Raw genomic sequence first — 144,179 nt, 5'->3', positions numbered from 1 at the left:
CAGTCTCATCAATCCTAGAGACGGTCTGCAGTGAACGTTCTGACATATGAATTTTTAAACGTTATTTATTTATTTATTTATTATTTTTATTGAGGTAAAATTATTGGCATACACAATAAACTTTAGAGCATAATACAATTGCTCTCCAAGAATACTTATACCAAGGAGTATCTTATGTAATACATCGACATAGAAAGATAGAAAATAAAACACATGAGATGAGCAATAGGTGTTATCAGAGAAGAGTAAAACCCAAGGTGAATACTATAAGCGTATAGATAATGAACGGTAACTTCTCAGTAAATTACAGGTTTGCTGTAAAGGATAGAGCAGGTTAAGGGAATACTAGCCAATAAGAAGAGTCGAGCCCTCAATTACATGCAGGAGGCCTCTCTTGGACCTCACATCATATAGAATAGTGACATTTACAGAGAGCAACCTGATTTATAGACCACTCATGGATCTCATTAATGTAACCTCAGATTTTCTATTATTTAGCTATGCTTTTTGAGTAGATATAGTGAGTTAAGAATTTTGTGAGTTAAGAATTTTTGGTGCCAGCTAAATAGAATGATGGTGTTGACACATGCTATGTTATATGTTTTCTGTGCTGACCAGCTTATAATAAGGGACAGTCTCAGGGCACTTTATAGGGTAGTCTGGTAAAGGCAAAGGTAAACTGTAACTGATTACATGACTTGGGAATCTGTTATATCAAAAACTGTACTACTAAAACTACTTACTAACATGTGCAGCCTTAGCTTAAACTAAATAATATACTGCACCCTCTTTCACCTGTACCGGCTGGTTATGTAAATATGCGCAGGATGTGCAGCCCCGGCCGCAAGCCGCACACCACCGCACAATAAGTTTATAATAACAGTATAGCCTTTTTTAGTTCTGTGGGAGAGTCACAATATCAGAAAATATATACTACGAGGAGAAATATGCCCATATATGTTAAAGTACAATTTGGTAAAGAGGATACACTTTGCATGCATCTAGAAGTAAGACACCCACAATGGCAGAGAGCCCCTGGGAGATTCAGACTGTGGCACCCATTGGAAACACTTAATATTATAGTATAGAAACTTGCAAATGAAACAGTAACTGCATTTAAAATATTCAACTTGGAACTGTTAGGACATTTTAAAGGACCAGGCAACACTTAATAATATAGTATAAAAACTTGCAAATAAAACAGTAACTGCATTTAAAATATTCAACTTGGAACTGTAAGGACATTGTAAAGGACCAGGCTAACCAACTCCAGTGCTAATCCTCATGATGCAGTCTCTCATGTCATTAGGTTGCCAAATCATACAGAGTCTGCGTCTTAACCAAGGCATAATAGAAAAATATTGTCCCTGATCTTGAGTAGTGTCCCAGATGAACAACCATTCGTCAGTGTAGCAAGGGGTTTGCAAAATTTGTAAAGTCAGTAGGGGTCTTCGCGCTAGTGCCCACGTACCTTCATGACCTCGGGGCAAATGCTCCAAAAAGGCTCTCGTGTCTGAATGTTCCTCGACATGCATATAAGCTGAGTGAGTCACAACTATATCTCCCCTACCGCGCCCTGAATCTACTGTATAGTCGGCAATATTCCGTCTGGACTCAACAACCACACTAGCCTCGTCATGCAATTCAGGCCCTGCAATAGTGCGCACCCCATCTATTTCAACCAAGGTAAGTTTAAAACGCTGGGGCCCCAGAGCGTTATCTCCTAAGTGCGTCACTGAAACAGGGTCGACTGAAGTGTCTTGCCGAAATGCCATGAAACCTTCAGGGTGAAATGCTTCAGTTAGCTGTTCTTCTAAGGCCGCATGGTGATCCGAGAGGAGATTCTTTAGCGCTTGCAACATGGCGCTGGCACAAATAATGTCTTCTTCTATAGCAATCGGCTGGTCAGCATACCAAACAGGAAATTATGAATTGCGCTCGCACCCTCTTGGTACTGTGTATTCAGCACTATGTGCCGCTTGTATTTGACATTCTGTGCCACTTAACGGCAAGGCCCTGGTGTGCCTCGCCAGGGGGTATAATAAAAAGGCCTCAACCTTCCAAGCTGCTCCGGGCGCTCAAAACTGCAGATATCTTGTCGATGTTAGGCTTGTCAGATGCAGGTTCTCAAACTGTTTGAAGATCTGTATGGTTAGCTATTATTCAAGCTGTTTAGAAGGTTATTTCAAGTAGAGATAGATAGGATGCATGAGTAGTGTGGAAAAAAGCAGCCTATCATGGCCGCCACCCGGAAGTTCCCCCCCAAAGGTTATTTATTTTTACTGTTAAGTAGGCAATACAGGGCAGCCATGACAGTATAATGTATTTGGATATAAGAAAGAAAAGTAAGTTCGAACTTCTGGCTGTATGCTCTAAGCTCCCCCTGAGTGGAAGTAGATCTCCCACGACTACTTCTTAGAATAGGGTTACGGTAATTATTAGATCAAGTGAAGGAGGGGCGCTGAAAAGCAGAAGGATAGATGGGGTATCTACAATAGCAATGTGTGTACTGTATAACTGTATATGTATATTTATACAGTTTGAGTGCTTCTGTAATAAGCAGATAGACTGGATAATTTCAAACATATTATTTACTAGTCATATATGGTTAAAAGATTAGGATGATCATGACATAAATCTGATATTCTATGAAAAAATACAATCTTATCTTAAATCAGATGATGTATACAAAGTAAATAATATTAACGATCTGCTTATAATTTATAAAAATTTGTGGCCAACTATAAAAAACATAACATAAAACCTTGCATGATAAAAGGCTCCGTAATACAAAATATTCTGCCATTATAGGTAGGTAGCCAACTAGCCATTTAGCCAACATCAAAGTGAATGTTCACAGACTATAATACCCAAACCTCAATTATTTTCTAAACAGCTGTCTGACTAGCACCGACTACCAAGCCCATTGGAAGCTACCAGAGAGAAGGAATCGTGACCCAGAGCCCCCGATTGGTGTAACAGTTACATGTGACCAAACACACGTGTGGATTCACAGATCCTTCCGCTCGGAGTGACTTAAGATGCTAGAAAAAAGCAGCACAAAATACGGAGAGCAGACGTCTCTCCCGGACCCGGTATCCTCCTAAGGAAAGTGTCAACCAGCGATAAGAACTCCTTCAGCAATGATCCACTGTAAACCAACTAAATCTGGCAAGATTCCCTGGGTAAGCCCAGCTGGTATGTAAGCTTTATCCTCTGGCATCAACATACTGTAAGTTTCTTGGGAAAACTTGTGATTCCCCCTTCAGCAGCACTACATATTTGAACTTTGTGCCATAATTTGGATACACCAATTGTGAACTGTTACTGTAACTGTGGGCATTTTATACGATAACTTGTGCCATACTAATGTACAATTGTGAACTGTGGGCATTACTAATGTAAACTGTGGGCTTCAATTAAACACTCCAACTTGTGCCTAATCAATTCATTGGAACTTTCTCTTTTATCACAGATTCACCGTATTATGGAGCCTTTTACCATGGAAGGTTTTATGTTTATATAGTTATGGCCACAATGTTTTATAAATTATAAGAGAATAGCTAATATTCGGCTAGATTTAGAGTTTGGTGTTAGCCGTCAAAACCAGCATTAGAGGCTCCTAACGCTGGTTTTGGGCTACCGCTGATACTTAGAGTCTTGTAGGTAAGGGTCTAACGCTCACTTTCCAGCCGTGACTTTTCCATACCGCAGATCCCCCTACGCCATTTGCGTATCCTATCTTTTCAATGGGATCTTTCTAACGCCGGTATTTAGAGTCTTGGCTGAAGTGAGCGTTAGAAATCTAACGACAAAACTCCAGCCGCAGAAAAAAAAACATTTTAAAAATATTACAACAATTTTAAGCTAATTACACCTAATCTAAGCCCCCTAATAAAATAACAAAGCCCCCCAAAATAAAAAAATGCCCTACCCTATTCTAAATTTAAAAAGTTCAAAGCTCTTTTACCTTACCAGCCCTTAAAAGGGCCTTTTGTGGGGCATGCCCCAAAGAAAACTGCTCTTTTGCCTGTGAAAGAAAAATACAACCCCCCCAACATTAAAACCCACCACCCACATACCCCTAATCTAACCCAAACCCCCCTTAAATAAACCTAACACTACCCCCCTGAAGATCATCCTACCTTGAGTTGTCTTCAGCCAACCGACCCACTGATGGAACCGAAGAGGAGATCCGGAGCGGCAGAAGTGATCCTCCAAGGGGCGCTGAAGAAGTCTTCCATCCGATGAAGTGATCCTCCAGGCGGCGCTGAAGAAGTCTTCCATCCAGGCGATGTCATCTTCCAAGCGGCGCTGAAGAAGTCTTCCATCTGGGCGATGTCATCTTCCAAGCGGGGTCTTCAATCTTCTTCTTCAGGATCCATCTTCATTCCGCCGACACGGAACATCCTTCTTCCCCGACGGACTACCGACGAATGAAGGCTCCTTTAAGGGATGTCATCCAAGATGGCGTCCCTCGAATTCCGATTGGCTGATAGGATTCTATCAGCCAATCGGAATTAAGGTAGGAAAAATCTGATTGGCTGATTGAATCAGCCAATCAGATTCAAGTTCAATCCGATTGGCTGATCCAATCAGCCAATCAGATTGAGCTTGCATTCTATTGGCTGATCGGAACAGCCAATAGAATGCGAGCTCAATCTGATTGGCTGATTAGCTGGTATGTAAGCTTTATCCTCTGGCATCAACATACTGTAAGTTTCTTGGGAAAACTTGTGATTCCCACTTCAGCAGAACTACATATTTGAACTTTGTGCCATAATTTGGATACACCAATTGTGAACTGTTACTGTAACTGTGGGCATTTTATACGATAAGTTGTGCCATACTAATGTACAATTGTGAACTGTGGGCATTACTAATGTAAACTGTGGGCTTCAATTAAACACTCCAACTTGTGCCTAATCAATTCATTGTAACTTTCTCTTTTATCACAGATTCACGTATTATGGAGCCTTTTACCACGGAAGGTTTTATGTTTATATACTTATGGCCACAATGTTTTATAAATTATAAGAGAATAGCTAATATTCGGCTAGATTTAGAGTTTGGCGTTAGCCGTCAAAACCAGCGTTAGAGGCTCCTAACGCTGGTTTTGGGCTACCGCTGATATTTAGAGTCTTGTAGGTAAGGGTCTAACGCTCACTTTCCAGCCGCGACTTTTCCATACCGCAGATCCCCCTACGCCATTTGCGTATCCTATCTTTTCAATGGGATCTTTCTAACGCCAGTATTTAGAGTCTTGGCTGAAGTGAGCGTTAGAAATCTAACGACAAAACTCCAGCCGCAGAAAAAAGTCAGGAGTTAAGAGCTTTCTGGGGTAACGCCGGTTCATAAAGCTCTTAACTACTGTGCTCTAAAGTACACTAACACCCATAAACTACCTATGTACCCCTAAACCGAGGTCCCCCCACATCGCCGCCACTCTATTAAAATTTTTTAACCCCTAATCTGCCGACCGCACACGGCCGCCACCTACGTTATCCCTATGTACCCCTAATCTGCTGCCCCTAACACCGCCGACCCCTATATTATATTTATTAACCCCTAATCTGCCGCCCCCAACGTCGCCTCCACCTACCTACAATTATTAACCCCTAATCTGCCGACCGGACCTCACCGCTACTATAATAAAGTTATTAACCCCTAATCCGCCTCACTCCCGCCTCAATAACCCTATAATAAATAGTATTAACCCCTAATCTGCCCTCCCTAACATCGCCGACACCTAACTTCAAGTACTAACCCCTAATATGCCGACCGGACCTTGCCGCTACTATAATACATTTATTAACCCCTAAAGCTAAGTCTAACCTTAACACTAACACCCCCCTAAATTAAATATAATTTAAATCTAACAAAATAAATTAACTCTTATTAAATAAATTATTCCTATTTAAAGCTAAATACTTACCTGTAAAATAAACCCTAATATAGCTACAATATAAATAATAATTATATTGTAGCTATCTTAGGATTTATTTTTATTTTACAGGCAACTTTCAATTTATTTTAACTAGGTACAATAGCTATTAAATAGTTTTTAACTATTTAATAGCTACCTAGCTAAAATAAAGAGAAATTTACCTGTAAAATAAAAACTAACCTAAGTTACAATTAAACCTAACACTACACTATCATTAAATTCATTAAATAAATTAACTACAAATAACTACAATTAAATACAATTACATAAACTAACTAAAGTACAAAAAATAAAAAAAGCTAAGTTACAAAAAATAAAAAAATAAGTTACAAACATTTTAAAAATATTACAACAATTTTAAGCTAATTACACCTAATCTAAGCCCCCTAATAAAATAACAAAGCCCCCCAAAATAAAAAAATGCCCTACCCTATTCTAAGTTAAAAAAGTTCAAAGCTCTTTTACCTTACCAGCCCTTAAAAGGGCCTTTTGTGGGGCATGCCCCAAAGAAAACTGCTCTTTTGCCTGTGAAAGAAAAATACAACCCCCCCAACATTAAAACCCACCACCCACATACTCCTAATCTAACCCAAACCCCCCTTAAATAAACCTAACACTACCCCCCTGAAGATCATCCTACCTTGAGTTGTCTTAAGCCAGCCGACCCATCGATGGAACCGAAGAGGAGATCCAGAGCGGCAGAAGTGATCCTCCAAGGGGCGCTGAAGAAGTCTTCCATCCGATGAAGTGATCCTCCAGGCAGCGCTGAAGAAGTCTTCCATCCGGGCAGTGTCATCTTCTAAGCGGCGCTTAAGAAGTCTTCCATCCGGGCGATGTCATCTTCCAAGCGGGGTCTTCAATCTTCTTCTTCAGGATCCATCTTCATTCCGCCGACGCGGAACATCCTTCTTCCCCGACGGACTACCGACGAATGAAGGCTCCTTTAAGGGACGTCATCCAAGATGGCGTCCCTCGAATTCCGATTGGCTGATAGGATTCTATAAGCCAATCGGAATTAAGGTAGGAAAAATCTGATTGGCTGATTGAATCAGCCAATCAGATTCAAGTTCAATCCGATTGGCTGATCCAATCAGCCAATCAGATTGAGCTTGCATTCTATTGGCTAATCGGAACAGCCAATAGAATGCGAGCTCAATCTGATTGGCTGATTGGATCAGCCAATTGGATTGAACTTGAATCTGATTGGCTGATTCCATCAGCCAATCGGAATTCGAGGGACGCCATCTTGGATGACGTCCCTTAAAGGAGCCTTCATTCGTCGGTAGTCCGTCGGGGAAGAAGGATGTTCCGCGTCGGCGGAATGAAGATGGATCCTGAAGAAGATTGAAGACCCCTCTTGGAAGATGACATCGCCCAGATGGAAGACTTCTTTAGCGCCGCTTGGAAGATGACATCGCCCGGATGGAAGACTTCTTCAGTGCCGCCTGGAGGATCACTTCATCGGATGGAAGACTTCTTCAGCGCCCCTTGGAGGATCACTTCTGCCGCTCCGGATCTCCTCTTCGGTTCCATCGGTGGGTCGGCTGGCTTAAGACAACTCAAGGTAGGATGATCTTCAGGGGGGTAGTGTTAGGTTTATTTAAGGGGGGTTTGGGTTAGATTAGGGGTATGTGGGTGGTGGGTTTTAATGTTGGGGGGGGTTGTATTTTTATTTTACAGGCAACAGAGCAGTTTTCTTTGGGGCATGCCCCGCAAGAGGCCCTTTTAAGGGCTGGTAAGGTAAAAGAGCTTTGAACTTTTTTTAATTTAGAATAGGGTAGGGCATTTTTTGATTTTGGGGGGCTTTGTTATTTTATTAGGGGGCTTAGATTAGGTGTAATTAGCTTAAAATTGTTGTAATATTTTTAAAATGTTTGTAACTTATTTTTTTTATTTTTTGTAACTTAGCTTTTTTTATTTTTTGTACTTTAGTTAGTTTATGTAATTGTATTTAATTGTAGTTATTTGTAGTTAATTTATTTAATTAATTCAATGATAGTGTAGTGTTAGGTTTAATTGTAACTTAGGTTAGGATTTATTTTACAGGTAATTTTGTATTTCTTTTAGCTAGGTAGTTATTAAATAGTTAATAACTATTTAATAACTATTCTAACTAGCTAAAATAAATACAAAGTTACCTGTAAAATAAATATAAATCCTAAAATAGCTACAATGTAATTATTAATTACATTGTAGCTATCTTAGGGTTTATTTTACAGGTAAGTATTTAGTTTTAAATAGGAATAATTTATTTAAGTATAGTGTAGTGTTAGGTGTAATTGTAACTTAGGTTAGTTTTTATTTTACAGGTAAATTTCTCTTTATTTTAGTTAGGTAGCTATTAAATAGTTAATAACTATTTAATAGCTATTGTACCTTGTTAAAATAAATTGAAAGTTGCCTGTAAAATAAAAATAAATCCTAAGATAGCTACAATATAATTATTATTTATATTGTAGCTATATTAGGGTTTATTTTACAGGTAAGTATTTAACTTTAAATAGGAATAATTTATTTAATAAGAGTTAATTTATTTCGTTAGATTTAAATTATATTTAATTTAGGGGGGTGTTAGTGTTAAGGTTAGACTTAGCTTTAGGGGTTAATAACTTTATTATAGTAGCGGCGAGGTCCGGTCGGCAGATTAGGGGTTAATACTTAAAGTTAGGTGTCGGTGATGTTAGGGAGGGCAGATTAGGGGTTAATACTATTTATTATAGGGTTATTGAGGCGGGGGTGAGACGGATTAGGGGTTAATAACTTTATTATAGTAGCGGTGAGGTCCGGTCGGAAGATTAGGGGTTAATAAGTGTAGGTAGGTAGAGGCGACGTTGGGGGCGGCAGATTAGGGGTTAATAAATATAATATAGGGGTCGGCGGTGTTAGGGGCAGCAGATTAGGGGTTCATAGGGATAACGTAGGTTGCGGCGGTGTACAGATCGGCAGATTAGGGGTTAAAAAAATATGCAGGGGTCAGCGATAGCGGGGGCGGCAGATTAGGGGTTAATAAGTGTAAGGTTAGGGGTGTTTAGACTCGGGGTACATGTTAGGGTGTTAGGTGCAGACTTAGGAACTGTTTCCCCATAGGAAACAATGGGGCTGCGTTAGGAGCTGAACGCTGCTTTTTTGCAGGTGTTAGGTTTTTTTTTCAGCTCAAAATGCCCCATTGTTTTCTATGGGGGAATCATGCACGAGCACGTTTTTGAAGCTGGCCGCGTCCGTAAGCACCGCTGGTATTGAGAGTTGCAGTGGCGGTAATTATGCTATACGCTCCCTTTTTGGAGCCTAACGCAGCCCTTCTGTGAACTCTAAATAGCAGCGGTATTTAAAAGGTGCGGGGAAAAAAAAGCCAGTGTTAGATATGCGGGTTGTTACCGACAAAACTCTAAATCTAGCCGATTGTTAATTCTGAACTCAGATTTGATTTGTGAACATCATCTGATTTAAGATTGTATTTTTTCACACTTTTTGGATAAATTGTCCCTTTAAATACATGGCCAATTGGCCATGCAGGTTTTTTTCCTCTTTTGGAGTGAGCAGGAGGGCAATTTATTTATTTATAAAATATTTTACCAGGAAGGATACATTGAGATTTCTTTTACAAAGATATGACGAGTCCACGGATTTCATCCTTACTTGTGGGATATTAACCTCCTGCTAACAGGAAGTGGCAAAGAGCACCACAGCAGAGCTGTATATATAGCCCCTCCCCTTCCCCTCCACCCTCAGTCATTCTCTTTGCCTGTGTTATACTAGGAAGACATGGTAAAGTGAGGTGTTAGTTTTAGTTTCTTCAATCAAGAGGTTTTTTATTTTAAATGGTACCAGTGCGTACTATTTTCCTCAGGGGGATATGGAAACAGAATTTCTGCCCTGAGGTTTGATGATCTTAGCATTTGTAACTAAGATCCACGCTGGTTCCCACAAGACTTCTGAAGGTAACCATGAGACATCTTCAGTGTGGAGTCCGGTTTCATGCTACAAGCAGCATTAAGTATGTGCAGCCTTTTTTTCTGAGGAGACTTGGTGTATCAGAACTGGCTGGCATTATTTCCCTGTATGGGAATGGGGTAAGCAGTAAAACCTATTTTAATGAGAGGGGTGTTACTGGAGTCCCTATTTTATATTTATCATTAGTTGATATTTGGGCATTATGTGACATGGGAGACAATATAAAAAACAATCACCTAGATTTAGAGTTTTGCGGCCAAAGGGGTGCGTTAGCTACGCATGTTTTTTTTTTCTAGGGCTGTTTCTAAACAACACTGGTATTTAGAGTTCTCTGAAGGGCTGCGTTAGGCTCCAAAAAGGGAGCGTACAGGCATATTTACCGCCACTTCAACTCTCAATACCAGTGTTGCTTACGGTAGCGGCTAGCTGGAAAAACGTGCTTGTGCACGATTCCCCCATAGGAAACAATGGGGCAGATTGGGCAGAAAAAAAAACCTAACACCTGCAAAAAAGCAGCGTTCAGCTTCTAACGCAGCCCCATTGTTTCCTATGGGGAAACACTTTCTAAGTCTGCACCTAACACCCTAACATGAACCCCGAGTCTAAACACCCCTAACCTTACACTTATTAACCTTTAATCTGCCGCCCCCGCTATCACTGACCCCTGCATTACACTATTAACCCCTAATCTGCCGCTCCTGACACCGCCGCAACCTACATTATACCTATGTACCCCTAATCTCCTGCCCCTAACATCGCCGACACCTACATAATATTTATTAACCCCTAATCTGCCCCCCCAACGTCACAGCTACCTTACCTACACTTATTAACCCCTAATCTGCCGACCGGACCTCGCCGCCACCCTAATAAATGTATTAACCCGTAAACCGCCACACCCCCGCCTCGCAAACCCTATAATAAATAGTATTAACCCCTAATCTGCCATCCCTAACATCGCCGCCACCTAACTTCAAGTATTAACCCCTAAAGCTAACCCTAACCCTAACACCCCCTAAGTTAAATATAATTTTATTCTAACAAAATAAATTAACTCTTATTAAATAAAGTATTCCTATCTGAAGCTAAATACTTACCTGTAAAATAAACCCTAAAATAGCTACAATATAACGAATAATTATATTGTAGCTGTTTTAGGATTTATATTTATTTTACAGGCAACGTTGTATTTATTTTAACTAGGTACAATAGCTATAGTTATTTACTATTTAATAGCTACCTAGTTAAAATAATTACAAAATTACCTGTAAAATAAATACTAACCTAAGTTACAATTAAACCTAACACTACACTATCAATAAATTAATTAAATAAATTAACTACAATTACATACAATTAAATAAACTAAACTAAATTGCAAGAAAAACCCCCCACTAAATTACAAAAAATGAAAAAAGATTACAAGAATTTTAAGCTAATTACACCTACTCTAAGCCCCCTAATAAAATAACAAAGCCCCCCAAAATAAAAAAAATTCCCTACCCTAATCTAAATTTAAAAAGTTAACAGCTCTATTACCTTACCAGCCCTTAAAAGGGCTTTTTGCAGGGCATGCCCCAAAGAAATCAGCTCTTTTGCCTGTAAAAAAACCCAACAATACCACCCCCCAACATTACAAGCCACCACCCACATACCCCTACTCTAACCCAAACCCCCTTAAATAGACCTAACACTACCCCCCTGAAGATCTCCCTACCTTGAGTCGTCTTCACCCAGCCGAGCACCGATGGATCAAAAGAAGACATCCGGAGCGGCAGAAGTCTTCATCCTATCCGGGCAGAAGAGGACATCCGGACCGGCAGACATCTTCATCCAAGCGGCAACTTCTATCTTCATCCATCCGACGAGGAGTGGCTCCATCTTCAAGACCTCCGGCGCAGAACATCCTTCTTCAACTACGACTACCCGACGAATGAAGGTTCCTTTAAGTGACGTCATCCAAGATGGCGTCCCTCGAATTCCGATTGGCTGATAGGATTCTATCAGCCAATCGGAATTAAGGTAGGAAAAATCTGATTGGCTGATTGAATCAGCCAATCAGATTCAAGTTCAATCGGATTGGCTGATCCAATCAGATTGAGCTCTCATTCTATTGGCTGTTCCTGGTGTTACATTGAAATAGGGGTCTTTAAATACCTTATTTGATAATTGCCCTTTTTCGTAATACTGGAAGTGATTTTCTAAGACTTCCGGTTTTTCGTTAAGCTTTCAATTTTTATTTCTTATTAAAACACCTTTCGATTCTATCTGTGTCAAGTACCTTTCGGTTATATGATAACTTGTCACTTATAGAAATATGTGATTTAGATGGCAGGCAAAATAATTTATTTTTGCAGGAAGTGTCAGCTCGTTCTTTCTGTACTCCTATTGGATAAAGTAAAGTAGTCTTTCGCACCCTTCTGATTGGCTAGATCAGGGGTGTGTAATAGATGGGAGACATTATTGGCCCTTAAAGGAGTGTGTATGACAGGAGCGGGTGTGTAGTTAGTGTAATTCCCTATTTTAGCAGGCCCATCTGCCCGTTTTTGCTTTGCTCCTATTGGATAATGTCATACCTGCTCACACGCCTTTCTGATTGGTTAAGTGAGAGGCGTGTGATAGCTAAGAGACATTATTGGCTCCTATAAGAGTATGTATGAAAACACAAGGGGATATGTAATGGATATGTTTTCTTATTGGTCCTTGTTAAAAAATGTATAGAATGGAACAGGCATCTGGAGAAATAATAAAAACCTAACTGTCTTAGTACTCTTTAACATGGATCTATGTGACTATAGTAGATCAAATAGTGCAATGGTGTCATTTCATCCATGGTTTCATTATGGCTCTTCTGTCACCTTTGAGATTTTTATAAAAACCAAGTATATATATAAAAAAAACAAGTATATATAAAAAACAAGTATATATATAAAAAACTTTTTATTTTAAAGGATCCTAAATCGATTGTTAATCTAACAATAAATTTAAAAACGCTCAAATTTTTCTGATTTTCCCACACCATAAAATTGTAAAGGTTATGTCTGTATTATAATCTGGTCTTCAAACCCTATAGAACATCTCTGCTATTTCTATTAGTTTGCACTTCTTAAGTGGTTACATTTTATCTAAAGGGGTGGAGTGAGAACAATGTATGAAGGGGAGTCAGATCTATTGTGTTTTCCAAGAGAAAAGTATCTCTACCTTAGTATCCCTAATTTCTAAGATCTTGCCCTGTCTAATTGAGTTTAATGGTATCTAGACTCAATAAAGATTATCGGAGTTATTCAGGGTTATTTATTACTTAGTAGTCAGCACAATCATTGAAATGGGGCTTTAATAGATGTTCCCATGGTTAAAAAGTGAATCAAATTATATTGGTTAAGACTTTGTTAGTATGTACATTTATATTAACATTTATAATAGATCATTGGGGCTAATACTATACCTAAACTGGAAATTTAGGATTACTCTTTAGGTGATGAGTTATCGAGGAAGGCACTATCATATTTTGCAAAATCTTCCTTTGGTCATTATATATAAAGAAGAGACAATGTTGTAATTCCTCCTATTTGGGATTTTTATGGGCGAAGTAAAAGACTATTGGGTAACAGAACTAGTATATATTTCATTTTCATCGTTTTGAAATTTTTTTTAGTAATCAAGCTTTGGTTAAAACAATTATTTGACCCAAATTAGGCTATGCCCTATCTTAAAAAGTGAGGGACAATGGTGGGAGCTAGTCAGACTTTGAAATCTTAGTCTGGACAAAGGGAAAGATCATGTGCTAATGCATGTACAAAGAGAGAGAGCATGTACCCATACATGTACAAAGAGAGAGAGCTTATATAAAAGCATGCACAAAAGTCTCCAGTTGAATTCTACTATTCTGATCTCCACTTTTTGTGGATGTAGACCCGTAGAATTGCGGCCTTTGAGCAGAGTTTTGTAAGAGAGATTTGTGAGAGAAATTCTCATAATTCTTTTGTTCAAATGATTTTGAAGGAAGAGTGCATTATACTTTCTTTATTCTTCCCGTCAATACATATAAGGTCATCAGAATCCTTCGCTTAGTCCTTAAGATAAGGGAAGTTGAGTTGTTTTACCAGGTCATCAGAGTCATTTGCTCAGTCCTTTGAATAAGGGAAGTTAAGTTATTTTACATTATTATGTCTCAAGAGTGGTACGGATTTTTAGGGTTCATTGAGAAGGGCTAAATTCAATCTTATGGGTTAATCTCGTTTACCTTAACCCTCAGGATCTTTTTTAAGAATATCCTTAATTGTGGTTTAATAGATGGGACAGATCTTCTTTATTATTTAATCCTCTCGGGTATAGGCAGTCTAAATGGAAGATCCATTTTGATTCTTCAGTAAGTAACTTTTTCTCCTGGTTACCCCCTCTCCAATTCCTTGGAACTTTTTGTATTCCCATGTATTTCAATTATTTAATATCTCCATGATGTTTCTCGGAAAAATGTTTGTATAAATCGGTCTCTTTATTAAGTTTTTCAATACATAAAAGATGCTCACGTATTATGTCCCTTAATGGCCTGGACGTTTGTCCCACATACTGGAGACCACAGGGGCATTGGAGTAGGTACACTACATTCTTATCTTGACAGCGAATCAGATCTTTGATCTTATATTTTTCCAAATTATTATGCGATTGGAATTCGGTAGTTTTTACACCGCATTTGCATGCCTTGCATGTATGACAAGGGTAAAATCCTCTTACTGTTTTCCCGAATGTGTATTTTATTTCAGGTAACTTTGTCTTCTTTGTGCTTGGGGCTAACCCTGAATAACTCCGATAATCTGATTTTATCAGATCTTTATTGAGTCTAGATACCATTAAACTCAATTAGACAGGGCAAGATCTTAGAAATTAGGGATGCTAAGGTAGAGATACTTTTCTCTTAGAAAACACAATAGATCTGACTCCCCTTCATACATTGTTCTCACTCCACCCCTTTAGATAAAATGTAACCACTTAAGAAGTGCAAACTAATAGAAATAGCAGAGATGCTCTATAGGGTTTGAATACCAGATTATAATACAGACATAACCTTTACAATTTTATAGTGTGGGAAAATCAGAAAAATTTGAGCGTTTTTAAATTTATTGTTAGATTAACAATCGATTTAGGATCCTTTTAAATAAAAAGTTTTTTTTCTATATACTTGTTTTTTTATATACAGGTAGCCCTCAGTTTACGCCGGGGATAGGTTCCAGAAGGAATGGTTGTAAATCAAAACCGTTGTAAATTGAAACCCAGTTTATAATGTAAGTCAATGGGAAGTGAGGGAGTTCTAGGCCCCTCTCAAAATTGTCATAAGTAACACCTAATACATTATTTTTAAAGCTTTGAAATGAAGACTTTAAATGCTAAACAGCATTATAAACCTAATAAAATAATCACACAACACATAATATATAATTAAACTAAGTTAAATGAACAAAAACATTTGCTAAACAGCATTATAAACCTAATAAAATAATCACACAACACAGACTTCACTTGCATTTTTCTGCAAACGGTTCTTTCTATGCATTCCAACCTGGACTGATTTATAGACGGGAAGATCTTGTTCCTTTGAAATCTCCTCGATAGCTCAGGTCTAGTTAAACTGATTAATTTCAGCTTGCTTGGCTTTGCTGCAACACAAGGGGACAGCTCCACCTACTGGCTATTTTAATGAATGCACTGCTTCTCAATGCTTTTCAATAGCAGTCACATGACTGGAAAAAAAGGTTGTTATTCTGAAACGGTGCAAATTGAACCGTTGTAAAACGAGGGCCACCTGTACTTGGTTTTTTTTATATATACTTGGTTTTTATAAAAATCTCAAAGGTGACAGAAGAGCCATAATGAAACCATGGATGAAATGACACCATTGCACTATTTGATCTACTATAGTCACGTAGATCCATGTTAAAGAGTACTAAGTCAGTTGGGTTTTTATTATTTCTCCGGATGCCTGTTCCATTCTATACATTTTTTAACAAGGACCAATAAGAAAACATATCCATTACATATCCCCTCGTGTTTTCATACATACTCTTATAGGAGCCAATAATGTCTCTTAGCTATCACACGCCTCTCACTTAACCAATCAGAAAGGCGTGTGAGCAGGTATGACATTATCCAATAGGAGCAAAGCAAAAACGGGCAGATGGGCCTGCGAAAATAGGGAATTATACTAACTACACACCCGCTCCTGTCATACACACTCCTTTAAGGGCCAATAATGTCTCCCATCTATTACACACCCCTGATCTAGCCAATCAGAAGGGTGCAAAAGACTACTTTACTTTATCCAATAGGAGTACAGAAAGAACGAGCTGACACTTCCTGCAAAAATAAAATAAATTATTTTGCCTGCCATCTAAATCACATATTTTTATAAGTGACAAGTTATCATATAACCAAAAGGTACTTGACACAGATAGAATCGAAAGGTGTTTTAATAAGAAATAAAAATTGAAAGCTTAACGAAAAACCCGGAAGTCATAGAAAATCACTTCCGGTATTACGAAAAAGGGCAATTATCAAATAAGGTATTTAAAGACCCCTATTTCAATGTAAAACCAGTCTTGATAAAGGTCAGTGTATGACCGAAACGCGTCGACTGGTGAGTGATATTCTGATATTATTACATATTATAAACAATCTACACGATTATATTATTACATATTATAAACAATCTACACCATTATTGATTTCTTTTTGGCAGAAGGAATAACCGCTGCAGCAAAGCTGAATTTGATTTACCGTTTGGGTATCCGCTTAGAGGAAACACTACACATAACACTGGGAGAAACTACTACACATAACATTTATATCTCAATCTGACATTAACTATTCACTGTGAGATTGCTCACACTTATTCGGATTATATTCTCTTTTTTCACCATGGATGTTGTTTTATCATTTTTTTTACTTTTTTCTGCAAATTGTGAACCTCACCCTGTTTAATTTTCTGTTAGGATTGACTGTGTCCAAAATCTGCACTATTCACAGGAAATTTTTGTGATCACACTGTTCTTTTATTATCGTTTTTTACCATTGTTTTTTCACTATTGTTTTTTACCATTGTTTTTTAACTATTGTTTTTTTCACCACAATTGTAACACTATTGATGGTCTATTTTGCTTTTCACTGTATCACAAGTATTTGAGATTACATTAGCACATTCTCAGACTCTTTTATGGTTTACTTAGATTGCGCTATAATTTTTTGACAATTTTTTGAGAAGTTATATCATATTGTTATCAAAACCTAAGAGGGAAGTATATAATTCAATTGGTCTGTCTCACAAAGGGACCCTTTAGGTCACATTTATTCACACTTTCAACGCTATCCACACGCAAAGGCACATTTCACACTATCCTCAGCTGAGAGGTATTTCTGTTATTACTTTAACATTGCCTATTAGAGGTATTATTACATATCCGGAGGCTCAAGACCTAAGCACTTTATATTTAGGAGCTACCTAATTTTAGGAACAATTCACACAATAGACATCAGCCAGACATCTTTATAGGACTCACCAATTGTTTTTAATTTTTTTTTTAATATTTTAGAAATTTCCATTTTTTGCTATTTGATATTTGAGACCATTCATTGTTCACACATTGTGTCACTACCCAATTTGTTTTGGGTTTTTATATATTGTAAATTCATGGATCCATGATTATCTGTTTTTTACTTGTAATACAAATTTGTATGTGGAGAATTTTATCCATTGTTTGTATTTGAACGAATAAACTGTTTCTTAAATATATGGTTTCATTTGGACCCTGCCATCATTAGTTGGCGCTCTGATATATATATTTCTCAGAAATTAGAGGGTCTACTAAACAAATTATTTGTTAATCAGGGATTTCTTTTACAACCTACGGCTTGCATTGTTCCAGTAACTACTGCAGCAGCTTTTTGGTTTGAGGCTCTAGAAGAGTCTCTTAAGGTTGAGACTCCATTAGATGACATTTTAGATAGAATTAAGGCTCTTAAGCTAGCTATTTCTTTTATTACTGATGCCGCTTTTCAAATTGCTAAATTAGCGGCAAAAAATGCAGCATTTGCTATTTTAGCACGTAGAGCATTGTGGCTCAAATCTTGTGTCATCAAAACATAAGCTTTTAGCTATTCCCTTTAAAAGTAAGACCCTTTTTGGGCCAGAATTGAAGGAGATAATTTCTGATATTACAGGAGGTAAGGGCCATGCCCTACCTTAGGAATTTTCGTTTCTTTCGGAACTTTAAAGGAGGACCCCACGCTTCTTCTTCTTCCACAAAGCAGCATGAAGGGGTGGCCCCTGATCCGGGACCGGATCTAGTAGGGGGCAGGCTTTCTTTCTTTGCTCAGGCTTGGGCAAGAGATGTTCAGGATTCCTGGGCACTAGAAATAGTGACCCACGGTTATCAATTGGAATTCAAGGATTTTCTCCCAAGAGGGAGATTTCATCTTTCAAAATTATCTGCAAACAAGATAAAGAGAGAGGCGTTCTTACGCTTTGTAAAAGACTTTTTTACTATGGGAGTAATCTGTCCTGTTCCAAAATTGGAACAGGGACAGGGGTTTTACTCAAACCTATTTGTGGTCCCCAGAAAAGAGGGAACGTTCAGACCCATTTTGGACCTCAAATGTCTAAACAAATTTCTAAGAGTTCCATCATTCAAGATGGAGACAATTCGAACGATTTTGCCAATGATCCAGGAGGGTCAATATATGACTACCGTGGATTTGAAGGATGCTTACCTTATTTTTCCAATCCACAAAGATCGTCATCGGTTTCTAAGGTTTGCCTTCTTGGACAAACATTATCAGTTCGTGGCTCTTCCTTTCGGGTTGGCCACAGCACCCAGAATCTTCACAAAGGTTCTAGGGTCTCTGTTGGCGGTTCTCAGACAGCAAGGGATAGCGGTGGTGCCTTATCTGGACAATATTCTGATTCAGGCGTCAACATATCATCTGACAAAATCTCACACGGACACAGTGTTGTCTTTTCTGAAAACTCACGGCTGGAAGGTGAACATAAAGAAGAGTTCACTTGTTCCACAGACAAGGGTTCCTTTCTTGGGAACTCTGATAGACTCGATTGCCATGAAAGTATTTCTGATGGAGGTCAGAAAATCAAAGATTTTGAATGCTTGCTGAGCACTTCTGTCCATTCCTCGGCCATCAGTGTCTCAGTGTATGGAGGTAATCGGATTAATGGTAGCGGCAATAGACATCGTTCCGTTTGCTCGCTTTCATCTCAGCCCACTACAACTGTGCATGCTCGGTCAGTGGAATGGGGATTATGCAGATTTATCTCCAAAGATAATTCTGGATCAAGAGACCAGAAACTTTCTTCTTTGGAGGTTGTCGCCAGATCATCTGTCCCAGGGGACTTGTTTCCGCAGACCCTTGTGGGTGATAGTGACAACAGATGCCAGCTTTCTGGGCTGGGGAGCAGTTTGGAACTCCCTGAAGGCTCAGGGTGTTTGGACTCAGGTGGAGTCTCTACTTTCAATCAACATTCTTGAACTGAGAGCAATATTCAATGCACTTCAGGTGTGGCCTCAGTTGACTTCGGCCAAATTCATCAGATTCCAGTCGGATAACATAACGACTGTGGCATATATCAATCATCAGGGGGGAACAAGGAGTTCCTTAGCGATGATAAAAGTATCCAAGATAATCAGTTGGGCAGAGGCCCACTCTTGTCATCTGTCAGCGATCTACATCCCAGGGGTAGAGAACTGGGAAGCAGATTTTCTAAGTCGACAGACTTTTCATCCGGGGGAGTGGGAACTTCACCCAGAGGTATTTGCCTCATTGATTCTCAGATAGGGCAGACCGGAATTGGATTTGATGGCATCTCGTCAGAATGCCAAGCTTCCCGGTCAAGGGATCCTCAGGCCGAACTGATAGATGCCTTGGCAGTACCTTGGTTGTTCAGCCTAGCTTATGTGTTTCCGCCGTTTCCTCTCCTCCCACGCTTGATTGCTCGAATCAAACAGGAGAGAGCTTCAGTGATCCTGATAGCGCCTGCGTGGCCACGCAGGACTTGGTATGCGGATCTAGTGGACATGTCCTCTCTGCCACCGTGGAAACTTCCGTTGAGACAGGACCTTCTCATTCAAGGTCTTTTCCAACATCCAAATCTAATTTCTCTGCAAATGACTGCGTGGAGATTGAACGCTTGATTTTATCGAAGCAAGGATTCTCTGATTCAGTTATCAATACTTTGATACAGGCTAGAAAGCCTGTCACTAGAAATATCTATCATAAGATATGGCATAAATATCTTTATTGGTGTGAATCCAAGGGTTACTCATGGAGTAACGTTAGGATTCCTAGGATTTTGTCTTTTCTCCAAGAAGGATTGGAGAAAGGGTTATCAGCAAGTTCCTTAAAGGGACAAATTTCAGCTTTGTCAATTCTGTTTCACAAACGTTTGGCAAATGTATCAGATGTTCAGTCTTTTTGTCAGGCTCTATCTAGAATTAAAAAGCCTGTATTTAGACCTATTACTCCTCCCTGGAGTTTGAATTTAGTTTGAGTTCTGCAAGGGGTTCCGTTTGAACCTATGCATTCCATAGATATTAAACTATTATCTTGGAAAGTTATGTTTTTGGTTGCTATTTCTTCTGCTCGAAGAGTTTCTGAGCTTTCAGCATTACAGTGTGATTCACCTTATTTCATATTTCATTCTGATAAGGTGGTTTTACGTAGCAAACCTGGGTTCCTTCCTAAGGTTGTTTCGAATAAGAATATTAATCAGGAAATTGTTGTTCCTTCCTTCTGTCCTAATCCTTCTTCTAAAAAGGAGCGTCTGTTACATAACTTGGACGTGGTCCGTGCCTTAAAGTTTTACTTACAGGCAACTAAGGATTTCTGTCAATCATCTTCATTATTCATTGTTTATTCTGGAAAGCGTAGGGGTCAGAAAGCTACGGCTACCTCTCTTTCTTTTTGGCTGAGAAGTTTCATTCGCCTGGCATATGAGACTGCTGGACAGCAGCCTCCTGAAAGAATTACGGCTCATTCTACTAGGGCTGTGGCTTCCACATGGGCTTTAAAAAATGATGCATCTGTGGAACAGATTTGTAAGGCTACGACTTGGTCGTCCCTTCACACTTTTTCCAAATTTGATACTTTTGCTTCTTCTGAGGCTATCGTTGGGAGAAAGGTTCTTCAAGCAATGGTGCCTTCCGTTTAGGTTCCTGTCTTGTCCCTCCCTTTCATCTGTGTCCTATTGCTTTGGTATTGGTTTCCCACAAGTAAGGATGAAATCCGTGGACTCGTCCTATCGTAAAAGAAAGTAATTTATCAGGTAAGCATAAATTTAGTTTTCTTTTACAAAGGCTCTTAAACAAAAGGCAGGAAAGATGGAGGGTGCGTCAGGATTCCAGCGACAGCCAGTTTAGTTCTTTTAGCATGTCACAATGGTGGGTCCTGTAGTTACATTGTAGCACAAAGCGGCAGAACGAGTTATACAATGTATTAAGTTTTTTAAGGTGAGTTTGGGGTGCAGGTGCATATACTACGTCCCCGTAATCCATGATAGGCATCAGCATTTGCTGTACAATCTGTTCCTTTACTGTAGGGCTGAGGCAGGATTTGTTTCTGTACAGGGCACCTAGTTTTGGATAAAGTTTAGATGCACGTTTTTCTATGTGGAGGCCAAAAGATAGATTGGGGTCTAACAATATACCTAAGTATTTAAAAGAGTGGACTGCGGTCAGCGTGCAATTGGATTTTGTTTTGATGCGAAGATGGGAATTTTGTAATTTGTGTAATTTAGGTCCCGTTCCAAAGATCATTGTGAATTTGAGTGGAGCGGGATGCAATCTGCGTTAAGCACTGAGCGATAATGAGCGGAGCGGCCTGATGCGGCTTTGAGCGGGGTAGCGGACGGGTGAACAGCTCCGTGAGCAAGGAGCAGAGATTCTCACCGCTCTACTCTGCTCATATGCTCTGAGCCACAATAACCAATTTATGTGCAGTTCTAAGAGACTTCACAATAATAAAACTGACTTATAAATCTGGAGTTCTAAATTATACAGGACTATGATTATAAACTTAAAATACCAAATATGCTCTTTAAATTACCAGCTTCAATTAAACTGTAGCAACAATGAATGTCTTTGTTTTAAAATATTGAATTACAAAACATTACCACAAGACCAATTTGCAAATTTTAGCTTTTTCAGATTAATCCAGTTCACCGTCATAATTAAGAAAGATATTTGCAATTTCTGGATATAAAATTAGCTAAATTTTGCTTTCTATAAACCAAGGCAGCAAGATAAGTCAGAGAGTTCAAACTCAGCAGCATGAACCTTTTTTTTATTCCAGTGCAAGATAATATATCACGTGATAAATCCCACCTTTTTTTATTCTAATCATTTGTGAACCTTTTGGATACGCACTTGTCTTTTGATAGGCCCTTCGAAGCTGAACATTTCATTGGCCCTTGAAGCTGAACCTTTTATTGGCTTACTGGGAATGTACATGGTTATTTGATACTACAATCCCCTTTTGGCTGCAATACTCGCATAAACCACCAGAGGGCAACTTAGGCATTAAAAACATATTCATTTTCAACACTGCTACAGCTTAATTGATATATACCTCAATATGTTCATTAAACACACCTATAATTTCCAGCATTAATACATTATATGTTCAATATATATGGGATCATTTTATACTATTTACCCTGAGTATTTTCATACTAAACATAAGTATATTCCACTTCATTATGGCACTTAATTTTTTTTTAATACTTTTAGCATGGATCTAATTAATATTTTCTCAGTTTACAATTTCCATCTTAATATCACATACATACCTCGTGAGTAACAGTCAGATGTAATTTCATATAGCTATATTTACATTGGATTATTATCCCATATTAATATAAATACTGCATATCTGTATATCTCTTGCTGAGTGTATAAAAACATATGGTATAATTTACAGCACCAATTACATATGCACTTATTAGATGTCTGAAAAATATAAGAAGATGTTATCCATTTTGAAAAAATTTGGTTAAACATTTTTACATAAGTGGTTATTTATTTAACATAGCAGACACGATCTAATATGTTACTGTAGGCATTTCTCTCAGATCCACAAATATACATTTATACAATACTGAGGCACACTGTGACAACCAGGGTTAACCAACACTTGCGCCAGTCACTTGTTTGGCACAAAAAGCGTTATCAGACCCTCTCTACTGTCACTACTCAGTCACAATCTAGCCACGCCAGGCAAACTTGTCACTTAGTTCAGTGGGTGCAAGGGTTAACAACAGTCTCTAGTCTGTACTAGACGTAAAAGAAATGCCCAACACTACCCTTTAATGCCACCCACACTAAACTAAAACCATATAGCTCCAAGCTGCCACCACTTATGATTTATTAAAGGGAAAATCCTAAGGAAAAACCCAGACTTACACATTAACTCTCAGAATACAATTTAGCAGAAAATAACCTAAAATATACAGTTTTTCTACCACCAGTCTCTTTCAGTAACGTGGTTCAAATATTAGACAAAGGCCAAAGCTTAATAAATGAATTATTTATTATGCCAAAAATATTATGTACAATGCATTATTAATAAAAAGTTGTTACAAGTAAAAATACACACAAGCACACAGTTTTTTTAAATAAAAAGGAGAAAAAGCAGATTTTATACTTTATTAGTCTTAATATCTGTGCCAGGGAGATGGCATGAAGCAATGGATCCTTACTCTGTAGAACAGCTTCCCTTGTAAGAATGACAATTCAGTGTTAAAAACATAAGACTGGCTGGCTGGGAAACCCTCTATCTTTTACGACAGTCCATAAACTTTAAGTACCTTTGGATGAAATCAGAGAACACATTATAATTTCTGCTAGATACATTGATTTTCATATAGACAGAAAGGCAATCTCTTATTTACATTGTGAGAATCAGTTTGATACCAAATATGACATGGTTGCCATATTTCCCTTCACCTAATGTAATAACATGTTTTAAACACATATCTACATTGTACCCATGTCCCTTTATTGACCTTATCAGTTTCTGGGAAGAGGCACTGCTTTGTGTCTCTGGAGCTGACAAGTTTACTGACTTTATGGCTCAATGCATACACAATAACATTTGTTGAAATGGGCCTTAGAAACTATTAATGAGGGGTTCTGGCACTTCAAATGGAAATCATGTGCTTACCTAACACAGCACACAGTTCCTCTTAAAAAACAACTGTTTTTAGCTCACAAACTAAAGAGACTTAAACCCTTGGCAGCTAAATCATGAGGTATTTGGAACATACACCATAACTGAAAACTAGACATAAGTTGTACTTTAACCCCTTAATGACCACAGCACTTTTCCATTTTCTGTCCGTTTGGGACCAAGGCTATTTTTACATTTTTGCGGTGTTTGTGTTTAGCTGTAATTTCCCTCTTACTCATTTACTGTACCCACACATATTATATACCGTTTTTCTCGCCATTAAATTAACTTTCTAAAAATACCATTATTTTCATCATATCTTATAATTTACTATAAAAAAATATATAAAATATGAGGAAAAAATGGAAAAAAACACACTTTTTTTAACTTTGACCCCCAAAATCTGTTACACATCTACAACCACCAAAAAAAAAACATGCTAAATAGTTTCTAAATTTTGTCCTGAGTTTAGAAATACCTAATATTTACATGTTCTTTGCTTTTTTTGAAAGCTATAGGGCCATAAATACAAGTAGCATTTTGCTATTTCCAAACTACTTTTTTTCAAAATTAGCGCTAGTTACATTGGAACACTAATATCTTTCAGGAATCCCTGAATATCAATTGACATGTATATATTTTTTTTTAGAAGACATCCCAAAGTATTAATCTAGGCCAATTTTGGTATATTTCATGCCACCATTTCACCGCCAAATGCGATCAAATACAAAATATCGTTCACTTTTTCACAAATTTTTTCACAAACTTTCGGTTTCTCACTGAAATTATTTACAAACAGCTTGTGCAATTATGGCACAAATGGTTGTAAATGCTTCTCTGGGATCCCCTTTGTTCAGAAATAGCAGACATATATGGCTTTGGCATTGCTTTTTGGTAATTAGAAGGCCGCTAAATGCCGCTGCGCACCACACGTGTATTATGCCCAGCAGTGCAGGGGTTAATTAGGGAGCTTGTAGGGAGCTTGTATGGTTAATTTTAGCTTTAGTGTAGTGTAGTAGACAACCCAAAGTAATGATCTAGGCCCATTTTGGTATATTTCATGCCACCATTTCACCGCCAAATGCGATCAAATAAAAAAAAAACGTTAAATTTTTCACAATTTTAGGTTTCTCACTGAAATCATTTACAAACAGCTTGTGCAATTATGGCACAAATGGTTGTAAATGCTTCTCTGGGATCCCCTTTGTTCAGAAATAGCATATATATATGACTTTGGTGTTGCTTTCTGGTAATTAGAAGGCCGCAAAATGCTGCTGCGCATCACACGTGTATTATGGCTAGCAGTGAAGGGGTTAATTAGGAAGTTTGTAGGGAGCTTGCAGGGTTAATTTTAGCTTTAGTGTAGAGATCAGCCTCCCACCTGACACATCAGACCCCCTGATCCCTCCCAAACAGCTCCCTTCCCTCCCCCACCCCACAATTGTCCCCGCCATCTTAAGTACTGGCAGAAAGTCTGCCAGTACTAAAATAAAAGCTTTTTGGGGGGTATAGGTTTTTTTTTTTAAAAAAATAATAATTATTCTGCTGTATAGGACCCCCCTTAGCCTCCAACCTCCCTGATCCCCCCCAAAACAGCTTTGTAACCTTCCCTATCTGCCTTATTGGGGCCATCTTGGGTACTGGCAGCTGTCTGCCAGTACCCAGCTTATACAAAAAAGTGCTTTTTTTTCTTAAGTTTTTTTTTTCTGTAGTGTAGCTTCCCCACACCCCCCCCCCCACCACCACAAACCCCAACCACCACATTGATTGTTTTTTTTTTTCAGTTATTTTAAACTGATTGCACCTTTTTCTGTAGTGTAGCGGTTCCCACCCGCTCCCTCCCCGTGCACGCGCCCGCCCCCGCCCTCCCGTGCACGCGCGCGCGTCCGTGCGCGCCCCCGGGCATCCCCGCCCACGATCCCGCCCCCCTCCACATCTCCAGGGCCATCGATGGCCGCCACCCGCCTCCCGGTAATGCTCCCACCCACCAACGAAGGAAGCCACCGATCTCCGGTGCAGAGAGGGCCACAGAGTGGCTCTCTCTGCACCGGATGGCTTCAAAAGGTTATTGCAGGATGCCTCCATATCGAGGCATCACTGCAATAACCGGAAAGCAGCTGGAAGCAAACAGGATCGCTTTGTCATGATCCTGTCTAAAACTGTGCCTTTAATTCAGGATCTCCTCCCTTGTCTGTTCTCTATTTAAGACACACCTTCTCCTCACTGCATTGCTTGATTATTGCAGTCTGAGGATTGTTTGATTCATCCCTCTCCAAGGATTCAACAAGCCAAGTATCAGTTAAACCTTAACTCCTTTTTGGAAATTCAAGTCTTATTATTGATATTATTGTACTATTGCTTTTCATCACCACAACTACTTGTCAATTTGAATTTAAGCATTTCTAACCTCTCAAGCTTTTTCTACCATTGCAGTATATTCAAACACAGATCGAGGCGGGACTTCGCCTCAAGCGTGTATGCCCTGTGACGTCACACGCCGCAGCACAAGCTGTGCTGTCGGCGCGTCTCTCTCCCCACACACGCTGAATACTCAGCTCAGAGCCACACGCATAAACAAACAGTCGTGCCGACTTAAACCAAAAAACCCTAAGGATTTAAGGTATGTACATATCATTCAAAAGTTAAGCAGCTTTATTTTGAGATCTCCAACGTTTTCCAATAAATGCTAACCTCTCCACCTCGTAACTAAAGAGACTGTAAATCATCTATTGCCGGTCAATACGAATGTGCATACATTAAACTCCAATTTGTTGACAAAACATTTTCTATACATCTTACTCTTTTATTTTATAATTCTTTGGGGCTTATACTAATGTTTTATTACAATAAGACAGAACAGAGAGTACCATAGATACCAGTCATTCTTATGTCAAGTTATTATTTAATTTGAGTCTCCCTGACTGACAAAATTTCAGATCAGAGAAATATACATAAATCACTTATCCTACAGAAATATTGTTCTCATTCAGGTTCCCTTTTACCCAGTCATGATATAAGGGAGAAAATGAAAACAAACACTCAGATTAATGGTGAAAATAAACATTATTTTAATAAAAATAAATGTATTCTTCACAGAATAATCAAGCCTTTAAAAAGAATAAAAATTACCCTCAATTTCAGGTTAATCATGGATCTTCTAGAAATGTCCACACACATATCTTCACTGAATCAAAAGGTGGATATACTAGCCCAAGGATTATCTGAAATAAAGAATGAGAACAGTAATTTGAAAAGGATTCTTAATGAATTTATGTCCCAAAAAACCAATGAATTACCTGAACCACATGTAAATCCCCCCATACCATTTAGTGGTGATCGCACAAAATTTCGCGAATATAAAAATGCATGTTTGTTGCTCTTTTCATTAAAGCCCAGAACATACCGAACCGAAAAAATAAAAGTATACACTGCTATATCTTATCTCTCAGGCGAACCTCGTGCATGGGCTGATAGGTTCATTGAAAGTGAAGATCCTTTACTTAACTCACTTGATAATTTTTTCCTTACAATGGCAGTTTTATATGATGACATAAATAAACAACAGACTGCAGAACAAAAGTTGAGATCCCTGAAACAAGGGAAAAGGGCAGTGGAGGATTATATAGCTGATTTTCAGCTATGGGCCACTGACTCACAGTGGAACTCGGTTAGTTTAAAAAATCAATTCCGAATAGGCCTTTCGGAACACCTGAAAGATGAACTTTCAAGGGTAGAGTTTCCAGAAACATTAGAAGCCCTCATAAAACTGAGTATATCCATAGATAGGAGATACCGAGAAAGAAAGTCTGAGAGATATCAACTAGAAGGAACACATAAGAAGCCTTATCAATCCTATACTGAGAAAGCCATAACCACTCCTGTTCCAATGGAGATTGGAGCTATACGTGGACCTTTATCTCAGGATGAGAAACAAAGAAGAAGACTAGCCAATTTGTGTCTATATTGTGCTCACAAAGAGCATGAAGTCATTAATTGCCCTCTCCTTCTACGCCAAAAGAAGGGTAAGTTACTTAAAGTTTGTCTCTCTAAAGAACAAAGTAAAACATGTCTCCTTGAAATAAATTTGTCATTACAGTGGGATCTTCAACAAGTGCAGATCGAGGCAATCGTTGACTCAGGAGCTGATGGTTTAATTATAGATGAATCAGTTGTACAATTAAATAAAATACCAATCATGCAAAAAAAATCTCCTGTTTTTGTAAGGGTTATAGATGGCACACAAATACTAAAGGGCCCAATCACCCATCAGACAATACCACTCATGACAATCACATCTGACGGTCATAAGGAATTCTTAACTTATGATATTATTCCAAGATCCATACATCCAATAATTCTAGGATACCCTTGGTTACAGAAACATAACCCATCAATTGACTGGTCACATAATCAGATCACTTTTACATCACAATTTTGTCTAGACACCTGTTATCCATATTTGACAATAGGACATTTGACATCAACTCTACCCAAAGATTACATAGAGTTCAGTGATGTTTTTAATTTAAAACATGCTGAAACACTTCCACCACATAGGCATTTCGACTGCCCGATAGACACTAAACCAGGCATAGAAATACCTTCAGGAAGAATTTTCCCTCTTTCACAGAAAGAACTAAAACATCTGAGGGAATATTTAGATGAAAATCTTAAAAAAGGTTTTATTACTCCCTCATCTTCACCAATTGCTTCAGCAATATTCTTTGTGACAAACAAAGATGGGTCACTAAGACCGATCATAGATTATCGAGCACTAAATGCTGTCACCATTAAGAACCGTTATCCATTACCACTCATCCCAGAAATAATTGAACGCCTTCACGGAGCTACCATCTTTACGAAGTTAGATCTAAAAGGCGCATACAATTTAATTCGTATGAAGGCTGGTGATGAGTGGAAGACAGCATTTAAAACTAGATACGGTTTATTCCAATATAATGTAATGCCATTCGGCCTTACGAATGCCCCAGCTACATTCCAATTCTTTATCAATGAAATATTTAAAGAATTGATGGATGTATGTGTCATCGTGTATCTGGATGATATTCTCATATATTCGAAAAATTTATCAGATCACAAAAAACATGTCAGATGGGTTTTATCAACCCTAAGAGACCACCATTTGTACGCTAAGATGGAGAAATGTCAATTTCACAAAGATACCATCAAATTTTTAGGGTATATCATATCACCCAAAGGTATACAAATGGATCCAGAGAAATTAACAGCTATAGCTAACTGGCCAAAACCTACATCAATGAAATCACTACAGAGGTTCCTCGGATTCACAAACTTTTATAGAAAGTTTATCAAAAAATTTTCAACTATCGTTCAACCTTTAACTCAACTAACTGGGAAACAAAAATATATATGGGATTCAAAGACAGATGAAGCATTTCAACAGCTAAAGAAAGAATTTACTACTGCACCAGTTCTGAGGTTACCAGATCCTGAACTTCCTTACACATTGGAGGTTGACGCATCAAATGTAGGAATTGGTGCAATATTATCACAATCAAGTCCTACAGAATCATTTCTTCATCCAGTAGCATTCTTTTCTCGTCGACTAACACCTGCAGAAAGAAACTATACAGTTGGAGATAAGGAGTTATTGGCAATGAAGTCAGCTATGGAACATTGGAGACACCTACTCGAAGGAACCACACAACCATTTCAGGTATTTACTGATCACAAGAATCTCCAATATCTCAAAAAGAATAAAACATTATCCTCACGACAAGTTAGATGGGCTCTTTTCCTCGATCGATTCAACTTTACCCTAACACATATACCAGGAACTAAGAACACAAAAGCTGATGCCATTTCCAGGTCATTTGAGTAAACTGAAGAATCTGAAAATATGACTCAGATAATTCCTTCCACGAAAATAATCGGTGCCACAAACTTAGTAACATCTGACTTGTATCAAGCACAAATTTCTGATTCAGAAATACCTCCTATATGTTCACCTGACTCTGAGTCAGGACTCTACTTGTACAAAGAAAAAATTTACGTACCAAACTGTTTGAGAGAACAGATCATCCAACAACACCATAATACTCCATTAGCAGGTCATCCAGGAATTGAAAAGACATATGAGTTACTCAAAAGGACTTATTGGTGGCCGCGAATGAAATTGGCGGTACAAGATTATATACTTAATTGTCAAATTTGTGCAACCAAAAAGAAGGAGCATCACAAACCATACGGATTATTATGCCCACTACCAGTACCACAAAGACCTTGGGATGTTATATCCATGGATTTCATTGTGGATCTACCATTATCACATGCTCATACCACTATAATGGTAGTAGTGGATCATCTAACAAGGTTAGCTCATTTTATTCCCTTGAAAAAGGTACCAACTGCCATGACTACAGCAACAGTATTTAATGACCACATTGTCAAGCTTCATGGTTTACCAGCATCAATTGTATCAGATCGAGGTAGTCAATTTACCTCAAAATTTTGGAGATATTTATGTCAATCTTTACATATCACACTGCGGTTCACAACAGCTTTTCACCCGCAATCGAACGGTCTCACGGAGCGTTTGAATCAGACTCTGGAGCAATATCTCAGATGTTTCATATCAACACAGCAGACAGATTGGTACACTCTGTTGCCAACCGCTGAGTTTGCTTATAACAACTCTGTTAATTCCTCCACTAAGGTAACTCCATTTTTTGCCTCATACGGTTTTCATCCTAGATCTTACCCCAACACTTTGTCATCTGACCAATCACCCTCTGTCTCTTCTTACACAGAAAGTTTAAAACATGTCTTGGTATCGCTACAAAATCATTTGAATGAGGCAAAGAGGTCTCAGAAAATTTATTATGATAAAAAGAGAACACCAGCACCTGTGTATCACCTTCATGATCTGGTTTGGTTATCCACAAAAAACATTAAACTTCCGGTACCCTCCAAAAAATTGGCTGATCAATTTATTGGTCCCTTCCCTGTTGTCAAAATCATTAATGACAATGCAGTGACCCTGAAGCTACCACCGGATTTGCGCATCCATCCCTCCTTTCATGTTTCCCTTCTCAAACCCTACAGGGGGACAGGGACTCCGCAGCCTCTTGTCTACAGACCAGCGTTACCCGATCCTCTGGACTATGAGGTGGATAGAATATTGGATTCCAGACGTCGTAGAGGAACATTGGAATACCTGGTTCACTGGAAGGGTTATGATGATAGTGAAGATTCTTGGGTTCCGGTTCGGGATCTGTCTGCACCAGATCTATTGGCGGATTTTCACTCGTCTTATCCTCTGAAACCTGGACCCCGATCTCATGGGGGGGGTTCTTGACGGGGGGGATCTGTCATGATCCTGTCTAAAACTGTGCCTTTAATTCAGGATCTCCTCCCTTGTCTGTTCTCTATTTAAGACACACCTTCTCCTCACTGCATTGCTTGATTATTGCAGTCTGAGGATTGTTTGATTCATCCCTCTCCAAGGATTCAACAAGCCAAGTATCAGTTAAACCTTAACTCCTTTTTGGAAATTCAAGTCTTATTATTGATATTATTGTACTATTGCTTTTCATCACCACAACTACTTGTCAATTTGAATTTAAGCATTTCTAACCTCTCAAGCTTTTTCTACCATTGCAGTATATTCAAACACAGATCGAGGCGGGACTTCGCCTCAAGCGTGTATGCCCTGTGACGTCACACGCCGCAGCACAAGCTGTGCTGTCGGCGCGTCTCTCTCCCCACACACGCTGAATACTCAGCTCAGAGCCACACGCATAAACAAACAGTCGTGCCGACTTAAACCAAAAAACCCTAAGGATTTAAGGTATGTACATATCATTCAAAAGTTAAGCAGCTTTATTTTGAGATCTCCAACGTTTTCCAATAAATGCTAACCTCTCCACCTCGTAACTAAAGAGACTGTAAATCATCTATTGCCGGTCAATACGAATGTGCATACATTAAACTCCAATTTGTTGACAAAACATTTTCTATACATCTTACTCTTTTATTTTATAATTCTTTGGGGCTTATACTAATGTTTTATTACAATAAGACAGAACAGAGAGTACCATAGATACCAGTCATTCTTATGTCAAGTTATTATTTAATTTGAGTCTCCCTGACTGACAAAATTTCAGATCAGAGAAATATACATAAATCACTTATCCTACAGAAATATTGTTCTCATTCAGGTTCCCTTTTACCCAGTCATGATATAAGGGAGAAAATGAAAACAAACACTCAGATTAATGGTGAAAATAAACATTATTTTAATAAAAATAAATGTATTCTTCACACGCTTCCAGCTGCTTTCCACACCGAGGACGTGCAGGGTACGTCCTCAGGCATTAACTGCCTTTTTTTTGAGGACGTACCCTGCACGTCCTCGGTCGTTAAGGGGTTAAATTGAATTTAAAAGTTATAATATAAACATGTGTTTCTTCTATTAAGATCTAAACTGCCACAAAATCTGGGGTTCTGTGTATTCAACTCAGCATAGGGTAATTAACTCTTGCATGTAAAGTGGTTACCTCTCCTGAAAACCTGTTTTTCTGTGCATACACTTGTGCTTCAAAGAGCTGGATGTTGTAGACTGACTTCATGTACAGAATTTTTGTCTCTGTCAACCCAGGGGGCATCCTGGACTAGGTAATTATCAGGGCAATGTTTACCTTCCCTGTAAAGTGTTGAGCTTTAAAGGTTTACGGCTAGATTTAGAGTTCGGCGGTAGATGGGCTGTTAACGCCACGCGTGTTTATGTCTAACGCACGTCATTGTTTGACTCCGGTATTTAGAGTTAATATAAGACCATCTAACGATGCTCCTAACGCGTGTATGTCACACGCGTAATCCTGCCCGCGTTAGACAGTCTCCCATAGAGATCAATGGGAAATCAAATAAATTGCCTTTTTTCACCTAACACTCGATCTCGCGAGAATACGCACAGCTCGGTCATATGACGCATACCACATCATGCACAACAATAACACGCCGCAAATGTCACAACAACAATCAATCAACAAAGCACACAAGCATTACACATTCACAAGCGGGGGAAGTTTTAATACTATTTATACGGGGAATACGCATATACTTTAAGATGCGGAAAATCGCACAATAACAACAAGGATTAAAAAATATATACATACACTAGAAACAAAATCGCATTCAATATCATTATATATTATGAAAAACATACATATACAACACTTCACGAAGAACACACCATCGCAAATTCACATTTAAAAAGAATACTTTTGGACAATGAAAGCGAAAACGAACACTATGACATCATCGCATTCTACACATTCCACAAATACCAACTCTAAATGAGCATGCGCAAATTAACACACCTAATACACATTGCAATAATATTAATTGCTAATAAAGCACACCTGAACACTAATTACAATGGAAATTGGGACATCATTAAACATTTACACAGGGTATATAAGCACCACACAAGCATGGCTTCTTTGACTGTGTTGCTGGTGGGTCTTTTGAGATTTAAGAATAGAGAGTTAGAGATTTTTTGAGAGTGAGTTAGTGTTAGCGTGAGAGAGTCAGTTGGTAGTGTTAGCGTGAGAGTCAGTTGGTAGTGTTAGCGTGAGAGAGTCAGTTGGTAGTGTTAGCGTGAGAGAGTGAGTGAGTTAGTGGGAGTTAGTGGGAGTGGGAGAGAGTCTGTTAGTGGGAGCGTGAGTGAGTTAGTGGGAGTTATTAGTGATAGTTGTTAGTGTGAGCGTCAGTTAGTGGTAGTTAGTGAGCGTTAGTGGGAGTGTTTGTTATTGAGAATTAGAAGTAGTGTGAGTTAGCGAGCGAGTGATTTATCTGTACACTTAACACATTTACACGCAAACACATTCAATACATACATACACTTATCAATAACACTACATACACTCCATACCCCCTACCCCCTCATACTACACTCCATACCCCATTCCTTGTAGTCCCATTCCCTTTCATCCCATTTACTCTTATCCCATACCCCATACCCATCCCATACCCATCCCCTAGTTACATTTAGTTTACATATCCTCCTTTTAGTCTTATTCTTTTCGTTTATTTAAATACTCCTTACCCTCTTTGTTTTGTTTACATCCCTCACACTTTAAGCACCTTTTTTGTCTTTTTAGTTCTTTATTTTGACCCCCTTTCATTTCATCACACTCACTTTTTGTTTGATTATTTGGGGTTTAGTTTAGGGAGGAGATGGAGGCCAGGCAGGGGACAGGTAGAGGGGGGAGTAGAGGGAGGGGGAGAGGAACAGGGCAGGAAGGGGGGCAGGAAGCGGGGGTGGAAGCGGTGGGTGGACCCAGCTACTTGGTTCAAGATGACCAAGTGGCTGGGCCCAGTGGCGGTCAGAGTAGGGCTTCACAGTCCGGGAAACAGAGGGCATCGTCACAGGGGAAGGCCAAGGCGACTAGGGAGGCGAGGTTTACGATGGAGGAGAAGGAGGCCCTCGTAGAGGCCTATATGGCCAGGCATAGGATGCTGCAGCACCAGAAGACTACCCCGACTGACAGGAGGAGGCTCTGGAACGAGATTAGGAATGCAGTCAATGCAGTGGGTGGCCGGAACCGGGATATGGATTCTATAAAACATCGGTACCGGGACTGTAAACTTGAACTTAAAAAAAAGTTAAGCCTGGAGGCCCGACATGCCGCAGGGACCGGTGGCGGCCCTGCCCTTGAAATGGAGTACTGCAGATGGGAGGAAATGTTGCGGCCCAGCATCTCCGAGGTGGAAGTAGTCGGTATCGGAGGAATCGATACCGGGAACCTGCCACTCTCATCTGACGGTAAGCTCATTGAACAATAATTTCACATACGAATGTATTTCAATGGACACTATACGCAAACATTTACTTTCATGATTGAGGTAGCGAATACAATTTGACAAAACATTCAAATGTACTTATATTACCTAATTTGATTCATTCTTGAGATATATTTTAATGAAGAAATAGCCATGCACACGGTGAAACAATCACAGGAGGCAGCTATATTCAGCTAACAATCAGCATCTTATAAGCATATTTAGATATGCTTTTCAGCAAAGAATATCCAGAGAATGAAGCTAATTAGATAAGAAAAGTACATTCGAAAGTTGATACTAAATGTATGCTTCTAAATCATGAAAGATAAAACATTGGGTTTCATGTGTTAAGGATCAGATTAATGCTATTACGCTGTTTACACGCATTCTATTACTTTGCGGTTACATCAGTATCTAGGCTATAGGTTAGGTGTGCATTTAAACAGACTGAAAACAAACGCAAAAACATTCACATTGACCACAGATATCACAAACACGGTTTAGAAAAAGCGGAAATCGTATTGATTGTTTGTTAGATTTCAAAGTGGATTAATGATTCTGCATTTGTAATTGTATCGTAAGCTAAGTCATTTAAACCTTGATTTGCAAATATGCTAATATATATATATATATATATTTTTTTTTTTTATTTATATACAGAGTCTGGGGACGAGGCAGCACAGCCTCCTGCATCTCCCCGGGATGAGAGTGGTGGTGAGGAATTCCCACTTCGGAGGGAAGAGGCCCCCCGTGACGAACAGCGCACGGGAGATGATGAAGAGGCCCCGGAAGCACAGGAGGATCCCGCTGAACCCGCGGAACCAGAGGTCCCTCAAAGACCCGCACTCCGCCGTGCACGGGCACCCCGCCGTGCACGGGTTCAACAGGCACAACAAGAAGAAATAGCGGAGGTGCGGGTTCTACTGGAGTACATAGACCAGATGCGTACCTCCCGGATAGAAAACATAGAAGGACGACGCAGAATACTTGATGGGCAGAATCAAATAATTCAAGGCCAAAATGAAATAATCAATATACTGAATAGAATACAAGAAGGACAAACAAGAATGTTTAATCTACATCAGGAAATGTTCACATTTTTCCGGGAGGCGCATGCTGGTCTACCTCCTGTTGCTGGGCCTCTTGTTGCTGGGCCTCTTGCTGCTGGGCCATCTCCTCCTGCCGGCCCATCTCATCCTCCTCAGCCATCTACTCCTCCTCCTCCTCAGCCATCTACTCCTCCTCCTCCTCAGCCATCTTCTCCTCCTCATCCATCTTCTCCTCCTCCTCAGCCATCTACTCCTCACCTTGGTCGTCCCAGTACTCTTCCTTCCACTCCTCCCACAACAGCTCCAAGGAGGACTCTTCGGAGTCGGCAGTTGCCTCTCCCAGAGCCTCAGCCCCGTGGGAAGAGGGGAAGGAAGAGGAAGTAAGTATTTTTTTCCATCTTCAAATATTTTTTTTGTGTAATGGATAGGTATGTGATGATGTGGTTTTCATACACTTGTGGACCACACTCTGTATATAATCGACTTCTATGGGACCGGGTCCATGGAGGAAGATTCTTTGCAGAGTGTGGGTTATAAGTGTGTGAAAACCACATCATCACATATCTATCCTTGTTCATGATATTGATTGGTTTCTGTGATGTGATGTCCAAACTGTTTCCCGAATCGCTAACTAAATTACCATAACAATTATCCATGATGGCATATTACTGTTTGAATGCCAATAACACAGCTTAAAGGGACAGTCAGAAAATTATTGATTACAAAGAAAACACTGTATTACGCATTATAAAGTTTGAAAAAACAAAACATGGAGAAATACATGTGTGACTTATGTGCTTACCCTTGTATCTATGACTATGAAAAATGACCACTTATTTGTTGTTCTGACATAACAACATTTTAGATATCAATGATCAATACATGGTCAATAATATGCTGTATGAGCACAAGGTTTTACATATACAAATGCTATCCAAATGCCCTCTAGTGCTCAAATTGTATAATGATTACAAGCACTCTTCAAGATTTAAGAAATGAGCACACCAACCTCATAGGTTTAGAGAGCAAATGTAAATAAACCCAGACAAATGTTCAATTGTTGATAAACATTTGATATCCTTGATATTACAGAATTGACTTTTCGAATAATGTTTAAAAAAATTTTTTTCTAAACTGTCCCTTTAACAACATTACATATGCTAACACATATTTTAAGCTTGTTGGTATATCTACATGTACTTTGTAAAAAAAAAAAAATTTAAATAACATTTATATTGACGTGTTAAATAAAGTCTATTTTCTTTAAGAGACATTATTGTGTTAATATTTTATTGTAAATATTTTTTTTTTAACAATGAATATGGTTTAAAGTCCTTTTAGGAGTGGGGGGGGGGGAAATATGCTAACAAAAATAAATTTGAAGATTAAACTATGTGGATCTCATACATGATACAAAAAACAACATTTGCATTCAAGGGACAGTATCCTATATTTTTTACATAACTGTATGTAATAGACACTACTACAAACAACAAGATTAACATATACTGATATCAATATTAAAAAGCTTCAAACACTTGCAAATAAAATAGGGTTAGCTATATTGAAAATATAGATGAACCCCCATTACAACCGTAAAACAACACAATACACCATCATTAACATATGAAAAGACCCTTTACACAAACTGGACAAAGCTGGAGATGGTACTCACATGAAACTCATTGGCTTTGCGAGGAGTAAGAAAATTACTTACATTTTATTACAACACAAGACAAAATAAACCGATTGGTTAAACAATGGACTATCTAACTAGAGACAAAATCAAATATTTTTATTTATAATGTGAGTGTCTAATGAACCTTTCATAAAATATACAACGAAATTACATTTAGAAGAAGTCGGCATCATATATTTAGCATATGATAAATGCATATTGATTACTTTATTCAAACACAATAGCGCATATTTATTAATTAGATATGTTCAACATTAAACACAACAGTAATTTTTCAGAAAAAGGAACATTGTTGACAAACATATTAAACATGGACTGGAGAGATTTGCACTTGCCTATAAATATCCTATGCATGAAAACATTTTGCTTTCGTTCGTTGATTCAACCAGACATCCAGCAAAAGAGAATGTGTTGGTCTTTATCAGCTACGGGTCAACAATGTAACATGATGCAAATAATACATATTCGCAAGCTTTGTAAAATTGCATGCAGTCACAAACGTTTTTAACGTGCACAAATATTGCGGGACTACGCAATCCAATCACACGTTTTTTTACCTTTACATGTTCCGTCTTAACATGGCGCTTCCTTGATCACGTAAGAACGCCATCCAATGAAAGGCACATTATTGATCACGTAAGAACGCACAAAAAAAAAAAGGCGCATCCTTGATCGCGTCAAAACGCAATCCAATAAAAGGCATATTCCTGATCACGTAAGAACGTCAGTCAATACAAGGAATCATTGGACAGCCTGGCAGGTGACGTCTTAAGCAACATGGCGCATCCGAGATCGCTGAAAAAACGCAGACAATACAAGGACTCAGTGACATCTTGGCATATCACTAAGAAACGTATTTATATTTTAGGAACTAGTATGTGTGTAGATTGCTATCTAGGAATGTCACCAAATCATGAATCATCTTTTCGGACTTGACTGTCCCTTGAACTATAGCTATGGTGTATATCTTTAACATTTAAAAGATACACATGAGAAATACATATGCCATTGATGTTTTAAGATATGTTTGGATTGTTGTTGAATGACAATAGTTATACATGTATTGATTAAACGTGTCATTTATTCAAGTTTAATTATTGTCAGCCTACCGATAGCCATATATGGGAGGAGATGTATTTTGTTAACATATTAGTTAACTAATATTCATCATCTACATTATTTGCATTACACACAGAGATTGATTTGGTTACACTTTGACAATAATATAGATTTGAAAATGAAATACAGGTGCTGTCAACATTACAATAAGATTGTTTATTAATAAAACTATATGTCCTTGTTCTTGTAAAAAGGACAAAAACGCTTTACAAATGGAAATACATTCATTTACAATAGTGATCAACATCACTTAAAGGGACATTATTTTGTTTTTAAAAAGAGCATACACATAGTCAATACTATTTAAATAAAATTAACACTTTACAGGGATTATATCATTGTATCAATACTCAGATCATTTGGTAAAGGTGCATCAATTCATGCAGAGTTTATAAATACACACATGGATCTGAACATTTAAATATACATATATACACAAATACAAAAATATATATACATATATAAAGAAATTACTCTGCTAATCATAATCAGGCAATGATAGAGCTAAGAGAAAATAATATAAACACAAATAATAAGATTACATTGGAGATGTTAATCTTAAAGTCATTTACTATTGTCTTACATATATGATTTCATTATAACAAATATATTTGTTAGGTCCCTTTAAGGATAAACAACATAAACTAGAGCTTTCAAAAAATAACAGGAAGAATGAGGACAAAGATTTGTGAAATAAAATGTATTTTATTAGTATGTAAGAAAACATACACAACGTTTATAAATAATCTTGTAAAAATAAGGAATATATGAGCCATATGACAAGGTAACACAGTGCATCACAGTCCATGAAGAGAGTTGCCAAGGGCCACCATAGCCCCATTGGAGACACATGGCAAGGTAACACAGTGCATCACAGTCCATGAAGAGAGTTGCCAAGGGCCAGCATAGCCCCATTGGAGACACATGGCAAGGTAACACAGTGCATCACAGTCCATGAAGAGAGTTGCCAAGGGCCAGCATAGCCCCATTGGAGACACATGGCAAGGTAACACAGTGCATCACAGTCCATGAAGAGAGTTGCCAAGGGCCACCATAGCCCCATTGGAGACACATGGCAAGGTAACACAGTGCATCACAGTCCATGAAGAGAGTTGCCAAGGGCCACCATAGCCCCATTGGAGACACATGGCAAGGTAACACAGTGCATCACAGTCCATGAAGAGAGTTGCCAAGGGCCAGCATAGCCCCATTGGAGACACATGGCAAGGTAACACAGTGCATCACAGTCCATGAAGAGAGTTGCCAAGGGCCACCATAGCCCCATTGGAGACACATGGCAAGGTAACACAGTGCATCACAGTCCATGAAGAGAGTTGCCAAGGGCCAGCATAGCCCCATTGGAGACACATGGCAAGGTAACACAGTGCATCACAGTCCATGAAGAGAGTTGCCAAGGGCCAGCATAGCCCCATTGGAGACACATGGCAAGGTAACACAGTGCATCACAGTCCATGAAGAGAGTTGCCAAGGGCCACCATAGCCCCATTGGAGACACATGGCAAGGTAACACAGTGCATCACAGTCCATGAAGAGAGTTGCCAAGGGCCACCATAGCCCCATTGGAGACACATGGCAAGGTAACACAGTGCATCACAGTCCATGAAGAGAGTTGCCAAGGGCCAGCATAGCCCCATTGGAGACACATGGCAAGGTAACACAGTGCATCACAGTCCATGAAGAGAGTTGCCAAGGGCCACCATAGCCCCATTGGAGACACATGGCAAGGTAACACAGTGCATCACAGTCCATGAAGAGAGTTGCCAAGGGCCAGCATAGCCTCATTGGAGACACATGACAAGGTAAAAGAGTGCAACAGGCACAACAATAAACTGATAAAAAGGCCAAATGGCAACAATATAAATACTAATTCAACATGTGGACGGAGGATTATTATCTGCCACCATGGAGCATATCCAGATCCTCCACTTACTGGTCATCATCTTCATTGTCCTGTGCATGTCCAGCTCCAGATTCAGGCCTTGAACGTAATTGCATAATTTCACGCAGAGTCAAGTCCTGAACCCGGAGCTGGGCCTGCATGGTGTTGTTCATCCCTCTCAGGACATCTGCGTTCCTCAACACGGCCTGCTCTACTCTTGCTATCCCTTCTAGCATGAGCCATGCTGAGTCACAGCCTAAAATAAAATAAAATTAAATATTAAGGATAATTACACAACAGAATAAAATATTTTAATACATACATTGTCATCATAAAGAAAAATAATTATTTACATAAATTATTTTTCATATATTCTTTACACATGAATTAGGTTATTCAGACAGACAGAAATCATTAAAGGCTCATGTTACTCAAACATGTTGTCCCCTTTAATTGTTTTTAGATGATCCACTTATACAGCTTGAGTGTATCAAATCTTGTTAAAGGATTTACATTGTACTTACATCAGCAATTTAAAAATTCAATTTAGACTGTGGTAGGCACACCTATCCTTAAACATTTTGGCATTGAGGACAAGCTGTGTAAACATAGCAACCAGAAGAAATTAAATTCCCACTGGGTTAGACAAGAGATAATGTATCCACATTTGGACATAAAATTTTGGATCCAAGTAGTGGTGTTTGGTATATGTAGTGATATCCAATTAAAGGGACAATGAACCTAAATATTTAATGGACTGATTCAGATAGAGCATGACATGACAAATCTTTAGAAATTACACATATTCATTATATGTTTTAATTGTCAAGCTATATTTTGAATGCAAGAATGTTGGTTTTTATGGAAGCCAATATTTGTTGATGAACTTTGTTTGTGCATGCTGGTTGATGGATACATTCATCCAACAATAAAGAAATGATGGCCACATTTATTTTATTGTTTAAACTAATTATAGGAATAAGTTGTTTTCCATAAATATATCAAGAGAATGACGAATAATTCATAAGAGTATTCTATTATACATTGGCTTAACATTGCATGCTGGATTTGAATCACAATTTAACCAATTTAACTTCACTGTACCTTTAAGTATCTTATAAAGTGTATTTAGAATGATACTTACAGCTGTGCCTGGGAAGGACAATCTGACACCCAGGACAATGAAGGTTTAAACAGGGGGGAGGGATGGGATTGGCTTGGGGAGGGATGGGAATGGCTTGGGGAGGGATGGGAATGGCTTGGGGAGGGATGGGAATGGCTTGGGGAGTGGTGAGCTGCTGCTCCAGGGTAGGCCGTACAGCTGGGGAGTGGGGAGTTTGGGTCTGGACAGCTGTACGGGCCAGAATACGGGGAGAGCGGCGAAGGGGGGTGTATGGGCGTTTTTTGGGAGGGACAGGATATGAAATATGGGAAGGGCTGGCAGTGGTCGGGGCATGGACATGAGTTTGGTGATGGGAAGTGCTCTGGGTGTGTGCAGAGGTGTGGCCATGGTCAGGGGTGTGTGCACGGGGAGGGGTCTGTGACTGGGCAGGGGCGGAATCCAGATGACCAGAGGTGGTGGATCCATCTGAAAATGTAAAGAAAATATATTAACATCTCATACATCCTGACATCAAATCAACGCATTTCAAATTGATTATGTTTTCAATATACTTCGAAGTGTGTTTGAATCTGTAAACTATTCTGAAATGAGGATATGGTATCTATATAGGCACTCAGATGAATCTCAATGACTGTCTGTACAATGTGAAACTTATTATTGTGTTTTGGCATGGAATATGCATGTGACATAATGATGGCATGAATTATATATTCTTAAAAAAATATATACAAGCAGATTTTCATGCTGCCTGATATAGAAAGGGGGCAGTAGTGTATTTGAACAGACAAATAATATTCCTTTTTAAAGGGAAAAAGCTGTAGACTTTGAATGTCTTCAATAAAATGATTTCAAACTAAGAAACATGTTGGAAACATGATAGATATATTTCACATACCATCAGACTCCAAGGCAGCCTCTTCCTCCTCCATCCCACATGTGACATCAATCTCTGTAAAACATAACATGTTGTGTACACCTTAAGATCAGATATTATAACATATGTTACTGTTGCTCAAATACGCACATCAATGTTGCATTAAAGATATACACACACAAAGTTATGATTTACATCATTTTGATGGAGCATACAAATGACAATAGATTTGTTATTGTCAATAAATCAGAATATTAATGTATTGTTTGTCTTAATGTTAAATTCATAAAAGCATAGTACATAGAACATTTAAGATTTCTCATGTGTGTATCACTTGATGACTGTTGTCAAAAAAACAAATTGAAAAAAACATATGTTAGACATCTTATGAATAACAAATGTGTAGACTAATAAAGTAGAAATTATTAATCGCTCAATATAAAAAATAAATATATAAACAGAAGATAAATTCTATGTTTTTTTATAATGTTATGCTTCATCGGAATCATGATCATAATATTGATTAGCAATACACCTTCAATTACATATAAATGAGTCAATGGACTTACCAGGAGACCGCAAAGGCGGCTCTATGTCACTGCTGGATTCCTGTGGGCTTCCCACACCAACTCTCTCTATGAATGATATAGATATATATTATTAAACACATTTTGGATATCACTAAATCACATCTGTCTAGAATTTTAACATTAATCAACTTTAAAATGTGAAGAATAGAGCAGTCATTACACCAGAAAATGCTTGATTGAATCAAGGGGATTCTGTAAACATATCTGTATTGAACATATGTTTAATGTCAGACTACATTAGACATCAAATTCATCTCAGATGCTGCTATTGCATATCTAAATATACCCAATGATCAATGTTCTTAACCCTTTAAGGACACAGCTTTCACTTAGCTCAATTGTTTTATGACGGAATTATTCCGTCATATGTCCTTAAGAAGTTACAAGAATACACACAAACCACATATTGAGGAGCATCTGTTGACAAATCTAAACAAACATGTGTCACATCGACCCATTTTTTCAATGTACAGTAATCTTGTTTAGGACACAACACATATTTATCACAATACATAACAAACTTGATTATTACAAATATGTAATCATGGTGCTGTTAGAGTATGCAGATATCTATAAAGTAACTCCAACAGATAATTAGATTTATATATCAATAGTTTTTAATAAAAATAATGTAAAGATGAATGAATCTATTTTGTCTTAAAGGGACACTGACATGATTAATTTAAATAATTGATTTCTATGTTCAAAATGTAAAAAATGATTTAACATTGACTCCTATTATAATTAGAATGTTGTTCGATATTAATCTTAAAGGCAGATAAGGAATATTGGATTCAATAAATATTGTTTGTTGAAGGTATCCACCAATCATCAATATAAACCCAGGTTGGTCAACAAATATTTAGATGCACATAAACGTACTTTCTTTATTTTAAACTACATTTAGCAATAGAATATGTCACATATGATGATAGTATTATATTTTATGTTTATTAATATTGCATACTGTATGTGAAAGACAATATTAATAATTGTAGCTCAGTATCCCTTTAATCTAAAATTAAATAGATTCCACAATGTTGTTGTTTGTTAATGAATTATCTACTCCATATGTTGATGTAATGAATGGTATTGAGCATGCAATTAAAATCAAATATGTTATTTAAGGATATCCGAATAATTATATAATTTTCATCTATTAAATAGACATTACATATAAATATTGAACAATGTGTATTTAGTATGTAATGTTCATTCCATGTTTCTAAGACAAATGTCAATTAAAATGAGACATACCATACTGTGACAAGCCCTGGCTTGAGGATCCAGCAGCCACATCCATATCTGTAATATATTAAATGAGGATTGCATATCATTAATACTAATCATGCCATGTTTAAAATATTTACATTAATATCAAATCAATAGAAAAATATTAATCCTTTGGTAGTCCCATGAGTTAATAGTTTCCGCAATTAAATTAATGATAAATATATCCTGGACTCTTATTTTCAATCAGTTGTGTTGTTTACTGTATCTTTAAGAATATCTGCTTGTTATTACATAATCATCAATTGATGGCCATATGTTATAATTTATTAGTATTATTCGTTTTTTATTAGATATAATATTTAAAATAAGAATACTGTATTCTTCACTAATCTAAGAATTTCCATTTAATTTTTAACAACATGTATAAAGCAATGCCACTTTCCGCAAACCCATGTTAACGTGGATGAGAAATTCCATTTTCGCGATCATTGCGCAATGATTCCAAGCGGAATTACGCATCCGTCATTTGAACAACATGTATAAAGCAATGCCACTTTCCGCAAACCCATGTTAACGTGGATGAGAAATGCCATTTTCGCGATCATTGCGCAATGATTCCAAGCGGAATTACGCATCCGTCATTTGAACAACATGTATAAAGCAATGCCACTTTCCGCAAACCCATGTTAACGTGGATGAGAAATGCCATTTTCGCGATCATTGCGCAATGATTCCAAGCGGAATTACGCATCCGTCATTTGAACAACATGTATAAAGCAATGCCAATTTCCGCAAACCCATGTTAACGTGGATGCGAAATTACATTTCCGCTCTGTGATGCATATTCTGTAGAGCGCAAGAAACATCATTCCTATTTCATGTGTCAATAATCTAAAATCAGATATCTAAACATCATATGTAGTGTATGTTGTGAGATCTGTATAGGTTTAGTATCTGACTAAATACACATTTTTGATTTTTAAAATTATAAATATTATATGAAGTTGGATAATTACCTGGCTCAGATTCTCTATCGGCTCCTCCCAGGCCACCGGACGGAGAAGCATCTGCCCTGTCCCCCGCGTCAGGACTTTGAGATCCCGCAGCTGGGAGGGAAGAAGAGGAGGCCGAGGATGGCGAGGATCTAAATCTTTTGGGGACCCGGAGATTGAGGAGCTCGCATAAAGTCACCTCATAAGGGAGTAGGTACAGTTTCCGCGGGGCCTTTCTTTGGCCCCCTCTTTTACGGGCTTGTACCCAGTCCCTTATGAGGTTGACTTTTTTCGATAAACGCAACCTCATATCTCCGAATCTCCTCATGATCTGATCCTGGGTCCTCTGGACGTCACACACCAATCTAACCGCATTGGTGATAGACTCCCAGAGGGCCTTCTTAACAGGCGCATCTGTCGAGCTCCTCTTGTTCCCAAACAGCTGGGGATAAAAGTCCTTGACGGCGTGGACCAGTGCAGCGCTCTCCTCCTTGGTGAACCTGGGAACTGACATGCCTGCTGGGTTGTCCAATAAATATATTATAATAATATAAACTGCCTGCAGGCATTAGAGAACTGACAAAGATGGCAACGTGTAATGGACTTTTATATGGTGAAGTAAACATGAGATGCACCATGGGACAATTTATCTGTACATCTGATTGGATAAAAGTTTGAAATATTGTTATAATGTCTGTGAGACCATCCTGACTCAAGTTGTGTTTGTGTGATGAACTCTGATTGGCCGTTCCTTAATGTTTCATATCTTAGTAACTTCCTTACACATACCGCTTGGTGGTGCTGTAACTTCATTTTTCATGTAGACTTATTTGTAACTCATGGGCCTGTCATGCGGATATGTGTGACGCAGATTTAATATCCGGGATCCGTGAAATATTAATGATTAAATACTGTTTAAAATCTAATCCTGTCACATTATTAATGTTGTAGACATTTCTCGGTTTAATAACGGTCTGTTTCTTTAATACAAATACACATTTAATATTGTATGTCTTTATTGTTCTTTAAATAAATTGATTGTGAAGTATTGACATTGCTCTATTAAATGTATTTATAATGCACATTGATTGTGTGCTATTGCGTGACATTACACTAATGTTTAAATATGCTAATCTGGTGTTTGAAGATGCGTTTCCCACGCAATATTTATTAATGTTAAAATTCCGGTTAGAATGTCAGTAACTTGGATAATCTGTTTATAAATGTTAAACTACAGCTTTGTTATTCGCAAATAAACCTCGAGCTTGTATTTCTCTGAAGTGCTCATATATGTTATTGTGCAATGGCGTATTTAGTTTTAAAGAGACATTACAAACAAACAATTGTATCAAATGATCTGTAGAGATAGAAGATTGTTTAGACTTTAAACTGTAAATCATTTTCTCTTAGTATTTATATATCCTCAACAGAAGAAATTTAAATGCACATGGTTGAGACAATCACATAAGGCATCTCTGTGCATCCACCAATCTTCATCTACTGAGCCTATCTCGATATGCTTTTCAAGCAAAGTATGTCAAGATAGGAAGAGAAGTAAATACACTCTTTAAATCTCTTAAAGGGACACTGTCCAAACAAATTTACCATTGGTGATTGAGCATGAAATGTTAATCAACTTTATTATTTAATACGATTATCAAATGTTAAGTTATCTTGTTATGTTTCTTTGCAAATCAATAATGATATTTTATATTACGGACAATTGTTTAATAAAAACCTGGGTTGTCCTTGACGATTGTTGCATCAATTATTCCAAACAATCAAGTTCTGTCCAGAGTACTGAAGCAAATAAATTAGCTATTTACTGCCTTATTTCTAAAGTAATGATAGCAACATCACAATGAGCATTCATAATATGAGACAAGTTTTAAAGTTGATTAAAATAGAATACTCATTCAGAATGTATAAATCATTGTTTTTTTAAATGGCTACCTTTAAGTATATTTTGAGTTCATGTCCCTTTAAATAAACATTTAACAATAATGCTTAATATATCATAAACCTAGGCACCTTCATTTTGCTAAATGAGTCTAACATATGAGTAAAGCAAATTTAGATGAACTTCTAGATTGTTTTACACACTGACTGAAATATATTTATTAAATGAGGTCTTTTTTAGCCTTCAGCGTAGAGGGACATTAAGCTATATGTTATGTATGCATTTTGTATAATAATCTTATATTTGACCAACTTAATATGTTTTGTTATTCAATCATTATATTGTAATTATATATATATTCGTGGATTAAATACATCTCTACATAGGCTATTTTGATGCTGATTGTTGTTTGCATATAGATGCCTTATATCATTGACTAAGATATGTGCATTTATTTGTATTTTAACAAGTATATTTAAAGACTGAATGTAATTCTATAGTACATTCTAAATATGTTTAAATTCTTGTATGATATTTGTTACAATGTATACAAAATATACATTTTGAATGACCCCTTTAAGGACACAAACATATTGTATTTTGATTTAAGATTGACAAAATAAACTAAAGGGGAAATTACATTCTATATAGATATTTGATGTCTAACCCAAGAGGTAAGATTGTAATAAATACATAATATTACTAAGTATAGTTAAATGACTCCACTAGAAAATTACATAGATTAACCTGGCATCCAATAACTAATTTTGTAAAAATATCAAGTTAAATGACCTACCATTTATAAATGTAATAATTGTAAAATATTTTCTAATAATGTTTTGAGATACCTAAGGAAGATACATGATCTTATACAATTCTTTTTACATTCAACAACACTGTCACTTTCATGTAATTGAACCACTTCACCTTATTAAATGTTAAAACAATCATAATATTAATACATATCCTAAATATTTTTAATATATACTTTTTAAATATAAAAGCATTGAAGAATCTGACTCCCCAATTAATGTTAAAAGATATATTTTAATATTCTCTGAAGAATTTTATTTTCTACTATTAATGCATTATTTTCTCTTATGCATGTGCTTGTCAAATAGCCAACTACCAGTCATGGGAGTCCAAGTTTTATTTATTTACAGATTATATTGATATATATTAGAATCTGTTAAAAATAAACATATATTTAATTGAAAATAATTAAATATTCCAGGAAGTCATCATATGCCAATCTGAAATGACAAATAATAAAAATGGAACAAAGTTAATACACACGTTGTAAAATATTCATAAAATACTTTTAAAATCATATGGTGTCTATGCTCTAACTTTGATCAACATTTTTTAAAGATAATCATTACATTGATTTTAAATTAATGAAATACATACACCATTATATTGTTGATTAAAAATTATATTTAAATATCAAAAATTAAAATTATACATAATAATGTATATCACATGTAAACAATATATGTATGCTGAACATAAATGTAATATTTCATGTCCATTCAAATACCTCTATATCAACTATAATATGTATTCCTTTTTCTGATTGTGATCCCTAAATATCTAATTATGAACTAAATATGACTAATGTATGTAAGCTACTAATAGTCTACAGTCTTCACTAGCATGCATTGGTACACCAACCTGGACAATGCATGGTCTTTGAAAGTCAATTCAGGGGTAAACAGTTGATCTTCAATAGGTGTCTTATTCATCAGTTCATTAAATAGAGGACTGGGAAATCACATCTAAAAAAGTACAATCATCTAAGTGTCTGATTGTGATCCCTAAATATCTAATTAAGAACTAAATATGACTAATGTATGTAAGCTACTAATATTCTACAGTCTTCACTAGCATGCATTGGTACACCAACCTGGACAATGCATGGTCTTTGAAAGTCAATTCAGGGGTAAACAGTTGATCTTCAATAGGTGTATTATTCATCAGTTCATTAAATAGAGTACTGGGAAATACCATCTACAAAATAGAAAATCATCTAAGTGTCTCCAATAGGATGTCTCCACAGCCTTATTCTATCAAATAGTTTGCACTTACCATGTGAACATGTATTTGTATGGTTTTCAAGGTCAGCAGAATTGAAATATAATGCCAGACATGATCCCATTGGTATACTTCAATTTCAATCTTGGCTTTTTCCCCACTGTCAGTCTTGGAAATCTTCACTGTCAGGCTTCAAATTGTTCCCTTTCAGTCTTTAGATTAAGTCATCTCCCTAATGTAAGAAATTATATATAAAGATTTCATACAAGTGTGTGAATAAGTTCTGTACCCCTCTCCCACCCCCCATTTCATAATAAATATCTATCACTAGCTTACTAAGCCTGTGTATGAACCTGTGTTATTTTCTATCAAGTGTGAAGATGAGTCATATTGAGCAGAACAAACCTCTGTGTGACATTGAACCATAGTCATTCTAGAGTATCCCTTTCTGATTATGTACATTTTAAGTAATGTGTAAACAAAGTTATATTTTTTAAAATGTATGCCATATGATGTATTTGTGTACAAATCATGCCAGCAACAGTCCATACATTTCTACTTACCATCTGATGTCCTCTTTAAAAACCAGGTGGCAAAGACTCGCTATAGGACCCAATGCCCAGAGCATCACCTATATTATGAGAAATAAAGATTATTCTAACATTTGATCAATACTAACATGTTTGCACAATTCTCTACTTGTCATTTCCCTAGAGTTCACATCTATTGAAAATACTCCAGTGTAACTTCTATTATTTACCGTCTAAAGTGGCGGTTGATGACGTCTGCTCTGACATCAAGTCCCTCGTCCTGGAATTCCCCCTCTAGAACAGGATCATCCTCCTCATCTCTGAGGAGGTCTCTGTCCACCGGGACGGCCTGCAGCATCCCAGCCCGCTGTGCAATATTATGCAGGACGCTACAGGCTACAACGATCTTAGCCACCTTCTTTGGGTTGTACTGGAGTGCTCCTCCAGAACGGTCCAGGCACCTGAATCTCATCTTCAGGAGCCCGAACATCCTTTCAACCACCGCCCTGGTTCTCTTATGAGCCCTATTGTAGCGCTCCTCAGACACATCAGTTGGGCTACGCAAGGGGGTAATGAGCCAAGGCCGGCTCATGTACCCAGAATCACCTATAAATTTAGAACAGAACAGAATTCAAACAGAATACTTAAACTAGTATATTGTTGTATAAATATATTTGTTAAAAACCATAATCCATATTAAAAGTTGTCAGAAAGATAAAATAAAAAAAATAAATTTATATATAAATCTGTATCTTGGCATTTCATCTAAGACATGCTACATATGCGTATTTCTCCTAAACCAAACCTTGTGTAAAATGCTAACTACATGGTTACATTGCATTCTCTATCTGAACACTTAAGGTAAGACATGCTACATATCTGCATTTCAATAAAAATAGACATTAGCAGAAATAGACAATGACAGGGTTAAATTGCATGAGCTAATATCTTGCCTTTTCATCTAAGACATGCTACATATGCGTATTTCTCCTAAACCAAACCTTGTGTAAAATGCTAACTACATGGTTACATTGCATTCTCTATCTGAACACTTAAGGTAAGACATGCTACATATCTGCATTTCAATAAAAATAGACATTAGCAGAAATAGACAATGACAGGGTTAAATTGCATGAGCTAATATCTTGCCTTTTCATCTAAGACATGCTACATATGCGTATTTCTCCTAAACCAAACCTTGTGTAAAATGCTAACTACATGGTTACATTGCATTCTCTATCTGAACACTTAAGGTAAGACATGCTACATATCTGCATTTCAATAAAAATAGACATTAGCGGAAAAAGACAATGACAGGGTTAAATTGCATGAGATAATATCTTGCCATTTCATCTAAGACATGCTACATATGCGTATTTCTCCTAAACCAAACCTTGGGTAAAATGCTAACTACATGGTTACATTGCATTCTCTATCTGAACACTTAAGGTAAGACATGCTACATATCTGCATTTCAATAAAACTAGACATTAGCGGAAAAAGACAATGACAGGGTTAAATTGCATGAGATAATATCTTGCCATTTCATCTAAGACATGCTACATATGCGTATTTCTCCTAAACCAAACCTTGTGTAAAATGCTAACTACATGGTTACATTGCATTCTCTATCTGAACACTTAAGGTAAGACATGCTACATATCTGAATTTCAATAAAACTAGACATTAGCGGAAAAAGACAATGACAGGGTTAAATTGCATGAGCTAATATCTTGCCATTTCATCTAAGACATGCTACATATGCGTATTTTGACTAAACCAAACCTTGTGTAAAATGCTAACTACATGGTTACATTGCATTCTCTATCTGAACACTTAAGGTAAGACATGCTACATATCTGCTTTTCAATAAAACTAGACATTAGCGTCGGTAAATAACAAATGGTTAAATTTAATCCTATAGCTGAACATGACGCTAACAGTTAAAAAATACAGGGGCAATTGTCAAAATAATTAACCATGTTGAGCACAAATACTCACCAACGAGATAACCAGGGGGCATTTGTCTTTCCTCAAACTGTCTCCACAGGGACGACAGAGAGAGGATGCGGGCATCATGACAAGCCCCTCCAAAATTCGCATACACATGCATAATCCTCATCCGTGCGTCACAAACATACTGCACGTTGAGGCTATGAAAATGTTTGCGATTTCTGAAGGGCAAGTCATCAATTGGAGCACGCAGCGCAATGTGGGTACAATCAATGGCTCCCAAGACATTGGGCAATTGAGCAATATCAAAGAATTCCCGCTTCAGGCGCCTCCAATCACCATCATTCTGTGGGAATCCTATGTATTGCTTACTGATACGTACCATGGCGTTCAGAAAGTTATCAAACACCCCAGAGAATGTACCTTGAGCCAGGCCATGCATGTACAGTTCTCCGGATTGAAAACTCCCTGAGGCCAGGACGTATAGACAGCTTAGCATCTTACTCATGGGGGGAACAGCAGTCCTTATTTGTATACGTGGCTCCAAATGAGGTTTAAGAAGCTCGTAAAGGCCAATGAGCTGTTCGCGATCGAGCCGATACTTATCAAAAACCTCAAAGTCACTCATGTTTTCCAAGGTGGGTCTCACCCTGTAGACACGAGGACCTCGAACCAGACGACCCCTTCGTCTCGGTCTGAGCCGCCGAGGCTGCCTGATTCGACCAACAGCTAGTTCGCCAATAGCACCACCAGCAGCGTCTACCATGTCATCGTCATCCATCTTTCAGAACAGCGTAACAAGGTAAGCACTTGATCTGATGTGGATCACAAGTGATGCATTGGCCATGTTGTTTGGGGGATTTATAGTACAATTAGTCCAATGGTAGTGAGTTTGTAATGATTGCTGATTGTATTCACTTGTTTGTATGTGAGCGGCGCGAATGCTTTCACAGTGGGCGTTTATTTGTTGTTTTCTGAAATGTTAGTTTCAAACAATGATTCTCAATGTGAAAGTGTCCAATATCACACATACAGTGCATGTTTGTAATGTTTGATCATATGCGTAATCAATATTTCTTAAACGCGATCTTATAGTAACAAGCACACGTCCAGGCTAACATGAATGAAAGTGCATAGTTGTGTATAATGTGCATCGAATGTGATCGATCAATGTTGATGCAATATTGTTTGTAAACGATAAAGTAACATCTGCCATCTGTAGTATTGAATATATAAGTGATTGTCGATCTGTCAATATTGTATGCGTCCCTTTAAAATTGCACTAATACTGAATAACTTCCGGCTGCCATCTGTAGTATTGTATATATAAGTGATTTCCGAGCTGTCAATATTGTATGCGTCCCTTTTAAATCGCAATAATAATTCCGAACTTCCCGTCTGCCATCTGTAGTATTGTATATATAAGTGATTGCCGAGATGTCAATATTGTATGCGTCCCTTTCAAATCGCACTAATACTGAATAACTTCCGGCTGTCATCTGTAGTATTGTATATATAAGTGATTGCTGAGCTGTCAATATTGTATGCGTCCCTTTTAAATCGCAATAATAATTCCGAACTTCCCGTCTGCCATCTGTAGTATTGAATATATAAGTGATTGCCGAGCTGTCAATATTGTATGCGTCCCTTTCAAATGGCACTAATACTGAATAACTTCCGGCTGTCATCTGTAGTATTGTGTATATAAGTGATTGCCGAGATGTCAATATTGTATGCGTCCCTTTCAAATCGCACTAATACTGAATAACTTCCGGCTGTCATCTGTAGTATTATATATATAAGTGATTTTATATCTGACAATATTGTATGCGTCCCATAAAAATTGCACGAATACTGAATAACTTCCGGCTGCCATCTGTAGTATTGTATATATAATTGATTTGCGATCTGACAATATTTCTTAATTGTCCCATTGAAATCTCCATAATAATGCTGTTCAAAAGTGTGGTTTACGTATATGTTGTATTGTAGTATTGAGTGTTAAAGTTCCTAAAGGGGCGGTACAGTGGTGAATCTGTGATGTGTATGGTTGAATCTTGTAATGACGTCATGATATTATTAACCTGCCTATGTAGTTGTGAAATCCTCATTGTGTTGTTGCATTGTGCTACATTGTTATTGTGTGCTGAATAAAATATAAATGTGTGCTTTGTGGTTGCGTGATGGGGGATACGTGTTATGTACATGTAGTACGTATATATTGTGATTGTGTCCCACATATGCTGACTTGTATATAGCGGTCTGGCATTGTTGTTCCTTCCCATAAAGTGACATCTGTAATCTGGTGTAATGATGTTCTTCTTGTACGTAATTCCTAATGGTTTCTGGTGATGGAATCATGATGTTACAAGTACAGTCAAATCCATATGTTGTGTTTTGTGATTCCTGTAGAGCAGTGCTTTCCAAACTGTGTGTCGGGACACACTAGTGTGTCGGCAGCAGTGTGTAGGTGTGTCCCTGCTTCAGCACAATTTTTTTAAATTTACATTTTTTTTTAAATTGTTTTTTGGTTTCTGACTTTCCACCTGCCTGCTACGCATATCACATGGTTGACACGTGATTGATACCTAGTGGGTCACAGATCATCTTAACCAATTGGCACAGCTCAGTGGGAACTGAAACTATTCCCATTGGCGGATTTGGCGGCACATTGGCTCCTGACTGCACGTTTAGTCTCCTTAATTGGCTTGTGACTGCAAGTGTAGTCAGTGAGTGGGACAGCAGTGTGTTTGCAGCGCGGGCAGTAGTCAGTCGGACTCACAGAGCTCTGAGGGTGGCAGCTTAAACGCTGAGCTGAAGTCAGTGGGATTTTTTGTGCATTGCTGCTCCTGCTCTTGATTTATGGATAGGAAGTGGAAGCTTAAAAATGCTTGATGATGAAATGTGAGTGTCTTTATCTAATATTACACCAAATATTCCAAAACTGTGTTCATCCCATCAACCTCATACATCCCATTAAAATAGTAAGTAGCTATTGGTGTTATTAAACTTTTTTTTAATTCTTGCACATACATACTGTTACTTGTAAATGTATTTTGTTATTATATAATTTATTTATGTGTCCGTATCTCTTAAAACAAGTTAGTTTAACCTCCTGTTTGCTAGTACAACTGAACTACTGTGTCGCGAAATTATGTAGGTCTACAAAGTGTGTCACCAACATGAAAAGTTTGGAAAGCTCTGCTGTAGAGAATGTAATGTGTTTGTCCCCCATCATTTGAATGCACATGTATGAGTGAATGTTAAACGTAATGTATGTGCATCCATGAGTGATTATGTGTTAAGCCTATGTAGATATGCAGTTGCTGCAAGCATATGAGTTGAATAACTGAAATGCAATAATAAAGGTAAATGAGAGATGTTTCCCATTGTGCAGTGTTTGTGAATCCAGAAATGTGTATTGAATTTTATTTTAATTGTAAATGTAATTTTATTGAAATAATAATGTGTTACTAGTGATGGGGATTTGTAGTTGATGTAATCTAAAAGTGTTACAAATATTTATGGTGTGGTGAATATTTAATATTAAAAACCATAAGTCCACCATAGGGAAATAGTCATTTCTTGATCTATTTATCATCGCTAGGTCTAACGCATGAAATCATGTATTTTCTAGCGCTGGTATTTGGAGTTTTTCAGTCTACGCTATTTGCGTGCGTTAGGGAAATGAGGGTTTCGCGTGCACGAGCACGTCTTCCCAATAGAAGTCAATGGAGGCTCCAAATATTTCTCTTTTTTTTTTCTAAGACTGGTTTTCCTCGTAAAGTGAGTGACGTCATGATCTTGTGTGAAAAAGTCGCTAAATCGTGTTCTTTTTGTAATAAATAAATATTTTGTGTATGTCATGTGGTGTATATTGTTTGTATGCATCGATGAGTGTATGTTTGTGATAATGTTATTAGTTAGATGTAGGTATATGAGGGTCTTTTCCCGTGTGTCTATGTAAGTCAATGGGAAAATGGATTTGTGTGGATTTTTTTCAAACACCCGAGATCTCGCAACTTTAATCCTTTGTATTTTAATGAAAAAAAAAAAAAATAAGAAAAATAAAGATAGTGTTGTGTTTGTATGAGTGTAAGTGTACTTTGTGTAATATTTGTTTTGTGATTCGTGGATGTTTTTTTTTGCGGTATATGTTTACTACTGGGTCTGAGGTGGCGGTAGAAAGGTGAGCGTTAGGTGTATTTTGAGTGGCGGTAAATAAACTCTAAATACCGGAGTGCGTAAGAAACCCGCGTTAGGAGCCTCTAACGCTGTTTTTTACGGATAACGCCGAACTCTAAATCTAGGCCTTAGTGATCTATCATCACTAATTGAACAATTGTATCATCCCTTTTGCTCTCTTAGATGTATTGAGCAGCGAGAGGGGGTCAGTGGCTAAAGTGAGACCAATTCATATCAAATTAGATATTAGCTAAAATTAAATACTAAATTATTTGATACATTTGTAGTTTATTTAATGTAACTTCACAGGTACCCTGACAAGGGGCTTGTCTTATCTGTGCCCTGGAGAGGACTTTACAGAAATAGCTGTACTCTGGGAGTGATTGTTACTGTATTCTGGATTGCCATAACGTTATTGAACTCTGCCTGTCTGACTGCTCTGCTTGCTTAACCCCTAAAGTACTGAATTGCCATAACGTTATTGAACTCTGTCGGTCTGACTACTCTGCTTGCGTAACCCCTAAAGTACTGGAGTGCCATACTGTTATTGAACTCTGCCTGTCTGACTACTCTGCTTGCTTAACCCTAAAATACTGGATTGCCAAACAGTTGCTGAACTCTGCCTGTCTGACCACTCTGCCTGTTTAACCCTTGAACCATTGGATTGCTATACTGTTTCCGAACTCTGCCTGCCTGACCATTCTATTGGTTTATTCCTTTATTAAATTATTGGATTCCCTTTGTTGCCAATTCCTGCCTGTTTCCGGTCCTCCTATTGGTTTACCCTTTAACTGCCATACCGCTGGATACCCTAACTGTTGCCGCAAAAGACTACCCTGCCTATTGTGAGTACTGCTTACCTCATTTTGCAAAATTTCTCTGCTCTGGGATATTCCCTATCATTCCAGCTTGACGCCAGGATAGGAAGACTACTGGCCAAGTTTGGTCTGATAGTGGAATATCCCACAAGCATTACAGATAGAAGGTATACTTACATCATACCTATCATATACATATACTATACATATCATGAACTGCCTGACTCACTGCTGCAACTAAAACTGATGTGACAAGCTACCCCAAACCTTATGTCTCTGCACCCTAAACCTGTAGACTTTGAGCTCTCTAGGAGCAGGGCCCTCTTCCTCCTGTACTAGATTTGTTTAGTTTTGTTATGTTTTTTATCACAAATCATTGTCATTGTATACCCCTATCATTGTACCCAGTGCTACAGAATTTGGCGGCGCTATACAAATAAATGATAATAATAATACAATAGATTCATAAGATTAAGGCAGAGGGAGACTTACTGGTTCCACAAATTAAAGACACTCCACTCATTAGGACCTAATATGAATGTGGATCTGGCAGCCTTTTAGAAAGGATTATTTACACTCAGGGTTTGTAAGCTTGTACATTCATTGATTTGATAGCCATTGTACATTCAAGCACATATCTCTCTTTATATATATTTATTATTTTATTGTATTCACATAACATTCATTATCAAGTTTATGTATAGGAAGGTTTGGAGGGTTCCATATCCTTATGATAAATTTTGTTTACATTCATGCACAATCACCATATTTTTGATAGTCACTATAGTATTATTAAGTCCACTATAGATTTATGTATTATTATTATAGGGTTATTAGATATATATGCACATAATTGTTTGAATTATGATTGAGGTCAGCTATTTATTTATAGCTTTTTATTAATTCCCAACACCAATAGACATATTTCATTGATGTTTTCTCATTCATCACTATTACACTTATTCTAATCAATTTATTATTGGAATGTTATATGGATGTGTATATGTATGCACATGTATATATATATATATATATGTGCAAATAAATAGTATATTATTAATGTTCATAATATATTTGGAATGGTGTGTATTAGATTGCGATTATTTATGTTATCAAGCATAAATGATATAATTTTATTGTTTCAAATTTTGAATGTATATTCACATTGGTGTACTAATTAACATTAACATTCGCTTTATATTTTTCATATATATGTTTTCTATATATTTTTTGTATAAATTTTAGCAAGTGGCAAGCACTGCATTGCGTATGTGTTATGATATATGTAATCTTTCTGATTTTCTTTAGAGCATTATCAATCACACACTTTTTTTTTTTTTTTTAATTATTATTATTTTTCATTGTGTGATATTACTAACCCATAAGGTAATCTAGAGAACAGGTCTCAAGTAGTGTCTTGACATAGCTGATAAAATATGTTAAATGGATATCAATTAGCAATAATAATAACATTCTCAAATGTGTTATTTTGTTTGCACATAACTGTGTTTATTATTATTGTTTATTTATAAAGCGTCAACATTTTACAAAGCACTATACAAAGGTAACCCCTGCAAAGGAACTAAATACATAATTCTCTAATACATTAGATATTTTTTGCACTTTTAAATCATAGTGCAATAAAGCATATCATGGGCCGGAATAGAAATAAAAAGCAGCCCTGGAAAAGTTTGAAGATCAGCTCTATTTTATGTTGAGTCTATAGAATGTAAAAGACCCATTTTTCTCAAAGGGATTACTGGGATACTTTTTCCCCTAATATTTTTTTTTCAGAATTAAATAATATTAGTTAATTAAACAAATGCCAGACAGTTGTTATATAGATACCCTACAACACAAATTCATCCATAATTCCCTTTCACAGTGTGAAAATAATTATCAATGGTGTGATCTGGAGAAGACACTCAACACAGTGGGCTCGAATTATCAAGCCTTCTCCTCCCCTACGACTGCAGGTTCTCACAAGAGAACCTGCAGTCAAGATTTATCAAGCAGCGGTCATTAGCTTGCTGCTTCCCTACCCTATTCTTCACCTCTTAGGTGGAGAATTCCAATTTCCCCTGTCTCGTCTGACTGGGGAGATTGACAGATCCTGCCTGTGCGTGATTGGCTGTGCGGGGGCAGGAGTCAGCATTGCATGTGAGTGCAAAATAGTGCTTGTGTGCAATGCTGAATTCTTCTAGCGGATTGCTGCCTGCCAGATGCGAACTGGGGCGGACGGGGGCGAATATGTATTGTACGCCCCTGTCCCCCTTGCTTGATAAATCTAGCCCAGTGTGTCACTTTGTCTCATACATGGTCTAGGAAATAGAAGTTAGAATGAAATTACAGTACTTTGTTACCTTTATACCTAATGATCAGAAGAAAAAAAAGAAGATACTGCTGCATCCCCTCATCAGGAGAACTACCCCATTATATTATAGCTGGCCAGCTCCACAGATGCTGCAGTCAACAGGGACTTTTCCTGGTAGGCCAATCCAGCCTTGGTCATACCTAGCACATTAGACATCTTGTTGCTGCATCTTTATATCATTTAAAAACTATTACTATATCACAGAGGTATGTATTTGTATGTATGAGCCTAATGTACCAAACCGGTCTCACAACTACCTGACCAATTACCCACTTACAGTCGCCAATAATAACTCTTAAATTTCGACACTATGTTGCTAAGCAAAGTAAACCAAACGGCAAACAAATCATTGAGCAATTTCCTGACACTGTAAAGGGTAGCTCTGCAAGTCGTAGCTTCAATGCCACGTTAATGACGTAAAAAAGCATTGGCCCAATCAGAAATTGGGAAATCTACAACACGCGAGGCTTCCCTGAGCATTTTACAGAGTTTGAAGGGATGGGTGAGACTTCCTTTGTAAACCGCCCAATGCGATGACGTAAATTAATTTTAAACGAATCAAAATCCAGAAAACGGAAAACAGGCGTGGCCATGAGGGTGACTTTTTAAATAACCTCTCGTGACGCCATATCGGTTTTTTTTTTTGCTTCTGTTAATCGCCTGCAACAGCCGCCATTTTGTGGGAGCAGTGAAAGGCGCAGACTGAGGTGCGAGGAGCTTCTTTTCTCTGTTAAATTCACAATACACTATTTTTGGAAGTTGACGTATAGCCCATCCCCCGTATTAGGTATTCGAAAATAAATTAAAAAATGTCTGTATTTATTCGGTAAGGTTCGTCTGCCTGCCCTCCCTGTCAAGATGTCGGAGGAAGAAGCCAGGGAAGACGCGCGTCGGGATTACCAGTCCTCCCTGGAAGACCTTACATTCAACAGCAAACCGCACATCAACATGCTGACCATCCTGGCCGAGGAGAACTTGCAGTTCGCCAAGGATATCGTCATTCTTATCGAAGCACAAATCGCCAAGGTTTTTATAACATAGCATTTTTTTATGTTTAGTTCCTCACCCCCTCCATTTTCTATCCCCTATCCCTCAATCCAAGCCTAAGGTCACTCGTGACGCTATTATTGCCCAATATTTGCCAATCCTAACCTCTGATCCACAGAAGAAACATCATGGCGGCGGTGTATGATTCACTCTCTAGACCTAAGGCGTCCACGCCTGTTCTTTTCTCCTTAACCCAGCCACAGATCCGAATATTACTTACCCCCCACATAAGATCGCATTTATATACTATATAGAGTTGTATATATTTAATTACATTTATAGTCGTACCAAGTAAAAAACGTTAAACAGTTTAACCTTTAACAGCTGCCATTTTATAGATGTAATGACCCCCTAGTTAAAATAAACATGCACATTTTAATCACCTTGTGTACTGAGGGCCCAAGTATCGAATACATCACTTCTCATAGTAACTTATTTTTTTTTTATTTTTTTTGTCAAAATTCTATACCAATTTATTACTTAGGTAAGACCTGATCTTAAGTTCTGTAACAAAGACAAAATGGGACAATCTGGGTTTCAAAGTAGCAATGACAGCTTTATATTTTTGTTTTAAAACCTTATTTTTATAAGGCCAATTTTTCCCAGACATTCACCCCAGTTCCAACATTTTTTTAACCCCCCCCCCCCAAAAAAAAAAAGACAGCATGTGAGATTCTTCTAGAGAGATCATTCTGTGAGGGTCAGAGCCTCCCTTTACCAGCACAGTGACACACGTGTCTGCTTCTAGTTATTTCTCCATCCTAGATATTATTTGTAGTTCATGCTGTACACGTACATGATAGTATCTCATGGAAAATCAGCTTTCATTAGTTGTAAAATTTGCGTTTCTATACATTGTACAGTACCATGTGCTTTTGTACATTGCTCAATCAGATTGCTTTGTATAAAAATGCATATGATCTGGTTATAATCCAATTCCTTAGTGTTAGATCTTGCCAACCGCAATTTGTATAAATGACACTTTTAGGCTTAACCCACTCCCTCCTGATTCCTGTGTATGCTTTGCTTTTTAATTTTATTTTATTTTGAGGCGTGTACATTTGAAAACTTGTTACTTCCTCTGATACGATCATTCCTCTATTTTTAAGAAATGCATCTGTTTTATATTTTATTTTTTTTGCTAAACAAGTTGTCTGCACCACTGTCTAACAGAATATCTTTTTAATAAACTGCTTTAAAATGTGTGACTGGTATACTACAATCTGTAAATAAAATGTATAAAATATGTATTTGTCTTTTTTATTTACATTTATTTATGGGTATTTCTGTATCCATGAGATTCAACCAAGGGTATGGGTTATCAATGCTACACACTGGTCTTTCATAATTCTGAGTTCATGTTCTATTTCAAGTTGAGATTTTCTTATTTAAATGTCTCCAATGTAATTGGTAACAAACTTGCTTTTAATTGGTTCCTGTTCATTTTTCTGTAAGATCATTTTACATAAGCAGTATACAGTATTTATGAAACGCTGTACGAAGCACATGTTCTCACTGACTCAATATGCCCACATACTATAGTTATCAAATAGTTACACCAGTGCAAACAATCATTTACACTACCCATTTCATAATGAGTTAAGCTTGCAGTTTGTCTTATTTTGTGATGCACAGGTTTAAGAGAACATAACATTTATACGAAGACCAAATTATTTGCATTTCATAATGAGTTAAGCTTGCAGTTTTTCTTATTGTGTGGTGCACAGGTTAAAGAGAAAAATAGCACACTTATTTTTTTGAAGACCAAATTATTTGCATTTTGTCATCAGATCACCGATTTCTGAAGCTATTGGTAACTAGCTCAGTATTACACACTTTAAACATTAAGACATAGGCTTGGTGTAATGGTCTTTCTTCTAGGTATTCTACTTGTACAATATATACCAAACTATTGGGTTTAGTCTCTCGGCTACATTTTTTTTATTTTTTTCAATAATTGGTCTAAAAAAAAGTTAGGTATGAAATTCACATTACTGAGAAACACATTTCAACATTTGGTACAAATTTTAATTCTCCAAATAAGGGAAAATTTTAAGCTCCATTTTCAGTGAAAGCTTTGAATTCTGTTCACACTAGTTAAATGGATGTTAACAAGGAAGACAGTCTTTGGAGGGGTAAAGTAATTAATACATTATTTAATTTGGTGAAACATAACTTTTTAAGATTAAAAATGTCAATCCAGTACTTGTTCTGTGCATCCGGACAGTGTTCTAGAAGACATATTGCATCGTTATTTGCTTGTACATAATGCATCTTCAGCAGTGGCCAAATGGACTTCAAGCTATACATAAACACCTACTACTGGACTTGTATGTGTTGGCAAACACAAATATGGAGAAAGCTCTTGTCTCCTCTTGCCACTCGACTTTGGAGTTCCTGAAAAGAATACTACTTTTGAAAAATAAATGTTGTGTTCAGTGTTTTAAAACAAAAAGGATATTTCTGAAACAAGTGGATGCAGTAAAGTAATGGTAACGCTAATTTTTCCTTTTTTATTCTTATAAACTTGCAGTTATAGTAAAAAAAAATAAACTACTTCACTCGGGCCATTTTGTATATTTGGTCTTTTTAAATAATTTGGTTTGTATACAAAGGGATTAGCCGGGTCTGTTGTTTTTTTATTAAACTTATCAGTTTTCTTTTATTTAGGCTCCTACCACAGAGAAGCTCCCAGTCATGTATCTTATGGATTCCATTGTTAAAAACGTCGGAAGAGACTATCTTACAGCATTTTCTAAAAACCTAGTTCCTACATTTGTTAATGTATTTGAAAAGGTATAGCGTAATATTTCTAAGTTAATTGACATTTTCGTGAATTTAGTTCTCTAGCTTGCAAATAAGCTTAAATCCATATGCTGGTTTTAAAGGGCGTTTCTTTAAATTTTACATTCAGTTAAGACGCTACACCTTCAGTATGCATCAGGTTACTCATTTTTGTTTCTTCAATACAACATGTATTGCACTTTCAAATAAATGTCATGAGTAACCAGATGACTCAAGATTTCTGCATGTTTCATGGCAGTCTTGTCTTGTACACTATTTTTCGTTAATTAATTCTAAATGTTATTTGTATTTCTTACCTAGTGCAACATCTGACATTACTTTAGATGAAATCAATGATGTTCGTTAATTCTAAAATGCATGTTAAAATGCCATTCTCAAAGCTTAAACTCATTTAATTAACTTTTTATATTAAAATAAGAAATATATTGCTTAAAAAGCATGTTTCTCATCAAAGATTTTTTCAGAAGCAAAATAGTTTTATATATGCTCCCTGGTGTGCAGTAACTTGTCAAAACATGAAATTGTTCTATTTTCAGGTTGATGAAAACACTAGGAAAAGTTTATACAAATTGCGCTCTACTTGGGATGAAATTTTCCCTTCAAAGAAGATGTTTGCACTAGATGTGAGAGTCAACTCAATAGACCCAGCATGGCCAGTCAAACCACTGCCCCCAAATGTGAATACCGCCAGTATCCATGTGAATCCTAAATTCCTTAATAAAGTAAGTATTTCTGTGATTAACTATGTCCTAAAAGGTTGAACATTATAAATGTCTTTTTTTGCTCATTTTCTAAAAATATCCTGTAACTTTTACTAGTTAATCTATAATCGGCTACCATTTTACAGTGTAAGTTTTAACATATCTAGAGAGTTTTTGTGAATACATTACGATATTAGCTCTAACAAAGAGGGTATCCAAAGTTTTAAATTCACTACTTAGTGTACAGATTTCTTTTGGCAACAAGCTTTTTTTTCTTCTTTAATAGTCAGAAGAATCACCTGCACCCTCCATTCCTGCACCAAGTGCAACTCCAAAGCCTCCAATGAACTCTGAGGTACAAAAGCAGTTGTCACAAGAACAGCTTATTAGACAGCAATTGCTGGTGAAACAAAAACAATTATTAGAACTCCAAGCAAAGAAGTTGGAGCTAGAGCTAGAACAAACTAAGACACTGCTGGTAAGTAGTCTATGCAACCGTTTGTTTCCTACAGATAAGGAAGTAAAAACTTGTGATTTATTAAAGGACCACTCAGTGCAGTAGATGTGCATAATAAAAATACAAGGCAACAATGTCTGCTCTGAATTTCAAATCAGCAGTAGTTTTTTTTTTTTTCTTTTTTTCTGGCAAATAAATTTTATCTTCCATTTTACGGCCCCCTGTATCATGTGAGACATCAGCCAATCAGACTAGTATACATATATCCTGTGAGCTTGTGCACAAACTCAGTAGTCTCTTGTTCCCTAGAAAGAGTGTATATAAAAAGACTGCAAAATATGCTAATGGAAGTAAATTTGAAAGTGTCTTAAAGGGACACCGGGCCCAAATTTTTTCTTTCATGATTCAGATAGAGCATGCAAATTTAAGCAACTTTCTAATTTACTCCTATTATCAATTTTTCTTCTATCTCTTGCTATCTTTATTTGAAAAAGAAGGCATCTTAGCTATTTTTTTGGTTCAGGACCATGGAAAGCACTTGTTTATTGGTGGGTGAATTTATCCACCAATCAGCAAGAACACAGTGTGTTCACCAAAAATGAGCTGGCATCTAAACTTACATTCTTGCATTTCAAATAAAGATACCAAGCGAATGAAGAAAATTTGATAATAGGAGTAAATTAGAAAGTTGCTTAAAATTGCATGCTCTATCTGAATCACAAAAGAAAAAATTTGGGTTCAGTGTCCCTTTAAAACAGCATGCACTTTCTGAATTGTAGGTATTTTTACTTGAGTGTCCCTTTTAAAGGGACATTAAACTGCTTGGTGCAACTACAGTAGCATGGTTACTATTTACTTCTTTTACTGGACTCTGCCATTTGGTAGCATGCGTATTGTTGCATCCTGTGACAGAAATGCACTTTCACAAAACTGATGTTACAGGCTCTTTGGTAGCTCACATAATAGAGAGCAAAGGTGTAACATTTTTGCAATTTTTTATTTTTGTTGCAATGTTCAACAAATATAAGCTCCAAGATTTCAGCATCCAGTGTGAAGAACTTCACTACATAATTGTAAGTGGTTAAAATGAGTGAGCAACTTTGAAGAAAGGTACAGGGGAATAAATAATAGCATAGTGAGAGGTAACCATGTTACTGTAGTTGTACTCATCAGTTTAATGTCTCTAAGGTAGAAGCATTGATTGTGTTAACTATGTTGTAGTTCTAAGTTTACTTTTTATTTATTTTTTTGCCTGTACCTTTGTGTCTGAGGTATTAAGTGATATAAAAGTGATTTTGAAGTGCATTAACATTTTTTGTGTATATCCTACTCGGAACAAAAACAAATATATTGTTCATCAGTAGGCTAAATTATACTTTACAAATAAGTTAATCTAATTACTTTGTGTCTGACATTTGTTAGTTTGTATGCTGTTGACTTAAAGGCATGAGACCCAAAAAAGTTTCTCTCCAGATTTCATATAGCGCATGCAATTTTAAAACAACTTTCCAATTTACTTCTATTATCAGTTTTGCTTCATTCTCTTGATATCCTTTATTGAAATTGCAGCAATGCACTACTGGAAACTAGCTTAACACATCTGTAAAACAATAATACATATGTTTCCTTTTCAGCAAAGGATGTTAAGAGAACAAAGAAACCATTCTACCAGCCCAATCTATCAGCCAATTACAGAATTGTATATTTATACACTGAACTATTGATGTATGCTCAGTAGTAGCTGGTGCCTCAGTGTGTGTATAGAAACACTGAGCACAAACTGAGCTGTAAATTCTTTTTATTAATAAAATTGCATGCTTTATCTGAAATTAACAGTTTATGAGTTTAGTTTCTCTTTTGGCATCAATGGCCCTATTGATGCCTGTTTGGCCTTTTTTCAAATTGTTGCCCTTTTAATGTTCAATTTCTACAGTAAGTAAATGCTATTCGGAGTCCAGAAAAAGCAGTTTTGTTCCTAGATGTACCGATAACTTCAAATATTGTTACACCTCTGTTTAGACAGTTTCAGAATGTGGTTTATTTATGCACACTGTTAATCTGTATTCATTTTTGTATGCATGTGCCCTTTCACTGTTTTAAGTCTCAATTCATATCTACATTTTTTTTAAACTGTTTCCTTTTTTTAGGCTACAAGCATTAATTCTGCATCAGTACCTCCAAAACATGTTATACCAGAGGTTCCCCACATTCCTGTTAAAGTTCCTCATCTAACAACCACGCATCCTGAGAATAGAATTCCAGTACCTTCTCAACCCCATGATTTGCCTCAAATACCCACTAGAGACCCTCGGCTTAATAGAGGTGGGCAACATTCACCTCATCCTAAAGATCAGACTCATAAAAAAGAATTTAAATCAAACCAGCCAGTGCAACTAGACTGCAAATTCAGTAAACCAGTATCTCATGAAAAGATAGATCACTCCACAAAACAGGAAAAGACTGGTGCTTATTCAAGGCAAGAAAAAACAAATGCTACAAAGTTAGAAAAGGTAAATACCTCTTTGAAGCAAGAAAAGCTGAAAGTGACTGAAAAAGAACTTAAAAAGGACTCTATGCAAACAGATCTTAAAGGTAAATCCAAATCCCCTTCACCTCTACAAATTAAATCACTGCATCCAAAAGGAGGAGAGACCATCAGAGATACTGAAGTCAAACGTGACCCTAGGTTACGGAAGCATGTTAAAGACAAAACTGAGGATAAAGAGGATGAAACAAAAGAGAGAAGAAAAAGTACAGAGAAAAGAGAGGACCACAAATCCTCAGAACACAGGCCAACTGGAAACCGAGGCAAAATGAATGGTGCTTTCCTAAGAAATGACACCAATGTGGCAGATTCTGATAAATCCGCTCCAAAACCTGGAAGAACAGGCCATAGGAAGAGGTCACGTTCCCCAAAGTCTCGATCACCGGTACATTCCCCTAAAAGAAGGGAACGGAGATCTCCAAAAAGACGGCAACGAAGCAGTTCTCCTATTCCCTCTCTCCTAAAAATTGGCAAGCTACAACAGCCACCACGTAAACCATCTCACATAGATGAATTTTCCTCAAATCTGCGGGAGGAAAGAAATAAAAGAAACTTAAAAGCGGATCCACGTGACAGTCGAAGGCAAAAGAGAATTTCAGAGGAAAGACAGCAAGAGCCCTTAGTTCCAAGTTTCATTAAATCTAATTCTGAACCAAAAGAAAATGTGGAAAACTGGCAAGGGACAAAGCCTAGTAAAAGGTGGAAGTCTGGATGGGAGGAGAATAAAAGGTATGACTTTGCTAGTTGTGTATGCATTTGTGTTTATATAGGTAAACTTGGGTTATTTTTTTACATTTTCCTTTCTCTCTTGCCAGTTAGGTTGGTGTAAGATTGCAAACAAAATTTGTTTTGCTCCTTTGAAAAATGCACTTATTTATTTCAGTCCACAGAATGATGATCATCATCAAAGCAACCGGAGTCCATATCCAAGGCGTCGTGATAGTTGGCCTAATAAAGGTGTTGTTTCTCCTCGAACCCCAAAGCAACAGCCTTGGTTAAGTGTTGATGCCAATCTGCAGATCCCAAAAGAATTGACAAGCGCAAGTAAAGGAGAGCTATTGAAAAAGGTAAGTGTTTGCTTTTTTTATAGGGCATTTAAATGCTATGTACAATTTATTTTAAGCAAATATTAGCCTGGGCATAACATGCAGATGTCCCCATTTATTATTAAATAGTGATAAAAGGTTAACATGTTTTCTGTCTCCATGGAGTAATGGGGACTACTATGTTATAACCTAGACTTCTTTGTATAAAAGACTTACCTTATCTCCTGCTAAGGCCATTGTGACTGTAAGGGATAGTTCTAGAAGAGCTTTTATATTAACCATTTTAGAGGTAACGGCTAATGTTACAGGCTTGCTTTCATTTTCTTTCTAGGCTAATGAACGTCTGACATCTGGAGAAATAACACATGATGAATTCCTTGTTGTGGCACACCAAATCTGTCAGCTTTTTCAGTATCAAGAAGAAAAACATCGGTGTAATGTATGGGATAGCCCCACAGAGGAAAATAAAGGCTTGAGAAAGAAACCTCTACTTTCCAATGCAGAATTGACCTATTACCAGCATAAAGCAAAGCTAAAAAGAACTCAAGTACAAGCTCCTTTTGCAAGAGGTGATCCTTTAGACTCTGAATTTTTGGATATACAGCTAGATGAAATGGTGCACTCAGGTAGAGACAGTGAAAATGAAAGAATGACAGACAGCCTATCTGAAAGAAATGAGCAGTTTCCAGTTAGGATGAGGGGACTATCTCCCCTGACTGGAACAAGACCTCAAGCTGATGACCTCTCCCATGAAAGCCACAGAAGACATGACGAGCAAAGGGAGATTCCAAAAGGTATGTTAGTTTTGCTTGCAGGCCTCTGATATGTTGTATGCTGGTTTTCTTACATTTTTGGTATCTTTACCATAGGGGCAGAGCTAGGCAAATCCAAAGAGGCAAGGAAAAGTGTTTAAATTTGTGCCATTGGAATTTTTTGGAATTTTTATGCTATTATTTGTTTAGAAATTAAACTCTGGCATTAAATATTTCCATCTTAATGGGAGGAGAGTCCACTGCTTCATTCATTACTTGTGGGAATTAAGAAGCTGGCCACCTGGAGGAGGCAAAGACACACCCCAGCCAAAGGCTTAAATACCTCCCCCACTCCCCTCCATCCCCTGTCATTCTTTGCCTTTTGTCACAGGAGGTTGGCAGAGAAGTGTCGGAAGATTCAGAGTAGTCTCTTATAGAAGGTAGTACTCTTCGCAATGGGACTGGAGTTTTAAGTAGTCCTGTCAGCCTCTCAGTGAGTGCATGGGTGAAAGTTAGAGTCCAGAGATGCAGGGAGTGTTGTCTCTGCGAAACAATTCCAACTCAGATTAACAGCTCCATAAGCAATCAGTGTTGACAAGTTTCGCTGCCTGCTTTCTGCTCTCAAGTCCATGTTAGGAGCGATGCTACTAACCTGTCACACTTGAAAGGCCGTTTTCCTGTTCCATGGCATAGATTCTGGTAAAAGTTTCATTTTTTTATTCATGTATGATGACACTAGAAGACAGGGTCACAGTGTGACTCTTATCTGTATAGAATCAAGGGTTAATATCTCCTGAGAGGAATTATTGAACGGGGGGGGGGGGGGGGATAATCTTATGTTTGATTTTATGTGTGAGATGTTATGGGCTCATAGGCTGTTATGGAATATACATGTCTCACTTTTGGAGCCATGCAGCTTACAAGCTTGGCATGCTTTTTCTCATGGCAGGGACGGTCCTGTATTGTGCTCCATATGATTCTTCCCTCTTTCCTGACCGGGTGTCTGTCAGAGAGGAGTCCTAACTCTCTGTACTGTCTGGATCATGGGAGGTGGTGAGTGCCACAGCAATTGGGATATAAAGGTGCAGTTTTTTTGAATAAAATGTTTTATTTCTCTAGTTCTCCGGTTAATGCACTAGCAATGGAGGATTCTGTTACTCTTTTCCTAAAGAGTAATTCCGGTTTATAATGTGAGGCCTTAGTTCCGTCCCCTCAATTATGTTCCATATGCCTTGATAATGTGATATCAAACATGTTTGATACCACTGAGCCGTCCACCTCTGAGAAGTTGTCGTCCAGTGAGGTGCGTACCCTACATGCTTATCTCTCTACACATGCAGTTTCCCGTAGCATTGCTGATCCTCCATCTGGAGGGGGCCATATTATCACCAGACATTACTGCGCAGCTCAGGCGGCGGTGTCTGCAGCCTTTAATGCTTTACCTCGTCCTGCTAAGCGCAAGGTTACATATTGCACTCCTTCCGAGAGTACATCAGATAATTTATTGGATTTAACTGATAGGGTTATCAGAAGATAAAGTTTTCTGAGACTCCAGAGTATGAACATTCTGGGTTAGTCTGCTGCCTCTAAACTTCCGGCTGTGGAGGAACCAGACTTTAGTTTTAGGAATTTGCGCTTTCTTCTAAAGGAAGTTTTTTGGCGAATTTTGTGGTTCCAGATGCCAAATTGCCTGAGGAACTTTTAATTCCTAAATTGGATAGAGCTTGAGGACAGGGTAGTACCTTATCCTTCCCTGCTCCTGTTAGATGGCGAACATTATTAAGAATCAATGGGACTGGATTGTTCCTCTATTCTCCCTTTAACAAATCATTCCCGGTCCTGGACTCTCAATGGAATTGTGAGGTTCCGTCCCTAAAAGGGACGGCGCTATCTTCACCCTTGCTAATCGTATTACTATCCCGTTTGAGGATAGCTCTTCGTTTTAAGAGCCCATGGATAGAGGATGGAAAATCTGTTAAGAAAGTTGTTTTCAACATACAGGATATTTGTTACAACCGGAGGCGGCCGTTGCTGGAGAAACTACCTTTTGGTGTGACTCCTTATAGGATTGATCGGAGGGGAGAGGTCCCCACGACATTACTCAGGAAAGATTTACAGCCTTTAGGGTTGCTAATTCTTTTCTGTAATGCTATTAGGCAGATTATTCGCCTAAATGCTAAGGCTTCAGCCTTTTTTTGTTCAGGCCCATTGGGCTCTGACTGAAGTCATGGTCTGTGGAGATATGACTTCTAAGTCTAGACTTCTTTAACTCCCCTTTAAGTGAATGATTTTGTTTGGTCCAGGCCTGGACTCTATCTCTACGGTCACAGGGGGCAAGGGTGCCCTTCTACCGCAAGAGAATATGAAAGAGTCTAAGGGACACTTTTCGTTTTGATAAAGCCCATGTCAGCAGTCCTCCGCTAAGCCTGAGCAAACTAAGAGCTCTTAGAAGCCGGCTCAGTCCTGGAATAATTCCAACCAGAGCAAGAAGCCTGCCGAGTCTAAGTCGGCATGAACGGGCGATCCCTGGTCCTCTTCTGGATCGTGTACGGGGCAAACTAGAGCTCTTTTCAGTCGCTTGGTTCAGGGACGTGCAGGATCCATGGGTCCTGGAGGTGTCATAGCTCAGGGTCACAAGATAGGTTTCAAGTCTCGCCCACCCAAGGGCAGTTCCTTCTCCTTTCTTCCTGACCAGAAAGGAGGGAAACTTTTCTTGATCTTCTGTTTGGTCTAGCTGGTATAGTGGTGAGCATAACTGCCTTCCAAGTAGTTGACCCGGGTTTGATTCCCGGCCAACGCAGCATTCTCCAAGACGTTTTTCGGAGAGTGGGTCATTCGGAATCTCTCATGTCTTCTTTGATCCCATGGATGGAAGATAAATCTTGAGTTTTCTTGTATAGAGTACCAGGGTAGAATTCCCAGGTACTGTATTAGTCTCCATAAAAATGAACATTTTTCTAACAGACCAAACACTTTGCAGGCTAGCTTCAACATGTCTTGCCCTCCAGACCTCCTTAAGGCCATCTGTGGCTCGGTGTATGGAGGTGATTGGTCTCATGGTGTCCAGCATGGACATCATTTCCTAGGCCAGGTTTCACCTCAGACTGCAACTCTGCATGCTGAAGCAGTGGAACGGCGATCATTCGGATCTGTCACCAAATTTCTCTGGACAACAGATCGAATCGCTCTCTGGTGTTTTTGTCTGGATCACTTGTCCCAAGGGATGTCCGTCTCAAGACCATCCTGGCTGATTGTGACTATGGTTTCGAGTCTGTTAGGATGGGAAGCTGTTTGGGGTGCAAGGAAGGCACAGGGCCTATGGACTCAGGAGGAAAAACTCCTTCCCGATCGCATTTTGGATCTTCAGGCAATATACAATACTCTGAAGGCTTGGCCTCTACTGTGTTCGTTCCAGTTTCAGATTCCATTTAGTCAATATATCCTTGGTGGCTTACATCAACCATCGGGGGGGGGGGGGGCACGAGAAGCTCCCTAGCTATGAGGGAAGTATCTCGGATTCTGGAGTGGGCAGAGACCCACATTCGTTCGCTGTTGGCGATCCACATTCTGGGTGTAAACAACTGGGAAGCGGATTTCCTCAGCAGACAATACTTAATCCGGGGGATTGGTCTCTCCATCCCGAGTGTTTGCGGAAATTTGCAAGAGGAAGATCTTATGATGTCTCATTACCAAGTTACCCAGATTTGGGTTGAGGTACAGGAATCCTCATGCGGAGTGAACAGATGCATTAACAGGGTCTTGGAGGTTTAATCTAATTGATCTCTTACGGCCGTTACCACTACTTCCTAGTGTAGTTGCTCGACTCAAGCAGGCGTCAGTGATACTGATTGCTCTGTATTGGCCGCAAAGGATATGGTTTGCGGACTAGTGGGGATGTCATCTCCTCTGTGGAAGTTACCTTGTCTCATCGATCTGCTGACCTAGGTCTTTGTTCGTTTTGGTTGCTCGCCGCATCTGTCATAAGGTGGGGAGGACCTACTTATTCTGCTCTCCAGGATGACCTGGGAAAAGGCTTTCTGCAAGTCCCCTGAGGGGACAGATTCCGGCCCTGTCTGTTACTGCACAGAGGTTTGCTGAGCTTCCTGATGTGCAGTCACTTGTTAAGGCTCTGCTAGGATCAGACCTGTGTTTAGATCTATTGCACCTCCTTGGAGTTTAAATCTTGTTTTTCTGCAGGGCTCTGTTGGAGCCTATGCATGAAGTAGACATTAAATTATTGTCTTGGAAGGTTCCTTTTCTACGGCTATTGCTTCTGCGTGCAGAGTATCTGTGATTACTGCCTTGCAATGCATTCCTCTTTATCTGGCTTTCCATGCTGATAAGGCTGTTCTACGAACCAAGTTAGGTTTTCTTCCTAAGGGTGTGTTGATTTGCAACATTAATAAAGAGATTGTGGTTCTTTTCAGTTTAATTCTGGATGTGGTTCTTTCCTTGATGTCCTATATTCAGACCACGTAGGAATTTAGACAAAAATCTTTCTCCGTTTGTTCTTTTTCCAGGAAGCGTGGGGTTTAGAGGGCCTCTTCAACTTACTTATCTTTTTGGCTAAGGAGTGTCCTCCGTTTCAAATTGAAGACAGCGGGACATAAACCTCCTCTGAGGATTACGGCTCATTCAACTAGGGCTGTGGCCTGTTCTTGGGCCTTTAAGAACGAGGCTTCTATGGATCTGATTTGTAAGGCAGCTACTTGGTCCTACATACTTTTGCAACAATTTTCATGTTTTTGCTTCGGCGAAAGCAGCTTTTGGGAGAATGGTTCTGCAAGCTGTGGTGCCCTCAGTATAGGGTCCCGCCTCCTTTTACCCTCCCGTTTTTGTTCATTCAGTGTCCTCTAGTGCTTTGGGTATTTGTTCCTGCAAGTAATGAATGAAGCAGTGGACTCTCCTCCCATTAAGATGGAAAACAAAAATTCTGCTTACCTGATAATTTCATTTCCATCTGTGGGAGTAGAGTCCACTGCTCCCACCCGTTTGTTCCGGGTGAGATTTACCCTGAGATTTCTCCTACAGTTCCTTGTTCCCTTGGCAGAATGGTGGATGAGGGGAGTGGGGGAGGTATTTAAGCCTTTGGCTGGGGTGTCTTTGCCTCCTCTGGTGGCCAGGTTCTTAATTCTCAAAAGTAATGAATGAAGCAGTAGACTCTCCTCTCACAGATGGAAATGAAATTATCAGGTAAGCATGATGTTTTTTGCTACTTTATTTCTTAGTTTTTTTGTTAAAGGGACATTATACACTAGATTTTTTTTTTGCATAAATGTTGATGATCCATTTATAGAGCCCATAGTTTGTTTTTTTAAATTGATCGTTTTGCTTATTTATAAAAAAACAAAAAAACATTGCTCTGATTTTCAGACTCCAAGCCCCAAAGTTTTATAATACACGTATACCTACTCCAGCCTGCTTCTGTTTGTGTAAAGGGTCTTTTCATATGCAAAGGAAGGAGGAGTGGTGAGTGTCTATTTTCCACTTGCAGTGGTTGCTCCAGTAACATTTTAAACAGTGCTAAACTGGAAGCTTCTAAAGTTTTTAAATGGTTTTATACTAGATCATTAATAGTAGTGTCTATTACATGTAGTTATATGAAAATTGGTGTATATTGTCCCTTTAAGTTCCACCTGGCTTTCAATTTGAATAACACATTTGCCTGGTTACCTATCATTTTTTAATGGGGTACATAAGCAATAATAATTGCTCAAATCTGGGAAACTCTTTAGTCACTAACAAAATGTTTGGTCACAGGTTGTTCTAACATTCTTTTGTTAATAGCTGTGCATATAGCCAACTTGATCGTCAGTATGTATTTGTAAGTTGTCTACGCCTTGCCTACATAGAAAAGCCATACTACTTGTGTGTGTAAAGCGATGTATATTGATGGGTGTTTTTTTTTGTTTTGTTTTTACCGAAATCTTTTGAATTCCTTTAAAAAAAAAAAAATTTTGTTAGTCATCCTTTGTCACAGTGCATTTTAAACACTTAATAAAAGCATTAATTGGTTAGTTTTTTTAAATTTTGTTTAATAGGTGTGAGGGATGATCGGAGACCACTGTTCAATGAGCGCTTTCAGCATGCAAGACCACGGTATGAAGAAACAGAGCAGCCAAACTTTGTGGAGAATCAAGATTCCATTTTAACTGATAAAGATACTAATTCACAAAAATGTGGTCTAATTGAAGAAAAAAGACCACTTCTTGATGCCCCACCACGGGTGTCTGGAAATAGAGGAGACTGCTTAGGAAAATCTTACGAGGAACCTTCCAACATATCCAATGTAAGAGAAATGTCTCCTGCAGAAACATGTGCACGTTTTGATGCCACACCTGTAAATCAGGTTGGAGTGCAGCATTTTGAAGGGATAACTGGACAACCAAATGATGATCATTTTGATGTGAATGCAGAGGAGCCAGTTGATGGATCTAGGTTTGATGGGATGAGTGGTCATCAAGTTAACTTGCAAGGACAGTCAATGGGTATGCAGAGGTTTGAAGAAACACAAAGTCAGATAGTTGCTCCAAACCATCCAGTTCCTCTTCAAAGGTTAGAAGGTCCACCAGGACAATCAATGGGTGGACAGAGGTTTGAAGGAGCTCAAGGACAGCAGAGGTTTGAAGGAGCTCAAGGACAGCAGAGGTTTGAAGGAGCTCAAGGACAGCAGAGGTTTGAAGGAGCTCAAGGACAGCAGAGGTTTGAAGGAGCTCAAGGACAGCAGAGGTTTGAAGGAGCTCAAGGACAGCAGAGGTTTGAAGGAGCTCAAGGACAGCAGAGGTTTGAAGGAGCTCAAGGACAGCAGAGGTTTGAAGGAGCTCAAGGACAGCAGAGGTTTGAAGGAGCTCAAGGACAGCAGAGGTTTGAAGGAGCTCAAGGACAGCAGAGGTTTGAAGGAGCTCAAGGACAGCAGAGGTTTGAAGGAGCTCAAGGACAGCAGAGGTTTGAAGGAGCTCAAGGACAGCAGTTAGGCCCTCAACGATTTGATGGTGCTCCAAACCAACCAATGGGACCTCAACGATTTGAGGGGGTGCAGCCAATGGGTCCACAGCGATTTGAAGGATCCCCACGGCCACCGCTGTTGCAACAAAGGTTTGATGGGCCGCAATGTCAGCCTATAAGGTTTGAACAATCTATGGCTCAACCAATGAGATTTGATGGAATACAAGGCCAGCCAATGGGTGCAGTCAGGTTTGAAAGGCCATTTGGACCACGTTTTGAAATGAACCAGCCACCACGATTTGATGGTGGACCTTGCCAGCAGCCTTTAATGAGATTTGATGGACCCGTAGGGCAAGGTGGTCCCAGGTTTGAAGGCACTCCAATTAACAGATTTGAGGGTCAACCACCTCTTTTGCCAAGATTTGATATGCATCCTGGACAACCTTGTCAAAGGTTTGAAGGTCCTCCTGGACATCAGACTCCTCCTAGATTTGATGGACCAATGCAAGTGCAACCAAGGTTTGATGGCCCTATGCCTCAGCGGTTTGATGGTCCAAATCAACAGCCAAGATTTGACATACCTATAGGACCTCAGGGGCCAAGATTTGATAATGTTAATCATCCACCAATCAGGCAAAATGCTCCACCTTATGGACAGACTGGCCCATATTGTGAACCTCAGAATTTGTTTCATGGACCTCCTCAGGGGATGCAATTTCAAAGACCAGAGCCTAGGTTTGATATGCCACAAGGGCCAAATTTTGCTGGGCCTCCTGGCCCTGGAATGCAATGTTTTCCAAACCAGCTTCCTCGACCATCTGTACAGTATTTTGATGACAAAAATCCTCAGGCCCCTCAATTTGGAAACATGGGCAACCTACCAGTAGGAAATGTACAGGCAAACCAGCCAGTAAGTAATTTACTAATTATTTTACTTTTTTCAATATTCCAAGCTTTTGAATTGTTTCTGATTTTATCCATTTCTCAATTTTCTTCCCTAAAACACAAATGGTTTTTTTTTTTTTGTTTGTTTTTTTTACTCTTACTGTAAAGTGTTGCAAGCTTGTCAATTATCTTGTACATATCTGTCAAATAGGACTTAATTGAAAATGTAATAAGAATCTTTTTCAAAAAAGTTTGTATAAATGTGTGTGTATATATTACACATAAACACAGTGGATATAAAAAGTCTACACACCCCTGTTAAAATGTCATGTTTCTGTGATGTAAAAAAAATGAGACAAAGATAAATTATTTCTGAACTTTTTCCATCTTTAATGTAAGCAAACTAAAATCTTTTAGGTGGAGGGAAGTAGAATAAAAAACAAAAATAATATGGTTGCATAAGTGTGCACACCCTTAAACTAATACCTTGTTGAAGCACCCTTTGATTTTATTACAGCACTGTCTTTTTGGGTATGAGTTTTTCAGCATGGCACATCTTGACTTGGCAAGATTTGCCCACTCTTCTTTGCAAAAACAGTCCAAAATCTGTCAAATTGTGAGGGCATCTCTTGTGCACAGCCCATTTAAGATCACCCCACAGATTTTCGATTGGATTCAGGTCTGGGCTCTGACTGGGCCATTCCAAAACTTTAATCTTCTTCTGGTGAAGCCATTCCTTTGTTGATTTGGATGTATGCTTTGGGGCGTTGTCGTGCTGAAAGATGAAGTTCCTCTTCATGTTCAGCTTTCTAGCAGAAGCCTGAAGGTTCTGTGCCAATATTGTCTGGTATTTGGAACTGTTCATAATTCCCTCTACCTTGACTAAGGCCCCAGTTCCAGCTGAAGAAAAACAGCCCCAAAGCATGATGCTCCCACCAAAATACTTTATTTTGAATGTGATTGCTCAATTCTAAACATAGCTACATCCCCAGTTATAAGAGGGTGTGCACACTTATGCAACCATATTATTTTAGTTTTTTTATTTTTACTTCCCTCCACCTAGAAGTTTCAGTTTGTTTTTCAATTGAGTTGTACAGTTTATAGGTCACATTAAAGGTGGAAAAAGTTCTGAAATTATTTCTTTCATTTTTTTACATCACAGAACCCTGACATTTTAAAAGGGGTATGTAGACTTTTTTTTTACATCCACTGTGTATGTGTATGTATGTATATGTGTGTATATATATATATATATATATATATATATATATATATATATATATATATATATATATATATATATATATATATATATTCTCGAAAATCCTGGTGAGTGCACTTTGTACCGTTGTGTGTGTGTATATATATATATATGTGTATATATATATGTGTGTGTGTATATATATATATATGTATATATGTGTGTATATATATATATGTGTGTGTATATATATATATATATATATATATATATATATATATATATATATAAAATGGTTAAACACTGACAGTTATAAATACAGCGGTATAATTGCAAGGAAACACGGTCTAAACATTATCAGCATTAATATTATTGATGGATACTTGTTTTTTGTTTTTTTTTGTTTGTTTTTTTAGTTAATAAGCGTTGTTTGTGCAATGAATTAACAGCAAACAGCCATTAATGGTCCAGCAAATTAGAGTGTACATTTAGCAATGGTCGAGTGTGTAACATTTTTGGCAGTTTGCGTAGGGACACCAGAGGGATACTCGTTTTAAGGATAAATGCCCAAGTTGAACATAAAGAGGCAGTGATTTTGGAATTAAGAAGCCCAAGTTACAGCAGATGTTAACTGCTTTACCCAGATCCCGGGTTGGGGAGGGGTGTTAACAAATTTTGTAGAAGGGCGCCAACAGAAATTTAACAGTCTAGATTAGGGCTCTAGTTATAGAAGTTAGGCGTTCCCACTCCGGAACGGATTATGGGGATGTACAGGGGAACTCTTAGGAATACCTCCAGGATCAAACTGGACATCGTATCTCCCGTGTAGAGTAGAAGCCGTATCAATCGTTGGCAAACGCTTGAGGTTCACAAGATATATTTCAGCAGAGCTGCAGTATAACTTACCCCCCTTAGTCTGCTCCTGTGCTGCTGTTAGCTAATTTGTTAGCTGGAGGGGGGTACGTTTTGAAAATACATAAATAGTTGTATGATTTTTTTTTTTTTACAAATATTTGTATGATTTTTTTTTATGTATATATTTTCAAAACGTACCCCCTCCAGCTAACAGATTAGCTAACAGCTGCGCAGGAGCAGAGCAAGCTGATCTCTATTATACTCAGTTACAGTATAATAGCTGCGGAGCAAGGAAATCACTGAGGGGGGCAAGTCTACCACTCCCCTTGAGTCTCCAATACCGCACGCGGGGACTAGAAGGGAGGAGCTGAGCAGCGTTAGACATGTTAAATTGCGGCTGTAAAAAAAGGGGGGGGGGGAGAGCTTTTACTGTCTGCTTAATAAAGAAAAGAAAAAAACTAACCAGTGCAAAAAAGCTCTAACGGTCCATGTCCCGGGCCACAGTGGATATAAAAAGTCTACACACCCCTGTTAAAATGTCAGGTTTCTGTGATGTAAAAAAATGAGACAAAGATAAATCATTTCCGAACTTTTTCCACCTTTAATGTGACCTATAAACTATACAATTCAATTGAAAAACAAACTGAAATCTTTTTGGTAAAGGGAAATAAAAATAAAAAACTAAAATAATATGGTTGCATAAGTGTGAACACTCTTAAACTAATACTTTATTGAAGCACCTTTTGATTTTATTACAGCACTCCGTCTTTTTGGGTATGATTTTTTTCAGCATGGCACATCTTGACTTGGCAAGATTTGCCCACTCTTCTTTGCAAAAACACTCTAAATCTGTAAGAATGCGAGGATATCTCCCGTGCACAGCCCTCTTCAGATCACCCCACAGATTTTGAATTGGATTGAGGTCTGGGCTCTGGCTGGGCCATCCCAAAACTTTAATCTTCTGGTGAAGCCATTCCTTTGTTGATTTGGATGTATGCTTTGGGTCGTTGTCATGCTGAAAGATGAAGTTCCTCCATGTTCAGCTTTCTTTCTCAACATACGACAAGTCCACGGATTTCATCCTTGTGGGATTATGCCTCCTGGTCAACAGGAGGAGGCAAAGAGCACCACAGCAGAGCTGTATAAATAGCTCCTCCCTTCCCTCCCAACCCAGTCATTCTCTTTGCCTGTGTTAGTAATAGGAAGAGGTAAAGTGAGGTGTTAGTTTAGATTCTTCAATCAAGATTTTATTTTTAAATGGTGCCAGTGAGTATTATTTTATTACAGGGTGTAGCTGGGTCCTGGTCAGCCTCTTGTTAGCAGAGCTACATTTGGCTTTAAAGCATTTGGAACTGGTGGGATTAATTTCTCACTGCGCCTCCCATACTGTGTGCTGCCCTTCTCAATATGGTCTTAGCAATTACTAACTAAGGCCCTGTATGTCTCCACAGAATGGCAAGAAGACTTCTTGATCGCTGTGGGACCGTTCATGCTGTCGTTCAGCACCAAGGTATGTGCAGCTCTTATTTTCTGGGACAGCACTAACTCAGACACTGCTGCAGACATTGTTCCTATGACTCACTTTGTTTAAATTTTACCTCAGGGCTTCTCTACAGATATTAGGGAAGATGCGGTAGGGGAGGATCAGATAGGAACGCTCAGGACACATTTACATTTTCTATGTGAGAGCGCAGATGGACTGTGGGCTGAACGCTGGGGAACCCTATTTACGGAGCATGCCTCCAGTGTTAGGGCTTATGGTGTAGATCCGGTGTGTGTATTTACTGGGTTGCTATATTTATTGGGGCCAGACCGCATGGTATGTTCGGCTAGTATGGCAGCGACATACGGATCACATTTTTTTTTGGAGACAGACTCTCGGAGGTAACGCCCACGATGGGCGGAGTTCTCCCGCGCTCAGGAAGCCCCGCAGCTATAATCTGACATACGGAGAATGGGTGGAAGAGAGAGCTGAGCCTCACTGACTGCCGAGACCGCATGGTTTGATGTTAAAAAGCAAGCAGTCTTATACAGGGTATATTGGAAACGGAGATTGGATTAACGAGGGGGCAGGTAGGCGCCTCAGCAGAGCTGTGGAGGCGGTATAGGCTATTTAGTTTAACGGGCCTGTGAAAAGAGAGGAGACTTGATTTTTCATTATATCCTCCTCTTATGTGTCTGTTTAGTTTGGCCGGAGTGTGAGTACTGTTGCTTTATTAATTAATATTTAAAGGCACAACTGCACACTTTATTCAGAGGTCCTTGTTTAACGTATTAGTTTGTAATCCACGACCAAGTCTGTTTTGTTTAATTGCTAACATGGATGATATTATGAAAGTTACATGTTCATTATGTTTGCATACAAATGTGGAACCTATTACTTTTTGTCCCTCGTGTACGGAGAGGGCTTTACAGTTTAGAGAACAAATGTTTTTTGATAAAGATTTAACAAAAGAGGATGCTTCTCAGGTTTCTACCAATGATAATCAGAGTATGCCGCATCTTTCTCCCCAAGCGTCAGTCCCTAACGCCTGCCCAGGCGCAGTCCAGTACCTCCGCAGTTTCAACTGCATTTACACTAAAGGACATAGCTGCAGTTATGTCCTCTACACTTTCGGAAGAGTTATCTGCCCTTCCCGTCCTGCAAGGCAAACGCAGAAGGAAGGACACCCTCGTGACTATTGCGACTTTGGATGCTTTATTGGCGATATCAGATGTGCCATCACAGGATTCGGAATTGGAGCCCCTATCTGAGGGTGAGCTTTCTCAATCGGACAGCGCCCTGCTACCGACTGGTTCAGAAGTAGTGTCTTTCCGGTTCAAGCTGGAACACCTCCGCCTGTTGAGGGAGGTTTTGGTGACTCTGGACGACTGCGATTCAATCGTGGTTCCTCCAGAAAAATTGATTAAGTTGGACAGATATCTAGAAGTTCCTTCTTATTTGGATGTTTTTCTAGTTCCCAAAAGAACTTCGGAAATTATTGCTATGGAGTGGGAGAGACCAGGTGTATACCATTCTCTCCTCCAGTTTTCAGGAAGATGTATCCTATAGCGGATGCTATCAGGTATTCTTGGCAGACGGTACCCAAGGTGGAAGGTTCTATTTCCACTTTGGCTAAACGTACTACTATCCCTATTGAGGATAGTTGTGCCTTTAAGTACCCTATGGATAAGAAATTAGGTCTCCTTAAGAAACTTTATGTTCTTCGAGGGTTGCTTTTGTAACCGGCGGCCTGCATTGTCACGTTTACAACTGCGGCTGCTTATTGGTTTGATGCCCTGGTGGAATCTCTTAGGACTGAGACTTCTTTGGAAGAGATTCAGGATAGAATTAAGGCTCTTAAGTTGGCCAATTCTTTTGTGACAGACGCTTCTCTGCAAATTACCAAATTGGCGGCTAAGAGTTCAGGCTTTTCAATCTTAGCGCGTAGAGCCTTGTGGCTGAAATCTTGGTCTGCGAATGTATAATCCAAAACTAAACTTTTGGCTATCCATTATAAGGGAAAGACCTTGTTTGGTTCTGACTTGAAAGAAATTATTTCTGACATCACGGGAGGCAAGGGTAACCTCCTCCCTCAGGATAAGAAACCCAAACACAGGGGTCGACAAAATAATTTTCGTTCCTTTCGGAATTTCCCTCTTCCACTAAACAGGATGGGGGCTATTCTCAACCCAAGTCCACATGGAGACCCAACCAGGCTTGGAACAAGGGCAAACAGTCCAAGAAACCTGTTGCTGCGCCCAAGTCAGCATGAAGGGATGTCCCCCAATCCGGGACCGGATCTAGTAGGGGGTAGACTATCATTCTTCGTCCAGGCTTGGATAAGAGACGTTCAACATCCCTGGGCAATAGATATAGCGTCTCAGGGATACAAACTGGAGTTCAGAAACACTTCCCCCAGAGGAAGATTCCTTCTTTCTCGATTGTCTGTAGACCAGATAAAGAGACAGGCGTTCTTATGCTGTTTTAGAAGACCTCTTCCATGGGGATAATCTGTCCTGTTCCAACTCGGGGACAGGGATTTTATTCCAATCTGTTTGTTTGTAGTTCCCAAAAAGGAGGGAACTTTCAGACCTATCTTAGATCTCAAGAGTCTAAACAAGTTTCTCAGTCCCGTCCTTCAAGATGTAGACTATTCGTACCATTCTTCCATTGATCCAGGAGGGTCAATTTATGACTACCGGGGATCTAAAGGATGCATATCTTCATGTTCCCATCCACAAAGATCACAAATTCCCGAGATTCGCCTTTCTGAACAAACATTTCCAGTTCGTGGCTCTTCTTTTCGGTCTGGCCACGGCACCCAGAATTTTCACAAAGGTTCTGGGGTCTCTGGCAGTCCTAAGACCGCGGGGTGTTGCGGTGGCGCCGTATCTGGACGATATTCTGAACCAGTCGTCCTCTTTCCAACTGGTGAAGTCTCATACCGATCTTGTCCTTTCCTTCCTGAGAACCCACGGGTGGAAGGTAAATCTTGGGAAAGAGTTTAATTCCACAGACAAGGGTACCATTCTTAGGAACTCTAATCGACTCTTTTCATGAAGATCTTTGACAGAGGTAAGGATGGTAAAGATCATGGCTACATGTCAAGCCATTCAGTCCAATTGTCGGCCGTCGGTGGCTCAGTGCATGGTAGTAGTCGGATTGATGGTGGCAGCAATGGACATCATTCCGTATGCTCGATTTCATCTCCGACCTCTGCAACTGAGCATGCTCAGACAGTGGAATGGAGGTTATACCGATTTTGTCTCCTCAAATAGCTCTAGATCAGGAGACAAGGGACTCTCTTCTATGGTGGTTGTCGCTGGATCATCTATCCCAGGGGACATGCTTCCGCAGACCCTGTTGGGTGATAGTGACAACGGACGCCAGCCTACTAGGATGGGGAGCAGTCTGGAATTCCCTGAGGGCTCAAGGTGTTTGGACTCAGGCGGAATCTCTCCTTCCAATCAACATTCTGGAATTGAGAGCCATATTCAATGCGCTTCAGGCTTGGCCTCAGTTGGCGTCGGTGATTCTTCTCGCTCCTGCGTAGCCTCGCAGGACTTGGTATGCTGATCTGGTGGCCATGTCTTCTCCGTGGAAGCTCCCATTGAGGAAAGACCTTCTCATTCAGGGACCTTTCCATCATCCAAATCTAGTTTCTCTACAGCTGACTGCTTGGAGATTGAACGCTTAATTTTATCTAAGCTTGGGTTTACTGATTCGGTTATCGATACTTTGATCCAGGCGCGTAAGCCTGTTACTCTGAAAATTAACATAAGATATGGCGTAAATATCTTTATTGCTGTGAATCCAAGGGCTACTCATGGAGTAGTTAGAATTCCTAGGATTTTGTCCTTTCTCCCAGAAGGATTGGAGAAGGGGTTGTCTGCGAGTTCTTTGAAAGGTCAGATTTCTGCCTTATCTGTATTGTTACACAAGCGTCTGGCAGATGTCCCAGACGTACAATCTTTTTGTCAGGCTCTGACTAGAATCAGGCCTGTATTTAGACCTATTGCTCCTCCTTGGAGTTTGAATTTGGTTCTTAAGGTTCTTCAAGGGGTTCCGTTTGAACCTATGCATTCCCTAGATATTAAGTTATTATCTTGGAAAGTTTTATTTTTGGTTGCTATTTCTTCTGCCCGAAGAGTATCTGAGCTTTCGGCGTTGCAATGTGATCCTCCTTATCCAATTTTCCATTCGGATAAGGTGGTTTTACGAACCAGACCTGGTTTTCTTCCTAAGGTTGTTTCAAATAAGAATATTAATTAGGAAATTGTTGTTCCTTCCTTATGTCCTAATCCTCCTCCTAAGAAGGACCGTTTGTTACATAATCTGGACGTGTTCCGGGCTTTGAAGTTCTATTTACAGGCGACTAAGGATTTTCGCCAATCATCTTCATTGTTTTTTTTTTTTTTTCTGGGAAACGTAGGGGTCAGAAAGCTACGACTACCTCTTTCTTTTTGGCTGAAGAGTATCATCCGCTTTGCATATGAGACTGCTGGACAGCAGCCTACTGAACGAATTACGGCTTATTCCACTAGGGCTGTGACTTCCTCATGGGCATTCAAAAATGATGCTTCTGTTGAACAGATTTGCAAGGCAGCAACTTGGTCGTCTCTTCACACTTTTTCCAAATTTTACAAATTCGATACCTTTGCCTCTTCTGAGGCTGTTTTTGGGAGGAAAGTTCTTAAAGCAGTGGTGCCTTCAGTTTAGGTTCCCTGTCTTGTCCCTCCCTTTTCATCCATGTACTATAGGTTTGGTATTGTATCCCACAAGTAAGGATGAAATCCGTGGACTTGTCGTATCTTGAAAAAGAAAAGGAAATTTATGCTTACCTGATAAATGTATTTCTTTTTAGATACGACGAGTCCACGGACCGCCCTGTTATTTTGAGACAGGTTATTATTTTTTTGTTAAACTTTAGACACCTCTGCACCATGGCTTTTCCTTTCTCTTCCTAACTTCGGTCGAATGACTGGGTTGGGAGGGAAGGGAGGAGCTATTTATACAGCTCTGCTGTGGTGCTCTTTGCCTCCTCCTGTTGACCAGGAGGCATAATCCCACAAGTAAGGATGAAATCCGTGGACTCGTCGTATCGAAAAAGAAATACATTTTTCAGGTAAGCATAAATTTCCTTTTCTAGCAGAAGCCTGAAGGTTTTGTGCCAATATTGTCTGGTATTCCGAACTGTTCATTGTTCCCTCTACCCTGACTAAGGCCCCAGTTCCAGCTGAAGAAAAACAGCCCCAAAGCATGATGCTGACACCATCATGCTTCACTGTGGGTATGGTTTTCTATTGGTGATATGCAGTGTTGTTTTTGTGCCAAACATATCTTTTGGAATTATGGCCAAAAATTTCAACTTTGGTTTCATCAGACCAGAAAACCTTTTGCAACATGTTTTTGGGAAACTTCAGATGTGTGTTTGCAAAATTTAGCCGGGCTTGGATGTTTTTTTTTGTGTAAGAAAAGGCTTCCGTCTTGCCACTCTACCCCATAGCCCAGACATATGAAGAATATGGGTGATTGTTGTCACATGTACCACACAGCCAGTACTTGCCAGATATTCCTGCAGCTCCTTTAATGTTGCTGTAGGCCTCTTGGCAGCCTCCCAGACCAGTTTTCTTCTCGTCTTTTCATCAATTTTGGAGGTACATCCAGTTCTTGGTAATGTCACTGTTGCACCATATTTTCTTCACTGTGTTCCATGGTATATCTAATGCCTTGGAAATTCTTTTGTACCCTTCTCCTGACTGATACCTTTTAACAATGAGATCCCTCTGATGCTTTAGAAGCTCTCTGCGGACCATGGCTTTTGCTGTAGGATGCGACTAACAAAATGTCGGGAAAGACCTACTAGAACAACTGAACTTTATTTGGGGTTAATAAGAGGCACTTTAAATGACAGGTGTGTACTGACCTATTTAACATAATTTTGAATGTGATTGCTTAATTCTGAACACAGCTACATCCCCAGTTATAAAAGGGTGTTCACACTTACGCAGCCATATTTTAGTTTTTTTATTTCCCTTTACCTAAAACATTTCAGTTTGCTTTTAAATTGAGTTTTACAGTTTATATAGGTCACATTAAAGGGACAGTATACACTCATTTTCATATAACTGCATGTAATAGACACTACTATAAAGAATAAGATGCACAGATACTGATATAAAAATCCAGTATAAAATGGTTTAAAAACATACTTAGAAGCTTTCAGTTTAACTCTGTTGAAAAGGCAGTTGGAAAGCCCACTCAAGTGGGAAATAAGACACTCCCCCCTCCCCCTTCTTTTGCATATGAAAAGACCCTTTACACAAACAGGAGCAAGCTGGAGAAGGTAGCTGACGGTATTCAAATAAAACTTTGGGGCTTGGTTAGAAGTCTGAAAATCAGAGCAATATTATTTAAAAATAAGCAAAACTATAAGTTTTTAAAAAAAAAAAACATTATGGGCTTTTTAAAGGTGGAAAAACATTTATGCAAAGAAAAAATGAGTGTATAATGGCCCTTTAAAGGTGGAAAAAGTTCTGAAATGATTTATCTTTGTCAATTTTTTTACATCACAGAAACCTGACATTTTAACAGGGGTGTGTAGACTTTTTATATCCACTGTATAAGTGTGTATATATATATATATATATATGTGTGTGTGTATGTATTGCGGGTAAGGTAAGAAATTGGTAATCCTGGTAATACCTGATGTAACATAAATCTTAGAGTGCATCGAGTCACCACATCAAACACATATACGATGCACTGTGATTCACACATCTTCACTATCCTTTTTTGCCTCTTCCGGGGGGGGGGGGGGTTCAAGGGGGGTGTGTTACATTACGTCAGGCTTTACTCACAGCCTCTTTAATTTTATTTCTGGCTTCAAACATTTTGGCTTATATTGTAAATGTTAAATTCCTTCTTTGTCTCCTCTGGTGAATATTGTTTTTTCAGCACCTTGTTCTAATTGTATTTTTTTTTCCCCCCTTTATATTAAAGTATCCACCTTTAGGTGGCATGACTCAACCAGCATCTTTTAGTCAAGAGCAGCAATTTGGTCCAGGGCCCAATACTGGTGTGTTTGTACAAAGCCAACAAGGTATGTTTCTAGTTTTAAAACTGCATTTTATTGAATGCGGTGGCCAGCATAATCTAGTTGTTGTTTTTTTTTTGTTTGTTTTTTCATTAGATAAGGGGTACATGTAATGGCTATTGTTTGAGATAGTGCATCCACAAAGTTATGCTTACCTAATACTAACCATTTATTTCTTCCAGCTGCTCCGCCTCCCTTCCCAGAAAATCACTTGGGTCAACTTGATGTTAATGAGTTATTCTCTAAGCTACTTTCAACAGGAATACTCAAAGTCCCTCAAACTGAGGCCTCTTCTACCCGTAAGTTTGTTACCTACTTGTAATTGTGAGATTCAAACACAAAGGATACTAAGGGAATAAAGCTAATTAGATCATGCAACAACTTTCCAATGTATTTCGATAAGTCATTAAAAAAACATTCTGGCTTTTATGTCCCCTTTAAAGCTTTGGCTGCTGTTTTTTTTTTTTTTTTTTTTTAATTTTTTTTTGCTTTGCAGGAAAAGAAGCAACTGAATCTCCAGCACCACCTGTGCATGAAGAGGACGACGATGAGCAGTCTGAAGATCAGGATGTTCCTGATCTCACTGGTTTTGTTCTGGAAGACCTTAAGCAGTGTGTATTCTAATATTTCTTTACCACTGTGATGCATTATTTTTTTTGCCAGTTTGTGGTGTCTCTAGAATACTTTATATATTTATAAAGTAAGAAAATCTAAAGTAATGATAAATCAGCAGTTTAAAATGACAGCACGTAAGAAGATATATTTCTATATTAATTAGTCAATGCTTTCTTGTAATAGTGCTTGTGGTTATTTTTGTTTTTTATAATATATGGTCTTTCTGAAATGTGTTTTGTTTTAGTCGCTGTGATAGTGTTATAAACCGGTTGTACACTGGCATCCAGTGTTACTCATGTGGAATGAGGTTTACAAAATCTCAGACGGACGTATATGCCGATCATTTGGACTGGCATTATCGCCAAAACCGAACAGAAAAGGATGTCAGCAGAAAGATTACACACAGGAGATGGTACTACAGTTTAGCAGTAAGTATAAAGCAGTCTATAAAATAAAAAATATATATATAGGTAGAAAACACTTTATCCAAGCTGCTTGGGACCGGAAAAAGTTTGGGTTTTAGAATATTTGCATCATGTAATTTAGGCAGTATTTATGTCATCATACATCTTATTTATGCAACAATAATATAGTTTTAAATACCTTTTCTCTTGTTAAGTGTATCCAGTCCACGGAACATCCATTACTTATGGGATATTAACTCCTCCCCAACAGGAAGTGCAAGAGGATTCACCCAGCAGAGCTGCTATATAGCTCCTCCCCTAACTGCCATTACCAGTCATTCTCTTGCACCCAACGAATAGATAGGATGTGTGAGAGGACTGTGGTGATTATACTTAGTTTCATACCTTCAATCAAAAGTTTGTTATTTTATAATAGCACCGGAGTGTGTTATTCCTTCTCTGGTAGAATTTGAAGAAGAATCTACCTGAGTTTTTCTATGATTTTAGCCGGAGTAGTTAAGATCATATTGCTGTTTCTCGGCCATCTGAGGAGAGGTAAACTTCAGATCAGGGGACAGCGGGCAGATTAATCTGCAAAGAGGTATGTAGCAGCTTTTATTTTCTGACAATGGAATTGATGAGAAAATTCTGCCATACCGATATAATGTAAACTCAGCCTTAAATGCAGTAGCAGCAACTGGTATCAGGCTGTCATGTATGTATATTTTACACTTCAGTATTCTGGGGAATGGCACTTCACTGGAATTATACTGTATGCATAAAACTTTAGCCTAATTTGCAGGGACTAGCAACAGGCTTTTTAATAACACTCAATTTATTAATGTTAAACGTTTTTTGCTGGCATGTAAAATCGTTTAATTTTCTGAGGTACTGGGTGAAAAAATGTTTTGGGCACTATTTTTTTCCACTTGGCAGTCGTTTTATTTAATTTATGACAGTTTACTGATCTCTCTCACTGTTAGCTATCAGGGTTAGTTATCCTTTGCTAATGGGAGCAATCCTTTGCTAAAATTGTGTTTTTTACAAAGATTTGATGCTATAACTTTTCAGTTTATTAATTTTCAACTGTCATAACTTTTTCTGTGCTTCTTATAGGCACAGTACGTTTTCATATTATAGTAAATTACTTGAAAAGTATTTCCAAGTTGCTAGTTTATTTGCTAGTGTGTTAAACATGTCTGATTCAGAGGAAGATATCTGTGCTATATGTGCTAAAGCCAAAGTGGAGCCCAATAGAAATTTATGAACTAATTGTATTGATGCTACTTTAAATAAAAGTCAATCTGTACAAATTGAACATATTTCACCAAACAACGAGGGGAGAGTTATGCCGACTAACTCGCCTCACGTGTCAGTACCTGCATCTCCCGCTCGGGAGGTGCGTGATATTGTAGCGCCGAGTACATCTGGGCGGCCATTACAAATCACATTACAGGATATGGCTACTGTTATGACTGAAGTTTTGGCTAAATTACCAGAACTAAGAGGTAAGCGTGATCACTCTGGGGTGAGAACAGAGTGCGCTGATAATATTAGGGCCATGTCAGACACTGCGTCACAATTTGCAGAACATGAGGACGGAGAGCTTCATTCTGCGGGTGACGGTTCTGATCCAAACAAACTGGATTCAGATATTTTAAATTTTAAATTTAAGCTGGAAAACCTCTGTGTATTACTAGGGGAGGTGTTAGCGGCTCTGAATGATTGTAACACAGTTGCAATACCAGAGAAAATGTGTAGGTTGGATAAATATTTTGCGGTACCGTCGAGTACTGACGTTTTTCCTATACCTAAGAGACTTACTGAAATTGTTACTAAGGAGTGGGATAGACCCGGTGTGCCGTTCTCACCCCCTCCGATATTTAGAAAGATGTTTCCAATAGACGCCACCACACGGGACTTATGGCAAACGGTCCCTAAGGTGGAGGGAGCAGTTTCTACTTTAGCTAAGCGTACCACTATCCCGGTGGAGGATAGCTGTGCCTTTTCAGATCCAATGGATAAAAAGTTAGAGGGTTACCTTAAGAAAATGTTTGTTCAACAAGGTTTTATATTGCAACCTCTTGCATGCATTGCGCCTGTCACGGCTGCAGCAGCATTTTGGTTTGAGTCTCTGGAAGAGACACTTGAATCAGCTCCATTAGATGAGATTACACACAAGCTTAAAGCCCTTAAGTTAGCTAACTCATTTATTTCAGATGCCGTAGTACATTTAACTAAACTTACGGCTAAGAATTCCGGATTCGCCATTCAGGCACGCAGAGCACTGTGGCTAAAATCCTGGTCAGCTGACGTTACTTCTAAATCTAAATTGCTTAATATACCTTTCAAAGGGCAGACCTTATTCGGGCCCGGGTTGAAAGAAATTATCGCTGACATTACAGGAGGTAAAGGCCATGCCCTGCCTCAAGACAGAGCCAAACCTAAGGCTAGACAGTCTAATTTTCGTTCCTTTCGTAATTTCAAAGCAGGAGCAGCATCAACTTCCTCTGCACCAAAACAGGAAGGAGCTGTTGCTCGCTACAGACAAGGCTGGAGACCTAACCAGTCCTGGAACAAGGGCAAGCAGGCCAGGAAACCTGCTGCTGCCCCTAAGACAGCATGAATCGAGGGCCCCCGATCCGGGAACGGATCTAGTGGGGGGCAGACTTTCTCTCTTCGCCCAGGCTTGGGCAAGAGATGTCCAGGATCCCTGGGCGTTAGAGATCATATCTCAGGGATACCTTCTAGACTTCAAATTCTCTCCCCCAAGAGGGAGATTTCATCTGTCAAGGTTGTCAACAAACCAAATAAAGAAAGAGGCGTTTCTACGCTGCGTACAAGATCTTTTATTAATGGGAGTGATCCATCCGGTTCCGCGGTCGGAACAAGGACAAGGGTTTTACTCAAATCTGTTTGTGGTTCCCAAAAAAGAGGGAACTTTCAGGCCAATCTTGGATTTAAAGATCCTAAACAAATTCCTAAGAGTTCCATCGTTCAAAATGGAAACTATTCGGACAATTTTACCCATGATCCAAAAGGGTCAGTACATGACCACAGTGGATTTAAAGGATGCTTACCTTCACATACTGATTCACAAAGATCTTTACCGGTATCTAAGGTTTGCCTTTCTAGACAGGCATTACCAGTTTGTAGCTCTTCCATTCGGATTGGCTACGGCTCCGAGAATCTTCACAAAGGTTCTGGGTGCTCTTCTGGCGGTACTAAGACCGCGAGGAATTGCGGTAGCTCCGTACCTAGACGACATTCTGATACAAGCTTCAAGCTTTCAAACTGCCAAGTCTCATACAGAGTTAGTACTGGCATTTCTAAGGTCGCATGGATGGAAGGTGAACGAAAAGAAGAGTTCTCTCTTTCCACTCACAAGAGTTCCCTTCTTGGGGACTCTTATAGATTCTGTAGAAATGAAGATTTACCTGACAGAAGACAGGTTAACAAAGCTTCAAAATGCATGCCGTGTCCTTCATTCCATTCAACACCCGTCAGTAGCTCAATGCATGGAGGTGTTCGGCTTAATGGTAGCAGCAATGGACATAGTACCCTTTGCACGCCTACATCTCAGACCGCTGCAATTGTGCATGCTAAGTCAGTGGAATGGGGATTACTCAGACTTGTCCCCTACTCTGAATCTGGATCAAGAGACCAGAAATTCTCTTCTATGGTGGCTTTCTCGGCCACATCTGTCCAGGGGGATGCCATTCAGCAGGCCGGACTGGACAATTGTAACAACAGACGCCAGCCTACTAGGTTGGGGCGCTGTCTGGAATTCTCTGAAGGCTCAGGGACAATGGAATCAGGAGGAGAGTCTCCTACCAATAAACATTCTGGAATTGAGAGCAGTTCTCAATGCCCTTCTGGCTTGGCCCCAGTTAACAACTCGGGGGTTCATCAGGTTTCAGTCGGACAACATCACGACTGTAGCTTACATCAACCATCAGGGAGGGACAAGAAGCTCCCTAGCAATGATGGAAGTATCAAAGATAATTCGCTGGGCAGAGTCTCACTCTTGCCACCTGTCAGCAATCCACATCCCGGGAGTGGAGAACTGGGAGGCGGATTTCTTAAGTCGTCAGACTTTTCATCCGGGGGAGTGGGAACTTCATCCGGAGGTCTTTGCCCAAATACTTCGACGTTGGGGCAAACCAGAGATAGATCTCATGGCGTCTCGACAGAACGCCAAGCTTCCTCGTTACGGGTCCAGATCCAGGGATCCGGGAGCGGTTCTGATAGATGCTTTGACAGCACCTTGGACCTTCGGGATGGCTTATGTGTTTCCACCCTTCCCGATGCTTCCTCGATTGATTGCCAGAATCAAACAGGAGAGAGCATCAGTGATTCTAATAGCGCCTGCATGGCCACGCAGGACTTGGTATGCAGATCTAGTGGACATGTCATCCTGTCCACCTTGGTCGCTACCTCTGAAACAGGACCTTCTGATCCAGGGTCCCTTCAAACATCAAAATCTAATATCTCTGAAGCTGACTGCTTGGAAATTGAACGCTTGATTTTATCAAAACGTGGTTTTTCTGAGTCAGTTATTGATACCTTAAATACAGACTAGGAAGCCTGTTACCAGAAAGATTTACCATAAGATATGGCGCAAATACTTATATTGGTGCGAATCCAAGAGTTACTCATGGAGTAAGGTTAGGATTCCGAGGATATTGTCTTTTCTACAAGAAGGTTTAGAAAAGGGTTTATCCGCTAGTTCCTTAAAGGGACAGATTTCAGCTCTGTCCATTCTTTTACACAAACGTCTGTCAGAAGTTCCGGACGTTCAAGCTTTTTGTCAGGCTTTAGCTAGGATCAAGCCTGTGTTTAAAACTGTTGCTCCACCATGGAGTTTGAACTTAGTTCTTAATGTTTTACAGGGGGTTCCGTTTGAACCCCTTCATTCCATTGATATCAAGTTGTTATCTTGGAAAGTTCTTAATGGCGATTTCCTCGGCTCGAAGAGTCTCTGAGTTATCTGCCTTACATTGTGATTCTCCTTATCTGATTTTTCATTCAGACAAGGTAGTTCTGCGTACTAAACCTGGGTTCCTACCTAAGGTGATCACTAACAGGAATATCAATCAAGAGATTGTGGTTCCATCTTTGTGTCCTAATCCTTCTTCGAAAAAGGAACGTCTGCTACACAATCTAGATGTAGTCCGTGCCCTGAAATTTTATCTACAGGCAACTAAGGATTTTCGACAAACGTCTTCCCTGTTTGTCGTTTATTCTGGTCAGAGGAGAGGTCAAAAAGCTTTGGCTACCTCTCTCTCCTTTTGGCTTCGTAGCATAATACGGTTAGCCTATGAGACTGCTGGACAGCAGCCTCCTGAAAGAATTACAGCACATTCTACTAGAGCTGTGGCTTCCACTTGGGCCTTTAAGAATGAGGCTTCTGTTGAACAGATTTGCAAGGCTGCAACTTGGTCTTCTCTTCATACTTTTTCCAAATTTTACAAATTTGACACTTTTGCTTCTTCGGAGGCTGTTTTTGGGAGAAAGGTTCTTCAGGCAGTGGTTCCTTCCGTATAAAGAGCCTGCCTGTCCCTCCCGTCATCCGTGTACTTTAGCTTTGGTATTGGTATCCCATAAGTAATGGATGTTCCGTGGACTGGATACACTTAACAAGAGAAAACATAATTTATGCTTACCTGATAAATTTATTTCTCTTGTAGTGTATCCAGTCCACGGCCCGCCCTGTCACTTTAAGGCAGGTAATTTTTCCATTAAACTACAGTCACCACTGCACCCTATGGTTTTCCTTTCTCTGCATGTTTTCGGTCGAATGACTGGTAATGGCAGTTAGGGGAGGAGCTATATAGCAGCTCTGCTGGGTGAATCCTCTTGCACTTCCTGTTGGGGAGGAGTTAATATCCCATAAGTAATGGATGTTCCGTGGACTGGATACACTACAAGAGAAATAAATTTATCAGGTAAGCATAAATTATGTTTTTAATACTTTTGTATACATAGTACCCTCAGAAATATAGTACAGTACTTTAACCCCTTAACGACCGAGGACGTGCAGGGTACGTCCTCAAAAAAAAGGCAGTTAATGCCTGAGAACGTACCCTGCACGTCCTCGGTGTGGAAAGCAGCTGGAAGCGATCCTGTTTGCTTCCAGCTGCTTTCCGGTTATTGCAGTGATGCCTCGATATGGAGGCATCCTGCAATAACCTTTTGAAGCCATCCGATGCAGAGAGAGCCACTCTGTGGCCCTCTCTGCACCGGAGATCGGTGGCTTCCTTCGTTGGTGGGTGGGAGCATTACCGGGAGGCGGGTGGCGGCCATCGATGGCCCTGGAGATGTGGAGGGGGGCGGGATCGTGGGCGGGGATGCCCGGGGGCGCGCACGGACGCGCGCGTGTGCACGGGAGGGCGGGCGCGTGCACGGGGAGGGAGCGGGTGGGAACCGCTACACTACAGAAAAAGGTGCAATCAGTTTAAAATAACTGAAAAAAAAAACGATCAATGAGGTGGTTGGGGTTTGTGGTGGGGGGGGGGGGGGTTTGGGGAAGCTACACTACAGAAAAAAAAAAACTAAGAAAAAAAAGCACTTTTTTGTGTAAGCTTGGGTACTGGCAGACAGCTGCCAGTACCCAAGATGGCCCCAATAAGGCAGATAGGGAAGGTTACAAAGCTGTTTTGGGGGGGATCAGGGAGGTTGGAGGCTAAGGGGGGTCCTATACAGCAGAATAATTATGCAAAGCCATTGTGAAACACCTTATCATGCAGTTTTTTTTTTTTTTTATATTTATAAAAAAATTAAATAGTGCCACATACAGTAATAAAGTGCATAACAGCAACATCAAGTAGGGGTCCTGGGGAAGACAAAAACTGGATGGAAAAAGGCAGTTGAACTCGCAACTAAATAAAAAAATGTTAAAGAAACACGAAGAAACATTTAACGGCAGTTATTGGCTATTGTGTACTACTAGACCCAAGCTCTGTGTAATAACCTCTATTTACTGCAATTATTTTTTTAATAGCCAAACTCCAGACACATTTGCTTTATTAGGAGAAGCCAATCTGGGCTTTAGTCCACAGAAAATGAGGCTAGCCACCGTCATGTTAAAGGGACACTAAACCCAAACATTTTCATTTGTGATTCAGATAGAGAATTCAATTTTAAACAACTTTCCAATTTACTTCTATTATCTAATATGCTTTATTTTTTAGAAATCCTTTGTTAAAGAAATAGCAATGCACATGGGTGAACCAATCACATCTATGTGCAGGCACCAATCATCAGCTTCTAGATATGCTATTCAGCAAAGAAAATCAAGAGAATGAAGAAAATTAGATAATAGAATTAAATTAGAAAGTTGTTTAAAATTGCATGCTCTATCTAAATCATGAAAGAAAAAAATGTGGGTTTAATGTCCCTTTAAGAATAAATTATAGTTTTGCAAGTTGCAACTTATCTGAGACAATTAGGTACAAATATGTAGCAGTTAGCCTTGATAAGTCGGCAGGTACATTTCAGGTTCTGAGAATTAGAAGTTGCTCAATTTCAAGAACTAAATTACATGAAAAATGTGCAAAATAATGAAAATATATTGCATGGTTTTGTTACACATAACTAAACATTTTATATAAAAATCTCATGGTGGTCAATGTGCAGCATCTTAAACATACCAGAGGGATAAGTAATATGTTTTCATAGATAAATAACATGAAAAGTAGTCTAAATATATGTGGCATTGCTGGAGTTACTCCAATTTTCTGACCCTCGGCATAGTGATTGGCATAGATCCTAGTCTAAAGTTTTTGTGCCCTGCTGTTCCAGACCACTGACAAGCCAGATTTCAAAGCACTATTATACCAAAACAGTTTTAGTAACAAGAAATAGCTACAATAAAACATCACTTTTCTTCATAATTGGAGAGTCCACAGCTGCATTCATTACTTTTGGGAAATTCAGAACCTGGCCACCAGGAGGAGGCAAAGACACCCCAGCACAAGGCTAAAATACCCCTCCCACTTCCATCATCCCCCAGTCATTCTTTGCTTTTCATCCCAGGAGGTTGGTAGAGAAGTGTCAGAAGTTTAGTCTCTTATGGAGGGTAGTACTCTTCGGCATGGGACTGCAGTTTTAAGTAGTTCTGTCAGCCTTTTATGGATGTAAGTTAGAGTACGGAGATGCAGAGAGAGTCTTAATGCGAAACCATCCCGACTCATTAACAGTTCTGTTGACGAGTTTCGCTGCCTGCTTTCTTCTCAAGTCCATGGCAGAAGCGATGCTTCTATCTGTCACACTTGAAGCGCCGGGTTCCTGTTCCACGGCGTAGATTCCGGTAAGATAGTTTTATTTTACTTTCATCATGAAATGTACCGTATTACTGATGTTTTCCTGAGGGTCTACAATCTTGCGGGACTAACTTATAACACAGGGTCTCAGTGAGGCTCCTTTTGTATCTTGGAATCAAGGGTAATATCTCCTGAGGGGGGTTATTGAACGGGGGGGGGTTAATCATGTTTGTTATATGATTCAACCTGCTTATGTGTAATTATTTCGGCTCATGGCTTGTGGAACATAATGGCTTTTGGAAAGAGACGCAACCTTACGGTTGGGCATGCTTTTTTTGGACTATACGGTTCACCTGGTGACCGTACGTGGTCAAGTTTTTGGGCTCCATTTCCGCATTCCTGACCCTTTGGCGACGGAGAAATTCTGGTCTGCTGGTGTCTAGTTCATTGATTCAGATAGGGCATGCAATGTTAAACAACTTTCCAATTGACTTATCATTAAATTTGCTGTGTTCCCTTAGTGGTATTTTTGAAAACTAAACCTAGGTAGGCTCAAAGTGATTTCTAAAACGTTGAAAACCGCCTCTTAGCTCAGAGCATTATGAAAGTTTTTCAGTTAGACAGTACTAGTTCATGTGTGTCATATAGTTAACATTGTGCTCACTCCCGTGGAGTTATTTAGGAGTCTGCACTGGTTGGCTAAACTGCATGTCTGTCAAAAGCCCTGAGATAAGGGGGCAGTCTACAGAGGCTTAGATACAAGGTAATCAGAGTTAAAACATATTAATATAAACATGTTGGTTATGCAAAACTGGGGAATGGGTAATAAAGGGATTATCTATCTTTTTAAACAATAACAGTTCTTGTGTAGACTGTCCCTTTAATTCCCATTACTGGGAAGTGTATTTTTATCAAATCTACTTCAGCTGCTCTTTACTTGCTCTGCAAGTATTTTGGTTTACAAGTCACCTGGTATGACTATTGCGTGTGCTTCATGCAGGTGTTTTCTATCTGCGTTTGCGGCATGTATTTTGGCTCTAAATATCTTGATATTAGGAGTTCCTTGCGACTTGAGGACTTTGCTTTGTAATAAGTTTTCTTCACTGTTTTCGGATCCCAGGCCTAATCTTGTGGACTCTTCAGGTCTGGGCGTTGCCTCCCCTTGTTTCTCAGGACTTGGGTCTGGAGTTTTTCCTTATTTTATTTGGAACTACTTGTACCCTATTTAGGGTCTTCCGGGTATACTTGTCTGTTTTCTGTGTTCTCTTCCTTTTGGGAGTTTACGGTAGTTGATCCCTTTCTCTCGTAAGGGGTGTGTTGTGGGGGACTGACTGATGGGTGATGGTGTCTCCCGGAGGTGTGTTGGCTCAGTCGAGTTTATTTCTGCGGTCTCTAGCCAGGCTTGTGACCTTCTGTGGTTCAGTGTCCCTTTTCAACGTTTTCTCGGCTTTGGAAGAAGACAGGTTTTTTGCTGGGTAGGGGTTTCAGGTCTGGTGCCCTCCGAATGGGCCGCCTTTTGTACCCTCCCGTTTTCACATTGTTTCCTCTATAGCATGGGTATTGTTTTCCCAAAAGTGATGAATGCAGTTGTGGACTCTTTCCATTTATGAAGAAAAACATAAATTATGCTTACCTGATAATTCTCTGTTCCTCAGATGGAAAGAGTCCACAGCTCCCCACATGTATTTTTTTCTGTGGGGCGTCTGTTTTGTTCTTCTGGCACCTTTTCACCCTGATATTTCTTCTACTGTTCCTTGGCAGAATAACTGGGGGATGTGGGGGGGGGGGGGGTTAAGCCTTTGGCTGGCGTGTCTGCCTCCCCCTGGTTCTGAATTTCCCAAAAGTAATGAATGCAGCTGTGGACTCTTTCCATCTGCAGAAAAGAAAATTATCAGGTAAACATAATTTGTTTTTAAATAAAGGGTAATACACTACAACAGGGCATTTTTATCAATAATATCCAGTATTACTTTTGTGGAACAAACCTTATTTAGTGAAAGGTAATTGCATGAAAAAATTTCCAAACTCAAGTGTTTAGTGTTTTACAATACATGTATTACTTATTTAGCGACAGGTAACAGTTTGTAAGTTTTCTTGCAAATGTTGAAATAGTAGGTAATTATTAAACGCAGTCCAAGACCTTATAATAATTACTGCCAGTAATAACATAATGTCTTGTAACATACTGTTACCCTCTACTTAAACCTTTGCATAACAGTAAGATGTTTACACTTACATAACTGCTGCTGCTGAATCTCTTCTGCAACCTCTCTCCTTTGGAATTTGGCAGCGATATACTAATCGATTCTAACATAATTTTCTCTTGTAAGGTGTATCCAGTCCACGGATCATCCATTACTTGTGAGATATTCTCCTTCCCAACAGGAAGTTGCAAGAGGACACCCACAGCAGAGCTGTAATATAGCTCCTCCCCTAACTGTCATAGCCAGTCATTCTCTTGCAACTCTCAACAAGCAAGGACGTTGTAGGAGAGAGTGGTTAAATATAGCTAGTTTATTTTCTTCAATCAAAAGTTTGTTATTTTTAAATAGTACCGGAGTTGTGCTATTTTATCTCAGGCAGTAAATAGAAGAAGAATCTGCCTGAGGTTTCTATGATCTTAGCAGGTTGTAACTAAGATCCATTGCTGTTCTCACATATGTCTGAGGGGATTACACAGATGAGGTAACTTCAGCGAGAGAATGGCGTGCAGTTTATTCTGCTATCAGGTATGTGCAGTTATAATTTTTTCTAGAGATGGAAAACACTAGAAAATGCTGCTGATACCGGATTAATTTAAGTTAAGCCTGAATACAGTGATTTAATAACGACTGGTATCATGCTTACTCCCAGGGATACCCTTATAATATTGCAATATAAAACGTTTGCTGGCATGTTTAATAATCGTTTTTATATATACTTTGGTGATAAAACTTTATTGGGGCCTAGTTTTTTCCACATGGCTGGCTTAAATTTTGACTAGAAACAATTTCGACTGTTGTAGTATAAAAGTTACAGTTGGTGCAGTTAAAATTACAAACTGTGACATCCAGCTTCCCTCAAAGGCCCTCTAAATGCTATAGGACATCTCTAAAGGGCCCAAAGGCTTTCCAAAGTCGTTTATTGGGGAAGGTAGGGCCACAGCTTGCTGTGGCAGTTGGTTGTGACTGTTAAAAAACGTCTATTTCGCTTTTTTTTTTATCCGTTTTTTTGAACTAAGGGGTTAATCATCCATTTGCAAGTGGGTGCAATGCTCTGTTAGCCTATTATACACACTGTAAAAAGTTCGTTTGATTTACTGCATTTTTTCACTGTTTTTCAAATTCTGACAAAATTTTTTTCTCTTAAAGGCACAGTACCGTTTTTTATATTTGCTTGTTAACTTGATTTAAAGTGTTTTCCAAGCTTGCTAGTCTCATTGCTATTCTGTACAAACATGTCTGACATAGAAGAAACTCCTTGTTTATTATGTTTAAAAGCCATGGTGGAACCCCCTCTTAGAATGTGTACCAAATGTACCGATTTAATTTTATGCAATAAAGATCATTTTCTGTCTTTAAAAAATGTATCACCAGAGGAATCTGACGAGGGGGAAGTTATGCCGACTAACTTTCCCCACGTGTCAGACCCTTTGACTCCCGCTTAAGGGACTCATGCTCAAATGGCGCCAAGTACATCTAGGGCGCCCATAGCGTTTACTTTACAAGACATGGCGGCAGTCATGGATAATACACTGTCAGCGGTATTAGCCAGACTACCTGAACTTAGAGGTAAGCGAGATAGCTCTGGGGTGAGACAAAATGCAGAGCATACTGACGCTTTAAGAACCATGTCTGATACTGCCTCACAATATGCAGAAGCTGAGGAAAGAGAGCTTCAGTCAGTGGGTGATGTTAATGACTTAGGAAAGATACCTGATTCTAATATTTCTACATTTAAATTTAAGCTTGAACACCTCCGCGTGTTACTTAGGGAGGTTTTAGCTGCTCTGAATGACTGTGATACCATTGCAGTGCCAGAGAAATTGTGTAGACTGGATAAATACTTTGCAGTGGCGGTGTGTACTGATGTTTTTCCAAATACCTAAAAGGTTTACAGAAATTATTAATAAGGAATGGGATAGACCAGGTGTTCCTTTCTCTTCCCCTCCTATTTTTAGAAAAATGTTTCCAATAGACGCCACCACATGGGACTTATGGCAGACAGTCCCTAAGGTGGAGGGAGCAGTTTCTACTCTAGTAAAGCGTACTACTATCCCTGTCGAGGACAGTTGTGCTTTTTTTTTTTTTTAGATCCAATGGATAAAAAATTAGGTTACCTTAAGAAAATATTTATTCAACAAGGTTTTATCCTACAGCCCCTTGCATGCATTGCCCCTGTCACTGCTGCTGCAGCGTACTGGTTTGAGTCTCTGGAAGAGGCTTTAAAGGTAGCGACTCCATTGGATGACATACTTGGCAAACTTAGAGCACTTAAGCTAGCCAATTCTTTTATTCTGATGCCATTGTTCATTTGACTAAACTAACGGCTAAGAATTCTGGTTTTGCTATACAGGCGCGCAGAGCGCTATGGCTTAGATCATGGTCAGCTGACGTGACTTCAAAATCTAAGCTACTTAACATTCCCTTCAAGGGGCAGACCCTATTCGGGCCTGGTTGAAGGAGATTATTGCTGATATCACTGGAGGAAAAGGTTATGCCCTTCCTCAGGACAGGTCCAAATCTAGGGCCAAACAGTCTAATTTTCGTGCCTTTCAAAACTTCAAGGCAGGTGCGGCATCAACTTCCTCTAATAATAAACAAGAGGGAACTTTTGCTCAATCCAAGACGGTCTGGAGACCAAACCTGACATGGAAAAAAGGTAAGCAGGTTAAAAAGCCTGCTGCTGCCTCTAAGACAGCATGAAGGAACGGCCCCCTATCCGGGAACGGATCTAGTAGGGGGCAGACTTTCACTCTTTGCCCAGGCGTGGGCAAGAGATGTTCAGGATCCCTGGGCGTTGGAAATTATATCCCAGGGATATCTTCTGGACTTCAAAGCTTCCCCCCCAAAAGGGAGATTTCACCTTTCACAATTATCTGCACACCAGATAAAGAGAGAGGCATTCTTACACTGTGTACGAGTCCTAGTTATGGGAGTGATCCATCCAGTTCCAAAGGAGGGACAGGGTTTTTACTCAAATCTGTGGTTCCCAAGAAAGAGGGAACCTTCAGACCAATTTTGGATCTAAAGATCTTAAAAAAATTCCTCCGAGTTCCATCATTCAAGATGGAAACTATTCGTACCATCCTACCACTGATCCAGGAGGGTCAATATATGACTACAGTGGATCTAAAGGATGCTTATCTTCACATTCCGATACACAAAGATCATCATCGGTTTCTCAGGTTTGCCTTTTAAGACAGGCATTACCAATTGTAGCTCTTCCCTTGGGATTAGCTACAGCCCCAAGAATCTTTACAAAGGTTCTAGGGTCACTTATGGCGGTCCTAAGGTCGCGGGGCATAGCAGTAGCCCCTTATTTAGACGACATCCTGATACAGGCATCAAACTTCCAAATTGCCAAGTCTCATACGGACGTAGTACTGGCATTTCTGTGGTCGCATGGGTGGAAAGTGAACGAGGAAAAGAGTTCTCTATCCCCACTCACAAGAGTTTCCTTTCTAGGGACTCTGATAGATTATGTAGAAATGAAAATTCACCTGACGGAGTCCAGGTTATCAAAGCTTCTAAATTCCTGCCGGGTTCTTCATTCCATTCCGCGCCCTTCGGTGATTCAGTGTATGGCAGTAATTGGCTTAATGGTAGCGGCAATGGACAAAGTGCCGTTTGCACGCTTACATCTCAGACTGCTGCAACTATGCATGCTCAGTCAGTGGAGCGGGGATTACACAGATTTGTCCCCTCAACTGAATCTGGACCAAGAGACCAGGGATTCTCTTCTCTGGTGGCTATCTCGGGTCCATCTGTCCAAAGGTATGACCTTTCGCAGGCCAGATTGGACAATTGTAACAGATGCCAGCCTTCTAGGTTGGGGTGCAGTCTGGAACTCCCTGAATGCTCAGGGATCGTGGACTCAGGAGTCTCTCCTTCCATTAAATATTCTGGAACTAAGAGCGATATTCAAGGCTCTTCAGGCTTGGCCTCAGTTAGCAACTCTGAGGTACATCCGATTTCAGTCGGACAACATCACGACTGTAGCTTACATCAACCATCAAGGGGGAACGAGAAGTTCCCTAGAAATGTTACAAGTTTCAAAAATAATTCGCTGGGCAGAGATTCACTCTTGCCACCTATCAGCTATCCATATCCCAGGTGTAGAGCACTGGGAGGCGGATTTTCTAAGTCGTCAGACTTTTCATCCGGGAGAGTGGGAACTCCATCCGGAGGCATTTGCACAACTGATTCATCGTTGGGGCAAACCAGAACTGGATCTCATGGCGTCTCGCCAGAACGCCAAGCTTCCGTGTTACGGATCCAGGTCCAGGGATCCCAAGGCGACACTGATAGATGCTCTAGCAGCGCCCTGGTCTTTCAACCTGGCTTATGTGTTTCCACCGTTTCCTCTGCTCCCTCGACTGATTGCCAAGATCAAGCAGGAGAGAGCATCGGTGATTTTGATAGCGCCTGCGTGGCCACGCAGGACCTGGTATGCAGATCTAGTGGACATGTCATCCTTTCCACCATTGTCTCTGCCTCTGAGACAGGATCTTCTACTTCAGGGTCCTTTCAACCATCCAAATCTAATTTCTCTGAGACTGACTGCCTGGAGATTGAACGCTTGATTTTATCAAAGCGTGGCTTCTCCGAGTCAGTTATTGATACCTTAAGACAGGCACGAAAGCCTGTCACCAGGAAAATTTACCATAAGGTATGGCGTAGATATCTTTATTGGTGTGAATCCAAGGGTTACTCATGGAGTAAGGTCAGGATTGCTAGGATATTATCTTTTCTCCAAGAAGGTTTGGAAAAAGGATTGTCAGCTAGTTAAGCGTCTGGCAGATGTTCCAGACGTTCAGGCATTTTGTCAGGCTTTAGTTAGAATCAAGCCTGTGTTTAAACCTGTTGCTCTACCATGGAGTTTAAACTTGGTTCTTAAGGTTCTTCAAGGAGTTCCGTTTGAACCTCTTCATTCCATAGATATCAAGCTTTTATCTTGGAAAGTTATTTTTTTGGTAGCTATTTCCTCGGCTCGTAGAGTCTCTGAGCTATCTGCCTTACAATGTGATTCTCCTTATCTGATTTTTCATACGGATAAGGTAGTCCTGCGTACCAAACCTGGGTTCTTACCTAAGGTGGTATCTAACAAGAATATCAATCAAGAGATTGTTGTTCCATCCTTGTGTTACACAATTTGGACGTGGTCCGTGCTTTAAAGTTTTACTTACAAGCTACTAAAGATTTTCGTCAAACATCTGCTTTGTTTGTTGTCTACTCTGGACAGAGGAGAGGTCAAAAGGCTTCGGCAACCTCTTTTTCTTTTTGACTAAGAAGCTTAATCCGCTTAGCCTATGAGACTGCTGGACAGCAGGCTCCTGAAAGGATTACAGCTCATTCCACTAGAGCTGTGGCTTCCACTTGGGCCTTTAAAAATGAGGCTTCTTTTGATCAGATTTGCAAGGTGACGACTTGGTCTTCGCTTCATATTTTTTCAAAATTTTACAAATTTGATACTTTTGCTTCTTCGGAGGCTATATTTGGGAGAAAGGTTTTACGGGCAGTGGTTCCTTCCATTTAAGTTCCTGCCTTGTCCCTCCCTTCATCCATGTACTTTAGCTTTGGTATTGGTATCCCACAAGTAATGGATGATCCGTGGACTGGATACACCTTACAAGAGAGAACACAATTTATGCTTACCTGATAAATTTATTTCTCTTGTGGTGTATCCAGTCCACGGGCCTCCCTGTAATTTTAAGGCAGGTAATTTTTACATTTAAACTACAGTAACCACTGCACCCTATGGTTCCTCCTTTCTCGGCTTGTTTTCGGTCGAATGACTGGCTATGACAGTTAGGGGAGGAGCTATATTACAGCTCTGCTGTGGGTGTCCTCTTGCAACTTCCTGTTGGGAATGAGAATATCCCACAAGTAATGGATGATCCGTGGACTGGATACACCACAAGAGAAATAAATTTATCAGGTAAGCATAAAGCACGCACTAGAATCCGTGAACATCTCAACAATATTGACAATGGTATTGAGTGTTCAGATCTAGCACGACACTTTATCCACAAACATGGTAAAAATGTTAAAAGCTTTCAATGGCAGGTCATAGAGCAAATTAGGACACCAGATAGAGGAGGTGACATGACTACTAGATTACTATACCAAGAGGCATACTGGATATTCCAACTTAGAACTAGGAGACCGGAAGGTTTCAATATAGAAGGAGATGTTGTTATTAACCTCTGGAAACGAAGCTGATTATTGGAATTCATTTGATTCTAATGGTCAAGCATTTATAAATCCAAAGAGTCCATGTCACTTTTGTATTTGTAACAATAAGCGTATAGAGAATTTAACATTCTAATTATGTGCCTGATATCTGTCATTTTATAACCATAGTCTCCTCTCTATTATACCAAACATTTAAGTCCCAGTAATTAAGGGTTTTATCATTAGAATATGAATCTTACATCCATTTGTTAAATAATGAGGAGTACACTCCCAAACTTACAGCTATTTTCCAAATGTTACTATATGTCCTGTTAAACTTCTTTTACAATTGGGCATAATTAATGCTTGGTATGGATTCAAGCACCTCTACTTAAGCGCATGTCCCTTTAAATATTTAAAAAGTTCAAAAAACAAAATATTTGGTTTAATATCTACTTTGTAATGAGGGACTTGCTAGCCTATATGAGTGTATACGTCTATTCATACTTGTGTGAGATTCCCTGGTTTTGTTCTTTTTTAACTTTAGCCACTTTTATTTACATCTTAATATACGGGTATGTTCCTTTAAATTGTAGATGACATTGCCTGCTCTATTTATATACATTTACATTCATAATACTGATGATAGTAAGCGATTACCACTGGTTAACACTCCTATCTATATGTTTGCACTGGTCCCTCTTTTGACATTGTATTGTTACAATCCAGTTTATTTCCCTTTCCATATCTGTCACTTTTGTAATAGTTTCTTAGTATAACATATGAATGCACCTTATGCTAATTACGTTCAGCTGGGGCTTTGTTTTCCCGGCCACTTGGCTATTTAAGCCCGGTGTCTGTGCTCACAAAGTGTGTCTATGAGTAAGGCTAATTGTAGCCGAAACGCGTAAGACAGCTCAGCTCTCTTATTTTATGTTTATTATGTCTTAAACTTTTTTTAACTGGTTTCCAATAAACATTGAACTTTTATTCTATAGTGCCTGGAGACTCGCCTGTTTTTTTGCAATTTTTGTAAGCATAAATTGTGTTTTTTTTTTTTTTTTTTTCAGGACTGGATAGAATTTGAAGAAATTGCTGATTTGGAGGAACGTGCTAAGAGTCAATTCTTCGAGAAAGTACATGAAGAGGTCATATTAAAGACCCAAGAAGCTGCAAAGGAAAAGGAATTCCAAAGTGTGCCAGCTGGTCCAGCTGGAGCAGATGAGGTAAAGACTTCTATAGCATTTTAAAAATGTGAATATTTCTGTTATCCACTAAAAAATTGTTGCTAGTCCTTAGTGTACTTTTCAGTCATTAAAGTGATGGTAATCTCTTCCTTTCTATAAAAAAATCCGGAATGCCATTAATTTTAGATGGAATTTAATTCCTCAGATGTAATGAAGTTGCGCTATAATGTCCTTTTTACTTTAGATTTGAAATTCAAATACCCAGCGCTCAGCCACCCACTTCAAAAGTAAATTTTTCTGTGATCTAATGGTTTGAATTGTTGTCCAATCAGCGCTCTAACTGCAACAAAGGCACAGTAAGTTATAGCGCATCTTCGTTACAACTGAATTAAACTACATCTAAATATCACTAACATTCCGAATCAGTTTTTATAAAGGGGAGTGTTTACTATCACTTAAAATGTGAGAGCAGTCTGTTTAATGAGTCTTGATTTGCTGGACAATTCTAGTTAATAAGCTATAGTTATGTGTTAAGCAAAAGCTTTAAATGTATATTTATTTTTATTAGATTTGTGAAATTTGTCAAGAACAGTTCGAACAATACTGGGATGAGGAGGAAGAGGAATGGCATCTTAAAAATGCCATGTGTGTAAATGGAAAGGTAATGTGCACTTGTATGCATTTGAGTAAATCTGTGTTGGACTTATGGTATAAATTATTTAAAATTCTTTCACTGAAAGTATAATGTATAACACAGGTGTTAAACTTCAGTCTTAAAGGGACATGAAACCCAAATTTTTTCTTTCATGATTTAGAAATAGCATGCAACTTTGAACAACTTTCTAATTTACTTCTATTATCTAATTTGCTTCCTTATCTAGATATTCTTTGCTGAAAAGCTTATCTAGATAGGCTTAGAAGCTGCTGATTGGTGGCTGCACATAGATGTCTTGTGTGATTGGCTAACCCATTGCTATTTCTTCAACAAAGGATATCTAAAGAATGAAGCTAATTAAATAACAGAAGTAAATTTGAATGTTTAAAGGGACAGTCTAGTATAAATTAAACTTTCATTATTCAGATAGGACTTTTCATTTTAATCAACTTTCCAATTTACTTTTATCATCAAATTTGCTTTTTTTTTCTCTTGGTATTTCTTCTGTTATGTGTGATCAGTCCACGGGTCATCATTACTTCTGGGATATAACTCCTCCCCAACAGGAAATGCAAGAGGATTCACCCAGCAGAGCTGCATATAGCTCCTCCCCTCTACGTCAGTCCCAGTCATTCTCTTGCACCCAACGACTAGATAGGATGTGTGAGAGGACTATGGTGATTATACTTAGTTTTTATGACTTCAATCAAAAGTTTGTTATTTTACAATAGCACCGGAGCGTGTTATTACTTCTCTGGCAGAGTTTGAGGAAGAATCTGCCAGAGTTTTTTACTATGATTTTAACCGGAGTAGTTAAGATCATATTGCTGTTCTCGGCCATCTGAGGGAGGTAAAAGCTTCAGATCAGGGGACAGCGGGCAGATGAATCTGCATTGAGGTATGTAGCAGTTTTTATTTTCTGAATGGAATTGATGAGAAAATCCTGCTATACCGTTATAATGACATGTATGTATACACTTCAGTATTCTGGGGATGGTATTTCACCGGAACTACTCTGTTAAAAGTCACTAATCCTTTTAATAAGTATTTATCATGTTAAACGTTTTTGCTGGAATGTAGAATCGTTTACATTGCTGAGGTACTGAGTGAATAATTATTTGGGCATTATTTTCCACTTGGCAGTCGTTTGCTTTTAATTGTGACAGTTTCGTTTCTCTTCACTGCTGTGTGTGAGGGGGAGGGGCCGTTTTTGGCGCTCTTTGCTACGCATCAAAAAATTCCAGTCAGTTACTCTTATATTTCCTGCATGATCCGGTTCATCTCTGACAGATCTCAGGGGTCTTCAAACTTCTTTGGAGGGAGGTAGATTCTCTCAGCAGAGCTGTGAGAATTTTATATTGACTGTGAATAAAAACGTTGCTCTGCAATTTTTATGTCAAATTTAATTATTGTTATTTTACTAATGGGAACAAACCTTTGCTAAAAGTTGTGTTGTTTTAAAGTTTGATGCTATAACTGTTTTTCAGTTCATTATTTCAACTGTCATTTAATCGTCTAGTACCTCTTTGAGGCACAGTACGTTTTTGCTAAAAAAGATTATAACCAAGTTGCAAGTTTATTGCTAGTGTGTTAAACATGTCTGACTCAGAGGAAGATATCTGTGTCATTTGTTCCAATGCCAAGGTGGAGCCCAATAGAAATTTATGTACTAACTGTATTGATGCTACTTTAAATAAAAGTCAATCTGTACAATGTGAACAAATTTCACCAAACAGCGAGGGGAGAGTTATGCCGACTAACTCGCCTCACGCGGCAGTACCTGCATCTCCCGCCCGGGAGGTGCGTGATATTATGGCGCCTAGTACATCTGGGCGGCCATTACAGATAACATTACAAGATATGGCTACTGTTATGACTGAAGTTTTGTCTAAATTACCAGAACTAAGAGGCAAGCGTGATCACTCTGGGGTGAGAACAGAGTGCGCTGACAATACTAGGGCCATGTCTGATACTGCGTCACAGCTTGCAGAGCATGAGGACGGAGAGCTTCATTCTGTGGGTGACGGTTCTGATCCAAACAGATTGGATTCAGATATTTCAAATTTTAAATTTAAATTGGAGAACCTCCGTGTATTACTAGGGGAGGTCTTAGCAGCTCTCAATGATTGTAACACCGTTGCAATACCAGAGAAACTGTGTAGGTTGGATAAATACTTTGCGGTACCGGCGAGTACTGACGTTTTTCCTATACCTAAGAGACTAACTGAAATTGTTACTAAGGAGTGGGATAGACCCGGTGTGCCGTTCTCACCCCCTCCAATATTTAGAAAGATGTTTCCAATAGACGCCACCACTCGGGACTTATGGCAAACGGTCCCTAAGGTGGAGGGAGCAGTTTCTACTTTAGCTAAGCGTACCACTATCCCAGTGGAGGATAGCTGTGCTTTTTCAGATCCAATGGATAAAAAATTAGAGGGTTACCTTAAGAAAATGTTTGTTCAACAAGGTTTTATATTGCAACCCCTTGCATGTATCGCGCCGATTACGGCTGCGGCAGCATTTTGGATTGAGTCTCTGGAAGAGAACCTTAGTTCATCTACGCTAGACGACATTACGGACAGGCTTAGAGTCCTTAAACTAGCTAATTCATTCATTTCGGAGGCCGTAGTACATTTAACCAAGCTTACGGCTAAGAACTCAGGATTCGCCATACAGGCACGTAGGGCGCTGTGGCTAAAATCCTGGTCAGCTGATGTTACTTCTAAGTCCAAATTACTTAATATACCTTTCAAGGGGCAGTCTTTATTTGGGCCCGGTTTGAAAGAAATTATCGCTGACATTACAGGAGGTAAGGGCCACGCCCTACCTCAAGACAAAGCCAAAGCTAAGGCTAGACAGTCTAATTTTCGTCCCTTTCGGAATTTCAAAACAGGAGCAGCATCAACCTCCACTGCACCAAAACAGGAAGGAGCTGTTGCTCGTTACAGGCAAGGCTGGAAGCCTAACCAGTCCTGGAACAAGAGCAAGCAGGCCAGGAAACCTGCTGCTGCCCCAAAGACAGCATGAACCGAAAGCCCCCGATCCGGGACCGGATCTAGTGGGGGGCAGACTTTCTCTCTTCGCCCAGGCCTGGGCAAGAGATGTTCAGGATCCCTGGGCACTAGAGATCATATCTCAGGGATACCTTCTAGACTTCAAATTATCTCCCCCAAGAGGGAGATTTCATCTGTCAAGGTTGTCAACAAACCAGATAAAGAAAGAAGCGTTTCTACGCTGTGCACAAGATCTGTTATTAATGGGTGTGATCCATCCGGTTCCGCGGTCGGAACAAGGACAAGGGTTCTACTCAAACCTGTTTGTGGTTCCCAAAAAAGAGGGAACTTTCAGGCCAATCTTAGATTTAAAGATTCTAAACAAATTCCTAAGAGTTCCATCGTTCAAAATGGAAACTATTCGGACAATCTTACCCATGATCCAAAAGGGTCAGTACATGACCACAGTGGATTTAAAAGATGCTTACCTTCACATACCGATCCACAAAGATCATCACCGGTATCTAAGGTTTGCCTTCTTAGACAGGCACTACCAGTTTGTAGCTCTTCCATTCGGATTGGCTACGGCTCCAAGAATCTTCACAAAGGTTCTGGGTGCCCTTCTGGCGGTACTAAGACCGCGAGGGATTTCGGTAGCTCCGTACCTAGACGACATTCTAATACAAGCTTCAAGCTTTCAAACTGCCAAGTCTCATACAGAGCTAGTTCTGGCATTTCTAAGGTCGCATGGATGGAAAGTGAACGAAAAGAAGAGTTCTCTTTTTCCTCTCACAAGAGTTCCATTCTTGGGGACTCTTATAGATTCTGTAGAAATGAAGATTTACCTGACAGAGGACAGGCTAACAAAGCTTCAAAATGCATGCCGTGTCCTTCATTCCATTCAACACCCGTCAGTAGCTCAATGCATGGAGGTGATCGGCTTAATGGTAGCGGTAATGGACATAGTACCTTTTGCACGCCTACACCTCAGACCGCTGCAATTGTGCATGCTAAGTCAGTGGAATGGGGACTACTCAGATTTGTCCCCTACTCTGAATCTGAATCAAGAGACCAGAAATTCTCTTCTATGGTGGCTTTATCGGCCACACCTGTCCAGGGGGATGCCATTCAGCAGGCCAGACTGGACAATTGTAACAACAGACGCCAGCCTACTAGGTTGGGGCGCTGTCTGGAATTCTCTGAAGGCTCAGGGACTATGGAATCAGGAGGAGAGTCTCCTTCCAATAAACATTCTGGAATTGAGAGCAGTTCTCAATGCCCTTCTGACTTGGCCCCAATTAACAACTCGGGGGTTCATCAGGTTTCAGTCGGACAACATCACGACTGTAGCTTACATCAACCATCAGGGAGGGACAAGAAGCTCCCTAGCAATGATGGAAGTATCAAGGATAATTCGCTGGGCAGAGTCTCACTCTTGCCACCTGTCAGCAATCCACATCCCGGGAGTGGAGAACTGGGAGGCGGATTTCTTGAGTCGCCAGACTTTTCATCCGGGGGAGTGGGAACTTCATCCGGAGGTCTTTGCCCAAATACTTCAACGTTGGGGCAAACCAGAGATAGATCTCATGGCGTCTCGCCAGAACGCCAAACTTCCTCGCTACGGGTCCAGATCCAGGGATCCGGGAGCGGTTCTGATAGATGCTTTGACAGCACCTTGGAACTTCGGGATGGCTTATGTGTTTCCACCCTTCCCGCTGCTTCCTCGATTGATTGCCAAAATCAAACAGGAGAGAGCATCAGTGATTCTAATAGCGCCTGCATGGCCACGCAGGACTTGGTATTCAGATCTAGTGGACATGTCATCCTGTCCGCCTTGGTCTCTACCTCTAAGACAGGACCTTCTGATACAGGGTCCATTCAGACATCAAAATCTAACTTCTCTGAAGCTGACTGCTTGGAAATTGAACGCTTGATTTTATCAAAACGTGGTTTTTCTGAGTCGGTTATTGATACCCTGATACAGGCTAGGAAGCCTGTTACCAGAAAGATTTACCATAAAATATGGCGTAAATACCTATACTGGTGCGAATCCAAACGTTACTCCTGGAGTAAGGTTAGGATCCCTAGGATATTGTCCTTTCTACAAGAAGGTTTAGAAAAGGGTTTATCAGCTAGTTCATTAAAGGGACAGATTTCAGCTCTGTCCATCTTGTTACACAGGCGTCTGTCAGAAAATCCAGACGTCCAGGCCTTTTGTCAGGCTTTAGCTAGGATCAAGCCTGTGTTTAAAGCTGTTGCTCCGCCATGGAGTTTAAACTTAGTTCTTAACGTTTTACAGGGTGTTCCGTTTGAACCCCTTCATTCCATTGATATAAAATTGTTATCTTGGAAAGTTCTGTTTTTAATGGCTATTTCCTCGGCTCGAAGAGTCTCTGAGTTATCAGCCTTACATTGTGATTCTCCTTATCTGATTTTTCACTCAGACAAGGTAGTTCTGCGTACTAAACCTGGGTTCTTACCTAAGGTAGTCACTAACAGGAATATCAATCAAGAGATTGTTGTTCCATCCTTGTGTCCAAATCCTTCTTCAAAGAAGGAACGTCTTCTACACAATCTGGATGTAGTTCGTGCCCTCAAGTTCTACTTGCAGGCAACTAAAGATTTTCGCCAAACTTCTTCCCTGTTTGTCGTTTATTCTGGACAGAGGAGAGGTCAAAAAGCTTCTGCTACCTCTCTCTCTTTTTGGCTTCGTAGCATAATACGTTTAGCCTATGAGACTGCTGGACAGCAGCCTCCTGAAAGAATTACAGCTCACTCCACTAGAGCTGTGGCTTCCACTTGGGCCTTTAAGAATGAGGCCTCTGTTGAACAGATTTGCAAGGCTGCAACTTGGTCTTCGCTTCATACTTTTTCCAAATTTTACAAATTTGACACTTTTGCTTCTTCGGAGGCTATTTTTGGGAGAAAGGTTCTTCAGGCAGTGGTTCCTTCTGTATAATGAGCCTGCCTATCCCTCCCGTCATCCGTGTACTTTTGCTTTGGTATTGGTATCCCAGAAGTAATGATGACCCGTGGACTGATCACACATAACAGAAGAAAACATAATTTATGCTTACCTGATAAATTCCTTTCTTCTGTTGTGTGATCAGTCCACGGCCCGCCCTGTTTTAAGGCAGGTAAATATCTTTTAAATTATACTCCAGTCACCACTTCACCCTTGGTTACTCCTTTCTCGTTGATTCTTGGTCGAATGACTGGGACTGACGTAGAGGGGAGGAGCTATATGCAGCTCTGCTGGGTGAATCCTCTTGCATTTCCTGTTGGGGAGGAGTTATATCCCAGAAGTAATGATGACCCGTGGACTGATCACACAACAGAAGAAAGGAATTTATCAGGTAAGCATAAATTATGTTTTTTAGTTTAAACTAAACGTAGGTAGGCTCATGCTAATTTCTAAGCCTTTGAGGGCTGCCTCTTATCACATGCTTTTTAAATCTCTTTTCAACACAGAGACAGAAAGTACACGTGGTCCATACAGATAACACTGTGTTCAGGCATAGGGGGTTATTTAAGATTTAGCACAAAACAATGCTAAATTTAAGACAATAGATAATAAACAGTCAGTCATGTGATCAGGGGGCTGGAAGAAGGTTCTTAGATACAAGGTAATCACAGAGGTAAAAAGTATATTAATATAACTGTTGGTTATACAAAATTTAGGGATAGGGATTTATCTATCTTTTAAAACAATAACAATTCTATGGTAGACTGTCCCTTTAAAATTGTATTCTCTATCTGAATATTGATGGAAAAAATGTGATTTTAATGTTCCTTTAATGGACAATCGTGTCAGGATTTCAGAATCTCACTGAGCAGAAAATAAATATTTTCTCTGCAGATTTTATTTGTAATTTTTTTTTTAAATTATTTTCAGTGTAAAATATTTGGCATATGCTATGCTACAATATTCATGCTTATTCTCTGATAGCCAGAACTAGTGGTTAAGAAAAAAACCCTTAAATAATGGACCATACAATTATATTTTCAGGGATTTAAATAAAGCATGTGATTTTAAACCTTTCAATTTAGTTTAATTTCATTATCTTTGTATGTGATGAAGGTTATATCTCTTAGGCTCAGGAGCAACAATGCACTACTGCAAGGTGGATCTACTTATATGCTTCTTGCCATTGGTTCACCCGGTATGCATTGCTCTGGAGCTGATTTTTTTTCCAACAAGGGATACAAAAAATGAATCAAATGTAAAAATATAAATATTTGGAATGTTTTTAAAATGCGTGCTCTACATGAGTTTATATTTGGCTTTACTGTCCCTTTAAACATAAAGTTGTTTATTCAGCAGTTTCATATTATTAAACTATTTGAAGAAGCTGCAAATTCCCTTCCATGTGATAAGCAGTTTGGTACATTCTACCACCATTGTTTTGTATTGTAAGATCAAGAGTTTTTAAAGCAAATCCTGTAGGAGCTTTTGCTTTTGGCAGCTGCCTGGACCAGAAAGATGCGTTCATTCTTATTCGATGTAACTTTCAATATAGTGAGGTATTTTTGTGTATTGGCCCAGGGATTAACTGCTGATGTGTTTTATAGGAAAGGCAAGGTGGAAGACACTGGCATTACTCAAGGAATGCTCTTTGCTGACAGTGGACTTTGTGTGGTACTGTGTGATGCAGTTGATTTGTTTTTTTCTGGATAACGGTTTCATTCCTTTTCTGTTTGATGTAGATTACTTAGCTTTCTAATGACACGATGAGTCCACGGATCATCTAAATACTATTGGGAATATCACTCCTGCCCAGCAGGAAGCAGCAAAGAGCACCACAGCACAGCTGTTAAATATCACCTCCATTCCCTCCAACCCCAGTCATTCTCTTTGCCTATGTTAAAGCAAGGAAGTGGTAAAGTTAGGTGTTAGAAAAGATTCTTCAAACAAGATTTTATTTTTTAAGTAGTGCAAGATTGTGCTGCTTTGTCCTAGGGTGTACCCGTAGTCCATATCAGTCTCTTCAGTAGAGCAGTGGTGGCTTTCAAGCAATGGAAACTTGTGGGACATAATTCTCACTGCGCCTCCCAAGTAGTTAATGCTGCCCTAATACTGAAAGCCTGAGTAAGATTACTCAGTCTTTCTCTTTTTCCACAGGCCTATGTGAGGGAGAAGACCTCTCAAACCTAGTGAGCTGCCTGGAAGACTTGAGGTAAGTGCTGACTTTATTTTTTTCTGGGAAGCTCAGGAAAAATTGGACACTTTTTACACTAAGGGACACATGAATTTCTCCTATATATTTGGGGGAACATATAAAGTCAGTATTATTATGGCAGGCACTGGGGCTGAGGAGGTTTTTTAAGGCTGTTTGATGTGGTTTCACTTCTCACGGGGGCTTGACTTAAAAATATGCCGTCCGGGAAGTTAATTTTTAGACGCCCAAGATGGGCGGGGCTAACTGAGGCGGCAGTTTGCTATTGCGTGCCATTTTCCCCTTCACTTCCTGTGACCGGAGGGGTACAATAGGTCGTGTCAGATAGCAGTCTGTCAGGAAAGCTCATAATAAGACCGGACAGCTGTTCATTGGGCTGCAAGTCGAGTTCCGGATCTTTTACTGGAGAATACTATCCGGTGTCAGCAGGGCAGGTAGGCACCTCAGCTAAGCTGAGGTGTAGAGGTGGTTAATAGTTCTGGTATTACACTATTTAGTTCCTTACTGGGGGAAAAAAAATGTTTTCAAATTTAAAGAGACAGTAACATTTTTTTGTTTAAATTTCTTTTACAAGATATGACGAGTCCATGGATTTCATCCTTATGGGATATCGCCTCCTGGTCAGCAGGAGGAGGCAAAAAGCACCACAGCAGAGCTGTATATATAGCTCCTCCCTTCCCTCCCACTCCAGTCATTCTCTTTGCCTGTGTTAGTGTAGGAAGAGGTAAAGTGAGGTGTTAGTTTAGATTCTTCAATCAAGAGTTTGTTTTTAAATGGTGCCAGTGAGTACTATTTTTCTCAGGGTAGAGCATCAGGTTTTTCAACAATGGGAACTGAGGAGATTCTACATTCTCGCTTCACTCCCCATGCTGGTGCTGCCCTGCTGATGGTCTTATCAGATATTACATAAGACCCTGTTTGTCCCTACAGAACTACAGGAGGTGATGACAAGGGACCTCTTCTTCGTGTGGGACAGGTTCATGATGTGATCAGCACTGCGGTATGTACAGTCTTTTTGATTCTGGGGAGACAGTGTAGCTCAGAACAGACTGGACGTTACTGCAACACAAAAGGGGTAATCAACTTGCAAGAGTCCTTATTTACTTAGCTGTTTCCCCTCTTATATTGCCTTTATGTATAAAAGTGGGTTGGTTTGTGACTATATTGACCCGGTTTCATTACGGTGGCATTTTGAATGCGGGCTTAAGCTGGGGACTGTTTGGGAGTTTTTTTACTCCGTTTGTTTTACATATCTTTTACACATGTTTATTGTGGACAGTTTTTTGAGGGGGCACATTGGTTTTTATTTCAAGTCAGGTCTATCCGACATTGATATTTCCCATGCGGTTTCTTTCTATGTGGTTATTCTACCGCCCACGAAGGGTGGGGCTTAACGTTCGTGCGCTTAGCCACGCACTTGCTGTTCCGGGTTCCGACAGTGTACTTCGAGACTCCAGTGTTTCCTACGTCCGCTTGTCTTCAGTTTATCAAAAAACATTGCAAGCGGTCTTAGGCCGAAATTCACGGAGGATTTGTTGTTGGTTGTGAGGAAGGTAGGCTCCACAGCAGGGCTGTGGCTCGGTGCACGGGTTATTTTTAGAACAAAATAGCAGGTTTAACATAAAAAGGACTATTGTAACCTACCGAAAGTGTATAGGTTACTTATTACAACTTCCCTAATTTTAGTTGTTGAACGCTGCGCAGTAAAAATTGTACCGGTTTAATTTTTAAAGGCACAGCACATGTTTACATTTTATTTCTGTACCACGACCAATATTGCACTTATTTTTTTCTTTTTGTCATGGCTGATCTACTGGAACATACTTGTTCTGTGTGTTTAGCTGCCAATGTGGAACCCCCTCTTACATTTTGTCCCTCATGTACTGAGAGGGCTTTACATTTTAAAGAACAGATTTTCTTTAAGGCTAGTATATCTAAGGATGCTTCTCAGCTTGATGAGACTCGGTATGCTGCAACTTTCTCCCCAAGCGTCACAGCCTTTAACACCCACTCAGGCGCCATCAACTGCATCCACCTCAATTACTCTGCAGGATATGGCTGCAGTTATGTCATCCACTCTTACAGAAGTTTTGTCTAAATTGCCAGTGTTACAAGGCAAACGTAGTAGATGAGAGAGCCAGGTGGTCCAGGCGACTTCTGACTCTTTGGCGATCTCAGATGTACCCTCCCAGGGCTCTGAAGTGGGGGGTAGGGAGACTCTATCTAGAGGGGAACTGTCTGATTCAGGAAGTACATTGCCCCAGACAGATTCGGACGTGATGTCCTTCAGATTTAAGCTTGAACACCTCCATCTGTTGCTGCGGGAAGTTTTGCTGACTCTGGGCGAATGTGACTATTGTAGTACCACCAGAGAAATTGTGTAAGATGGACAAATACTTAAAGGTTCCTTCTTATTCTGATGTTTTTCCGGTTCCTAAGAGAATTTCGGAAATTATTACACAGGAATGAGAAAGACCGGGTATCCTGTTCTCACCTTCCCCTACTTTTAAGAAAATGTACCCTATAGCTGACACCGTTCGGGACTCTTGGCACACGATCCCTAAGGTGGAGGGAGCTATATCTACCCTGGCTAAGCTTACGACTTTCCCTATTGAGGACAGTTGTGCTTTCAAAGACCCTATGGATAAAAATTTGGAGGGTCTTCTAAAAAAGCTTTGTTCATCAAGGGTTTCTATTACAACAGACGGACTGCATTGTACCAGTCACAACTGTGGCGGCCTTTTGTTTTGACGCCTTAGAAGAGTCTCTTAAGACTGAGACTTCTTTAGAGGAAATAATGGATAGAATGAAGGCCCTTAAGCCGGCTAATTCTTTTGTTACGGATGCCGCCTTTCAGATTGCCAAATTGGTGGCTAAGAATGCAGGATTTTCCATTTTAGCGCGCAGAGCCTTATGGTTATAATCTTGGTCTGCGGATGTGTCCTCTAAATCCAAGCTTTTGGCCATTCCTTTCAAATCAAAGACCCTGTTCGGGCCTGACCTGGAAGAGATCATTTCTGACATTACGGGAAGTAAGGGAAGTAATTTTCGTTCCTTTCGAAATTTCAAGGGAGTCTCCTATTCCGCTAAACAGGAAGGGAATTTTGCACAAGTCCATCTGGAGACCCAACCAGGCTTGGAACAAGGGTAAACAACCCAAGAAACCCGCTGCTGCTCTCAAGACAGCATGAAGGGGCGGCCCCGATCCGGGACCGGATCTAATAGGGGCAGACTTTCTCTCTTTGTCCAGGCTTGGATAAGAGACGTTCAGGATCCCTGGACACTAGAAATTTTGTCTCAAGGGTATCAGTTGGAGTTCAAAAATTCCTTCCAAAGCAGAAGGTTTCTTCTTTCACGATTTGTCTGTAGACCAGATAAAGAGAGGCGTTCTTACGTTGTGTAAAAGACCTCTCCACTATGGGAGTAATTTGTCCCGTTCCAATACAGGGGCAGGGGTTTTACTCAAATCTTTTTGTGGTTCCAAAAAAGAGGGAACGTTCCGACCCATTTTAGATCTCAAGAGTCTAAACAAGTTTCTCAGAGTTCCATCCTTCAAGATGGAGACTGTTCGGACAATTCTTCCATTGATCCAGGAGGGTCAATATATGACTACTGTGGACTTAAAGGATGCACATCTTCATATTCCTATCCAGAGAGATCATCAGTTCCTGAGGTTTGCCTTTCTGGACAAACATTTTCAGTTTGTGGCCACGGCACCCAGGATCTTCACAAAAGTTCTAGGGTCTTTGCTAGCGGTTCTCAGGACGCGGGGCATTGCAGTGGCGCCTTATATGGACTATATTCTGATCCAGGTGTCGTCTTATCAGCTGACAAAGTCTCATACCGACATTGTTCTCTCCTTTCTATGGACTCACGGGTGGAAGGTGAATCTAGAAAAGAGTTTGCTAGTTCCACAGACAAGGGTTCCTTTCTTAGGAGCTCCAATAGATTCTATATCCATGAAAATCTTCTTGACGGAGGTCAGGAAGTTAAAGATTCTGGATACATGCCAATCCCTTCAGTCCAATCCTCGACCATCAGTGGCTCAGTGCATGGAGGTAATAGGATTGATGGTGGCGGCAATGGACATCATTCCTTTTGCTCGTTTTCATCTCAGGCCTCTACAGCTGAGCATGCTCAGTCAGTGGAATGGAGATTATGGAAATTTGTCTCCTCAGATAGATCTGGATCAGGAGACAAGAGACTCTCTTCTTTGGTGGTTGTCGCAGGATCATCTGTCCCAAGGGACGTGCTTCCACAGACCCTCATGGGTGATAGTGACAACGGATGCCAGTCTACTAGGATGGGGAGCAGTCTGGAATTCCCTGAGGGCTCAGGGTGTGTAGACTCAGTCGGTGTCTCTACTTCCAATAAATATTCTGGAGTTGAGGGCCATATTCAATGCGCTTCAGACATGGCCACAGTTGGCTGTGGCCAAATTCATCCGATTTCAGTCGGACAACATCACAACGCTTAAATCAATCAGGGAGGAAAAAGGAGTTCCTTAGCGATAAAGTATCCAAAATAATTCGGTGGGCGGAGGCTCACTCTTGTTCTCTGTCAGCAATCTACATCCCAGGAGTGGACAATTGGGAGGCGGATTTTTTGAGCAGAAAGAAGTTTCATCCGGGGGAATGGGAGCTCCACCTGGAGGTATTTGCCAACCTGATTCTCAGATGGGGCAGACCTGAGCTGGATCTTATAGCATCTCGTCAGAATGCCAAGCTCCCGAGATACGGATCCAGGTACAGGGATCCTCAGGCCGAAATGACAAGTGCCTTGGTTGTTCAACCTAGCTTATGTGTTTCCACCGTTTGCTCTCCTTCCCCGGGTGATTGCTCGGATAAAACAGGAGAGGGCTTCAGTGATTCTCATCGCTCCTGCGTGGCCTCGCAGGACTTGGTATGCCGATCTGGTGGACATGTCCTCTCTGCCACCATGGAAGCTTCCATTGAGGCAGGACCTTCTCATTCAAGGACCCTTCCATCATCCAAATCTATTTTCTCTACAGCTGACTGCTTGGAGATTGAACGCTTGATTTTATCCAAAAGAGGGTTCTCTGATTCGGTCATCGATACCTTGATTCAGGCACATAAAGAAAAGATTTACCATAAGATATGGCGTAAATATCTTTATTTGTGCGAATCCAAGGTTTACTCATGGAGTAAGTTTAGGATTCCTTGGATTTTGTCCTTTCTCCAAGAAGGATTCGAGAAGGGGTTATCAGCAAGTTCCTTAAAGGGACAGATTTCTGCTTTATCTATTCTGTTACAAAAACATCTGGCAGATATTCCGGATGTTCAATCCTTTTGTCAGGCTCTGACTCGGATCAGGCCTGTGTTTAGACCTATTACTCCTCCTTGGAGTTTGAATTTAGTTCTCAGAGTTCTTCAAGGGGTTCCGTTTGAACCTATGCATTCCATAGATATTAAGTTGTTATCTTGGAAAGTTTTATTTTTGGTTGCTATTTCTTCTGCTCGCAGAGTTTCTGAGCTTTCGGCATTACAATGTGATTCTCCTTACCTTGTCTTTCATTCCGATAAGGTAGTGTTACGTACAAAACCTGGGTTTCTTCCTAAGGTTGTTTCCAACAAAAATATTAATCAGGAAACTATTGTTCCTTCATTGTGTCCTAATCCTTCTTCTATGGAGGAGTGTCTGTTACATAATTTGGACGTAGTCCGTGCCTTGAAGTTCTACTTTCAGGCGACTAAGGATTTTCGTCAAACATCTTCATTATTTATTGTTTTTGCTGGGAAACGTAGGGGTCAGAAAGCTACGGCTCCCACTTAATTTTTGGCTGAAGAGTATCATTCGTGTTGGATATGAGACTGCTGGACAGCAGCCTCCAGAACGAATTACAGCTCATTCTACTAGGGCTGTGGCTTCCTCATGGGCATTTAAAAATGATGCTTCTGTTGAACAGATTTGCAAGGCTGCAACTTGGTCGTCTCTTCACACTTTTTACAAATTTTACAAATTTGATACTTTTGCCTCGTCTGAGGCTGTTTTTCGGAGAAAGGTTCTTCAAGCAGTGGTGCCTTCCGTTTAGGTTCCTGTCTTGTCCCTCCCTTTCACCCGTGTCCTATAGCTTTGGTATTTGTATCCCATAAGTAAGGATGAAATCCGTGGACTCGTCATATCTTGTAAAAGAAAAGGAAATTTATGCTTGCCTAATAAATTTATTTCTTTTACGATATGACGAGTCCATGGCCCACCCTGTCGTTTTTCTAAAAACAGGTTTTTATTTTTGTTAAAATCTGCTCCTTGGCTTTTCCTTTCCTAACTTCGGTTGAATGACTGGGTTGAGGGGGAAGGGAGGAGCTATTTATGCAGCTCTGCTGTGGAGCTCTTTGCCTCCTACTGCTGACCAGGAGGCGATATCCCATAAGTAAGGATGAAATCCGTGGACTCGTCATATCGTAAAAGAAATAAATTTATCAGGTAAGCATAAATTTCCTTTTGCGTACTAAGTTAGGTTTTCTCCCTAAAGTAGTTTCAGATCGGAACATTAACCAGGAGATTGTTGTTCCTTCCTTGCGTCCTAATCCTCCTCCTCAGAAGGAACGACTTCTGCACAATATGGACATGGTACGTGCACTAAAATTCTATTTGTAGGCAACTAAGGCTTTTCGTCAGTCTTCTGCTCTGTTTTTGGTATTCTCTGGAAACCGTAAGGGGCAGAAAGCTACGGCTACTTTCTTTGTGGCTGAGGGAGTATCATTAGGTTTGCTTATGAAACTGCTGGACAGCAGCCTCCTTAGAGAGTTACAGCTCATTCTACGAGGGCTGTTTCCTCTTCCTGGGCATTCAAAAATTATGCTTCTGTGGAACAGATTTGCAAGGCTGCAACTTGGTCTTCTCTTCACACTTTTTTCAAAATTCTACAAATTTTACACTTTTGCCTCGGCTGAGGCCGTTTTTGGGAGAAAGGTTCTTCAAGCAGTGGTGCCTTCCGTTTAGGTTCCCTGTCTTTTCCCTCCCGTATTATCGGTGTACTCTAACTTGGGTATTGATTCCCAATAGTAATTAAGATGATTTGTGGACTCATTGTGTCATTAAAAAGAATAGAAAATGTATGCTTACCTAATGTATTTATTTCTTGACACAATGAGTCCATGGCCCGCCCCGTTCTTTTTGGACATGGTTTGTTGGTATGTTATAAACTTCAGACATCTCTGCACCTTGTTACTTCCTTTCTCTCCTTTGCTTCGGTCGAATGACTGGGGTTGGAGGGAAGGGAGGTGATATTTAACAGCTTTGCTGTGGTGCCCTTTGCCGCTTCCTGCTGGGCAGGAGTGATATTCCCAATAGTAATTAGATGATCCGTGGACTCATCGTGGCAAGAAAGAAAGAAATTTATCAGGTAAGCATAAATTTAGTTTAAGAGAACGTCTGATACTATGAAATTGTTTTATGTAGAAGACTGATTTTTTTTTTTCCCCTAGATCTACCATCCATCATGCTATGATGACTACAAAAATGTAAGTTAATTCTTATTTTTATGCTTCGTTAATTTAACAGCCAATTTTAGTTTACTATTTTTAAGTACTTCGTTTCACACTAACATAGTAATTTTGATTATTTTATTTATGCAATCTTTTTTACATTACAGACTTCCTCGTTTTTGGAAAGCACACCTTCTCCTAGTAAAACCCTGCTAGAAAATCCCCTTAGTGCAATGTTAAGCCTTGTAAAAGAGGAAGTGGCAGAACCTTCTGTCACTGTTAAAGAAGAACCAACAGAACCCTCTACATGTACTGGGGAAATCATACCCTTGCTCACAGAAATTAAAAAGGAGTCAGATGAGCCTGTGTAAAGTTAACAAAAAGCTGCTGCCATAAAACTGAAAATAACTTTGTTCTCAACTGGGGCAGGGCCCTCAGCTATAATTTATAACTGAATACATTTTTGTATTTGAATTCTGTATACTTGCACAGTTCCATGTGTGAAGATTCTGTAGATGAATGCAGATAAGATGAAATTGTATGTAGAGGTATTGTACAATTTATACTTCTAAATTATTAATAAACTATTTTTGCTATATATGGAGTGTAATGTTTTTGCACGCCATTAAGAGGAAAAACTGTGTTTTACTTTATTGGGATTAACCATGTACATTTTGTAAGCTTTGCCAAGAATTAAAACAAAACCAGGAAAGGATTTTATTTTTAATTTGCATCCACAATGGCTGTGTTCTATTAGAATGCAAAGATTTATTTATGCTTTGTTCATAGAATTTGTTGATACGTGCCCTGATAATATATTGACTTAAGTTAAATCTAATTTAACAAGGAGCGTTTGAGTGCTGACATAGAAGCACAAAAACTGAAAAGTTGGATAAACACCTAATTTAATTTAACAATGCATTTGCAGCACCTTCTTAAAAGCAAGTTCCAGACTCAGAAGAAACAAAATGCAAGACTTTTTGAGCTTTTTTTTTATTGCTATTTAAAAATGTTAAGATTTCATAAATCTAATAAAATTATTGAATCAGACCTAAGTTGTGACTTTGCTGTCTTATGAATGGCTGAGTTATAGTAAGATTCTCTGAGTAAGAATGTTTTGAAGCCATTTTAAATTTGAGAACATGTTCAGAGTTTTAATAATATATATGGTTTGTATGTGTGAAGGCTTACCTTTGAAAAATGTTTGAAATTAAACAAATAAAAGCCATGCGTGCTGAGTACTCAACTGAATTAATTTAACACCACTGATTCACTTTTGGAAATGATTTAAAACAGATCTTGGCTTACCTAGCTAATACACATGGACTAAGACTCTTAGGGGGAGATGAGCTTAATTTGCCACCTTAAAGATGGCTTTCCTTACTGACCTCATTCTTTGTCTTGTCCTTTACAGGATGGAGAGGACAAAGTCCCTCTATTCTCCTTTATTATGTGCATGGTGTTGTCCTTCAGAAGGTATTTAACCCCTTTGCTACTGGGAATGTCACAGAAAAACTTGCCCTAAATAACAGATTCTTTAGCATTTTTGTTATCAACCATTTTAAAGAAAATGAGAGCCTTTGGTTATTTTTATTTACCCTGTGAAAACCTATATACAGTTTGTAATAAAAATTATTCAACCCCCATTGCAAATCAGGCTGTTTGCAATGAACAAATCTAACAAAAGCAGTTGAAATAGCTCAACAAAACGAATGCTTCAAGTGGTTTCCCCAAATTCAACTGAAAATGCAACTTTCTTTTACAAGATACGATGAGTCCACGGATTTCATCCTTATGGGATTATGCCTCCTGTTCAGCAGGAGGAGGCAAAGAGCACCACAGCAGAGCTGTATAAATAGCTACTCCCTTCCCTCCCACCTCAGTCATTCTCTTTGCCTATGTTAGTTAGATAGGAGATGGCAAAGTGAGGTGTTAGTAAAGATTCTTCAATCAAGTATTTATTTTTAAGTGGTGCCTTTGAGTACTGCTTTGTGCTAGGGTGTAGCCTAGACCAGATCAGTCTCTTCAGTACAAAAAGAGAAGCATTTGGTGGCTTTAAAGCAATGGGGACTGGTGGGACATAATTCTCACTGCGCCTCCCATGTACTGTTGCTGCCCTATTAGGGGAAAAATCTGAGGGATTTTACTCGGTATTTCTCCAACATTGGTGTGTCCGGTCCACGGCGTCATCCTTACTTGTGGGATATTCTCTTCCCCAACAGGAAATGGCAAAGAGTCCCAGCAAAGCTGGTCACATGATCCCTCCTAGGCTCCGCCCACCCCAGTCATTCTCTTTGCCGTTGCACAGGCAACATCTCCACGGAGATGGTTAAGAGTTTTTTGGTGTTTAAATGTAGTTTTATTCTTCTATCAAGTGTTTGTTATTTTAAAATAGTGCTGGTATGTACTATTTACTCTGAAACAGAAAAGGATGAAGATTTCTGTTTGTAAGAGGAAGATGATTTTAGCAGACAGTAACTAAAATCGATTGCTGTTTCCACACAGGACTGTTGAGATGAAGTAACTTCAGTTGGGGGAAACAGTTAGCAGTCTTTTCTGCTTAAGGTATGACTAGCCATATTTCTAACAAGACCATGTAATGCTGGAAGGCTGTCATTTCCCCTCATGGGGACCGGTAAGCCATTTTCTTAGTTAAACATAAAAGAATAAAGGGCTTCAAAAAGGGCTTAAAAACTGGTAGACATTTTTCTGGGCTAAAACAATTGCTTTACTAGGCATATTATGCAGATTCGAACTAATTATTGGTATTATAATCTTGGGGAACGTTTAGAAAAACGGCAGGCACTGTGTTGGACACCTTTTTCAGATGGGGGCCTTTCTAGTTATAGACAGAGCCTCATTCTGGGACTGTATAGGGGTTAAATGTAAAAACGGCTCCGGTTCCGTTAATTTAAGGGTTAAAGCTCTGAAATTTGGTGTGCAATACTTTTAATGCTTTAAGACACTGTGGTGAAATTTTGGTGAATTTTGAACAATTCCTTCATACTTTTTCACATATTCAGTAATAAAGTGTTTTCAGTTTGAAATTTAAAGTGACAGTAACGGTTTTATTTTAAAACGTTTTTTGTGCTTTGTTGACAAGTTTAAGCCTGTTTAACATGTCTGTACCATCAGATAAGCTATGTTCTATATGTATGAAAGCCAATGTGTCTCCCCATTTAAATTTATGTGATAATTGTGCCATAGTGTCCAAACAAAGTAAGGACAGTAATGCAACAGATAATGATATTGCCCAAGATGATTCCTCAAATGAGGGGAGTAAACATACTACATCATCCCCTACTGTGTCTACACCAGTTATGCCCACACAGGAGGCCCCTATTACATCTAGTGCGCCAATACTTATTACCATGCAACAATTAACGGCTGTAATGGATAACTCCATAGCAAATCTTTTATCCAAAATGCCTACTTATCAGAGAAAGCGCGATTGCTCTGTTTTAAACACTGAAGAGCAAGAGGACGCTGATGATAACTGTTCTGACATACCCTCACACCAATCTCAAGGGGCCATGAGGGAGGTTTTGTCTGGAGAAATTTCAGATTCAGGAAAAATTTCTCATCAAGCTGAACCTGATGTTGCGACATTTAAATTTAAATTAGAACATCTCCGCGCACTGCTTAAGGAGGTGTTATCTACTCTGGATGATTGTGACAATTTGGTCATTCCAGAGAAATTATGTAAGATGGACAAGTTCCTAGAGGTTCCGGTGCCCCCCGACGCTTTTCCTATACCCAAGCGGGTGGCGGACATAGTAAATAAAGAGTGGGAAAAGCCCGGCATACCTTTTGTTCCCCCCCCCCCTATATTTTAAGAAATTATTTCCTATAGTCGACCCCAGAAAGGACTTATGGCAGACAGTCCCCAAGGTCGAGGGAGCGGTTTCTACTCTAAACAAAAGCACTACTATTCCTATCGAAGATAGTTGTGCTTTCAAAGATCCTATGGATAAGAAATTAGAGGGTAGTTAGCAAAAGATGAGGCAGCAGTCGGTTCCTTGTGTGCATAAAAACCAATTCTTTATTCTTCTTGTATAAAACAATACTTCACATCACAGCAAACAGGTAAAAGGAATGCAGGTGGTTGACTAGTTTCGGCAATGCCGTAATCATAAACCTGCAATCACTTAAGAGGTGAACATATTTAAAGGGATTGCTTAACACAGTGATTGGTCAATGTTAATGGGAGGTTACAACCCCTCCCTTACATATTAACCTCTTACTAGTAAATTACTTATTGCATCTAAATGCAGCATTTAGCATGAAAATATTCCAACTATGGCTATAGAACTTCAATTCAGTCGCTTGTTTAATACAAAATACAATTTATAAATTTATACAATGCAATGATCTAGTAATCTTGAAAACTGATCTGCAGGTTAGAGCTCTATGCAATGAGCAGAGAAAACCTTTACTAATAGATAGTAGAACCTTTTATTTTATTTTAATTAAGAGCTAAGGAATAATAATGGGACCATTCTCATGATAAACAAATATTGCTTTAAACCTTAAAATATTTGGACAGATGTGTGGTGATCAATAACACCAACAAATTCATTTGCCATAAGAGCTATTATTAAGGAAAAAACATGGGAAAACTATTTGATAATGATAGCCATAAAATATTTTCAAACACATGTATGTTACTATTGAGTATGTTTAAACACATTCAAAGTGCCCATAGTAATATGTATTATACATATAGCCAGTCCGTGAATTTGAATCTATAGAGCAGAAACCAGCTTGTCAATCACAATATTGCAACAATATATATGTGTGTTTTGTTTTCAAGAGAAATTATTGCCAGTTCAGTCACGGTGGAAAATTGGCAGTATTACAAATATTACAACTATTATGTTTGTTACAAATATGGTCTAGTGGGCACCAGTCCAAATCAATGGGATAAATATGTAAAGGGTAACAGTGTAGGTAATAATGGAACTCTCAGCAGACCTCTGAAAAGACCCTTAATATATAAGCTCAAAAATAAATATCAGATAAAGTCAGAGTGGAATATATTCATTAATGCCAATGATTGATGAGATCAAACTCAGAATTGAAGCCCTCTGAGGCGGGTATGTATGTTAAGCCTATATGCCTGTTTTCACGGAACATTGCCTTAAAGTGACATTTTAAACCGAAGTTCAGATATCCACTAGAGTGTGTTTGTTTCGCCTGGGATAATTTTCTATTTGTTGTTATTGGTTTCCTTGATGCCCAGGGTTCCATAGATACTCAGGATCTGAGGACTGTTTGCCTAAATTCCAGTTACACATCTTTTCATAATATGGAAGCATCAGGTAATACACAGTTTTATTCCCTCTTACCACCCAATGATTCAGACTATGAAGGCCTGGAACTGGAGGACTTTTTTCGTAAAGAATCACAAGACATTAAGCTGGGAGATTTGTTTTATTCCCTGGAGATTCTAAGGTTAAAAGAAATACGCTTGAAACTAGATACATGGCTTATTAACAAATATCTGGACTTGAATATGATCCCTAGGGGTTTGAGAGTAAGAAAGTTTCCTAACTTTGAAGTGGGAAACAATGATGATTTGATTTGTGAATGGAACAGTATTTTATCTGATTGTTCATTAAGATTAATGGGGGTACTTGTAAGGTTGAAAAGTGAACAGCTGCAGGCAGTCAGAAATGAAATCACAGTATTACAAGTAGAGCTTGAAAAATTTAAAGAAGCTAGCGAGTATTGCGAGTTTGATAAGATGTTGGTTGAAGTAGTGGAGACTTCTAGAAAAGAACTGATTAACACTAAACATAGTAAGTTTCTGCGAGACCAGAGGGATTACCATGAGAACAAAGTTTATATTTGGCATAAAAACAGAAGGCCTAGAAATAGACCTAATAAAAATAAAGCTAAAAATATTATAAACACTTCGGAGTCAGACAATGAAGAAGTGAAAGGTGGTCCCTCGGGTAAGCGCAGAAACTACAAACATAAAAAGAAGGTAACTTTTGTAACCACTGACACCACAGACGATGAACAATCTTCCTTTGCAGCTTCCACTTCAGGTGAAGACAATTCAGGGTCAGACAGTGAAGGAGCATTAGGGTTGCCCACTCCTGAGGTTCTAGCACAGGTCAGTATGATGAATGTGAATGAAAACCCCATAGGAATAGGAGCAAAGGGGGCCAAATCTAAGATCAATAGCCAAAAGGGGCATAAATCACATACACATGCAGCTCTGACTGATGCTGCTAAAACTAAGAGTAATGTAAATATGGGGGCAACCCCAAAAGATAATACTCAGGTTTTTCGGTCGGCACTAAAGCAACCGAGAGGAGGAGGGAGAGGCCACACCCACACCCAGATACAGCACAGGTATACCCTCAGGGAAAACAAGAACGGCAACAAAATAAAATAGGTAGTGTGGTTAATCTATCAACACACGAGCTTACAAAAGCAGAATATAGTGTTTTGAATTATGGATTGGGATTCTGTCCCAATAATAATTTCAATTTGTTTAACACTATTATTGATCTAAACAAATTTATTAGAAAGTTGACCCTAGACAAACATTTTTCTACAAGTGCCGACACAAATGAAATCATGACAGAATTAATAGATGAAGTATATAATGTAACAAGTAGCACTAGAGAGCACAGGGATTTTTCAGAGACATGTGATATTATCACTTTGGAAAGTCTTTTACAAGATACTGATAATGGTGAAAGTCCAAATTTGATTAATTTTCCAAGATTTAAAAAACAGACAACCTTTTATCCCATACATAGCCGAGGAAAAGCACTTGAATTGTTCCATAAATGTGTAGTTGATGATCTCACTAGTCTACACCAGTCAAACAAAGTCAGAAGTCATAATTTAACAGTAAATGAAAAATTGGCACTAAACAGCCTTAAAAGCAATGAATCTATCGTCATAAAAAAAGCCGATAAGGGAGGAAGTGTTGTTGTTATGGACAAAACAGCATATATTTCAGAAGCTAAAAGACAGTTAGAAGATACTACTACATATGTCACTCTAACTAGTAACCCAACTAATAGGTTTCAAAAAGAACTCTACAGTTTATTGGATGATGGCATGCAGTATGGCATTTTGGATGGGGAAACACTGAAATATCTATATGTGGTTAATCCTATCATTCCAGTGTTTCACCACCTGCCCAGGTCCATAAATGTCTCTCCGATGTAAAGGGGCGCCCAATTGTTTCAGGCATTGGCTCCCTTTTGGAGCCATTGTCTGAATGGTTGGACGCCATCCTCCAACCAATTGTCCTTGACCTACATAGTTATATCAGGGACACGACACATGTATTGCAGCTCCTAGACGATTTCATATGGACCACAGACCATAGTTGGTTGGCAGTGGATGTGGTATCTTTATACTCCAGTATTCCACAAGATTTGGGAGTAAAAGCCATTAAATATTTTCTGGAGCTGCACTACAACATGGAGGAATACCTAATGGATTACATACTTAGGGTGACTACCTTTTTGCTGCAGCACAACTACTTCCTTTTTGAGGGCACTTACTATCTGCAGAGACAGGGCACGGCAATGGGGGCAAAATTTGCCCCCTCCTATGCCAACATCTTCATGGGTTGGCTGGAAAGGTGCTTTGTCTATGCAGATAGTAATCCCTATAGGAGACATATCAGCCTGTATAGGCGCTTCATTGACGATTTGCTTCTGATATGGAAATCGAGTGAGGCAGAGGCAAGTGACTTTGTGCGCTACCTTAATGAAAGTGAAAATGGTGTGAATTTCACTTTCGAGTGGAATAAATCAACCATTAACTATCTGGATGTCACCCTTAGAGGGGTTGCTGACACAGGAAAGGTCATCACCCGCCTCTATAGAAAGCCTATTTCGGGTAACACACTCCTGCATAGCAGAAGTGCTCACCCGAGGCATGTTTTCCGAGGGATAGCCAAAGGTCAGTTATTGCGGACAAGACGGATCTGTAATACTGAGACAGACTTTGAGGAAGAGAGTACACACATGGTAAATCGATTGATAGAGAGAGGGTACCAGCCCAATATGGTGGAAAATGTGGCTAAGGAGGTGAGGAAAGTGGATAGACGTGATACCTTCAGAAGTAGACCAAACAAAAAGGGTGATAATAAAATCCTTTTTGTTACTCAATACTCTTCTGAATATAATGACATTTGTAATATCATAAGAAAATATTTCCCATTGTTATATGGGGATAAGGCCTTAAAAAAGACAGTGGAAAAGGGTTTCAATTGTGTTTACTCTAGGGGTCCAACTCTAGGTAACATTCTATCTCCATCCCTTTTACCCCAAAAGGAGACATCAGCCACATGGCTAGCTGTGAATGGTACATACAAATGTAGCAGTGCCAGATGTAAGGCGTGTGACTTTATAACAGAGGGAAAGAGATTTTACTCTTATGTAACCAATGATGCATTTGATACAAAAGGATGCATCAGGTGCTCAACCCAATTCGTCGTGTACCTCATTGAATGCACTCAACATCGCCGGCAATATGTAGGCATGACTACGAGAGATGTCCGTACGAGGATACGAGAACATCTAGGATATATCAAAAATGAAAAAACTTGCTCGGCTTTGGCAAAGCATTTCATTGAGGTACACGACGGAGATGTCAGTACATTTAATTGGAGGGCAATTGAACAGATTAAGCAACCCTCAAGAGGGGGTAATAAAGATGAGATTCTAGCCAGACAGGAAGCCTTCTGGATTTTCAAACTCCGTACACAGGTGCCGGAGGGCTTCAATTCTGAGTTTGATCTCATCAATCATTGGCATTAATGAATATATTCCACTCTGACTTTATCTGATATTTATTTTTGAGCTTATTTTTGAGCTTATATATTAAGGGTCTTTTCAGAGGTCTGCTGAGAGTTCCATTATTACCTACACTGTTACCCTTTACATATTTATCCCATTGATTTGGACTGGTGCCCACTAGACCATATTTGTAACAAACATAATAGTTGTAATATTTGTAATACTGCCAATTTTCCACCGTGACTGAACTGGCAATAATTTCTCTTGAAAACAAAACACACATATATATTGTTGCAATATTGTGATTGACAAGCTGGTTTCTGCTCTATAGATTCAAATTCACGGACTGGCTATATGTATAATACATATTACTATGGGCACTTTGAATGTGTTTAAACATACTCAATAGTAACATACATGTGTTTGAAAATATTTTATGGCTATCATTATCAAATAGTTTTCCCATGTTTTTTCCTTAATAATAGCTCTTATGGCAAATGAATTTGTTGGTGTTATTGATCACCACACATCTGTCCAAATATTTTAAGGTTTAAAGCAATATTTGTTTATCATGAGAATGGTCCCATTATTATTCCTTAGCTCTTAATTAAAATAAAATAAAATAAAAGGTTCTACTATCTATTAGTAAAGGTTTTCTCTGCTCATTGCATAGAGCTCTAACCTGCAGATCAGTTTTCAAGATTACTAGATCATTGCATTGTATAAATTTATAAATTGTATTTTGTATTAAACAAGCGACTGAATTGAAGTTCTATAGCCATAGTTGGAATATTTTCATGCTAAATGCTGCATTTAGATGCAATAAGTAATTTACTAGTAAGAGGTTAATATGTAAGGGAGGGGTTGTAACCTCCCATTAACATTGACCAATCACTGTGTTAAGCAATCCCTTTAAATATGTTCACCTCTTAAGTGATTGCAGGTTTATGATTACGGCATTGCCGAAACTAGTCAACCACCTGCATTCCTTTTACCTGTTTGCTGTGATGTGAAGTATTGTTTTATACAAGAAGAATAAAGAATTGGTTTTTATGCACACAAGGAACCGACTGCTGCCTCATCTTTTGCTAACTATTTACTTTGGGATGACAAGGAGTCCCTGTTTTTTGGCAGTTTGTCCCTTCGAAGATCCTCAAACTTCGGTTTTCACTGTGAAGTCAATACAGTGCAAGTACCGTGTTTCCTGGATGGTGATAGGCTGAAGGCGGCACACCCCCAACTACGCACAACCCCGATGACGTCACACGCCAAGCTGCGGAGGTCCGACATTTGAAACTAGAAGCGGTACGGAGAGGAGTTAATTCCTATAGGTGAACCGGCGGCTTTAGCCGCAGATTGTCCCCATTTAGGATTACACCTCTGAGGAGTTCGCCACTAAGTTTCTTTTGGGCCGATAAGAAACCTCCTATGGCAGAAGGGTGAGTCTTTTACTTTCACCCTATTCCGCATCAGTGGATGCCTTGGAGGATTGAGGTTGTTGAAGCTTCCTTGGGGGGTGTGTATGTTAAGCCTATATGCCTGTTTTTCACGGAACATTGCCTTAAAGTGACATTTTAAACCGAAGTTCAGATATCCACTAGAGTGTGTTTGTTTCGCCTGGGATAATTTTCTATTTGTTGTTATAAGAAATTAGAGGGTTTGCTTAAAAAGATTTTTGTACAGCAAGGTTACCTTCTACAACCAATTTCATGCATTGTTCCTGTCACTACGCAGCGTGTTTCTGGTTCGAGGAACTAGAAAAATCGCTCAGTAAAGAATCTTCGTATGAGGAGGTTATGGACAGAGTTCAAACACTTAAATTGGCTAACTCTTTTGTTTTAGATGCCGCTTTGCAATTAGCTAGATTAGCGGCGAAAAATTCAGGGTTTGCTGTCGTGGAGCGCAGAGTGCTTTGGCTAAAGTCTTGGTCAGCGGATGTGTCTTCCAAGACAAAATTGCTTAACATTCCTTTCAAAGGTAAAACATTATTTGGACCTGATTTGAAAGAGATTATTTCAGACATCACTGGGGGAAAGGGCCACGCCCTCCCACAGGATAGGTCTTTTAAGGCTAATAATAAGCCTAATTTTCGTCCCTTTCGCAGAAACGGACCAGTCTCTAATTCTGTATCCTCTAAGCAAGAGGGTAATACTTCACAACCCAAACCAGCCTGGAAACCAATGCAAGGCTGGAACAAGGGTAAGCAGGCCAAGAAGCCTACCACTGCTACCAAAACAGCATGAAGGGATAGCCCCCGATCCGGGACCGGATCTAGTGGGGGGCAGACTTTCTCTCTTTGCTCAGGCTTGGGCAAGAGATGTTCAGGATCCTTGGGCGCTAGAAATAGTTTCTCAAGGTTATCTCCTGGAATTCAAGGAACTACCCCCAAGGGGAAGGTTCCACAGGTCTCAATTATCTTCAAACCAAATAAAGAGACAGGCATTCTTACATTGTGTAGAAGACCTGTTAAAGATGGGAGTGATACATCCAGTTCCAATAAGAGAACAAGGAATGGGATTTTATTCCAATCTGTTCATAGTTCCCAAAAAAGAGGGAACATTCAGACCAATTTTGGATCTAAAGATCCTAAACAAATTTCTCAGGGTACCATCGTTCAAAATGGAAACTATTCGAACGATCCTACCTACTATCCAGGAAAATCAATTTATGACTACCGTGGATTTAAAGGATGCGTACCTACATATTCCTATCCACAAGGAACATCATCAGTTCCTAAGGTTCGCTTTTCTGGACAAGCATTACCAGTTTGTGGCACTTCCATTTGGATTAGCCACTGCTCCAAGGATTTTCACAAAGGTACTAGGTTCCCTTCTAGCGGTTCTAAGACCAAGGGGCATTGCAGTAGTCCTTACTTGGACGACATCCTGATTCAAGTCGTCGTCCCTGTCAAAAGCAAAGGCTCATACGGACATCGTCCTAGCCTTTCTCAGATCTCACGGATGGAAGGTGAACAAAGAAAAAAGTTCTCTGTCCCCGTCAACAAGAGTTCCCTTCTTGGGAACAATAATAGATTCCTTAGAAATGAGGATTTTTCTGACAGAGGTCAGAAAATCAAAACTTCTAAGCTCTTGTCAAGTACTTCATTCTGTTCCTCGTCCTTCCATAGCGCAGTGCATGGAAGTAATAGGATTGATGGTTGCAACAATGGACATAGTTCCTTTTGCACGAATTCATCTAAGACCATTACAACTGTGCATGCTCAGACAGTGGAATGGGGATTATACAGACTTGTCTCCGACGATTCAAGTAGATCAAAAGACCAGAGATTCACTCCGTTGGTGGCTGACCCTGGAAATCTGTCACAGGGAATGAGCTTCCGCAGACCAGAGTGGGTCATTGTCACGACCGACGCCAGCCTAGTGGGCTGGGGTGCGGTCTGGGAATCCCTGAAAGCTCAGGGTCTATGGTCTCGGGAAGAGTCTCTTCTCCCGATAAACATTCTGGAACTGAGAGCGATATTCAATGCTCTCAGAGCTTGGCCTCAACTAGCAAAGGCCAAATTCATAAGGTTTCAGTCAGACAACATGACGACCGTTGCATATATCAATCATCAGGGGGGAACAAGGACTTCCCTGGCGATGAAAGAAGTGACCAAGATAATTCAATGGGCGGAGGATCACTCCTGCCACTTGTCTGCGATCCACATCCCAGGAGTGGAAAATTGGGAAGCGGATTTTCTGAGTCGTCAGACATTCCATCCGGGGGAGTGGGAACTCCATCCGGAAATCTTTGCCCAAATAACTCAATTATGGGGCATTCCAGACATGGATCTGATGGCGTCTCGTCAGAGCTTCAAGGTTCCTTGCTACGGGTCCAGATCCAGGGATCCCAAGGCGACCCTAGTAGATGCACTAGTAGCACCTTGGACCTTCAACCTAGCTTATCTATTCCCACCGTTTCCTCTCATCCCCAGGCTGGTAGCCAGGATCAATCAGGAGAGTGCCTCGGTGATCTTGATAGCTCCTGCGTAGCCACGCAGGACTTGGTATGCAGACCTGGTGAATATGTCATCGGCTCCACCATGGACGCTACCTTTGAGACAGGACCTTCTTGTTCAGGGTCCATTCGAACATCCGAATCTGGTTTCCCTCCAACTGACGGCTTGGAGATTGAACGCTTGATTTTATCAAAGCGTGGGTTTTCAGATTCTGTAATAGATACTCTGATTCAGGCTAGAAAGCCTGTAACTAGAAAAATTTACCATAAAATATGGAAAAAATATATCTGTTGGTGTGAATCTAAAGGATTCCCATGGAACAAGATAAAAATTCCTAAGATTCTATCCTTTCTACAAGAAGGTTTGGAGAAAGGATTATCTGCAAGTTCTCTGAAGGGACAGATCTCTGCTTTATCTGTTTTACTTCACAAAAGACTGGCAGCTGTGCCAGATGTTCAAGCATTTGTTCAGGCTCTGGTTAGGATCAAGCCTGTTTACAGACCTTTGACTCCTCCCTGGAGTCTAAATCTAGTTCTTTCAGTTCTTCAAGGGGTTCCGTTTGAACCCTTACATTCCGTAGATATTAAGTTATCTTGGAAAGTTTTGTTTTTGGTTGCAATTTCTTCTGCTAGAAGAGTTTCAGAGTTATCTGCTCTGCAGTGTTCTCTGCCGTATCTGGTGTTCCATGCAGATAAGGTGGTTTTGCGTACTAAGCCTGGTTTTCTTCCGAAAGTTGTTTCCAACAAAAATATTAACCAGGAGATAGTTGTACCTTCTTTGTGTCCGAATCCAGTTTCAAAGAAGGAACGTTTGTTACACAATTTGGACGTAGTCCGTGCTCTAAAATTCTATTTAGAGGCTACTAAAGATTTCAGAGAAACATCTTCCTTGTTTGTTGTTTATTCTGGTAAAAGGAGAGGTCAAAAAGCGACTTCTACCTCTCTTTCCTTTTGGCTTAAAAGCATTATCCGATTGGCTTATGAGACTGCCGGACGGCAGCCTCCTGAAAGAATCACAGCTCACTCCACTAGGGCTGTGGCTTCCACATGGGCCTTCAAGAACGAGGCTTCTGTTGACCAGATATGTAAGGCAGCGACTTGGTCTTCACTGCACACTTTTGCCAAATTTTACAAATTTGATACTTTTGCTTCTTCGGAGGCTATTTTTGGGAGAAAGGTTTTGCAAGCCGTGGTGCCTTCCATTTAGGTGACCTGATTTGCTCCCTCCCTTCATCCGTGTCCTAAAGCTTTGGTATTGGTTCCCACAAGTAAGGATGACGCCGTGGACCGGACACACCAATGTTGGAGAAAACAGAATTTATGCTTACCTGATAAATTACTTTCTCCAACGGTGTGTCCGGTCCACGGCCCGCCCTGGTTTTTTAATCAGGTCTGATGAATTATTTTCTCTAACTACAGTCACCACGGTATCATATGGTTTCTCCTATATATATTTCCTCCTGTCCGTCGGTCGAATGACTGGGGTGGGCGGAGCCTAGGAGGGATCATGTGACCAGCTTTGCTGGGACTCTTTGCCATTTCCTGTTGGGGAAGAGAATATCCCACAAGTAAGGATGACGCCGTGGACCGGACACACCGTTGGAGAAAGTAATTTATCAGGTAAGCATAAATTCTGTTTTTCCTTTGTTGTCCTCCGGTCCATGTGAGCAGTGGGACTTCACACACCTGGGAGCTGCCTTTGCTGTCGGCAGATGGGGAGGTGCCATTTTTTTTTTCTGGGACGATAAAAGCCCTTGGAGAAGAACTGCAATGTGGCCACTCGTATTGTGATTACAAGCCCTTAGAGAAAGAGATGGGCTTTTCACTCAGGTATGTTATACTTTTGGACAGCACAGGTATTGACTTTTTAAGACTAACCTCCCGGCGGTTTCATTCACTAAATGCCGCCCTTGAGAGGACTCTGCTGTTATTTCCCTAGACGGGATAATTGACTCAGGGTCAATTTTATTCCCTATGTTTCATAATAAGGGCACCCACACTTGGTATAACAAAGTATGTTGTTCGTGGCATAAAATGGATTGGGCTGTTATCACTTACAGAAAACAATGCCAACCGGGAGATGTCTAATGGGTAATGTTATTCCCTATGGATGTTTTGGGGACTGTTAGCACCTTATTTCCCTTTATTATGCACTTTATACTTCTCCCGGCGGTTACAGAAAACAAAATGCCGACCGGGAGATGGTTACATGCCTAGCTTCTGCTTACGCCCATGAAGGGCGGTACTTGGAGGCATTTCTTCAAATTGCGCGCCTTTTTGTGGTCTCCCGGCGGGTCAATAAATCTATCTTGCTGCCTGGGAGTTATCTGTTGTGTGTATATTTCAGTTTGGGCTCACGCTGTTGATCATCTCCCGGCGGTTCAATAAAGATCATATGTACCGACCAGGAGATGACTGCATAGTGCATTCTGTGTACGCCCACGAAGGGCGGTCTTGCAGGAGTTTTTTACGTTAAGCCCACGCTTTTTACATAATTCAAACAGTCATTATGGAGTATCGTGCCCTGTTTCCCCTCTCATTATGGATCATTTTGATAAGGATCCAAGGAGATGCTTTCCCATATTTGAGACACAAATGTAGGCTGTTTAACACGCACAAAAAAGATCCTTATACAGTCTGTTGCGTTGGGCCCCGGTTGAAGGTTCATACTACTTAGAGGGGCATTCTACTGAGGGGTATTGATAAACTAGCAATGTTTGCTGTTTTGCCCCTAATTATTGCAAATTCTTAAAAAGGAAAAATATTGCCCTTTTAAAATTTAAAGTGATAGCAACACATTTACTTGTGTTTTTTTTTCTTTTCCATTCTCCTTCTAAGGTGACTGTTAGAAGTCTGGTGTCACTGTTCAATATTTTCTGTATTTTTTTTACCTATAGTGTCGGCTATTATTGCTCGCCCACAGGCAGTGCTCTGCGGTTCCTTACTTAGGCATTGCTTTCATGTCCTTATCAATGTCTAGTTACAAGATTGATATTCATATTGGGCTGGTTCTGCCTGACAGAAATACGATGTTCTCTTACAACTTAGAGACCGTACGATTTAAAAAAATTATCCAACTTTTTTTGTTACGGCATCCTTTGTGACTTAGGATCGTATGAAAAATCACATACTTAAAAGTAGCCGTACAGGTAGCTTAGCAGACACTGAGACACTAGACCTTAATTCTGTAGCAACCCAGGGTTTCGGGTTCGAATTCGGTAGTCACTGCTATTAGCAGCGCTTTGAGACCCTTACGGGCGATTAAATTAACGTCACGGGTGCGGTGGCATTCTGCTTAGACTATCTACTTGAGTCACTTCTCTCACTTTGAGGAGATACATGACAAGATAGTGACTATGAAACTTGCTAATACTGTTGTTACAGACGCTTATTGCAGGGCTTAGGCTGGCACCTAAGAAATCGGGTCTAGCACACAGGACTTTAGGGCTAAAGCCTTAGTCCATGGATGTGCCTTCTAAGACTCTTTACAAGGGTAAGACCTTGTTCGGACCTGCTTTGAAGAAGATAATTTCTGATATATTGGGAGGTAAAGACATCTCTTCCCGTAGGATAGAAGACTGAACTTAAAGGGCGACAGCCTAATTTTCGTTCCTTTCGGAATAACAAAGGAATTGCTTCCTCTTCCTTTGTCACGCAGTAACAACCTAAGCCTGCATGAAGGCCCAACCCTTCTTGGAACCCCAAACTCACCAAGAAGCCTGACATTGGAACTAAGTCAGCATGAGGGGCAGACTATCCCTTCTTGTTCAGACTTGGGTGCGGGATGTTCAGGATCCCTGGGCTTTAGAAATATTTCTAGTTTCCCAGGGGTACAAATTGAAATCTGAGATTTTCTCCTGTTAAGTGTGGTCAGTCCACGGGTCATCATTACTTCTGGGATATTAACTCCTCCCCAACAGGAAGTGCAAGAGGATTCACCCAGCAGAGCTGCCATATAGCTCCTCCCCTCTACGTCACCTCCAGTCATTCTCTTGCACCCAACGAATAGATAGGATGTGTGAGAGGACTGTGGTGATTATACTTAGTTTTATACCTTCAATCAAAAGTTTGTTATTTTATAATAGCACCGGAGTGTGTTATTCCTTCTCTGGTAGAATTTGAAGAAGAATCTACCTGAGTTTTTTCTATGATTTTAGCCGGCGTAGTTAAGATCATATTGCTGTTTCTCGGCCATCTGAGGAGAGGTAAACTTCAGATCAGGGGACAGCGGGCAGATTAATCTGCAAGAGGTATGTAGCAGCTTATTATTTTCTGACAATGGAATTGATGAGAAAATTCTGCCATACCGATATAATGTAAACTCAGCCTTAAATGCAGTAGCAGCAACTGGTATCAGGCTGTCATGTATGTATATTTTACACTTCAGTATTCTGGGGAATGGCACTTCACTGGAATTATACTGTATGCATAAGACTTTAGCCTATTTTGCAGGGACTAGCAACAGGCTTTTTAATAACACTTAATTTATTAATGTTAAACGTTTTTTGCTGGCATGTAAAATCGTTTAATTTTCTGAGGTACTGGGTGAAAAAATGTTTTGGGCACTATTTTTTCCACTTGGCAGTCGTTTTTATTTAATTTATGACAGTTTACTGATCTCTCTCACTGTTGTGTATGAGGGGGAGGGGCCTTTTTTGGCGCTTTTGCTACGCATCAAAAAATTCAGTCAGAGGTTTATTGTCTTCCCTGCATGATCCGGTTCATCTCTACAGAACTCAGGGGTCTTCAAAACTTGTTTTGAGGGAGGTAATCACTCACAGCAGAGCTGTGAGATTGTAGTTGACTGTGATAAAAAACGTTTATTTCTGTATTTTTTTTTTCTGCTATCAGGGTTAGTTATCCTTTGCTAATGGGAGCAATCCTTTGCTAAAAGTGTGTTTTTTACAAAGATTTGATGCTATAACTTTTCAGTTTATCAATTTTCAACTGTCATAACTTTTTCTGTGCTTCTTATAGGCACAGTACGTTTTCATATTATAGTAAATTACTTGAAAAGTATTTCCAAGTTGCTAGTTTATTTGCTAGTGTGTTAAACATGTCTGATTCAGAGGAAGATATCTGTGCTATATGTGCTAAAGCCAAAGTGGAGCCCAATAGAAATTTATGTACTAACTGTATTGATGCTACTTTAAATAAAAGTCAATCTGTACAAATTGAACATATTTCACCAAACAACGAGGGGAGAGTTATGCCGACTAACTCGCCTCACGTGTCAGTACCTGCATCTCCCGCTCGGGAGGTGCGTGATATTGTAGCGCCGAGTACATCTGGGCGGCCATTACAAATCACATTACAGGATATGGCTACTGTTATGACTGAAGTTTTGGCTAAATTACCAGAACTAAGAGGTAAGCGTGATCACTCTGGGGTGAGAACAGAGTGCGCTGATAATATTAGGGCCATGTCAGACACTGCGTCACAATTTGCAGAACATGAGGACGGAGAGCTTCATTCTGCGGGTGACGGTTCTGATCCAAACAGACTGGATTCAGATATTTCAAATTTTAAATTTAAGCTGGAAAACCTCCGTGTATTACTAGGGGAGGTGTTAGCGGCTCTGAATGATTGTAACACAGTTGCAATACCAGAGAAATTGTGTAGGTTGGATAAATATTTTGCGGTACCGTCGAGTACTGACGTTTTTCCTATACCTAAGAGACTTACTGAAATTGTTACTAAGGAGTGGGATAGACCCGGTGTGCCGTTCTCACCCCCTCCAATATTTAGAAAGATGTTTCCAATAGACGCCACCACACGGGACTTATGGCAAACGGTCCCTAAGGTGGAGGGAGCAGTTTCTACTTTAGCTAAGCGTACCACTATCCCGGTGGAGGATAGCTGTGCCTTTTCAGATCCAATGGATAAAAAGTTAGAGGGTTACCTTAAGAAAATGTTTGTTCAACAAGGTTTTATATTGCAACCTCTTGCATGCATTGCGCCTGTCACGGCTGCAGCAGCATTTTGGTTTGAGTCTCTGGAAGAGACACTTGAATCAGCTCCATTAGATGAGATTACACACAAGCTTAAAGCCCTTAAGTTAGCTAACTCATTTATTTCGGATGCCGTAGTACATTTAACTAAACTTACGGCTAAGAATTCCGGATTCGCCATTCAGGCGCGCAGAGCACTGTGGCTAAAATCCTGGTCAGCTGATGTTACTTCTAAATCTAAATTGCTTAATATTCCTTTCAAAGGGCAGACCTTATTCGGGCCCGGGTTGAAAGAAATTATCGCTGACATTACAGGAGGTAAAGGCCATGCCCTGCCTCAAGACAGAGCCAAACCTAAGGCTAGACAGTCTAATTTTCGTTCCTTTCGTAATTTCAAAGCAGGAGCAGCATCAACTTCCTCTGCACCAAAACAGGAAGGAGCTGTTGCTCGCTACAGACAAAGCTGGAGACCTAACCAGTCCTGGAACAAGGGCAAGCAGGCCAGGAAACCTGCTGCTGCCCCTAAGACAGCATGAATTGAGGGCCCCCGATCCGGGAACGGATCTAGTGGGGGGCAGACTTTCTCTCTTTGCCCAGGCTTGGGCAAGAGATGTCCAGGATCCCTGGGCGTTAGAGATCATATCTCAGGGATACCTTCTGGACTTCAAATCCTCTCCCCCAAAAGGGAGATTTCATCTGTCAAGGTTGTCAACAAACCAAATTATGAAAGAGGCGTTTCTACGCTGTGTACAAGATCTTTTACTAATGGGAGTGATCCATCCGGTTCCGCGGTCGGAACAAGGACAAGGGTTTTACTCAAATCTGTTTGTGGTTCCCAAAAAAGAGGGAACTTTCAGGCCAATCTTGGATTTAAAGATCCTAAACAAATTCCTAAGAGTTCCATCGTTCAAAATGGAAACTATTCGGACAATCCTACCCATGATCCAAAAGGGTCAGTACATGACCACAGTGGATTTAAAGGATGCTTACCTTCACATACCGATTCACAAAGATCATTACCGGTATCTAAGGTTTGCCTTCCTAGACAGGCATTACCAGTTTGTAGCTCTTCCATTCGGATTGGCTACGGCTCCAAGAATCTTCACAAAGGTTCTGGGTGCTCTTCTGGCGGTACTAAGACCGCGAGGAATTTCGGTAGCTCCGTACCTAGACGACATTCTGATACAAGCTTCAAGCTTTCAAACTGCCAAGTCTCATACAGAGTTAGTACTGGCATTTCTAAGGTCGCATGGATGGAAGGTGAACGAAAAGAAGAGTTCTCTCCTTCCACTCAAAAGAGTTCCCTTCTTGGGGACTCTTATAGATTCTGTAGAAATGAAGATTTACCTGACAGAAGACAGGTTAACAAAGCTTCAAAATGCATGCCGTGTCCTTCATTCCATTCAACACCCGTCAGTAGCTCAATGCATGGAGGTGATCGGCTTAATGGTAGCGGCAATGGACATAGTACCCTTTGCACGCCTACATCTCAGACCGCTGCAATTGTGCATGCTAAGTCAGTGGAATGGGGATTACTCAGACTTGTCCCCTACTCTGAATCTGGATCAAGAGACCAGAAATTCTCTTCTATGGTGGCTTTCTCTGCCACATCTGTCCAGGGGGATGCCATTCAGCAGGCCGGACTGGACAATTGTAACAACAGACGCCAGCCTACTAGTTTGGGGCGCTGTCTGGAATTCTCTGAAGGCTCAGGGACAATGGAATCAGGAGGAGAGTCTCCTACCAATAAACATTCTGGAATTGAGAGCAGTTCTCAATGCCCTTCTGGCTTGGCCCCAGTTAACAACTCGGGGGTTCATCAGGTTTCAGTCGGACAACATCACGACTGTAGCTTACATCAACCATCAGGGAGGGACAAGAAGCTCCCTAGCAATGATGGAAGTATCAAAGATAATTCGCTGGGCAGAGTCTCACTCTTGCCACCTGTCAGCAATCCACATCCCGGGAGTGGAGAACTGGGAGGCGGATTTCTTAAGTCGTCAGACTTTTCATCCGGGGGAGTGGGAACTTCATCCGGAGGTACTTCGACGTTGGGGCAAACCAGAGATAGATCTCATGGCGTCTCGACAGAATGCCAAGCTTCCTCGTTACGGGTCCAGATCCAGGGATCCGGGAGCGGTTCTGATAGATGCTTTGACAGCACCTTGGACCTTCGGGATGGCTTATGTGTTTCCACCCTTCCCGATGCTTCCTCGATTGATTGCCAGAATCAAACAGGAGAGAGCATCAGTGATTCTAATAGCGCCTGCATGGCCACGCAGGACTTGGTATGCAGATCTAGTGGACATGTCATCCTGTCCACCTTGGTCTCTACCTCTGAAACAGGACCTTCTGATCCAGGGTCCCTTCAAACATCAAAATCTAATTTCTCTGAAGCTGACTGCTTGGAAATTGAACGCTTGATTTTATCAAAACGTGGTTTTTCTGAGTCAGTTATTGATACCTTAATACAGGCTAGGAAGCCTGTTACCAGAAAGATTTACCATAAGATATGGCGCAAATACTTATATTGGTGCGAATCCAAGAGTTACTCATGGAGTAAGGTTAGGATTCCGAGGATATTGTCTTTTCTACAAGAAGGTTTAGAAAAGGGTTTATCCGCTAGTTCCTTAAAGGGACAGATTTCAGCTCTGTCCATTCTTTTACACAAACGTCTGCCAGAAGTTCCGGACGTTCAAGCTTTTTGTCAGGCTTTAACTAGGATTAAGCCTGTGTTTAAGACTGTTGCTCCGCCGTGGAGCTTAAACTTAGTTCTTAATGTTTTACAGGGAGTTCCGTTTGAACCCCTTCATTCCATTGATATCAAGCTGTTATCTTGGAAAGTTCTATTTTTAATGGCGATTTCCTCGGCTCGAAGAGTCTCTGAGTTATCCGCTTTACATTGTGATTCTCCTTATCTGATTTTTCATTCAGACAAGGTAGTTCTGCGTACTAAACCTGGGTTCCTACCTAAGGTGGTCACTAACAGGAATATCAATCAAGAGATTGTGGTTCCATCTTTGTGTCCTAATCCTTCTTCGAAGAAGGAACGTCTGCTACACAATCTAGATGTAGTCCGTGCCCTGAAATTTTATGTACAGGCAACTAAGGATTTTCGACAAACGTCTTCCCTGTTTGTCGTTTATTCTGGTCAGAGGAGAGGTCAAAAAGCTTCGGCTACCTCTCTCTCTTTTTGGCTTCGTAGCATAATTCGGTTAGCCTATGAGACTGCTGGAC

At 39.6% G+C, this 144,179-nt stretch overlaps 1 protein-coding gene across 1 annotated transcript; it reads left to right on the top strand.

Annotated features, from left to right (window-relative positions):
* Nucleotides 1–59,955: 59,955 nt before the first annotated feature.
* PCF11 (PCF11 cleavage and polyadenylation factor subunit) lies at nucleotides 59,956–123,307 on the top strand. The gene is made up of 17 exons (XM_053708665.1): nucleotides 59,956–60,028; nucleotides 60,153–60,347; nucleotides 63,039–63,164; nucleotides 63,710–63,895; nucleotides 64,161–64,352; nucleotides 66,479–67,605; nucleotides 67,760–67,943; nucleotides 68,254–68,716; nucleotides 74,716–76,529; nucleotides 87,046–87,145; nucleotides 87,322–87,438; nucleotides 87,636–87,750; nucleotides 87,999–88,182; nucleotides 105,868–106,023; nucleotides 106,553–106,645; nucleotides 122,258–122,293; nucleotides 122,425–123,307. The coding sequence occupies exons 2-17, from the start codon at nucleotides 60,180–60,182 to the stop codon at nucleotides 122,626–122,628; spliced, it is 5,265 nt and encodes a 1,754-aa protein (XP_053564640.1). The 5' UTR covers nucleotides 59,956–60,028; nucleotides 60,153–60,179; the 3' UTR covers nucleotides 122,629–123,307.
* The last annotated feature ends 20,872 nt before the right edge of the window (nucleotides 123,308–144,179 follow it).

This window comes from Bombina bombina, chromosome 3 (genome assembly GCF_027579735.1).
Source record: "Bombina bombina isolate aBomBom1 chromosome 3, aBomBom1.pri, whole genome shotgun sequence".
Classification (NCBI taxonomy): Eukaryota; Metazoa; Chordata; class Amphibia; order Anura; family Bombinatoridae; genus Bombina; species Bombina bombina.
Note: the sequence above shows the minus strand (reverse complement) of the source record. Positions and strands in the feature narration are given on the sequence as shown.

Bases quoted from the DNA above. Each gene is read 5' to 3' on its own strand.
- PCF11 (XM_053708665.1), top strand. From the start codon at position 60,180: ATGTCGGAGGAAGAAGCCAGGGAAGACGCGCGTCGGGATTACCAGTCC. The intron at 64,353-66,478 runs GTAAGTAGTCTA...TCCTTTTTTTAG, and splicing joins AACAAACTAAGACACTGCTG to GCTACAAGCATTAATTCTGC. The intron at 106,646-122,257 runs GTAATGTGCACT...TTTTTCCCCTAG, and splicing joins CCATGTGTGTAAATGGAAAG to ATCTACCATCCATCATGCTA.